General features: G+C 46.1%; 4 protein-coding genes, 1 long non-coding RNA gene, 2 other non-coding genes and 2 pseudogenes across 8 annotated transcripts; 3 read left to right on the forward strand and 6 right to left on the reverse strand.

The window, feature by feature from the left end:
- Positions 1-7,055: 7,055 nt before the first annotated feature.
- On the forward strand, positions 7,056-14,874 carry Dipk1b (divergent protein kinase domain 1B). 2 transcript variants are annotated; one of them, XM_021641118.2, is made up of 5 exons: positions 7,056-7,573; positions 10,783-10,920; positions 13,178-13,285; positions 13,378-13,554; positions 13,932-14,874. In XM_021641118.2, the coding sequence occupies exons 1-5, from the start codon at positions 7,511-7,513 to the stop codon at positions 14,742-14,744; spliced, it is 1,299 nt and encodes a 432-aa protein (XP_021496793.1). In that variant the 5' UTR covers positions 7,056-7,510; the 3' UTR covers positions 14,745-14,874. The 2 variants fall into 2 exon arrangements, with proteins under 2 accessions (XP_021496793.1, XP_021496794.1); XM_021641119.2 differs by having other exon boundaries at positions 7,060-7,573; positions 10,786-10,920.
- A 612-nt stretch (positions 14,875-15,486) lies between these two features.
- LOC110550834 (uncharacterized) lies at positions 15,487-18,392 on the reverse strand. The gene is made up of 4 exons (XR_002476543.2): positions 18,195-18,392; positions 17,716-17,767; positions 16,264-16,319; positions 15,487-15,879 (listed from the first exon to the last, which is right to left on the reverse strand). It is a non-coding gene; the product is annotated as an uncharacterized LOC110550834 (long non-coding RNA).
- On the reverse strand, positions 16,065-16,204 carry LOC132656106 (small nucleolar RNA SNORA43). The gene has a single exon (XR_009594047.1). It is a non-coding gene; the product is annotated as a small nucleolar RNA SNORA43 (small nucleolar RNA).
- Positions 17,531-17,663, reverse strand: LOC132656125 (small nucleolar RNA SNORA17). Its single transcript, XR_009594063.1, has one exon. It is a non-coding gene; the product is annotated as a small nucleolar RNA SNORA17 (small nucleolar RNA).
- Positions 18,393-43,873: 25,481 nt separating the features above from the next.
- LOC110550828 (protein transport protein Sec61 subunit gamma-like) lies at positions 43,874-44,079 on the reverse strand (annotated as a pseudogene).
- A 1,794-nt stretch (positions 44,080-45,873) lies between these two features.
- LOC110550841 (von Ebner gland protein 1-like) lies at positions 45,874-50,073 on the reverse strand. Its single transcript, XM_060390578.1, has 6 exons — positions 49,987-50,073; positions 49,407-49,543; positions 47,745-47,815; positions 46,748-46,858; positions 46,110-46,211; positions 45,874-45,899 (listed from the first exon to the last, which is right to left on the reverse strand). The coding sequence occupies exons 1-6, from the start codon at positions 50,071-50,073 to the stop codon at positions 45,874-45,876; spliced, it is 534 nt and encodes a 177-aa protein (XP_060246561.1).
- A 5,257-nt stretch (positions 50,074-55,330) lies between these two features.
- LOC110550829 (chromobox protein homolog 3-like) lies at positions 55,331-55,834 on the reverse strand (annotated as a pseudogene).
- A 12,207-nt stretch (positions 55,835-68,041) lies between these two features.
- Positions 68,042-72,079, forward strand: LOC110550840 (von Ebner gland protein 1-like). Its single transcript, XM_060390579.1, has 6 exons — positions 68,042-68,128; positions 68,555-68,691; positions 70,129-70,199; positions 71,093-71,203; positions 71,741-71,842; positions 72,054-72,079. Exons 1-6 carry the CDS (start codon positions 68,042-68,044, stop codon positions 72,077-72,079), a joined length of 534 nt encoding a protein of 177 aa, XP_060246562.1.
- Positions 72,080-118,933: 46,854 nt separating this feature from the next.
- LOC132656019 (vomeronasal secretory protein 2-like) lies at positions 118,934-121,795 on the forward strand. The gene is made up of 5 exons (XM_060390580.1): positions 118,934-118,991; positions 120,003-120,113; positions 120,746-120,847; positions 121,149-121,175; positions 121,599-121,795. The coding sequence occupies exons 1-5, from the start codon at positions 118,955-118,957 to the stop codon at positions 121,649-121,651; spliced, it is 330 nt and encodes a 109-aa protein (XP_060246563.1). The 5' UTR covers positions 118,934-118,954; the 3' UTR covers positions 121,652-121,795.
- The last annotated feature ends 20,535 nt before the right edge of the window (positions 121,796-142,330 follow it).

Here is a 142,330-nt window from a genome sequence, read left to right on the forward strand (position 1 = left end):
GTCCCTTGTTCTGTTAAAAAAACCAAACCAAACCAAACCAAAACAAAAACAACTAGATCTAAAAAGAAAGGGGAAGCTAGCTGTAACTCCAGTATTCAGGAGTCTGAGGCAGGAGGATGGCAACTTTGAGGTCATCCTGGGCTACAGAATGAGAGCTCATCTGAAGCCCAGCTCTGATGAAAGGGAGAGTAGGGTCCACTTTGTGCAGTAGCTCCTTCATAATAAACTGTCTGGAATGCCTTGCGCCTGGTGCCATCACTTGTCAGATTGTGGAATTACAGTGACTTGATCTTTTTACTTGAAAAAAATTGAGGTGCAACTCACAAACACAAAAGTGACAATTTAACTTTTTATTTACTCTCTTGTGACTATGTATACGTGTGTGTGTGTGTGTGTGTGTGTGTGTGTGTGTGTGTGACACAGTCCTTCCGTGTGGAAGTCAGAGGACAACCTGCCACAGTCAGTTCTCACCTTCCGTGGGTTCTAGGAGTGCAGTCCACTGTGTCGTGTTTGGCAGCAATGCCTTTGCGGATCTTACCAGCCCAGTTTTCAGAAAAGTGACAGTTTTAAGTGTCACTTTGTACAGTAACGGCCAATGTCATTCTCATCCCAAAGGATGTAGCTATTTGCAAGAACCCCTGACTTCAGTCTTGTTGACTTCCTCTCATGGAAGGAGTAGAGAGGGCCATTAGAGAGTCCCTCCTGCACCTCCCTGACAGCTACATGTAATTCTGCCCCAGTTGCATGCGAGTGGTGCTAGTGCCTACGGACTGAAGAAAGGTGACCTGTCTATGCACCTGTGGGAACATCATCATTCTGCGGTGAGCCATTCTAGTCATGTGGAAAGAGCAGGGTGGGGGGTTCACCTGTGGGTAAGCCTAATACACTCACTGGTTCACCAAACTGGACTTGGTCTGTCATGATGCCATTTGCTCATGTCTCCCCAGGAAAAGTTCATGCAACACCACAGCCTGCACCCACTAGGTGGCTGGCCATGCCCCACTCCCTGGTGCCTGGCGACTGACCGCCGCTCTGTCTTGTCTCTGGATGTGCCCATCCTGGACATTTCACAGCAATGAAATCCTACAGCACCTGACCCTTTATGTCTCACTTCCTCCCTCAAAGCGGCCATTGTGAGGCCCACTGGTGTGTGACGGATGTGTGCCAGTGTCCCAATCCTCTTCTTGGCTAAACCACATTCCATTGCAGGTACAGACAGAGCTCACCTTGAATATAAGATAAGGCTTGGTGGACGCAAGTCTGATTTTACAGTGAAAGGAAGTGGCAAGAAGTTGAGGAAGGCTGCTAGTCCAGGTCACACCCTCCTAGGACCCTCAGCTCACCCTTCTGGGACCCTCACCCTCGGCTCTGGCTCCCCCACCTACCTTTAATCAGCCTCATCTTTCCAAAGGCACTAGACTTTGCAAGAAGAAAGTCAGAGATTAAAACTGCATATATGGGGGCTGGAGAGATGGCTCAATGGTTAAGAGCATTGACTGCTCTTTCAAGGGACTAGGGTTCAGTTCCCAGCACCCACATGGCAGCTCACAACTGTCTGTAACTCCTGTTCCAGGGGATCCGACATGTTCACATGGACATGCATTCAGTCAAACACCAATGTACAGAAAATAAAATGAAATGACCTTTAAAATAAAAACTGCGTGTGTGTGTGTGTGTGTGTGCGTGCAAGGGATCCCTGGAGCTGGAATTATGGATTGTTGTGAGCCTCTGATATGGTATCGGGAACCAAACCTAGGTCCTCTGCAAGTACAGCAACTGCTTTTAACCGCTGGATGCCATTTCCAGCCCACCCCTCATTATCTATCTGTCTGTCTGTCTATCTTCTATCTATCTATCTGAGACAAAGAGTCTCACTATGTAGCTCCAGCTGTCCTAGAACTCACTCTGTAGACCAGGCTGGCCTCGAACTCACAGAGATCACCTGCCTCTCAAGTGCTCCCTGCCCCCCAAGTGTTAAAGTGTCACCATGCCTTCCTTTTATAAGTAGTGTTGTAGATGGAACTGTGGGCTTGGAGCATGCCAGGCAAGTGCTCTACTGCTCAGCTCCACCCCCAGACCCTTGTGATAATGCAGGGATACCTGATTACCCGAGGCTTTCTCATTGCATAAAGGCAGAAAGAGCTTTTTATTAAATAATCTAGTGAAAGGGCTGTTTGGGAAGTTTCTGTTATATCTTAATCTTGATTTCCCAGGTGAGATAGATGCCTTAGGAGTTTCTGTGTTGGCTAGGCGCTTCGGTAGATTCCATTTTGGCTTTTAGCCTGGCCTGCAGGGCTCATGCAAGATCTTAGACTCAAACAATGACTTTATTTTAATTAACAGGAGGAATGGCTTTAAGCCAGGGCCTGAGTCACTCCAGGTGAGGCCACCCATCATATCCACAGTCTTTTCAGTGAACTAAGATGGTATTCTGTCCCTCTTTCTTTTGAGAAAGGCTTGTATGTAGTTTTGTCTGGCCTAGAACTCAAAGATCCACTTGCCTCCCTCCCAAGCACTAGAATTAAAGGTGTGTGCCACCAAGCCTGACAGACTTTTGATCTTCCTGCTGAGATCACAGGTGTGCACCTGTTGGTGTGTCTCATAATATGCTTTAAAAACTAAGGAAAAGACAAAAAATATCTTTGAATAATAGTAAGTATGCAAGACCATTTACCTTAATCTTTAAATGTGGAGATAGATGGGTCTATCCCACCAGACACAGAATTATCACTAGGCTTGCTTTTCAGTTAATTAGTCATGTGGTTGTCTTCTGAACAATTCCTGTGAGAGCCAGGCTAAAGCTCACACAAATGGGTCTCTGGAGCTAGTGGCAGGCAGCACCCACCTCCATGCTCTACCCCAGCACCGCTACCAGGGTAGTGGCCTATGGTTGTGTGGAGTGGTGGGGTCAAGCACAGCCAAGAGGCTTGGAGATGGGCCTGGTTTCCCTCCCTCCCTCTTCTGGGGATTGAACCCTGGGCTTTGGGCATGCTAAGCAGGTACTCTACCACACACACACAGGGACACATTGCCAGCTCCTGAGGCTGCTTTTTCAGTAATAAAAATAACCTTCACCACTCAGGAGCTCAGCAGTACAGGTAGAACTTGTTGGTCCCAGAGCTGAGGAGGCAGAGATAACAGATCTCTGTGAAACACTGTAGCAGAACCCCCTTTCTCTTCAAGCTCACCCCTAAATGACAGCTCTCAATGACAGCTGTTTCCCAGGCCAGATGCATGTCTGTGTCTATGACAAATATACAATTTCAACAACAAAAAATGGCACTGTACTAAACATTTGGCTTTTTAATTTGGTTTGGTCACTGCAGGGTGTTAAATGGTGAACATCAAGGGGTCTAGTGTAATGGAAGTTTTGGTTTCTTTGTAAACTCGTTATGTAAATATATTTTTGTTTTAATCCCAAGTGTGGGGTTTTAGTTGGGCTATGGTTTGTCTGCAGTTGTTAATTGTCTTGTGCGGGGAATGGGTTTGGCTGACTGGTACTGATCTTCCATGTGGGGCACGGTGAGGGTCGCAGTCTACCCCTCTGAGGATATAAATTTGAGAGCCAAGAAAGAGAAGATGTGGTGTGGTGTGCGGTGTCGGTGTGTGGCGCGTAGCCGTTTGGAGAGACCCGAAAGATGGACGGTGTGGTTTGAAGCAGACAGATGGAGAGAAATGCTTCAGAGCGCAGTGGAGGAGACTGCTGGCTGTGCCTGCTCTTGATGGAGACTGGTATAGAGCCCTAAAAGCCCCGTCAACCCTAAACAGCCAGATGAAGTAAAGGGGCCCCCTCTCCCCACTCACCTTCTCTCTCCTACTTAGGATTGGGGGAGTTAGAAGGGAGGTGGAGGCCTAAACACCCCAAATAAAGTAGAGATTAAAACCAACGCTACAGTCTAGTTAGAGTCTATGAATGAGATCTTGGGAACAGTGTTATTGTGGATATAACTGAGGTAAGGGTGCGCATGTGTGTGTGGGGGGAGGCAGGTACCTGCCTGTGTGTGGCAGCCAGAGGTCAGTGTTGGGAGCTGTTCCTCAGGAGCTCTCTGTCGTTTTCTGGGACAGTCTCTCACTGGAACCTGCAGCTCATGGTTGGGCTGACCTGGCTGAGCAGCAATTCTGGGGATCCTCTGCTGTGTTCACCGCCATGCCTAGCTTTTCTGCATAGATCTCGGGTCCTCGTGCTGGTGTAGCAGCTGCTTTACCAGCCAAGCAACCAAGTCACCACCTGGGTCAAGGTGAGGGTCTTGAGATGATATCAGCTCAGGTGAGTTCCACCCTAAATCCAATGTCCTTGAGGAGAAAAGACAGAGGCAGATGTTGGAGCGCTGTGGTCACAAGCCAGGGAACGTTAGGATTCCAGTCTCAGCACCACACACCACACACATGTGTAAACACACACAAACATGCATACAGGAGCATGCATACACACATGTACACAGACATACCCATATACACACCCACACCAATCACAAAGCTCATAACAGAAGTGCTGAGATGAACCAGATTCACGAAAGCTAAGTGCAGACAGGGACTAATGAAAGGACACACACAATACACACAGGTACTTGACATGAAGTGGCAACCTGTGCAAAGGCCCTGCAGGTGTGGGCATGCCACCTAGTAACACAGTCCGCATGTCAATCATGATGCTGAGGCGTCACCATTCTGCTGAAGGGACCTGCAGCCTGAAAGCACCGCCCTCAGTTTGAGGAATTTGTCTAGAGTTTCTCCCTGTCGTTAGCTATCTTGGCAGCCAATTCTTGGGGTAGGGTGGGATTCCACTTGGTTTCAACCAAACTTCTTTCCAATACACATGGATATATGAATGTATACAGCAGTTAGTTGAACCATGCAGTTTCCATAGCAACTACAACCAGCACAGGTGAGTTCCTGGAGGCGAGGCTCACTTTTGGGAGACCTGCCCATGGTGCTACAGTCTTCTTGGGCCCCCAGCCCCAGGCCCAAGACACAGGCTACAGTATAAATCCTGGGGTTAACATGCTCAGTAAAAGAAGCAGTGCTGTAGGCTCTTTGTTCTGTGAGATGTTGAGATGCATTAGCAGCAGAGGAGTGGGTTGTCAAGGGCTGGGGCTGGGGGCAAGGCAATAGTTTCACTGGGAGATGAGAATGTGGGCTATTCTCTTAACTTTTTGCCAGACAGGAACACTTGCAGACAGTGTAGCAGACAGGTCTAGAATCCCATCAACTGGGAGGTGGAGGTAGGATGATCAGGAGTTTAAGTTCATTCTTGGCTACATAGGGAGTTTAAGACCAGCCTGTGCTACATAAGATCTGTCTCACAAAAACAACACATGGAAAGGAGAGTGATCTTTCCTCAAGCGTGGGATGGGGCCAGAGTCTGGAGAGTCTGGCTCTGTGGTTAAGAGCACTTGTTCTTGCAGAGGGACTAGGTTCAATTCTCAGTACTCATGTGGCACTTTACAACCATCCATAACTCCACTTTCAGGAGATCCAATGCAATCTTTTGGCACCAGGCACACATGTGGTACACATAAATGCTATCAAAACTATCAGATGTGTGAAATAAAATAAAAATACTCTTAAAGAAAAGTAAAATGGAGAGGGCTGGAGAGGTGGCCAGTGGTTAAGAGCACTATCTGCTCTTCTAGAGGTCCTGAGTTTAATTCCCAGCTAGCACAATCATCTTTACTGGGATCTGATGCCCTCTTCTGGCCTGTAGGTACACATGCAGCACACTCAGTACATATATCTCACCTGATACAGACCTTTGGCTTCCACACACATGTATATGCATGCACACACAAACACGTATACACACAACATATGTGTTACAGTCATTACAGATGGCCATTGCACCCCAGAAGGCCAGACTGAGAAATAAAAAGTTATCCATGCCACAAGTCCATGTCACCAAGCTTAATGTTTTATTAAAAAAGATTTATTTAATTGTGTGTGTGTGTGTGTGTAGGGGGTAAGGGGTAATGCATCTTTATGTGCACATGGAGGTCAGAAGTGGGCGTTGGGTGCTTTCTGTCACTTTCCATCTTTCCTTTGAGACAGGGTCTCTCCCTGAACCTCAGGCTGTGTTTTCTCAGCTTAGGCTGGAAGCCAGCAAGTCTCAGCAACAATCCTAGGTTGTTACAGGTGTGTGCAGGATACCCAACCTGCTACATGGATTCTGGGATTTGAACTTCAATTTTTATGACTTCACAATAAGTGCTTTTAGCTGCTGAGCCATTTCTCCAGCCTGCCCTTCACCAAACTTAAACTACGCGGTTTGTCTGACCTGAGACATCAAGTTTAGAGACATAAAAATTAAACTTCCTAAATAGGTTGTGTATAATTGGTGTGATAATGACATAATTCTTCTGTTTCCCTTGTCCTTTCTCTTTCTCCTTCCTTCTTTCCTTCCTTGAGGAAGGTCCCCGTTTGTAGTTCTGGCTAGCCTGGAACTTGAAACATAGGCCAGGCTGGTCTTGAACTCGAACATTGATCTCTCTGCCTCTGCTTCTTGGGTTCTGGTGTTATTTTTCTATTGTTTTGTGACCTGCTCTTCGCTCGGGTTCTCTTCAGCCCTTCTAGCTTATAAATCCAATCTCTTCAGCAAGCCTCATGGGACAGTCGCTCCACTTTATTAAAAGAAAGTTGGCCTGGCCCAGTAATTGCGAGGTAATTAGCATCCTTAAACTAAGGCTGCCTTTTAACACCACTTTGCAAAGCATATATATGGGCAGCATTGGAGCACAGGGGAAGGCAGTCAGGCTCAGTATTCCCCAGGATCGGAAATGACAACGTCACAGAACCGCCACTAAAGGTGTAGGTGAGGATTCAGGGCATTTTGGTGGAAATGGTGCATTCTGGCCATTGTCTGTCAATTTCAACAAGCCGCTTACCAAGAGGTCAGCTGCTGCCTTCCTAACCACCCTAAATGAAGTCACATGAGAGGAGCGTGTTTGTCCGTGGGCAGAAATCAGAAGAAACTGTCTCTCAGGACGCGGGGGCTGTGGATCCTTTCTTTCCCACGTCCCTGTGCAGCCAAGTGGCGGCAGTGACCGCACGACTGATCACTCTGGCAAAGCCGGCAGGGCTTGGGGCAGATCCATCGTCTTTCACCCTTGAAAAGGTGAAAGAAATGCGCAAGCGCAGGCAGGGTCCCTACAGGTCCTCAGCGCCAGCCCTGCCATTGTGTTCCCGGCTCAATCCGGGTCGCCGTAGCGGGTCTCGGAGCCCGCAGGGGCGCACTCCCCAGCAGGAGGGCTAGATTGGGCGTTTGGCCGTGCGCCCGTCCCCTTACGCGCGTGCATGTCCCTCCCATTTGTCTCCGCGTGCGCGCGCACGGCCCCTCCGGCCATCTCCCCGCGCGTGCGTCGCGGTCGGCCGTCAGAAAGGCACGCGCCTTGCCTTTAACGCGGGCTGAGGTCGCGCGGCCCGCATGGAGAGCAAGCGGCGGCCGCTGCGGGCCTGGCCGGGCCGGGGCTGAGGCCGAGGCAGCCGCGGGGTTCCGCAGCCCCCGCCCGCGCCCATCATGCGGCGGCTGCGGCGCCTGGTGCACCTGGTGCTCCTCTGCCCCTTCTCCAAGGGCCTGCAGGTAAGTGGCGGCCGGCCAGGTGCAGCCCCACGGGAAGGGGCCGGGCGTGGGATGGCCGAGGGTCGATGGGTTCGTCGTCGCGGGCACACCGAAGACCTTTCGTCCCTTCGCAACATCAAAATAAGGGGTAGTGAATTTGGGCCATACTCTGCCCCTGACCACCCCATGAGCCAGTTGGAACCGGGGACTGTGGTGACCTTGGACCAGTGAGGGCCAGCTCCAATCTACAGAAGAGGCCCCTCCTCTTTGAGGTGATGGGGTCAGGCGTCTGGACTCCCGCCTCTGGTTGCCTACAGGAAGGAGTCAGCACTAGCCAGGCCTGCCTGGCCTCTCCGCAGGGCGGCCTGAGGATGGTGGAGGATGCTGCCAGGGCCTGACTTGCCTTAGATGATTTTGGATAAAGGATGAGGACTGAAGCCTATTGGATGTAGATATCTTCCAGCCCAGATGCCCTTGTCTGCCCTCCTTTTCTAGGGGCCTGAGCTTGTGTTATGTGTGATCCATGCTCAGCCCTGTTTTGGGTGTGAGCTGAGGCGTTTGGGGACCCTCCGTGTGCTAGAATATGGGGTGTATCCATACTCCTAGCTTTGAGGGATAGGCCCTGACTCAGCAGTGGGTGGGCCAAGGAGTGGCAGGAGTTGGGTTTTAGCCAGTTCCCAGGGGGGCTGGCTTAGTGAGAGCCACTTTCTGAGCCCTACCTGCCCTGAGCCTCAGTTTCTCTGCCTGGGAAACACTGGGGTGCCTGGCACATGGCCTGGGTTCCCTGGGCAGGGAGTTCACTGTGTGCTTCCCATCCCTGTAATGACCCTTCTCACCTTCCAAGTGGCTTTGCTGGAGCTGGACTGTTCAGCCCTAAAAAATATGGATACAGGGCTTGGCAGCCTGTTCTCCACTGAGTAGCAGAAATCTGCCTGAGCTTCAAGTAGCCACTGTGGTGAGACCTGCCTTGGGGTGGGGATCTGCAGTGGCTCAGGGGCCTCAGGGAAGAGCTGGGTCAGACAAAGGCCATGTAGACCATCAGAGCTTAACCAGGGTGGTTTGGGGGAGCCACCTGTTCTAAGGTGTCCTGGGAGGGGCCTGCCTGGAATGGGCCCTGACTGGCAGGTTTCTAGCAGGCTTCTAGTTCCACATCCCTTGGTCCAGCCTGGGTCAGCTGCTGTCTCTTGCCCTGGCCCTGGCCCTTTGCTTTCATTGTGGTGGAAGTCCTTTGATCTTGCTCACAGCGACAGTGTCCCCTGCTGTTTCTCAGCCTTCCTGTTTACATCTTGGACAAATCTGAAAGAAAGACACAGCTGAAAGCTAGGGCCCACTGGGCCTCATGAGGAGTCCAGAGCTGTGCCGCAGAAGAGAGGTCACCTAGAACCTTAGAGAAGGGCTGGCCATTGTTCTCCTGGAGGAGGTTCCTTTTTGTTCTAGCCCCAAGGGAACTAGGGCAAAGTGTAGATTTGAGCTCAGCATGACTCCCAGATCCAAAAGTGGGATGCTGGCTGATTCCATTCTCAGATTCTGTCTGGCAGCTGGTAGACAGGAGGCCACAGGAAGCGCTTGACATCAGTAGAGGCCTTCTTCTGCGGTTGCTGCCCCACCAGTCTGTCTTTCTCACCCTCCCTGATAAGCTGGTCTGTGTGGCTGATCCCTGGCCTTTACCTTTGGCGTGGGACATCTAGCCTTATGTGGCACAGGCTACCTGGAAGCCCAGTTCCTTCCCTCCAGGGACTGCCATTTTCCAGGGTGGGTAGTCGGGAGGGAGGTGGCATCCATCTCTGGCTGTCAACTCTGGATACTGCTTGGAGCACTTAGTGGGAGCCGGTGTCCTCAGCACCTACACCAGGCCTCTTCCCACCCACTGGTGCTCTCACCTGTCAGCTGGGAAGATCAGGGCAGAGGGTTGAGGATGACGGGGTGACCTGGAGCCTCCACAGACGTGAAGGTCTTAGGCCCATCCTGGTCAAGATTTTGAGTTATGAAGCTGGGACTTCCTGCTTTTCCCGCGCTCCCCTAATTTCTATCTTAAAATATTTTTTAGACTTCTGTGTATGACTGTTTGCCTGCATGTATATATGTGCATTATGTGTGTGCCTGGTGCAAGAGGAGGTCAGGAGATCTGGAACTGGAGTTACAGATGGTTGTGAGTGAGTGCTAGGACCTGGCCTGGTTCCTTCTGTAAGAGCCCAAGGAGGGATGGGGAGATTACAGAAATGTGTCCACACACACACAGCCTTTTTTTTTTTTTCCTGGTTTGTTTTTTCTTTGTGTAGTCCTGGTTGTCCTGGAACTCACTCTGAAGACCAGGCTGTCCTTGAACTCAGAGATCTTATTACCTCTGTCACCATCACCTGGCACACACACAAATTTAAAAAAAATGTGGCCAAATGCACAGTATGAAAAATATCCTATCCTGTCCATCTGTACCTGTGCACTTGGTGCGCCGTGCATTGACACGGCCATGGAGCCGCTGGCATGATCCATCCACTGAGAGCTCACCCTCTCACACCCACTGTGTTCCCATGGCCTACCCTGCCCCGGCACTCACCTTCGGTTTGCCGCAATGCATCTGGGGACTCTGGGGACTTTGTTTGACTGGAGTCCCACGGGAGGTACCCTCCTGTGCATCTGTCCTGGGGGTGGCAGGTGCCAGGCTTCCTGCCGAGGCTGAGTTCTCTTTCTACCTTGTCGATGGGAACTGGCTGTTCCCCCCTTGTTGTTGATCTGCTGCTCTGAACGTGGGTGTATAACTCCGTGTCTGCTCACCGCTTCCCAAGGTGTAAGAGTCGGGCTATTAGCCCCTGGCTGTTCATACCACGTTTCCTGATGGTCCTGGCTAAGGGGACCAGTGAGAAAAATGAGGGCCATATCCCTGGGGTGGCTGAACTAGCCCCAGGCCGATGGCTCAGCTGCTCCGCTGGCCTTATGTGAAGGACTATTAGGAATGAGGACATTTCAAGGAAGCAGGCTGTTAAAAGTATCTTCAATTAGCCTTGTCTTAATACCCATTTTGAAATGTCTACTTGTCCCTGATGGGGAACCCCTGGCTGCAGACCTGGCATGTGCCTGACATGTGGGACGTGCTGCCTAGCCAGGTGCTTCACAGCACTGAAGGTGGTGGGTGCCAGGTGGGTTGAAAGGCTGTGAAAGGTCCGAAGGCTGCGCTTGGTTATGGGCACAGCAGAGCCACAGATGGCCATCTCCTTACCTGGTCTCTCCTTCAGCAGGGCCGGCTTCCAGGCCTCAGGGTCAAGTATGTCTTGCTGGTCTGGCTGGGCATCTTCGTGGGCAGCTGGATGGTCTATGTGCACTACTCGTCCTATTCGGAGCTCTGCCGTGGGCACGTCTGCCAGGTGGTGATTGTAAGTGCCTGGATCCAGGGACCTGATCCTTGTGGGGTCCTTAGAGATTTGGCGGGAGGTGGGCTTGGAGGTGGGGAAGTAGAGGACGGGAAGGTCAAGGGAAGGAAGTGGGTAAACTAGCTGCTGCATGTACTTGGGGTGGACTTAAACATTGAAACATGGGCTGTGTAGCAGGGAGACTAGAATGGCCTGGAGAGGACTGCCCTGGCCAGTCTTGAAAGCAGGCAGTGGGGTGGAGTCTGTCACACCTGTCCTCTCTGGGGAGCCATTGCTGCTGTTGAGTGAGCACATCCCTGTGTGTGCACATGTGTGGGAGTGCATGCTTGCATGCCAGTGCCTGTGTGGGTGTGCCTATGAGACTCATGAAGCTGGTACCTGTGACTGGTGATAGGAACCTATCCTCCCCGGACAGGGGACACTGCCTCTTTTCCAGAGGAGATCCTTCACCACCTCCCGGCCGTACAGTCTCAGCATGGTAGACGCTGCTCAGTGGATCTCCACCCTGGCCCACTCTGCAGATGAGGAAACTGAGGCTTAGAGATCTGGGAACACAGGAGTCCTGAGGATGGCTGAACATACTGTCCATCTCAGTTTCCTTTTTTTAAAGAATTTTTTTCTTTTAAAAAATTCGTGAGTGTGCACATGTGTGTGTGAGCATATGCACATACATTGGCCATGGCCTGTGTGTAAACATCAGAGGACTACTTGTTGGAGTTGGTTTTCTCCTTCCACCTTGGATTCCAGGGCTTGAACTGAGACCACGAGACTTGGTTGCAAGATCCTTTGCCTGCTGAGCCACCTTTCTGGCTCCTATATGGGTTTCTGTAGAACCTTCCTCTTGACTCTGCTCTTCTTTCTGCCACCCTGGACCACTGAGCAGGGTTAGTAGGCTCTTGCCTCCAGCTGCTGAGTCAAGGGCAGCACAGCCCCTGGCTCCTGCAAAGCCTCCCAAAGTCCTGGTGTTGATGGGGTATTGGCCCGGAGTCCTGTGGTGAAGGGCTTACCCACAGGATGGTGGGATGACAGGAATGGCTTTTCTGTTTCTGTCTTTATCCAAAGAGTCTGTTTCATGTGGCCACAGGACACTGTCTTTGAGTGTCACATGGCTGAGTCAGTACTTCAGATTGGCTCAGCTTCTTGGATGGTGGGGTGTTGGGTACCTTCATTACACCCTCCCCTTTCCTCTAAACCTGGCTCTGACCAGCACCAGGCTCCATGGCAACCATGTTTATCCAGGAATTTACCCAAGTGAGAGCCAGTAGGCCCTTTACTCTGAGACTAGGGGCTGGGTAGTACTGATTTAATCTGTGCTGAGAGGCTCTCCCTGAGCTTTCTACTAATGAGGTAGCCTAGGGCAAGCCTGGCAGGAAGTTAAAGTCCCAGTAGTTGTGGGACCCCAGGATGCCATTTCTTTAGGGATGGGGACAAGCCCCAGAGTGGCCAGTAACTGAAGGATTGGAACATTTGAGATACTAGGTCTCCTTCATAGATGGGACCCTCCACAGTACCTCTGTGGGTTGGTGGCTGTGAGTCTACCTAGAGCCTGATATAGTCATCAAGGCCAAGTCCTGCCACTGGGATGCTACTGCTTTGGGCAGGCTAAAGCAGGACAGAGATTGAAGTGGATGGAGAAACACTGGATAGGGCATGTGGACACTTGCTCAGGAGTGTCCTGAGCTGCCTTGAGAGTTCCCAGCCATGCTGGGTTCCAGAGCTTAGACAGCCTCACCATAAGAGAGACAAGGGATGGATGGCTCAAGTGCCCAGAGGGTGCTGCTCACCAGAGATAACGCCTGAGGGTAACACCTGAGGCTTAGCCGCCCACCATGACCAGGGCCCCTCTCATGGCACTTGTGGCTTTCTTTCATCTGACCATAGCTCTGCTGCTGAGGGCTCAGGTGGGTCTGAGCAGGAAGCCTGTTAGGGGGACCTGCCTGTGGTCCTGGCCACCTGTGTGTACTCTAGTTAAAACTGTCTGGCAGTAGACTGGTGGTATCCTTCTCTCAGGAGTTAAGTCAGTGAGGCTAGGATAGAAGGGTTACTCCTGGAGACAGGCCTATCCCCAGTGCCTCCAGGACATGAGTGCCCATCCTCATGCCCTTGCTGCTGGTGGCTTTTCCTTCTCTTTGCTTTTCTTTCCTTCCTGGGGGTTCCTGAAGGAGTGTGGCTGGGCTGCCTGTGGATCCACAGGAGGTAGATGGGGCTGTGACCACCACGCCCCATTCCCTGGGCCATTCCCTGGTTCCTGTCTCCCCAGTGTGACCAGTACCACAAGGGCATCATCTCGGGCTCTGTCTGCCAGGACCTGTGTGAGCTGCAGAAGGTGGAGTGGAGGACCTGCCTGTCCTCAGCCCCAGGCCAGCAGGTATGCGGCCGGGCATGGTTGGCAGGCTGGTGTGGGCTACTGCTGGCAGTAAGCTGGGCATCTATAGGAAACATGCCTGTGGCCTTGTTTAGGTGTACAGTGGACTCTGGCAGGACAAAGAGGTGACCATCAAATGTGGCATTGAGGAGGCTCTGAACTCCAAGGCCTGGCCAGATGCAGCCCCGAGGCGGGAGCTGGTGCTGTTTGACAAGCCCACCCGGGGCACCTCCATCAAGGAGTTCCGGGAGATGACCCTGAGCTTCCTCAAGGTTAGTGTACTACACGGCGGGGCAGACCTACAAACACCTGGGTGGGTGGCAAGCAACATCTGACCAGGGCTTGTGAGAATGGATTAACTGGCAAGAGTATAAGCAATGGGGAGGCCTCAGGAGATTGAGGACTCAGCACCCGGTGTGGCAAAAATAGGTATTGGTGGGAGGTGTAAACAGCTCAAGGGCCAAGTGATTAGTTTTAAGCCTCTGGCAAGTGCTGTGGCCCGGGGCTCGTGTAGACAGCTGGGAGATGAGTGTGTGTGGTGCAGGCAGCAGGCTTTGCCGACATTCTAAGGTTTAGAGACCAGGCTAGACCCAGTGTTCTGCCGGATAAGGGTGTGCATCTCTGCTTTCCTTTTTGTCCCAAATGCCAGGCGAACCTAGGAGACCTGCCTTCCCTGCCAGCACTGGTTGACCAGATCCTTCTCATGGCGGACTTCAACAAGGACAGCAGGGTGTCCCTGGCAGAGGCCAAGTCTGTGTGGGCCCTGCTGCAGCGCAACGAGTTCCTGCTGCTGCTGTCTCTTCAGGAGAAGGAGCATGCATCCCGGCTGCTGGGCTACTGTGGGGACCTCTACCTCACTGAGGGCATCCCTCACAGCTCTTGGCATGGGGCAGTGCTGCTGCCTGCCTTGCGCCCGCTTGTGCCATCTGTGCTGCATAGGGCTCTCCAGCAGTGGTTTGGACCTGCATGGCCCTGGCGTGCCAAGATTGCCATCGGCCTGCTGGAATTTGTAGAAGAGCTCTTCCATGGTTCCTATGGTACCTTCTACATGTGTGAGACCACACTGGCCAATGTGGGGTACACAGCCACCTATGATTTCAAGATGGCTGACCTGCAGCAGGTGGCACCAGAAGCTACTGTGCGTCGCTTCCTTCAGGGACGCCACTGTGAGCAGAGCTCTGACTGCATTTATGGGCGAGATTGTAGGGCCCCGTGTGACAGGCTCATGAGGCAGTGCAAGGGTGACCTCATCCAGCCCAACCTGGCCAAGGTGTGTGAGCTGCTAAGGGATTATCTGCTGCCTGGCGCACCCGCAGACCTCCATGAGGAGCTGGGCAAACAGCTTCGTACATGCACTACACTGAGTGGACTGGCCAGCCAGGTGGAGGCCCACCATTCACTGGTGCTTAGCCACCTTAAGACCTTGCTCTGGAGGGAGATCTCCAACACTAAGTACTCGTAAGGCTGCAGGATCCAGCCACTTCCAGGCTGCTGTGGGTGGAACACTTCTGACCCTACTCCAACCGAGCAGAGGAGCCGGGATGGCCCACTGGGGTCATTCTGAAAATGTAAATAAATGGCTTTTATGTTGATACCTGGTTATGTGGGTCCTTTGCTAAAACATGAAAACAGTTGCCAGAAGGGCTTTACAGCTCTTACCTGGGCACTAGTGATGTCATGGGCCTGAATGCTACCTTTGTGTCTTAGGATCCAACCTATGGACTCTTGTGCGACCAGCAATGCATCCTACCACCGAGCAACATCCCCTGTGGCACACAACGGCAGATCCAGTTTGAGCTACACCTTTAGCCAATCATTTCTCAGCTCAGCTGTGAGTCAATGGGCAGAGGGGTATCTTTGTGCCTCCTTCCCCATGACAAGGGAAAATGTTTGCCTATAGCATAAGCAAGCTTAGCTCCTGTTAAGTCAGCCACAGTACCAGCCCGTAAGTTTTTCCCCATTTTTATGTGCTTTAATGTTTTGCCTGTATGTAGGTCTATGTCAGATCTTTAAGAGTTAAGAGCTGCCACGTGGGTGCTGGGAACTGAACTCGGGTCCTCTGGAAGAGCAGCCAACGCTCTTAACTGCTGAGCCATCTCTCCAGCCCCTAAACCTCATATCTGGGCTTTATTTCCAGGGAAGAAAACTCAAAAAGGCCATTCACCCTAAGATGGGAGTGCTGATAGCAAAGAAAGATTCCAGTCTTAAGAACCGACCAGTTTATTTGTGTCACAGCATCTACAGGCAGCCCCCTTCCCCCCAGTTTTCAAGACAGGACTTCTCTCCAACAGCCTTCAAACTTGCTTTGTAAATCAGGCTGGCTCACAATTAAGGGTCCAACACCCCTAGTGCCACTACCAGACCTCACATCACCAGTTTTGCCAAGTACAGTTAAAGGCAAGCCAAATGCAGTTTATAATTTATGATGTGGGCTACCAGGACGAGAAGCGTAGAGCTGCCCAAAGTCTGTATGGGTGGTTCTGCAGGTCACTGGTGAGGTCAGAGGCCACACGTGGCCCATGGCTTAAAATTACACCTGCATCTGTCCTGATGAGCCACAGCCAAGAGGTAGGCCTTATTCTTCCTCGCTTCTGGATCTGGAAGATGAAAAGGATGGATAGTTTCTTGTATTTTTCTGCCCCTCTGAAAACCCAGTCTCTACATCCTTCCAACTCCAATGTTCCACCTGGCTAACATGCTGACCACAAATTTTTGGTGAGTCCTTGGGGTCTGGCTAACAGCATCAAAGCGAAACCCCAGTGCCACCTCACCGTGGCTCTGCAAATGTCAGGCTATAAACCATTCTTAGTGCTCACTGGCTTCCGAACACTGAGCGTAGAAATAGCCACTTGCTCTTTGCCCCACTGTCACAGGCACAGCTGAGCAGCGCTGTGCCCGTGGTGCTGACGGATCGAAGACAGCATCTTCAGGGCAGCTCATCCCACCTGAGCACACTCCAGTGGAGCCAGCCCACCTCTTACCTCAGCTGGGCCACTGCTGGGTGTTCAGAGTAAGCGGAGCTTAGCCACCAACTTTCCTGTACAAAAGAAAACAATCAGTACAAGTCCTCCCAATCCACAAGCCCTGTGCCCCCAGAGCCTCTGGAGGCCCGGAGTGGCAGGCAGCAATCCCTTTAATATTTCTGAGTCCCACCCCAGTGCTTTAATGTATCCCCACACTGCCAGCTCCACTGCACAAACACAGGCTGCTAACTATAGCATTGATTTTCTGACTAATACGTTGACAAGTAGGGAGTGCACCATGGAGAGACTGGACAAGCGGGTCATTTATGCCCAGTGTGGGAAAACCCAAGACCTCATCTCAGTTTACCTCAACCACAGGTAAACTAGTAAAGTGTAACTTCACACCAGAGGGCAGCCACCATTGTCACTGTTAGTTGTCATTCCCCTTACCTGTGCTGCCAGGAATGGAGACCAAGGCCTGCAGGCCAAGCAAGTACCTTACCACCAGACTGTACTCAAGCCCTGGCAAGTGAGGGCCACAGGACACATAGCTGGCCTGCCTGGTACTAGGCAGCAACCAGTGCTAGGGATAGTCTGAAAAGCCCCACATCAAGATAGCTAGCCAGAGAGAAACCCCATCTCAAACTCCACTTCCCAAAAACCCTGTTGGTTATGGCTGGAGGAGTCTCATCTCCAGGAGACTTGGTTAGGAGCACTGGCTGTTCTTCCAGAGGCCCTGAGTTCATTTCCCAGCACCCACATGGTGGCTCACAACCATCTATAACATGATCTGATGGTCTCTTCTGGTGTGTAAGTGTATATGCAGAGCAGCCATACTTATGACAAAACAAAACAACGCTTCCCGGTCATGGACTATGGCAATAGAATCCCTAAGTCAGATGCCATCACTGCTCCCATCCCATCTTTGTATTTTTAAAAAGATTTTACTTATTATGTATACAATGTTCTGTCTGCATGTACAGCTGCACACCAGAACTCAGAGATGGCTGTGAGCCACCATGTGGTTGCTGGGAGTTGAATTCAGGCCCTTTGGAAGAGCAGCCAGTGCTCTTAGCCCCTGAGCCATCTCTCCAGGACCCATAGCCCAGGCTGGTGAGTAACCAGGATTAATAGAAGCATGTGCTACAATGTTCTGCTTCCCAGGAAGCAAATCAATTTATCTGAAACCTGCTTTTCACAGGCCACCCCCTCTACGGGGTTTGTGAGTGCCATCAAATGCCCTAAGCCAGTCAACAACTTGGAGGTTCCACCTCCAGCTTCAGACAGTGTTAGGCTACTAATCATTCAGATGTTCACAAATTAGAACACTGAGCGTAGACATAGCCTCTTCTCCTCTCTGCCACCTACTGACACACATGTGACACAGCAGCCACACCTGCAACGCCTCTAGGGGCAGGATGGTGATGAACCAAGTGCCCGATACTGTTAATGTGAATCTTAGTAACTTACCCAAGATCCCCAACACGTCCTCACGAGTGCTTAACTTCCAGCAGACAACTCCCTAGAGAAGGAAAACAACCATTTTGCACACACCTTGGCAAGATCACTGGGGATCACACCAGGCTTGTATTATATCCCAATGGGCCCACAATGATTTGTTCTCCTTGATAAGGCTTTCTGCAAATAAAACACACACCACTCTCCCTTGCACTGAACAGACAGGATACTATCTCGGGTCTGCGTCATCTCAAGCTGGCTATTCAGAGTGGTTCGGAATAGCTCTCTTCAATCAGGATCTCTCCATCTCCTACATCGGCCTGCAGCAAACGGCGACACTTCACCTGGTGTTCCTTAGCGAGGAAGGGGAGACGGGTCTGGGGCCCCACCCAGTAATGACCTGATTCCTAGGTTTCCTGCTTCACTAGCCCAGACCAGAGCCCTCTGGGGGCGGTCTACCCGGCCCTCGGGCACAGCACGTTTCCTCTTACCACGTTTAGTCTGCTGCACATATTAGGGCGACAGAGCCCTCAGGGAAAGCACGGGACATCTTGATAGCCAGCGCGAGACGGAGTCTTCCTGCCAGCAAGCAGAGTTACGTAGGGTCATCCGCGGTGTCCCAGGTCAACAAGGGAAGAGACAAAGAGAGCAGCCAGCACGCCGCCATGGCCGCCAAGAGGGCGAGCACAGCCACGCCACGTCCTTTATAGCAGCGCCTACGGCAGCCCGAGAGGGCCTTTCTCGGTCCTCCGGTTGCAGCGCCCTCTCGTGGTTCCTCCGCTCCTCGCCAGAGCTCCTTTTAGCCCAGCTCTTGGGACTCTACCGCCTGATCCTAGATCCCACTTTGCCAAGTGGATCTTAACGACATATTTAGTGTGTTGCCAAGCTCACAGGACCTTTCAAATTACCCATGGAGTCGGTTTTTTTTTTTTTTTTTTTTTTTGGCTGGAGCCTTGCTCTCCAGGTACTTGCTTATGCCAAAGCTTCTATGCAAAGAGGAAAGGCCACCTCTGACTGACCAGTATTCTGGGGCCAAGGAGGTGACCATTTGCTTCCTCTTTTACAACAAAGCTTTGGGGATGGGTCAGAAAGGAGCTTCTGGGAGATCATGGCTCCCAGATGCTTCTAACCAGCCTCACCTTGAGGACTGTGTGTGGATGTGAGGTGCACAGCAGCTTCTTGAAAGTCGACTGTCCTCTGCTTCAGGACAGTGCTAAAAGGCACATAATACTCAGATGACTAGCTGTGATCTGTTTGTTCTGCACAAGTACACATTACTCATCTAATGAGTCCTGAAACTGATGAGGCCTTTCTGGTGATGGGAGTGAATTGTGGGCCTGGGGACATATCAATGAGCACTCTCCTGCTACCATGGGCCAGGCCAGCCATACTTGCTGATGCTACCAAATTACTGAATCCTCCCTTTGCCTCCCTGCTGCCCTTTCCTTCCTGGTTTTTGATATAGTGTTTTACCTAGGCTACTTTCACACTTGCTCTGTAGTTGAAGATGACTTGAACTTCTGATCCTTCTGCCTCTAACTTCCAAGTGCTAGGTTAGAAGCATGGCCCAAAGCCTGGAATCTTTACAGTAGGTGTGAGTATGGGGCCCATCTTCACTCCCTGAAGGGGACTGAGACCTCAGAAGTAAGAAATGTTCCCTAGTCACACAATTACAACTCTGGGTCTAGTAGGGGGCCCTAGATGTGTGTCTGGGCAGCAGAGGCCAGAAAGAAGCTCACTTGACCTGTTGAGCATTGACCAGGGCCATCAGTGTGAACTATTTTGCCAACATATCTGTAAGGAACAACGACAGGTGAAGCTTCTTAATCCACTCCTGCCCTAAGGCAAAGAAGATTCTGGTGCACACCATATCATTGGCTCTAGTATTTGTGGCTGAGCTAGATCCATGCCAGAAGAGGTTCCTGAGCTACAAACAAGTCTGCAGCCACCTGCAGATGACAGAGGAGAAGGAACAACTGCAGGAGCACCATCAACAGCTGTGTAGCCAGTCCAGAACCAGCTCTGACAGTGACTGCAGGCAAAGCAGTAGTGCTGGCCAGGACAGCACGAGGCTGGCTGTTAACCCTGGATCTAGAGCCAGCCCCATAGCCAACTGCAGCAGTGGAGCTGTGCTGGCGCAGGCGTCTACCCCAACTGCGACAAGGTCTCTAAGGACAGAAGGAGAAGCGGCTGGACCTCTGCTCCAAACCCACCCTCACCACAGAGTCCTTTCAGAGCTGCAGCACCTACTGCAACTCTAGAACCCGCTCACAGTCCTAGAGACCCAGCAAGAGACTCCGAGCTACCAGAAGCTGTAGAAGCACATCTAGTTCCAGCTCTTGAGCTAGACACAGTCCTGGAGGCCTCTCAGGAGCCAGAGCTGTCTGAACAGAGCCAGCTCCAGTCAGGGAGCAGTGGCAGAAAGCCAGAGCAGCCTGCCCCGCAGAGTCCCACCCTACACCACAGTTTGAAGAGCTGGTCCCTTTTCTGTGTCTTCAAGTGTTTGGCAAATCATCGATGCACCTGCTTTAGGTGTGTGGGGAGAATTCACTCTGGCCAGCTGGCTTAGGCTCCTATTTTCTGAAGAGTTTTGAGTTACAAAACTCTTTCCTTGTCATAAGATGTGTTATTTTGGTTCTCCATGTCATAGAACCAACAAGATATAGACATAAAGATATTTGGTAGGTAAATATTATCTGTCTATTATATAGGTAGATTTATACAGATGAGGGATTGAGAAGAACTATTTCAAATAATTGGCTCGGCTCTTAAGGTATGTAATGGCAGATCTTTTCAAATATTTATTTATTTTTATTTTATGTGTATGGGCATTTTGCGTGCATGTATGTATGTCCACCATGTATGTGCAGAACCCACGGAGGTCGGAAGAGGGTATCAGATGCCCTGGAACTGGAGTCTCAGGTGGTTGTGAAGTGCTCTGTGGGTGCTGGGAACCAAACCCAGGTCCTTTGAAAGAACAACCAATGCTCTTAACTCTGGAGCCATTTCTCCAGTCCCCAGTGACAGTTGATCAGTTAGGTTGCGGGGAGACATATCAGTGCAGTACTTTTCTGAGTATGTTTGCAGGGTGTTTCCTTATGAGGGTCCTGACCTGATCAATGTTTTCATCCATTAGTGGGTTCAAAATTGGAAGAGACTACTGGGAAAGATCCACCTGTGGGGTATGGGGCTTCGTTGGAGGAACTGGCTCCCTAAGAAGGCATGCCTGTGAAAGATGTATCTTGGCTCTAGACACCCCCTCCCCATTCTCTCCTGGCCACTGGGAAAGGAGTAAAGTGCCAAATAAGCAGGGGTCCCAAAGCCGTTTCCCAGGATTCACACAATCCATCTGGCCAGTTATTTGTTATTTAATAGATGATTATGTTAAAGCTTAGAGCTGAGCAGGTCCAGGCCCAGGGCTTGGTCTCAGGACTCCTCTGCCCCCACTGGGTTCTCTTTGTGGCCAGGGTCCTGGATACTGCATCCTTAGACCAGAATCTCTCTCTGCATAGCAAAGATAGGAGTGAGACGGCTAGCTTTCCCCATCTCAGTTAGCAGAAATAATCTAGCTTGCTTCCTCAGTGATTCTATATCTCCTTAAGCTGACAACCAAGATTAATCATCAAGGTTCTGGGGAGATGGCTTAGCAGTTAAGAGAACTTGCATCTCTTCAGAGAACTTGGGTTCAGCTCCCAGCACCCACATGCTGGTAGGATGTCCTATCTGGCCTTCATGGATACCCACACCTATGTGGCATGCACACGCGCACGCGCGCGCGCGCACACACGCACGCGCGCGCGCGCACACACACACACACACACACACACACATACAATCCTAAAAAAAGGATGAAGCAAAAAATGTTCAGTCATGCTTGTTTTTATCCAAATAATCCCTATAACCCCCATGATGGCTTCTCAAGAGCAAGCAATGCTGTGTTAAAAACATCTCCCATCCTATTCAGCACTGGCACAGAACCCAGCAGGGGGGAACCTCTGACCTCATGATTTCAGTTCAGTGTCCTGAAAGACAGCCCCAAGCTTGCAGAGGTCACCTGGTGTGTTGCCATGACAACACAAAAGGATGTCATTTCCCTCAGTGACTACCTGAGGTCAGGCAGTATGTGCAGAGCAAGGCTTGGAATTGTTTAGCAGCAGCAGAGAGGGTTGTGTCCACAGAGACTATGTTAGGTTCATCCTGAACTTTAACTCCTCAATACCGTTCCTTTCAAAGGTGAGGGGAGGCAGCGGGTCTTTCTATTTCCATTCAGGGATAGGCATGTCTCCTGCCCAGAGGTTTATGTGCCACTTTCCTAAAAGCTGGAGTAGGAGGACACAAGTGCACATGCTTGCAAAAGAGAAAGGGAGCCAGGAAAAGCGTGAGAGGCAGGAGGAGAAAACAGTAGGATCTCAGTGCAAGATGGAGGAGACCAAGATGCTGGAAAAGCAGGAGTCCTGGTCATGGCTATCCCCAACCACCAGCAGCAGATAGAACCAGGCAAGCAGGGCAGAGGCCTCCTGGGAGAAACACTTTCTGGAATGAGCCCTGACCACAGTCCCTGCACAGCCAGCCACCCAGAGAGAACTGAGAAATGTGATCTGGAGGATGAGGTTGCTGACAGGACAGGGCAGAATGGCCACAGCTGAGGAGGTGACAGAGACTAACACGACTGCACTAACTGAGCATGATCTGCTTCACTGTCGAGAGTCACAGTGCTTCCATGGGACAAGCCCCAACACTCCTGACCCTGACTGCCTCCCCAACTTGTGCCGCCCCCTCTAAGGAATGGACTCATCAGTGAGCCTCACTCCAGGCTGGAAGCAGGCAGCCCTCCCAAGGGCCACGGGCATTGGGATAACTGGAGGGTTGTCCCAGAAGCACCTAAGTGCAGTATCTCCCTGCCCACACCAGAGGACAGCCAGGAGGAAGCTCTCAGGCAGGAATCAGCCTGCCTTTAACGTGGAACACCAGGCATTAGACTGAACAAGAACCACGTCAAAGACTGACTGGGCCAGGGGTGCATGAAACAATGAGGTGCTGGATAGATGAAAATGGACCCAAGATTCAAGCTCCTCTCTTCTCCATGTGGAGGTCCCAGCCTCCTGCTGCTCACCCTCACTCTATCTGTCTTGTGGGCTGCACCCTGAAAACAGATCTAGATGCTCTGAAGATCTTCACGGCATTTGTGAGGGGTAAAACGGGGGAAACAGGTCCCCATGCTTGTAAGCAAGGATTTTCCTGACTGGAACATTTCCGCAGCCTCTCAGGCTTCAGTTTTTAAAGTGTAGACAAACACTCAAGTGTGAATAAGATCATTAGGAAGAAAGGGCTTTCTTTCACATTCTTAGGTCTGCATACAAGGTCACAGCATACAAGGCCACATGGCTCAGCAGTGGGCAGCCTGGAAGATGGAGAGAGGAATGGGGTTGGAACCTGCATGGTGGCTAGCAAGAGAAGCAAAAGGTGATCAGGGTCCCAGGGAGGTGGGTGGAGGTGGCTAGCATGGGTCACTGTAGAACCTGGGCTCTTGGGATGTCCGTGGTGGACTGGCACATGGTGATGGATAGTGGCCAAGATATGAGGTCACTGAGGAGTGTGGGTGTGGGTTCTGGGTACATGGAAGACAGGGCTTTCAGATGAGGAATTAGTGAACATTGGAGAATGTAGCCATCTGGGAACAAGTTACAAAAGACCAGAACTACCAAAATATAAAGCAACAAGTAAACACAAACACATAGAAACATATACAGAACCCTAAACGTAGAGTATATAAGAAAACATAAGCCAAAAACAAACAAACAAACAACAAAACAAAACAAAAAACATAAGACAGGTTGTGTCTGAGCCAGATTCAAGGGGAAAGAAATGGAGTCCATTTTCCCATGGGGAAGTTCCCATAAGTGCTGTCTCGTTGTTCCATATACTGAAGCCTTTTCTCTGAGCACAGCTATTTGCTTCAGAGTATACTCAGCTCCTTCTGACCACCTCAGAGATTAATTTGTTTTCTCCTCTTATCTCCTTTCTTAATTTTGTCCCTCTGTGGTAGTTCCTAATACCTAACAGCTATGCCATAAAAGGAAGATCAGGCCACAGGAGAGACTGCTTACAGACTAAGAGTCCTGCCTGGGGCCTTCCCTGGCTGAGGGTTGTTGCTGACAGGGTGGCCTGCGGAACTGATAAAGTAAGGGGAGGGAGGAGTGAGTCAGAGATGGTCAGTGGTCTAGCAGCTCTGACTGACTAGCAACCACATGCTTCTTTATTTGTACAGGTTTCACAGAACAAAGACCTAATGATTATCCAAAAGTCCAGATTATGATTTGATTTTTCATTGCATGTCCAAGGTTACAAGTTCAGTCACAATTAGAAAATACAAACAGAACAGTTATTATTATTATTATTATCTCTTTAACTCCAATTTAAGGAGTCTAAAGAATGTCTCCCCCAAAGCAAACACATGTATTATATGACAATCTTCTTTTAGGCTGGCAGTACTTGGAGTTTAAATCACTTCAGACAAACAGAAAATAACTGAACTGGTCTTTTTTTATGAATAATAAATACTAATACCTAACTCTTTTTACTATATGTTTCATCATCTACACTATAAAGTAGAAGAAGTTTATTTTAGCCAACCTGTGTGATTTACTGAGCTCTATTCCTCCAGGGGTGTACCTTTATGACCTCTATCTTTAAACTACATTTTCAGAGAGCTCTGAGCATATAATAGAAAGACCTTGAATCTGTAACCTTTTCTTCTGGTCAGTGAGAGTTTGTCAATTATCTCTGTTTTCCCTGCATCAATTATACTGTTTGAGTTTGGTCAGGGGCAGATACCCCAAGAAGATTCCTGGAGTAATGGCCTCATCTAGCTATGTACTTATCTAGGCTTAATGATACTCAGGGCATAAGGAAGGCTTTCAAATAGTGATTAGATAAAGCCAATTGTATGATTTTTTTCTAAAAAGACTCAGACATAGTTTTGTCTGGAAAAGACATAAGATAAATCACAATGCAAGTCCCTAAGAATGCAAACCCCAAAAGTTAGAAATAGAAGGGCAGCAATTGTAGCAATCCACTCAGCTTTGCTGGAACTGTGCTGAGGAGCTTCATGACTCTCACCATTTCAAGTGGATATGGTTGTGCCAGAGTCCCTTGTAACTAGACCAGCTAAAACTAGTGGAGCTTGGAATGGCCACACACATGATCTCTATGTATTCCAGGATGACACTGAACTCTTGATCCTCTTGCCTCTACATTCTGAGATTGTAGGCATGTGCCACCACACCTGGCCTGTAACTTCTATTGGGCCTCAAATCCCTCAAGATCAAAGAGTAAACAAAGACAAAGGTGGGAGTCATTATGCAAAAAACCCTCACCCCATAATATGTCCTCATCAATATCCCAGAACTAACACACATGTGACACGGTCAGTAGGACCATAGTGGATGCTTTTAGCAGACTTCAACATCACTAATCCTGGAGGCCACAGAGCAGGGCTGTGTCTCTTAGCCTCTCACTAGCCTTGCTGTAAGATAACACTTCTGACTTGTGGGTTCTTAGGACAGTTTCTAGATTTAGTGTACAGATACTCAAAGGCTGCTTTTGCTCAAAACACAGAGTCTTAGCTAGGGCCTGCAGATGCCCGATGGGAACTAACATAAGAAAAATTTTTGTACTAGGTTTTTCATATCTGCTGTCTTAACATGTGGGTTAATCCCTTAGAAAAGACATTACAGACTGTCATGAGCTGCCATGTGGGTGCTGGGAATTGAACCCCCGTTCTTTGAAAGAGAAGACAGTGCTTTTAACCACTGAGCCATCTCTCCAGCCCCCTAGGTGGTATTTTCATGGACATGTTGGTCATTGAAAGCTATGTTTTGGCATTGAGGGATGGGTTCATGGACATGCAAGCATGAGAGCCTGAATTTGGATTCCCGAAACCCACTTACAAACCTGAGCATGGTGGTGTGTGTCTGGTGTGGCCTACATGACCATGCCCGCTGCTGCTTGACGCTGCATCACAGCTCTCCAGCATCCTTCTGTTTTCATTCACGATGACTCTCACTGTGTGTATTGGGCGTTTCCTTATGCCTCTTTCCTTTGGGAGATTTTGTATGGGCTTTGGTAGAGGATGTGAATGTATACAATGGGAGTCTCTCTAAACAAAATAATTCTTTGGGAAAACCTCCACCACTGTGAAACCACACAGCATGATAAATCTGTGTACTTCCACACAAGAATTCCCTTTGTACCCTCCTGTTTGCACCAAGAATAGAAAGTTAAAGATTTATTAACTGAAAGATAATGCCAGAAACTCTTGGGTATATCTGGTCCCAAGGATGAAAGCACACAATTAAAAGAAACAGTTGGCTCAGATCCAGAGTCTGAGGCTTTGGCAGTTGAGGGCAAGAGTTCAGTTAGCTAATAAATATAGAACAGTGCCCATGATTGATTCTCTGGGTATGTGACTTACAGGATGAGTAGGAAGTCTGGCGTGCCCCACAAGGAGCAGATTCAATTAAGAAGTTAGACTGCTTGATCCCACTCTGCAGTATACAGTCACATACGTTGAGGGTGATATGGCATAATGGAAAAACAGTAAGATACCAGGACCTTCCCTTTGGGTAACGTATGAGGAGAACAGGCCCATATTGTAAGACTAAGGCACACAGGAGCACAATTAGGAAACAGCTCAATTCTTAGTACGTTACATGGTGCAAACACTGCATCGTGCCCCTGAGGAATGAAAATTGCTTCCCAGGACTCAATGTCCGGCACCTCCCGACCACAAAGGCTGGCCACAAGGTTAAGAGTGTGCAGGAGGAAATGTAAAGGGCACCTGGGAGGCTTGCTGACCCTAGAAAATAATATGCACTTAGATGCTCGCTGAACTTTTGCTTCAAAGAAAAATATTGTAATAAAGTTGATGGCCTCTTTCATTCTGGATTTTAAAAAACAGGGTTAAATTAGGTTAAAAACCAGTCGGTGTAAAGATCATATATTTCTTGGAATCATTAAGTCTGCTTTCAATATTACCTTGGCTAAGCTATTATGCGATTGTGGAGTAGAAAAGGTGTAGCCTTTTTTCAGTCAACACCAGCTATCCTGATTCACCTTCCCTGGCTGACTCCACTCCCCCGTCTTCGGGACCTGCTGGAGCTGGAGCATGAGCATGGATAGCATCTATTCCCCCAGACACGGGGTGGAGGAGGTTGATAAGAGCTCAGCGGCCAGCTAGTCTAATAAGTGGGGGAGCTCCAGGTTCAGTGAGAGATCTCACTTAAAAATCAAGGTAGTGAATGATTGAGGAAGATATCTGATGTGGATGTCTGGCTTTCGAATGCACACAAACACACCACCACTGCCTCCCCATCTCTCCCCTCCAGCTCTTCCTCCAAATGTTAACCGGAGCTTAGTGTCCCAAGCCTATAATCACAGTGCTGGAGAGGTGGAGATGCCTGGGGCTTGCTGGACAGCCAGCCTCGCCCAGTTGGTGAGCTCTAGGTTCATTGAGAAATCCTGTCTTAAAAAAATAAGGCGGGATAGTAACTGAGGAAAACACCTGATGTTGCTGTCTGCTCTCCGAATGCATTCAGCCTTGTGTGTGTGTGCACCCACTCATGCACATATACATGGGCACCACACACACACACACAGACACACACACACAGACACACACACACACACACACACACACACACACACACACACACACACACACAGTGATGTTTTACTTAAGACAAGCATTCTGTGAACCTAGCTGTGCTTCTTAGACATGGTACCTGTTTGTTCTACCCCATCTTTGTTTTTGTTTCAGCAGCTCAAGCACTCACAGCTTGACCTCAGATTCCAAATCTAAGTCCAGGATGCAAAGCAATAATCACCACATGCAGAGGGGATCAGCAGCTCCAGGGAGAGCTGATCAGCATCAGCCTGTAGCAAGACCTCCAGCAAGGACGCCTGCGCACAAAAAGAAGGGCACCTTTTGAAATCATGCTCTGACCAATGGGAAATAACCAATGAAGCTTGCCCTTCCTCTGTTGAGTGGGGTAGTCTGATCACCTCTTTGGGTCATGTTAGCTCCTTTCTGCCTCTGAGCTAAAGTCTTAGTAAAGCCTTGCTCATCTTGTTCACATTTGGATTGGTCTCATTTCTATTGTTTTTAGGCTGAAAGATCATATCTGTCTTATCTGGAATCAATTTCTACCATTATCTTGGATTTTGTGTTCAAACCTGATACCTTGGTGATGTTTCCATTAAAATACAAATACCATTGGGCATGGTGGCACATACCTTTAATCCCAGCACTTGGAAGCAGAGGCAGGTGGATCTCTGTGAGTTTGAGGCCAGCCTGGTGTACAAAGGAGTTACAGGACAGCCAGGGATACACAGAGAAACCCTGTCTTAAAAAAGCAAAAGCATCCAACCGACCAACCAAACAACCAAACAACCAAAAACTCCACACAAAATACCACTTTGTCCTCAAAGCTGCTGTCTGTCTTATTATATTTGCCATTTCCTCATGGCACTTATCTCCTTTTGGAATAATGTATAATTATATGAATCAGTGTTTAGTCAGCAGGCCCGAGGGTACAATAGGCTTGACAGGGATAGTTAATATAATGAACAACGAACAACGTAAGAGTAAGAACAACTCTAAGGAACAGCTTGGGGCTGCAGGGGATGGTTTGGGGGTGGGACACCCTCCACAAGGCTGAGCTCAGATCTGCTGGAGAAGGTATGACTGTGGCCCAGGGTTAAAGTTGGGTTGTCTGGGTCAAGAGCTGATCAAGGTTAGGACAGAGGGTAGCAAGTAGGGAAAGGCAGGATGGCCAAGCAAGCAGAAGCCTTCAAGGCAGGGGTGAGCTGGGGCCAGGAAATCACTGGGAATACACTCACAGGTTCCACTGACCCTAACTGTCAGTAAAAACATGACTCATAGCTACCCACTGAGTACATTGCAAACAAATGCCCTCTTCATTACAGTTTAATCATCAGCTAGACTGTAAGTGGAGGAGGAATAAAAGGAAGCCCTCTAGGGCTGGGGAGGAAGGCTCTGTGGTGGCTAATCTTGGCTGTCAGCTTGACCGACCTGGGAAGACAGAACCTCTTCCATTAGAATGGCATGTGGGCACATCTTAAGACATTTTCTCGACTGCCAATTGATGTAAGTGGTCCAGCCCATTGTGGGTGATACTACCCACAGGCAGGTGGATCTGAGCTGAGAGATTAGATGCTTGTTCCTCTAGAAGACTTTGTTTCCAGCACCATGCAGCTCCAGCTCCAGGGGATCTGACACTTTCTTTTGGCTTCCCTGGGCACTCTGCTCATGCATACACCCCCACCCCACCCCCATACTCAGCCCCCCACTCTCACTCTCACTCACATATAAACAAAGTACATCTTTAAAATTCATGGGGATGGAGAGATGGCTCTGTGGTTAGGAACACTGACTGCTCCTGCAGAGGACCCGGGTTTGATCATCAGCACCCGCTTGGTGGCTCACATCTGTCTACAACTTCAGGTTCAGGGGATTGAATCCTTTCTTGACCTCCGAAGGTACCAGTCATGCATGTGGCATACAGACATACACTCAGGCCAAATAATCATACACATAATAAAGTAATAATACAAATGTGAAAATTTATGCTCATTCTTATTTTACTTTTTTCACCAATGGCCTGAAAATTTTTATTTAGCTTCACCAAATATTGGAAATAGAAAAAGATGGATTCTGAAGAATTTTACAAATAAATCTCCCAGTGTCTACTAACAAATGTTATGAGCCAATAGCTAAGCAGTTATAAACTACGAACATTCACCACAGTGACTATGATGAATCAGAAACAAGCAAAGAAAGACATGAAATAACTCAGAACAGCATTATCACAACATGTTTTCTTTAAAATTTTAACATTGATTTATCACTTCAAAAGATATACAGCATTTCTGTTACATTTACAAACTTAACCTTAAACATCTTTTAAAATCTTGAAAAAAATTTAAGCAGCCTGAAAACACTTAGCAAAGTTGTAAGTCTACATAACGGAATGCTATTCACTCCAGTATAAATTTTACATTACCTTAGAGAAGGTGGCCGTGAACACTCATGATCTTAGCTCATCATAGACTCTACTGACCCTCCCTCTGAACTGTAATTGTAACGTTCCTGCAATTGTGCTTTGCTACAGTGAGGAGAAGCTGCGGAGACCCAGGAAGTGGTGGGAAGAGCATGGCACACCATCACAAGACTCAGGTGACCTAACTGCCGTTAGTCAATCTGAGGCAACGCTGACTTTATACTGAAGCCTTCCATCCTGGGTTACTAGGTGTACAAACAAGACAGACATGAGAGGAAGACCGCTTTGTTCTGACTTTCCTTTGTTTACATGGAAATGAGGATCCAGTTAATGTAATGGGCTGTTGGGTGTGCAATCATACCAGTAACACATCTGATATTTAGAAAAACAAAATCAGGGTATAGTTGAAATTTAAAGTGATAATGAACTCCCTTAGAGTGGTGTGTGGTGCCAAGGAAACTGTATATAAACAGAGAACGACTGTTTAATTAGTCCACCGCAGTCAGCTTTTTCACTATTTTTTGATTAAGGTTTATGACCATCATTGAGTGGGTCTTATAAAAACTATCAAAAACCATCTTTAGGGAGATGTCATGACAAAGAGGCAGCGGTGTGCTACAGGAACCTCTGCTCTTGCCGACACAGCACCTAACTGTGACACTGAGCGGATCTGAGGCACAGGGACCCCAGTAAAGAGCTACTAATGTTGATCACTGCTGCTGACCAGCCAACACAACGTTCAAGAAGCAGGGTGTATCAGTGGATAAGAGAAAGGACTAAACACTTTACATGTCTACGTGAAATTACATAAAACAAACTTTCACTGTCTACACAATACAGTTTATATCTTTAGGGATCTCTAAACTAAAAGCTAGACTATTATATATGTCCATGATACTATATTTTGCACAATAATTTATAGTTAGAAGATTTTCCCACAAAATACATAATGATGTAATTCACGTTGATAGTTTTTAAGAACACAAAGTTTAGGTGACATTCCATCAAAAGCGTCATCTTCCAAACTTAACCTGCTGATGACCCTAATTTTTGACATGTTGAACAGACACAGATCAAGCCCAGAGCCACCATCGCAGAAAGCCAAGTGGTTTCTTGGATGTACATCACTGCAGACTGTGCCATAAAAAGGTTCAATACATGAAGACTGTTACAACAGCAGCCAGGCAAAGACTACTTTCCCCCCTTCATCAAATGAAAACAGAATGTCTCTTTTCCTTGAAGAAAAAAGGCAAAATCAGTGACTCTGGTCATCATCACACTGACATCTGACTTCGTGGCTGGAGGCCAGCTATGAAAGGGGCAGGACAGAATGAACCTGTGCTTGGCACAGCCCCTCTGCTTGTCACACCATCCAACATGATCAACAAGCCTAATCACCGTGGAGAGGAAACAAATCTTATGGAAAGTAGCCTGGGTACAAAGACAGATACAGAGCCACCGGCAGATCGAGAAAGCCATTGTAGCAGCCAACTGCACTGCTTCTGCTCACTGGAGGGAGGATGCAAAAAGCGAGGTGAGCTGGGCTTTATCACAGACCTTAGTGCCCCCGTGAGCCATACACAGAGGGTAGGTTGACCCTGTCCCATGCTCCCCTTTCAGCTACACAGCAGGGTGATGATAAAAACACAAAGAAAAGCTGGTTTGTTACTAATGTTATTCTGTTACCTGTACCTGGGTAGGGACTGCGGATTGTGCCCTGGCATTTCTCCACAACCTTTTCTTGATCACTGGGCAGCTGGTGTGGGTCAGGATGAAGAAAGTACCTTGGAAATGACCTTTCTCCAGCCTTCTAAAAACAATGTACACCCTACTGCCAATCTATATGTCTATAGCTTCTTTCTAAAAAGAAGGTCAGCTAACTTAAAAGTAAAAAAGAAGTGCTTAGGAGTCAAAACATCAAACTTTTAATTGCGTATTTTAAATTAAGAACTCTGTTCATACCTTAAATCATCTACTTTCTTTTCTTTTTAGCAATGAATGCAGATAAAAAGTATTCAAATGTTCCAGACAACAACAAAAGATGTATCTCCACATGGTTAGTGCAGTCTCATCTGGCCATAGATGCTAGAATGCAGTCAGGTATGAGAGCAAAAGTAATTCTGGAACTCTCAGAATTTATTAGAAATCTTTGCTTGTTCCCAGCCCAAACAAATGGAATTACACTTCATTCTGTAGATTGATTCTTTTCATCTTGGTCTCACTGAACAACACATCCATCACTTTTCTGTTCTATCTGCTGCTAAAAGAAGAGGGTTGATGTTTGTGTGATCACATTGATACACAAATGATGCAAAAGGACACATGGAATGACATACAATAGCCAGCCACACAAAGAGGGTGAGAGCTAAGGTGTGTGGCATTTAGAGAACCATTTTTGGCTTCTCTAATATCTCTTGCTGAGCTGATCTGACATTTACAGTCTGTACTTAGTTGACTCTACAGATATTCTCCCTATCACTACACTCCAATGATAATATCTTTGACAAGCAATAAGCTTTTAAGAAGACATTTGAGCAGAAAATGGATTGATAAAATGGCTGCCAGAAGGAGAAGGCACCAATTCCAAGTGTACAGGCACCAAGTACAGTGTGTATGGACCATGCCTCTTGGAGTTGGGGGATGAACATAGTAGCTAGGGAATCAGGAAGAGATGGAGTGCACCCACATCCAGGCATTACAATGCTGAATGAAGGTTGGAGGCAGAAAGAATTGAGGTCCATGTTCCCATTAAGCTACAATGTCCATCGACAGTTGCTGCAAATGAGCTTTTACTACTTGGGAAGGGAGGAAAGGGAAAGAGTTAGGGGAGAAAGAGGAAGGGAGCTGCCTGATTACTTGATTATAAACCATAGCTTTTCCCTCAGTTTAGGGCAACAGGCGCTGTATCCGGAAGCTTGGGATGATAAAGATTACGACGTGGTTGTCCAATGGATTGTGATTTCCAAAGAAGCATGATATTACTTAGGTGGCAGCTTCAGAAAAGAAGAGGAGAAAATTTCTAGAAGGCCTACAGGGCCTTCTGAGAATTACACTATGCACAAAGTAGAAACTGCGGGACACACAGGGACAGAGTGGACCTTTCCCGACCACGTTCTGAAGCTGTTAACTGGGAGATTTGGCATTGATGGTGCTTGGGGTCAGTCTCTCCAGACTCAAGGGAGGTGTGCAGGCTGTGAGTCCCCAGCCCTTAGGCAGAATGAGAGGCAACAGAGCTCTCTGGGAAGCCACACCAACATGGAGGAATGAGCAAAGAATCAAGGCAGATGTCCTTTTTTATTTTTATTTTCTGTAATGGCTGCTTGTCTCCAGAGGTGTGATGCAGATGGCTAGGTGGTGCTGGGTAACACCTGCTACCTGGATGTCACGTTGTCCACACCAAGTGTTGAAAGCTACCAGCAGTTTCCTCAAAGCAGAGGCATATCTTACACCGAGGGCAAAGGCAGCCTCTTCCTTTTCTTGGGGGATCTTGATAGAGCCATCTTAACCGGTTTTTGGGTATTGAGCCCACTGGGCTTTACCATATTCTGCTTCCCATTCTTGTAAAATTCCATCTATGTTGTAGTGGCACCGATAATTTAGAAAAAAGCTTTTCACCTGAACAACTGACTTGTTCCCAGTTACATCTGAGATTGCCTGAAAATCTTGCCCGTATTTCCTCATGACTTGTATATGAGAAGCTGTGCTTCCAGAGTCCAGCATGTGCTGCATTTTAAAATGACCTCTGGAAGTCAGTAAGGCTCTATTCTACCATCAAACTTTTCTATTAATTAATCAACTAATTATTAATCAATTAACTAATAATTAATTAATGAACTTTACATTCTAATTCCAGCTCCCTCCCTCCTCTCCTCCCAGCCCCATTCTCACTCTTCCTCCCTTCCTCCCTCCATTTTCCCCTCCCCTTCTCATTAGAGAAGGGGAAGGCCCCCACCCATGTGTATCAATTGGCACATTAAGTTGAAGCAGGACCAGGGGGGCCCTCTCCCACTGCGGCCAGACAAGAAAACAGTTAGAGGAAAGGGATCCAAAGGCAGGCAACAGAGTCAGACACAGCCAATAGTTAGGAGACCCTCATGAAGGCCAAGCTGCACACGTGCTGCATATGTGTCGGGGGCATAGGTCCAACCCATGCGTGCTGTTTGGTTGGTGGCTCAATCTGATGAGCTGCCATGGAGCCAGGTTATATTGTATTCGTTGTATTCGTCCAGTTTTGCTTCCAAAAGATTCTGATGAGGTGACTAGACCAGCATGCCAAGGTTGTCTCACTGTGCCCTGCCAGTTTGGTACAGTCTAAGTCTGGCACTGCAGCCTGGTACTGGAGTCCCACCTGTATGACTTCACCATCACTGGACCAGCCTGAGCTAACTTCCCCCCAGGAGTTGCTGCCACTGTTCTGTTTGGGAGCCACTGCAGCCCAACTTATTCTGGCAGTTATTGAGGGTGGTGATGGTGGCTGTTTTCCTCCCTTGCAGCGGCCCTGAGACTTCAGGGCCTTTCTCCACCACAGATGGCATCAGTGGGGCCAGCGTTTGGGCAGAGACAGGCTGTATGTTCACACACACAGACTCACATATGTCTTACATGCTCACAGGTTCAAAGGTGCAAGAAGATGCAGTTGCTCCATGGGAGAAAGTCTGTGAGCAGATAGAAGGATGAAGAAAGGACCAGAGAACCATCAGGGGCTCAGTGAATGGCCTTTCTTCTGGACCTGTGCAAAATACTTGGAGGAAGAAAGAAGAGGCAGTTTTGGTAGATGGAGGCTTCTAGGACGTTATTGTGATATTAAATCAGGGAAAATATATCTTGCAGGTTAAGGGTTCTGTTTGCAGTTAAGACAGTTAAAAATGTGTTCCTGTTTGTCTGACCCATCTGCACCTAATGTTCTTGATCACTGTGGGCGGGAGGTGTGTGGGTGAATAATACATCAGGATGTGTGCTTGCCTCTGATTGGGGGTAGGCGGGAAATATGTAGGTGGGAAGTCTGTCAGGACATATGCTCACCCCTAGTTGGACCTGATAGGAAATATGGTGGCCTGTGGGGGTTACCTTTTCAAGCCGCTGCAAGGTGTGACTTGTGGCCATTTTCTGAGAACACAGAGATGGACCTGCTAGAGTCCATCCTTTCTGGTCAGTATTTAATTAAAGTTTGCTTCAAATCTGGCTTAAAATTTTGGACAGATGGGATTAACAGTTGTAAGTGCTGGGCTGAAGGCTGGGGGAAACAGCCAGCAAGGTCTGCAGAATCCCTGTGAGTGGACAGAGGATGTAGGAGCTAGGGCATTGGAGGGGAAAGGGAAGAACTCAGCCCACAGTGGGGCACAGCAGCTGGGTCATGCCAGACACCCAGGGAAGGGGTTTGGAGAGGAGCGGGACAAATGCATATAATGCTGGAAGGTCTTGGTGGGGGAGGTGTGGCAACTTTGATTTAGGCGGGAACAGGGGCTTTAGGGAGCACCTCAGGACCAGGGCTGAGCTGATGGCTTTTGAGAGGCAGTCCTCGCCATCTGGCCCACTCCAGATCCCTAGCTGGGGCACTTCCCACTTTGATAGCATTTTCCCTTGAAGAAGGGTTCCTCAGCACAAAAGCACCACAGAAGACAATTCTTATATTTAATACCTTGCATTTCCTTCTATCCAAACCCAGTGATCACAACATCCAGAGGGCAGAGAGTGAAACACAGAGCTGACCCGGGAACCACAAAGCTACTCTTGCTGACCTCTAGGCTAACCGCTGCTGCTTTCTGCCCTAGGACCCAAGGAACTTCTGCCAATTCCTGCTACTGCTGGGGAGGTGACATCTCTCTGGAGTGGTGAGGGTGGGACCCAGGTGTCCAAGGTCAGATTCCTGGACTTGGTAAGAGTCAAAGTCCTGATGATCAGATTTGCAGGCACATGTCAGTGGAGTGCCTTCTTTTACATCCTTGGTGATGTTTGTCTGGAAAATGAGTAGGTGCTAATGGGTCCCCAAGTGCAGTTCAGTGTCTTAGGCTTTCTGGGGAGGTGCCCATAAGAGAAGAAATGGTTTTGGAAGGCCTCAGCCCTTTGTCTCCGCCTGTCTTTCTACACCTGTGACCTGGAACCCGCTTCCTTCCTCTTTTTGGCATCTGCATTTCAGACAAGCTTCTCTCTGTATGCACGAGTACCACATGTGTGCCTGGTGCCCACAGGGGTCAGAAGAGAGCAGCGGGTCCCTTGGAACTGGACTTACAGATAATTGTAAGTCACCAAATGGGTGTTGTGGGTTGAATTCAGGTCCTCTTTAAGAGTAACAGATGCTGTTAACATCTCTGCAGCCCATAGTCAGAATTTTTATTTCCCATAAAAGGATCGATCATGCTTGACTAGCTACATAAAACTGGATTTCCTAGAATTTTGACTTTACAATATTGCAGTGTGTTTTATGATAAGACATAAGGCCCTGGATGGAGGCAACCAACCATCCATTTACTTGCCAATGATGGATAGCAGAGGTTGGATGTAGTTTCCCTGATCATTGAGGTTAAGATGACCTGGTCCAACAGGTCCAGAATCAAGGCCAGTGTCCAGGTCCCCTGACTCCCTCTAGTGACAGTTCTGGCTTGTGGGACCATCCGTCTTAAAGTTGTGGGCCTCCACTGGGGAGCCAAGTCCTCCTGCCTCTGTCAAGGAAGTGCACAGTTGCTTGTGATGTTCTTGACTCCCTAGTCCTGCAGCCCCCACCTTCTCTCTCTATCCTTTCCACCCTCAAAACCTGATTTGGATCGCCCCTGTGTCCTTAAAAAGAGACAGGTGTCAGTGGTCTTAGGCCTCATCCATGGCCCTGAAGCCCTGGGCATGCAGGGCATGAGGAACAGGGTAGAAGCTGAAACTGAGTCTGGGTTGGGGGGTTATGAAGTTGAGACCACCATGACTGTCCTGTCCTGTGGGGACAGTGGCAACACTGTCACTTGGTTCCAAAAAAAGTTGGTGTGTTATTTAGAGAAACCGGAGCCATTAGGGGAAGGTGGCAGGCACTGGACCCTTGGTCTGGTCATACCTCACCAGGGTGACCAAGGTTATTTAAGAAGTGCACAAGCTATCTGCCCATGACTGATCATTTCTAGAGACATTGTCTCCTTTCCCCCAGTTTCTGTTCTTCTGTCTCAACCTTTTAAACCAGGATGCTGACTTTTCAAAGCATCTCGATTAGAGCCCCTCTCAGGAGATGCCTGCCCCAGTTTGCATGGCTCTCTCTCCTGATATTGAGGAGCTGGCCACGAGCAGGACTCCTGATCCTCCATTGTCTCAGATCCCTCCAGCCTTCACTGAGACCCTTCTGTCTCTATCCCTACTTCAGCCCCAGCCTGGTACATCTTTGCGTGGCTCCTTCTATCTCTGATGGTGTGCTCAGGGAAGTTTCCCCCTCTAGCTTCTAGAAAGTAGTATACAACTTGCTGGGCAGGAAACACATCTGTTCCTGAAAGCAGTCCAGCTGCCACCCTTCACATTTGGCAGAAACAAACTCAGGGGTCTGGAATTCAGGATGAACCTCACTTGAGTGCTATGTCTCTGCTCTTCATTCTGTGTTTCTCAGGCTCCCTCACCTCCTAAAGATCCACAAACTTAGGTTGTCATTCCATATCTTGGTAGCATGCCAGGCTACTTCCAGGATCATGGAATGATGCCCACAGAGACAGTGAGCTCTGTATAGGAGGCCCGCCTGCCATGCTCTGGGTTGGTGGTCAGTGGCGTGGCAGGGACTTCCCAGTGTAGTGCTCATTTCTGGGCAGGGGTAGAGCCTTCATTGTCTACCTTCTGTAGGAGTACAGCAGGGGTGGGGGTGAAGAGCAGAACCCACTTTTTTGTTTTTGAGACAGGGCTTCTCTATATAGCCCTGGCTGTCCTGGAACTCACCTCGAACTCAGATATAGCCTACTTCTGCCTCCCAAATGCTGGGATTAAAGGTATGCACCATTATGCCCAGCCTGTGTGGTATTTTTGCTCGAAACAGGAAGACAGGAGCAGAAACACCCACCATTATCAGCTTATGAGCCTGAACCTCAGAGTCACTCAGTGCTCTGTAGATTCTCTCTTCATTTCCTCTTTTCCTTCCAACCTCCCAGATTCCCTGCAGGACAACACTCCATACCAAGTGGCATCAGTTCAGGGTGTGACTATGTTGTGCAGAGGCCTTGGACTTTTCTTGGGGTTGGTGTATACATTGTCAGCCAGAAGGTGCCCAGTGTGTAGCCTCTGATACTACAGGTCAGTCTCCATGGGGAGGGGCTGGGGCCAACAAGAATGCAGGGAGCCCCTGAGGTCACATGTTCTCTAGGAGGAGCTTAGAAGAAGGGTGGGATTCTGCAAGGAGAACCTGGTGGGTGATTCGTGTGTGGGTCTCTCTCTCACCACCTTCTGATCTCCCATCTCCCAGGCAAACCCTGACTTGTCCCATCAGCAGGAGCCTGAATAGGGTGGGATCTTTGATATCCTTCCTCTGCTCACTAAGGTTGGGGCAGGTGAGAATTCTTTCATATAGATAACAGGGAGAAGGGGCCTCCAGGGTCTGGTCTGTCAGCTTTGCAGAAGGTTTATCTACTGAAATGCTTATGTCCAAACATGCATAAACACCTCTGCTTGAGCCTGAAGGCTACTCTCCTCAGAAGGTTTAGCTTGAGAAGGCCCCATCTCTGGGCTCCCCTGAGATAGCAGCTTGTGTCTTGTCAGTGCTCAGAGGCTCCTGGAGCAGATGTGAATGACAGCCTGGGTAGAGTCCCTGTCCTGTTGCCTCACCCCCTTATGTGCTGTATGGCCCTGTGTGTCTATAGGTCACAGCCTGGCTACAGAGCCGGGGTTCATGAGGATCTTTGAGGAGTTTGTGGAAAGCAAAGAGATGAACGAGAGATCATTCTGAGATGAACAAGAGATGAACTGAGATCGTCAGCTCTCTCAGCCAGTAGCAGGAGAATTTTTCATTTTTTCTTGATATTTTTCACTGGGCTTGTACATTTGGGACTCCTTTCTTTCTGTAAAATGATGACTACACAAATATTGCCCCCATGTTTCTTTCTTTCTTTTCTTTTTTTTTTTTTAAAGATTTATTTATTTATTACTTATGCAATGTGTGTTAGCATGTACACCTGCACGCCAGAAGAGGGAACCAGATTTCATGTTTAGATGGTTGTGAGCCACCATGTGGTTGCTGGGAATTAAACTCAGGACCTTTGGGAAGAGCAATCAGTGCTCTTATCCTCTGAGCCATCTCTCCAGCCTCCCCCATGTTTCTTTCTGAGTCCTCAGAAGCCTGTGACTTACCTAGAGGTATATAGTGCAAGGAGAGAGAGCGCTGTGGAAATGGCCCAGGAACCAGCAGCTTGGGACCCTGGTTGTCTGCTACATTTTTCAGGCAGAACTCCTTTGGGCAAGATACAGGTGCGATGATCAGCACCCAACTACATCATCTACACATCTACACTACACCATCCCTGAGTCTCCACGTGACAGCTAATCTTAATTGTCAACTTGATAAGACCGGAGACACCTGTGTGACTAATAAAGCACAACTGTGTATGTCTGGGAGGGCATTTCCAGGTGTTATCAGTCCCAAGGACCCTGTCTTAGTTAGTGTTTTTATGTCAGGAGGAATTTGAAACTTGAATGTGTAGTTGGTTGATAGTGAACCTGTGGAAAAGAAGGCATAGGTAGAGGACGTGAGTCACAGAGGCAGGACTTCATGAAGCCTGTCTTCTCCTGGCCCCTTCCTATCTCCCTTAGCTTCGAGTGAACTTCAGGTGAGTGAGCATTTGATTAACACAGACTAAATAGGAAGAGAACAGAGCACATCTATCCACAGAGTTCTAGGCACTAACCAGTGAGCAGGTCTTACTCATAAAGCAAATTCCACAAAGCCTGGGCCTCTCAGACTTTGTGATACATGTGGCCAGGCACATTCATCAGCTCTACTGAAAGCAGAGTAGAGGCCCAGAGAGGTAGTTTTGGAGAACAGAAGGGGACAAGTTTGTCAAAGTGGTGACAGGAGGCTGGTATAGGCTGGAAAGAACATAAGGAGAGCTAGTCCAGTCATAGGTGGTGGGAACAGATTTCATCAACTGAGAATTACCATAGAGTTTTGATAGGTCTGCATCTGAGGCCAGCTCATAAGCAAATTCTGGAACTACCTGTCTGTGATATCCTAGAACTCTGAAGTTCCATGGTTATGCATGATACCTGAGATGGCTAGCTTTATGTCAACTTTTCACAAGCTAGAGTTATCTGAAAAGAGGGAAACTAATCAAGAAAATGCCTCCAGAAGATCCAGTTGTAAGGCATTTACATGGGGGAGGGCCCAGCCCATTGTAGGTGGGGCCATCCCTGGGATGGTGGTCCTGGGTTCTACAAGAAAGCAGGCAGAGCAAGCCAGTAAGTAGCATCTCTCCATGGCCTTTGCGTCAGCTCTTGCCTCTTGGTTCCTCCTGTCCTGGCTTCCTTCAATGATGAACAGTGATATGGAAGTTTAAGTCAAATAACCCCTTTTCCTCCCAAAGTTGCTTTGGTTGTGGTGTTTTTATCACAGAAACAGTAACTTTAGCTAAGACAGTATCCAAAATGGCTTCCTTCTGGGGGTGATTTATACCCATGAGGTCTTTAAAGTAAAGGCAGGATTTCAGTGTTGTGGCTGCTCCTCCACTCCAACTGACTAAGAGTGATGGTTTGAATGAGAAATACTCCCCATACTCATGTATTTGAACACTTGTTCCCCAGTTGCTGGTACCATTTGGGAAGCTTATGGAGCCTTTAGGAGATGCACCTTGCTGGAGGAAATAGCTCCTGGGGGCAGACTTTGAGGGGTTACAACCTCATCTGACTTCCCGTTCTCTTTATCTGCTTCTTCTCTGTGGATGAAAGGTGATCTCTGCTTCCTGTTCCTGCCACCATGCTGCACTTTCCCTGCCATGATGGAATCTTATCCCCCGGAACCATAACCTAGAATAAACCCTTTCTTCCTTAAGTTGCTTTTGGTCACAGTATTTTGTCGGAGCGACTAATACACTTTGGAAATGCTCTTCACTCAGCTCAGAAGGTACAATCTGGGGAGTGTCAAGAAGGTGAGAGGATCTGTCTAGACCACAGAATACAAAGCTAAGTGTGGCCAGCAGAGGCCCCTGATAGGCCGAGAATGAAACTGACTGCTGTGAAGACAGCCACGGCAGACACCAGAAATCTGCCTAGTGCACTTAGCAATAGCATCAGATGCAGGAGAGACAAGTCCAGCTAGCCCCCATCCCTGCATGTATGAAGCTAGCACTCTCTAGGTTCTGAGGATCGAGAAGGAAGATGCTCCCGTAATTCATATTTGGCTTGTATTTCTTTTTCTTTTGTCTTCTGCCATGCGATTCCCTTTTCTCCCTACATGTTAAACAAGACTTTTTTTGTAGTGTATTTTAAACATTTATGTTTTAATTTGTTTCTTATGTTCAAATATTCATCTAATTTGTTCAGATATTTTTTCCATTTAGGGATAATATTTTTCCTTTCTTTCTTGTTTTCTTCTTTTTTTTTTGACCCCATGACTTCTCCCTCCTACATTTGTGCTATTTTTGCTTTGTTTGAAAGGTAGTACTCTTCAATAGTATTACCCAGCTGTGAGCTGCAATAACCGGGGTAGGAAGATATGCCCGTGGCTACAACAGTAGCAGAAACACGCTGGAAGTAACCAGCTGTTGGGACATAACTAATGCAGTTCTAACATGATAGTTTATAGCAATTAATGCTTACATTAGAGACTAGGAAAAATTCAAATACACTGCAGAACAATTCACTTTGAGGTCTTAGGAAAACAATCTAAACCCGGAGTGGTAGAAAGCAAGAATCAGTTACATTCAGGGCTGAAATCAATGAAATAGACTTTGAAAAAAAAAAGATAAGAAAAATGTTTATTCTTAAAAAATTGACATACATACATTAATACATAAAAGTGGTGGTAGCAGGGAGAATGTGCTGAGGTTAACAAACTTAGAGATGAAAAAGGAGGAGATGGCCATAGGAGTCCAATGAATCCAATGAGTTCTCCACAAGTATTTTGAAAACGTATTTCCCTAAAATGAAACAAGGGATAAATTCTCTAATGCATATGACCTACCAAAATTAAATAAAAATATAAACAAGATTCTTAATAGCTTTTGAGATAGAAATAGCAACAAAAAGACTTCCAACAGAGGAAAATTCAGAATCAGGTGGATTCACTGCTGAATTCTACCAAGTCAGCAAAGATCACACCATTGCTGCTCAAACTGCTCCATAAAGCAGACAGGGAGGGAACTCTGCCACTCTCGTTTCACAAAGCCAGTGTCTTAGTCAGGGTTTCTATTGCTGTGATGAAACACCATGACCAAAGTAGGCTGGGGAGGAAAGAATTTATTGGGCTTACACTCCATAGCATTCATGTTCATCATCATCGGAAATCATTACAGGAGCTCAAAACAGGGCAGGAACCTGGAGCCAGGAGGAGTGAGTACTGTTCCTGGCTTGCTGTTCCTGGCTTGCTCAGCCTGATTTGTTATAGAAGCTGCACCTACCAGCCCAGGGGTGGCACCTCCCACAATAGGCTGGGCCTTTCCCCATTAACCACTAGTTAAGAAAATGCCCTACAGGCTTATCTGCTTACAGCCCAATCTTATGAAGGCATTTTCTCAATTGAGGCTTCCTCCTCTCAGATGATGCTAGCTTGTGTCAAGTTGACATAAAACTAGCCAGTACAGCCAGTATCACTCTGATAATGAAAACTGAAGAAGGACACAACACAGAAAAATCTATAGTATAATTTACCTAATGAATATAGATGAAAATATTCTAAATGGAAATCTTACAAACTGAGTTAAAGAACACATTTAGAAGATCATATACCAGGAATGCAAGGATGGTTTAATAGACACAAATTATTGAGTGTAATTCAGCACATTAAGACTTAAGGACAAACAAACAAAACAAAACAAAACAAAAAAAGATTTAAGGACAGAAAGAACATATCTCAATTGAAGCCAAAAAGCATTTGACAAAGTTCAACATCCTTTCATGATAAAAGCTCTGAAGACACCAAAAATAGAGAGAACATACATCAACACAGCCGTGATTATATATGAGAAACATATAGCAGACATCATAGAAATGTGGAAGAAAGAAAGGATTTCCTCTGAAATCTGAAACAAGTCAATGGTGCCCACTCTTTGCCCTCTTCTTCAATATAGTGCTCAAAGACTTGGCTAGAACAATAAGACAAAAGAAAGAAATAAAAGGTATATAAATAAAAAGTAAGAAAATTACCCTCATTTGTAGATGTTGTGACCTTATATTACAAAGATCCTATACATTCCACCAGAAAATCTATAGATAGGATAAACACTTCCACAAAGATCCAAAATATAAGGTGCTTCTTTACAGCATTGAAGGAGCCTATTGTTTTTATCAGTTGTTCTATAAAACAAAACAAAACAAAAACGTTGCCTGCAGTGTTATGGGTGAGGGATCCTGCCTCTTTTAATGCTCTGTAACCAGTCACTTTGCTCATGCTACCTACAGCAGTAATGGCATGAATGTCATTGGAGTAACCAACTCACTTTCTGACTAGATTTATGTCCTGTTCCAAGAGGAGAAACTCCTATCTGGCACTGATATCAGGGTCTGTGGCTAAACAGTCCTAGATCCTAAGGGAGAACTTAGTGTTAATATTCTGCAGAAGGATATACTGTTAGTCTAGTCTATACCCATAGTGTATCTCTCAACCCTCCTCAGAGAAATGTCTTTATGCAGTAGTTGGAAATTAACACAGAGATCAAAAACTAGTCAAGGTGCAGGAACAAAATTGTAAAAAGACTATGGTACTTGTATGGCCCCAGCTGTGGATGACAACAGATGAAATTGAAGATGTGCTCAGATAATTGTCCTTGGACAAGGCAAGATTTTCTTTTTAAATTTTGAAATTATTTTAATTTAGAAATAGAAAACCTCATAGGGAAGAGGAAAGGAAAGAAAAACACAAGGCACACAGGCAGCTTTTTACTTCATGAGCTCGTCACACTCTCATTTATTCACTAGTTCCCACGATGAGAGAGCACTCAGCCACCCACAGTAATGCTATTAATGGAAATATGGCTCAGTTTCAAAAGAAGCCAATGAATCTCATGATGGCAAATCCTATTTCTGTGGCCAAGGCAATCTTTTGGAATTCTTTTCTGGCAGGTTTGGTGCATCTTTTAACCAGCCGAATTGAGCCCTTTATGAACTGCTGACTTGGCTCAACAAATTGCATTATCTGGTCCATGACGTGTTTGAGGGATGGTGGGTTGAGAGAGAAGAGTGTTGTAGCTTAGGAGAAGACTGATGCCCGGAAGGGAAGATTACAGTGATAACAGATGTACTGAGCCATTTTCTGTGTTAGCCATTGATTTGGCAGGAAATGCAAGGAAAGGGATAAAGGAGATGGCCATTACTGACAGGATGTAAATTCCCTGGGTATTATGGTATCCAAGAAAATATGGGGGAGTTTTCTCTTCCTCCAGGAGAAAGGAGGCTGTAAGTATAGTTGATTTATTATAGAACTTAGAGATTTCCCTAGAGTAACATTGGGGAAATATACTCATGATGTTAGATTGTACTGACGATATTCCCTAGAGGTAGGCTACTTCCACGTGGGCAGGACTTGTGTTAGAAATGCAGAGGGAAGTCATGACACTGCCCTGACCTCCAGTAGAGGGGCCCCTATTTTAATATCTCTGTGACATGCCTGTGCCTTGAAAGGTGGCCTCACCTCCCACACTTCTGTCATTGTCTCCAAGTAATGACCACCAGTCCATAAATTCTGCTGAGGACATCACTTCTGCCTGGAGCCCCGTACACTCATCCTTACACTCTTCCCATCACATCCACCACCTGGCTATGACAGGACACAAAGCAGCAGTTACAAAGGCAACAGAGGAACAAGAACTTTTCACCCCTGCATTTAGCCTGTCATGCCCTTTGCCCAAAAAAACCCCAACATGGGTAACAAAAACTTTTCACTCCTGCACTCAGTCCTTCATGTCCTTTGTCCCCCCCCCCAAAAAAAACACCATGAAGGAGCACCCATCCAGCCAAGCCACTTCCCCACTCCACCTCCTCTAAAACAACCCCAAGGTATAGGACATGGGAAACCATCATGCTTAACTCCCCTCACCCACACACAGACACACAGAGACACCAAGGAATGATGAAATTCTTTATGGAGAAGCAGGGGAGAGGAAGGCAGAGGGAAAGGGTGGGTGAATCCAGAAGGGGCAGCGAAGGAGTGCCTTCTGTGTCCTGTGCTCAGATGGTCTAGGCAAAGCAGAGCAAAGCTTTGAGGCAGACCTGGAGCCATGCATCCCTGCTGTGGAAAGAAGGAGAGTCAGTGGAACCAAAACAAGTCATGCAGGGGGGAAATGTTGGGATGGCAGGGGCTCCATTCACCAGATCCAGAGGCAAAGGTCATTCTCCCCTACCCCACCATACCCCCAAACTGAATTCCCACAATTCCCCATGCCCATGTGTGAAGAAGGCACAGGTGACTTCAGAGCAAGAGCAGGGCAAAGGGAGGACAAGGATGCTGTTGGACTTTGGCTCCTCCCATGCCTGGGCAGGTTGGCTTGGGCAATTCTCTGAACATATCTCCCAAAAATTGCACAGGAAATAGGAACCCAGGAGTGCTGCTAAACCCCAGACATGGCTGCCACATTCTTAAAGCAATCCATGCCTTAAATGGAGTCAGCATGGTGACTGACCGAAAGGGAGGGGCACAGGAGGGCTTTCTCTTCTGCAGAGTAAAGCAGGAGATGCACAGAGAGAGGGGTTCTCTCCAGTTGCAAGCCAACTGTAGAGTATCAGTGAGAGCAGGTTTCTCATGTTCAGGAGACAACACCCATGAAAGAAACATGAGCAAAATGCTGAGAGGTAGAGTACATTCCAGTAGCACAGGCCATACCTGTCTGCACAGGTAGGGAAGGGTCTCTTTCCTCAGGGTTAGAAGGTGTTGTCTCCTGAAACCCTGTTGACCCCAGGACCAGGATAGCCTCAAGTGTGCCCAGAAACTGGGTCACTTACCTTAATTGTTTCCTAGAGGGCAGCTTTCTGTCCAAGAAAAAAAGAAAAAAAAAAAAAAGAAAATAAAAAACATGATTCCAAAGACCCAGGGAATTCAGTCAGAAACCCACAGCCCCTCCATCAGCCAACATCTGCCCACCCCTAAAGGACAACGCTGGATGAGAGGCAGCCTGTTGTCCTGAGTGACTCGGGCCCTCCCTGCATAAGGGTGGGAGAAAATGCCAGCTTGCTTCCTACCGCTCTGCTTGGGGATGAAGATGCTCTCTGCGTTGAGACCTTCAGCTCTTACAACGTTCTGAAAATCTTCCAGGGCCTCCTGGTTGAAGTCAGGGTCTCTGCCTATAGGTGAGGCCAGAAGGAAAATGGTGTTAGGGACAGAGCTGGAGAGCTGATAAAGTTTCCTTCCCAGCACAGAGGATAAAGCAACTTTGGGGTGAAGAGGGAGACATTGTGCACCCATGTGGGGCCTTGATTTCAGAAGCCTATGGAGGGTCTGGTGAGAGAGGAGGACCAGAACACTGAGTACACCCCCCATCCCATCTGACCTTGCCTTCAGCTCACTTAGTTTCTCTCAGGGCAGCTGAGAGCAGTGTGACCAGTCTCACGCTGGAGAGATATATCACCCTTGGGTGTGAGGGCTCCATGCTGTCTCTCTGCTCTTTATGAACAAGTACTTAGGCTCAGGGAGAGCTGGAGAGGCTCTGGGATTTCCATCTCTAGGCAAGAAGGACGCTGATACCAGCTGTGGTCGGGGCTGGACTTTAGTTGCGGGCTCCTGTGTCTACACTCATCCTTCTTCCAGCTGGAACCCCAACGGTGGCAAGGCACCTTTCACCCCATGTGTCTTTGGCCCATCTCACAACAATGTGACTCACCCACAAGTTTGGCCATTCGGAAACGATGCCCATATATGCTGCTCTCGTGGTAGAAGATGCAGTGCTCCTCCACTGCAGATGGTATGATGTAGAGCACTTGTTTGCCCCCCTCTGCAGAGGAACAGTGACACGGTCCTCAATAAGGCCCTGACCCTCCAACAAGGGTGGCCTGGCACTCTCAACTCTGACTTCATCCCAGTTGCTCAGGGCTTTCTGACCCAGGTTCTTCACCATCCCAGAGCTTTGGTTACAGGAACCCTCCATTTCCATGGGAGCCATGCACATGAGAGATGGCCATGTCCCCAGACTTTTTGTCATACAGAAGGATCTGCCTCTGGGGTCAAATACAGTCCCCTTCCAACTTATACCATGAGTACAGCCAGAGCCCATGGGGCATTTATGGTTAGTTGTCTTGTTTGGCTAGTTTTATGTCAACTTTACAAGAAACTAGAGTCATCAGAGAGGAGGAGAGCCCAACTGAGAAAATGCTTCCATAAAATCAGGCTGTAGCCAAGCTTGTGGGAAATTTTCTCAGTGATTGATGGAGGGTTACCCGGTACATCGTGAGTGAGATCAACCTCTACAAGAACCCAGGCTGAGCTAGCCACTGAGGAACAAGCCAGTAAGCAGCACTCCTCCATGGCCTCTGCATCACCTCTCTTCCCCTCACCTGTCTGAGTTCCTGCCTTGACTTCCTTTGATGTTGAAGAGTGATGTGGAAGTATAAACAAATAAGCCCTTTCCTCACCACAACAGTAATCCCAACTAAGAAAACAGTCAGTTCTCTGCTAGAGACAAATCTACCACACTCAATGTAGTGTTTAGTGTCAGCCGTTAGCATCGGTAAGGAAAAGTGCCTCCTGGGAGTGACCATGGGTATTAACAGGAATTGAAGGAAGAATGAGTGCTCAGGCCCCGGAGCACTCTGGGAGGGTCACACTGGCCTCAAACATATCAAGGGAGTTTTGGTGCAGCCCTCACAGGCTCAGAGACTCACGGATGGTGTATTTGTCAGGCTGATCTGTCTTCTCTAGGACAGTGCTCACCTCCCGGCATTGTCCTGCAATCCTGGAAGAGAGAAGGTCTGTGAGACACACTGCCCAGGTACACACCTCCCTTGCTGGCAGCATGGACAATGTGGCCAACAGTTGCCTGTGTTTCAAGATGGGCAAGGAAGTGCAGGCTTCACTGAGTCCTGTTTGTGTTACCAGCAGGCCTCCTGAGTCACATGTTCCATCCCCTGGCTGCCACAGTGGCTCCACTGTGTGTCCTGCCACCTGCTGGGTGGACCCCCGACAGCTTCTTGCTCTCTCTCTTGGGGAGCCTGGGCTACTTGGTCTGTGGACATTGTCTGAAGCAAAACCCTCCCTCCTAACCCCTGTGTGGATAGGTGGCTCCCATGGCTGACTCTCTGTCTCTGGAGATATTTAGGAACTAGAACCACATCACTGTCATCTGGACAAATGAGGGAAATCTTCAGTGAGTGGGATGGGCGTGTGTGGAGGAGATGGGGAAGAACAAAGGGCAAGCTCCAGGGCACCCACCATGTCAGGAACTGCACAAATGCCAGATTGCAGGAAGACAGCACAGACAGTGTCGTGTTGTTCAGGGGCCACTAAGATGGCAGGAGCCAAGATGTGAGAAAAGACACAAAGCTAGAGGCCACACAGATGGGTGGTCACACAGGTGTGAGACCACACAGGTGAGAGTCTACACAGATGTGAGGTCAGACCAGTGAGTGGTCACCGAGGTGACAGAGCACACAGGTGAGGTCACAGAGGTGATGGAGTACACAAATGGAAATCACACAGCTGATAGAGCACACAGGTGATGGAGTAGACAGATGAAAATCACACAGGTGATAGAGCACACAGGTGAGAGCCTACACAAATGTGAGGTCACACAGGTGATAGAGCACACAGGTGAGAGTCTACACAAATGTGAGGTCACTCAGGTGATAGAGCACACAGATGGGCATCACACAGGTGATAGAATACACAGATGGGGTCACATAAGTGAGAGGTCACACAGGTGATAGAGCATACATGTGAGAGGTCACACCGGTGAGAGTCTACACAAATGAGAGGTTACTCAGGTGATAGAGTACACAGATGGGGTCACACAGGTGAGAGGTCACACAGGTGAGATAATACACAGATGGGCATCACACGGGTGACAGAGCACACAGGTTGGACTAGGCTGAGATTTTACAGCGTCTATGCAGAGCATGATAAGCTTTCTCTTTGGGTCCTGTGCACACTCTTGGTCCTTCTGAAATCCTGGTCTCTGCCTCTCTGCCTCTCTGCCTCTCTCCCAAGCAGAAATTTACTCCAGGGGTCAGGGGGTGAGCAAGCCCAGACTCTGCTCACATTGGGTCTGGGAGTAAAGCCCTTCCCCATGGGCCTCGGTCACTGGCAAAGGATGTCCTGTCAGAATAGAAATTGGGTGTCCCCTTGCAGCAGAGCTATTTTCTCTGGACCACATACCATGCCCTGGTCCTCTGTGAGCTGAGGCACCCTCAGTGCTACTGGTGCCCTCAAAGCCCCTGGTACTGGGAGTTCCTGGGTCTGACTGGGGCCCCCAGCTCAGCGCCCAGATCTCCTGCTGAGGGAAGCAAAGGTCAAGAAGAATGGTACCATCTCAGCTGGCACAGACTCACAGGACACTGAAATTGACTTGCAGGTTGCCCCCTTCCAAGGTCTTGATGGACATGGAAGCCACAGACACAGAGCCGAGCTTCTTGTCAGGAATCTTCTTGTCAGATGCTGTAGCTTTCAAATACCACACTCCTGTCACCTGGAGAAGGACCTGACCATGAGGGCTCAGGAAGAACCTAGGACTGCTCCAACTCCCTAGCCCCTGCTTCCACCTTGGCTCCCACCTTCTAGACACATGAAGCGTTTGCTAGGCACCCCTTCTACCAACCCAGTAAATAAACTGGCACTACCAGGGCCACAGCGGTGTGGTCTGCAAACTCTGCCACTGTGACACTATCACAGAGCCCTGCACTCCCAGAGAATAGTGAAGAGGGCAGGACCCTGACTCCTCCAGCTCCCTGCACCCAGAACCATCTGACTAGATTCCTTGTGCTGTATCTGATAGTCCTTCAGAGTAGGGGTTCAAGCCTGACTCTAAAACAGTGTCTCTTTAGATGGAGGAGGAATGGGGCCTCCAACCAACAACCTCAGGCCCCTGCCTACCATAAACCCACTTGTAGCCCCTTCCCATCTTGGCCTCACATCCTGATTCTCATCCACGGTGGGGAAGGTCTGGGCCTGCAGGGCAGCCAGGAGGCCGAGGCCAAAGCTCAGGAACAGAGCCTTCATCTCCAGAGTGTGTGCACACAGGTGCCCAGCGGGTCGCTTGGCAGGCTGAGGAGGCTGTGCTGGGGCCTCAATCAGCTGCCCTTTATACTGCTCAGCCCAGGGTCCCCAGGGAACTTGGCAAGGAGTCATGACCAGTCCCTTCCTGATCATTCACCATGGCCAGATCTTCAGTGGAGCAGATAAAATGTCATCATTGTTGGAAGTCGCTACAGAACACTCATAGCCCAGAAGATGATGGGACAGGGCTGCTGCCCCGAGGAACCGACTTGCAGATTTCCTCTGGCAAGAAAGTGAGTCTGTGTTAGAGGTGCAGCCTCCCATGTCACGAGCCCCTGAGGGTGAGTACAGTAGGAGTGAAGTCCTCCTGCACACACTGTGTGGTCATCCAGCTGGCTGACATGCTCATTGACACAGAGGAGGCTACGGAAGCCAGAAAGTGTTCTGCTCCATTCTCAGGGACCTTCCTCAATCCCAGATCGGGCCACTGAAATAAAGGTTCTCTTGACAAATAGGAATCTCTGCATATGGGAGCCTGATGTGTGACTGTCAGAATGTGTGCTCAAAGGTGTGTCTCCTACCCCACAAACAGACAACTAGCCCACACCCACGGGGGCTTACAGAGACTGACGCACCAACTAAGGAACATGCATGGTCTGGACCTAAGCCCCTCCACATAGGTAACCGATGGTCAGCTTGGTCTTCATATGAACCCACAGCAAGTGGAACAGTGTCTGTCTCTGATGTGGACTCTGCTGCTTGCTTTTGGATCACTTCCTGCTAGCTGGGTGCCTTGCCTGACCTCAGTGGACGAGGTTGTGCTCAGACGTAATGTGACTTGATGTTCTGGAGAGGGTTGATACAGGGTGGTAGGGAGGCCTCTCCTTTCCTGAGAAGAATAAGAGGGGGGAAAGGGAGAAAAGGGGAAGAGGGTGGGAGGGTAGGATAAGGAGAGAGGAGGGAGGGGCCTGCTCTTGGGATGTACATTGAAGAAATAAGGTTTAATAACAAAAATTTAAAAATTAAGAAAGATGTGTCCCCTCCTCAGCAAGGTGAGCACTAGCCCCTGCCCACATGTAGTGTAAGGAATTGTCAGGCATAGAAAAAAAGCAAGAAAGTCTGAGTGCACTCATTTGTACAGGCATGAATGTGCACACAATCAGCAATGGGTCTGAACCACAGGCTGAGGCTGTACAGATGGCTCAGAAGCCACTGCTCTTGCAGAGGACCTGCAGCTATGTTCATAGCAACTTTATTGCTACTAGCCAGAAACTGGAAGCAGCCTAGATGTCCCTCAGATGAAGAGCAGATAAAAAAAAATGTGGTATATTTACACAATGAATTACTATTCAGCTATTAAAAAGGACATCATGAAATTTGTAGACAAATGGGTGGAACTAGAAAATATCATCCTGAGCGAGGTAACTCAGACCCAGAAAGACATGCAGGGTATGTACCGACTTATAAGTGGATATCAGCCATAAAGTGCAGGATAACCACGCTACCATCCATAGAAGCCACGTAACAAGGAGGTCTAAAAGGAAGATGCTTGAATCTCACTCAGAACAGGAAATAAAATAGACATCTAATGTAGATGGAGGGAGGGAACTGGGTGAGAGAGGAAGTGGGAAGGAAAAGGTGGTTGGGATCAGATGCAGGAAAAGTGGGGGAGTGGGAGGATAGGACAGAGAGAGAATGGAAATTGGCGGTGGGCATCTCTGGGACAGGGAGTCTATGGGGGTGAACCTAGTTGAGACTTCTAGCAGCACCGGCGGGGGAATATGTACCCTGAAGTTGACACCTCCTGTAGCCAGGTGTGACTTTCAGAGGAGGGAGGGGGACACCAAAACACCCATAAAACCTTCTACGCCAAATTTGTCTTGCCTACAAGAAGTATAGGGATAAAGATGGAGCAAAGATTGAGGGAACGGCCAACTAATGACTGCCCAACTTGAGACCCACCCAATGGGAGAGAGCCAGCCCTGACACTATTGAAATGATACTCTGCTGATTGTAGACAGGAGCCTTTAAAGCATAACTGTCTTCTGAGAAGCTTCCTTCATACAGCAGCTGATGGAAATAGATGCAGAGACCCACAGCCAAACTCTAGAAGAGTGAATAGGTGTTGGGGGGTGTGGATTGAGGGAGCTGGAGGGGTCAGGGAAACCACAAGAAGACCTACAGGGTAAACTAGCCTGGGCCCATGAGGGCTCACAGAGACTGAACCACCAACCAAAGAGCATGCATGGGCTGGACCAGACCCCCTACACATATGTAGCAGATGTGCAGCTTGGTCTCCTTGTGGGTCCCTTACAATGGGAGTAGCAGCTGCTGCCTGCCTTTAGATCCTTTTCCCCTAGCAGGGCTGCTTTGTCTCAGGTTGAGTTTTGTCAGAATATTTTATTACAGCAACAGAAATGAAATCAGACCAGTGAGAAATTGTTTGATCTCCTTGTTTCTGAGTGTTTAGATTGAGCATCATGGCAGTTGGAGCTTGTGGTAGGAGGGGCTTTCTACATCCTGAAGGCAGGAATCACACATTGTGAAGAGGAACAAAATCCTCAGAGACACATTCTAGTAACCTACTTCTTTTAACTTCTACTAAAACTTCCAGAACCTTCTCACATAGTGTCAGTACCAAGGGATCAAGAGCATACCACATGATGCTGTGGGAGATACTGCATATTCAAACCCCTGAATCCCGAAGATCCAGGAGTATCTCATAATAAAGAATGCATCCAGGAGTCTTTATAGTTGTGACTGTTGGAGGATTCTCAAAATCTGTAGTGCAAAAGTCATTGTGAGACTCAAGGAAAATCCTTAGCATTGTGTATCTATAAAAGCAAAATAGAAAATGACATGCTGCCAAGATAAAGCAGTATATACATTTTGGAGACATCCTCATTCCCAAAGGGTCATAAGAAAGAAGCATGGTATCAAAGCAAATTGAAACCCAGATGGAAAATTATTAAATCTTACATCTACATCCAGCTCTTGGGTCACACAGCCCCAGGGTAAGCAATGTATCATCAGCTTTGTCCTCATAGCTATGCTCTCAGAAGCTGCATGCAGGAATCCTGAGCCTGTTGTTCATTTTCTGGCTTCCTTGGACTTTCTTTGAAATCTGGGCACAAACCTCCATTTCTAGGTAACTTGGATTCTGCTTGCCTTGGAAAACCCTCATTGCACGGTAGTTCCTGATCCATCCACAAAGGACTATGTATGGGCCTCCTTGGTAGTAGTGGCCTCTGAGTACCTGGGTTACTGAGGGAAATGGGCCTGGGGAAACCATTTCTGAGGCAGGTCTATCCAAGTGAAGGAAATTCTTTCAAGTGAATTTACTCTTTTATGCCCTTGAGCTTGAAGTAAATGAGGCCTCAACAGTTCTTGCAACACCAAAGGGTATTTCCTATTGTCTCAGTTAAAACCAGTTGGCTTCTTTTCAATAGCTATGATTTTTCGGAAACTAAGACTTTCTTTATTTGAAAGAAATATAAAAGTATTTGTTGACCACTATTAGCCATTATTTTCAATAAAGTAAATATACAGTTGGATAAAATTCTAATACTACAAAGTTACTTTTCTGGCTCATTAAGCCAAACACTGAAATGAGTCCGGGTGAAGAAAAAGCATAGATGTCATTAACTGATATTGGCAAATTTTGTTCACTATGTCAGCAGGTCTTAAATTGCCAACATCTCTAACCGTGATTCCATTTCCACAGCAAAGAGATTCCAAGAATCATAACCTTTCAGTACAGATTTTAACTTTCTACAAAGGAGTGGCTCACCAGAGAAACCTTTACATGCCCTGACTGATCTAGAACTCACTCTGTAGACCAAGCTGGCCTCAAAATCAGAGGTCTGTCTGCCTCCAGGGGGCGAAGATTAACAGCGTGTGCCACCACACACAGCTTAAGTCTTGTCATTAAATCATGCTACTAATTTGTCTAATTCCATGTTCTGAAGGGGGAGTTGGTATGTACAAAATTTTGCAAATTAACTACTGTATTTATGTTATAGTACATAAATTCTGATGTGATTGCTTTAAAACTATCCAATAAAAACTGTCCAGTCGATTACAGAATCTGCTTAATTTGAAAGGTTATGGTTTCAGGAAAATGTTCATAATGATGGAATATTATCAATTTGTGTTTTCATCTTTAGTTCTTTTGAGTATTAAAAAACAAGACAAAAAAAAAAAACCAGTTACATAAGTGTTTCATGAGTGCACACTCATACAAACAAAAAACCCCAGAAAAGTCCTTCTGTGTTCTAGTTTAAAAGTTCTGACCAGGTAATGACTGTAAAATCTCCCCAGCATTTAAGAAAATGCTGTTCTTCAACACTGAAGAAATACAACATGGTACCAGATAGTCTATTGTTAAAGGAAGCAACTACAGAAAGCTCTTATTTGCTCAATGAAATCAGTGCCTTTTTTTTTTTAAGATTGATTGATTGATTGATTATGTATGCAATGGTCTGTCTGCATATACACGTTCTCACCAGAAGAGGGCACCAGATCTCTTTACAGGTGGTTGTGAGCCACCATGTGGTTGCTGGGAATTGAACTCAGGACCTCTGGAAGAGCAGCCAGTGCTCTTAAGCCTCTGAGCCATCTCTCCAGCCCCGGAATCAGTGCTTTTTGATGCAGAACAAAACCCAAAAATATCCTAACTACTGTCAATAGTTTCAAAACCAGCATATCAAATTCAATTTTTTAATTTTTTATTGTTTATTATTATTAGTTACATTTTATTAACTCTGTATCCCCGCTGTATCCCACTCCCTTATTCCCTCCCAATCATACCCTCCCTCCCTCAGCTTCTCCCTGCCCCTTTCCAAGTCCACGGATTGGGGAGGACCTCCTCCCCTTTCGTCTGGCCCTGTTTTATCAGGTATCTTCAGGGCTGGCTGCAAAGTCCTCCTCTGTGGCCTAGCAGGACTGCTCCTCCCTTGGGGGGTGGGGAGGTCAAAGAGCCTACCATTGAGTTCCTGTCAGAGATAGTCCCTGTTCCTCTTACTGTGGGAAACCAATTGGCTATTGAGCTACCATGAACTTCGTCTGAGTAAAGGTTCTAGGTTATATCCATACATGGTCCTTGGTTGGAGAAACAGTTTCAGAAAAAACTCAATTTTTATTAGAATGCTGTTTTTTTTTACACTAGTAATTCAAAACCCAAGATCCAGATTATATATGCAAATATAGAAAATGCAATATGATATTACATATCATATATAATACATATAAATGCAAACAATTATTGAGCTCCATCTTCGGGACAAGAATGCCAAGTTAGCCTCTCCTCATAAAAGACGATGACACTCTGGGGACTCTACATATTCACCTCCTTTGCCAGCACCAAGTCAGCATCTTTCGAGTCCTTCCATGTTATGAGAAACATTACTTCTCCACTGCTGTCTGTGGCACTGATTATTCGTTCAGGATCAAGACCTCTGTCAAAGGTCCTTGGAGAGTAGCATCTTTTCTTATTTGATTTGCTATCATCAGATTCACTGTCAGAGAAAGATTTCCTTTTTGTACCATCTTTTTCTTTACCAGCTTTTTGATGATTAAGAAATGCTTCAATTAATTCTGGACAATCTAAATTTTCTTCTGGTTCCCACGTATTAGCAACATTTCTTCAGGAAATTCTCCACCTTCCCATTCACTGCACGACTGTCCTGCACTTTTTCTTCAGAGGCTCTGCCTCTTCAACCTTTTTACTCTTTCCATTATTTATCTTTCCCATTTTTTTAATTGAAGATTTGAAGAGTTTACCATGCAGATGCCCAGGGCTGTGGATCCTGCGGAGTCTCCCAGCTGCGTGCTTCAGCTCAGCCACGTCCGAGGAGACAGTGAAACTATGACTTTCTAAGCTGCAACTTTCATGAACTTCTATAACTAAACTGCATTTTCCCAAGTCTTTCTTCTCTGCTTTTTGCTCTTGAGTCTCTCTGTGAACTTAACTAAAAGCAGCCAGCAATAACCATGCCATAGCCTCAATGCTGGGCTGCCTTGAAATTTTCTTTACTAGATTTAGTCTGTCACAGTTACTTCAGCCTTTCCCAAAGGCCAGGGCCACGAGTAAAGCACAAACAAGTTCTCTCTCACAGTGTAACACACACTACCTCAAACCTACTAAAACCATGAATACAGCCTTTGCTGTTGGTCTTACTATATACATTCTCACAAGAACACTCATTATGCTTTGTTCATAGAATTTGTTCTAAGGCTACTCTAGCCATCATCTTCAAACTTGTTCATACTTCTTCCACAAACTAGGTCCAAAGATTTCGGAACCATATCGTCAGGTAGTCATAGCAATAATCCTACTTCTCTGCTATTACTTAAAAAGATCTTAGTTTAAATTTTCTATATATGTGTGAACACATTTACCCCATGGAAAACTACCCAACTCAGTTTGTCAGCCTTGGCAGCAGAGACCCTCATCTGCTGATCCATCCCACTAGCCCCTGGTCTACACAACCAAAAGAGAGTTAAGGTACATCCAGCTCTGAGTTTCAGAATTTTCAGTCCATCATGGCAGCAGGCAGGGCAAAGCAATCTAGTTGCCCTGTGAAGGAAGTATGCTGAGTTTCTTAAAAACTGTTTTATCTCCCCTTGGAATCTCAGGTTGAGAGATAAAATCATCTTTCACGGTGTTCTCCTAACCTTAGTTAATCCTCTTTGGAACCCCTTATGGATATACCCATATTCATGTTTTAATGTCTTAGGCACTTTTCCATTTAATCCAGTCTGCAGTCAGGGTTCACAATCATTCTCAGCCTACCTGATAGGTTGTGAGAATATCTTCAGAAGTGACTTGTAGGGGCCTTGCCCAATGCCAAGTGACTATATGGAGTTATATTCCAGCCCATCACAGGGGATCTCTATGGCTCATGGAACAGAAGCCCCCCGCCCCCCCAAATATCTGTTGAACACTAAGAACAATGATAAAAAGTTTTGGCTTCTTGTGGCTCACAGAAAAGCTGTGCTTATGGTCCAAACTTGTAGACTTCCTGAGTAATCTTGGTACTCTGTAGGCCAAGCCAGGATTAAAATCCAGAGCCAGCTCTCAAGCCTCAATTCCTCCCAGAATGGTTAAGTCAAAGCCAGCCCAGCATGACATGGATATGAGGCTGTCTCTCAAGTGATGCAGAAAATGAATAATTGTCTGATCCCACTTCCCCATAGAGGAGCCAAGTCATCTGAAGCCAGCATGACATGGATATGAGGCTGGCTCTCAAGTGATGCAGAAAATGAATAATTGTCTGATCCCACTTTTTCATGGAAGAGCCAAGAAGTCTGAAGCCAGCATGGCACAGATATGAGGTTGGCTCTTCATAACTGCGTAATGGAGACTCACTTCCCTGTAGAAGGGCCAAGTCAGCTGAAGCCAGCACGTCACAGATCTGAGTCTGGCTCTCATGGAAAATGTCACACAATTGTTTTGGGCAAGAACTTTTATGGTGTAAAGAGAATGTCTTTTGCTAATGGTTCAAAGGTCTGTTGCTACACCTTTAAAGACACATCCTGTTGCCTGTTGAAGATCCTTCTTCCTCAGAGCTGGAGTTGAAAGGGTTAGGCTAACTTTGTAACCTATATGTCTTCTAAAGCCTATAGTTTTGAGTTTTAGGTCCAGGTTAAGCTAAAGCCTCTTAGTACCTTTCCAGAGAGTGAAGAAATGTGACCCTATCCGTGAGGACAGATATAAAAAAAGGGGCAAGCAAGCAATGACCATCACTCAGCAAAAGAAGGACCAGACCCTTGTCCTTGAGATAGCGTTTCTTAGCAATGAACCTAGACTTCTTCTGATTAGCTTTTGACCTCCAGCCAAGAGCCCGCAGCCCTAATTTTCAAGGATGAGCTAACCACCCCCACCTTCAATTGCAGCTGCATCCACACTTGGCAGGACTGGCCAAGCTTGAACACCTAAGACTAACCAATTATCTTACTTTATAGCTTCCTCATCCAATCCTAAATTGCCAAAACTAGAACTTCAAATCTCCCGCAATTTCTCTTTTAAAAACCTAAAGGCCTTTGTCTCCCGGTGCCACTCTTTGCTGACCAGCGGGGGTGACCCCATTGTACAATGGTAAATAAACCTCTTGCTTTTGCAACGAGTCTTGGTCTGGGGGAGTTTCTGGGAAGGGCACGATTGAACTCCTGAGCTGTGAGACCCCAGGTCTTACAGAGTCAACTGTGGTCCTGCCTGTGGTGGCACAGGTGGCCGTTCTGAACTCATGCATCTCCATCTCCCTGACATCCACATCAACCTAATTGTTCCTGTCATGGTACATCTTTCCTCTGACACACAGCCTCCATATAGGGCACTGCTTGCCTCACAAGCTTAGCCCATAGCCTGAACCTCAGCTCTCTGGGCTGGAATTTAGGTATTGGGTCAGCTTTCGTGATCTCACGCAAGACCTGCCTGTTTCTTATCTCTAGTTAAGGGTTCCCTGGGTGGGCTTCTCTTGTGGAGTTCTTAGACATCCTCTAAAGTTATCTATACTGCAAATATATGGTATTGTACATAATATAAACAGCACTTCTGTGTTTTATTGTACAAATCACTAGGAAGTCTAAAATTTCCACAGCAAGAGCTGAAGGTCTTCTATGTATCCCTCACTATGTGACAGGCAGCCTTCCCATAAGCATTTTGGCTTAAGGTGAATCACTTGGTGGATGGTCACAACTCAGGGTTCACAAAATCAGAAGAAAGGAGAGAGATGGTTTTAAAAGGTGGGACTAAAGAAGGGAGGTAGAAAGACCTGGAGAGGACAGGAGCACCACAAGGAGAGCAACAGAACCAAAAAATCTGGGCACAAGGCTCTTTTCTGAGACTGATACTCCAACAAAAGACCATTTATGGAGAAAACCTAGAACCCCTGCTCAGATGTAGCCCATGGCAGTTCAGTGTTCATGTGGGTTCTCTAGTAAGGGGAACAGAGACTGTCTCTGACATGAACTGATTGGCCTGCTCTTTGATCACCTCCCTTTGAGAGGGGAGCAGTCTTACCAGGCCACAGAGGAAAACAATGCAGCCACTTCTGATGAGACCTGATAGACTAGGATCAGAAGGAAGGAGAGGAAGACCTCCCCTACCAGTGGACTTGGGGAGGGTCATGATTGGAGAAAAGGAGGGAGAGTGGGGTTGGGAGGGGAGGAGGGAGGGAGCTACAGGGGGGATACAAAGTGAATAAATTGCAATTATTAAAATAAAAATACAAAAAAGGTGGGGCAATTTAGACCCCTGAGAATGGGGTGGGGTGGGCTGAGTCTGTGGGAGAGTGGGGACCTCAGCCATGCTCAATATTTGGATTCCTCTTCAGAATCAGGACGTGGACCCTGATGTGGAAAGCTTAGGGAAGGAGATCTACATGGTCTTGGAAGGGTCAGGGGGAGTAGGCTTTTCTGTGTTCTGATCAATGGTGAATCTCAAATCTTGTTAGCTCCTTGGGTGGTTCATCACCTCACTGTTTTTAACCTTGCCTTTCTTTTTTGTTTTTAAAAAAGATATCAAGGATGAGAGAGCCCTGATTAGACAATGAGTCACTTAAATACTATCCCTTGGTCCCTCCTCTTTACAGGCCTCTCTAGACCAACCACAGCACTGACACGTTCATGAGGCCTGCCCCACAGAGGGCTTCCTGGCACTTGCCTGGGGACTGGCTCGGGTGGGAAGATGCACAAGGTGGGTGGGCTTCCTCCATATTGCTCACGGTCTAAAGGGCCCTCCTGAGCCATTTCCAGCCCCCACAGAACAGTTGCCTGTGTGTAAAGGTGGAGGTGAGATGGAAAGAGATCATCTGGATCAGGCTTGACTGAGCCTCAGTTTCCCAAAAGATATCCTTGAGAGACTCAGTGCTGCTTTCTTAGTGGCCCCTCACCTCCCTCACTTTGCTTCTTTCTCTTCTTAGCTCCTGAGGATTTTAGTGTCTCCCTGGTTATAATACTTTGGGGTAGGGTGGATATTATGATTGAACTCCAGGAAACCAAGGAATGAAAGAACTGTGTGTGTTCCAAGTGAGATCCCTCCCTTTCCACTGGTTTGTGGAACTTGAATGGTCAACAGGTCCCATGGATCCCGCTGGGGATTCTGGCTAAGGTGTCCAGCCTCTGGAACAGGGTGTTGAGTGGCTGTGATGTCCCAGCATGAGGTACCTAGGGTGACGCTGACACAACTTTCCCCAGACCATATCAATGGACATTGGCTCCTTCTGGGTATGTTCCCACTTGTGTGACATTTATTGTCACATGGCACAAGCCATTTTATAAAGTGTCCTGTGTTCAGAATAGCCATAGTCTGGGAGGAACTGGAGGAGAAAGATCCAGAAAGCAAACACGGCTTTTCCTGGACATGGTTACCCTTGTTCTGGCTTTTGGACTCCACCCTCAGCTTTGGAGCCAAGCAAAGATCCCATCCCCTCAGCTATCTGCAACTCAATCCAGTGAAGTCCAGAGAGCATTTGCCGAGCCTCAGCCTGGAAAGATGAGGGGTCTAAGTGCTGGTCCTGACCTGCCCACATGGCAGTGCCTCTTAGACAGGGAGAAAGACCTGTGATGGGGATAAGGGTGGTATGAGGGATTGGGTAGGACTGGTCCTGGCTCTAAGTTCCCTGAAGAGTGGGCAGTCAGGCCCTTCCTGACTCAGGGAAATGATTGTGCTAGACAATGTGTTGGGGAGGCAGAGGGCTACAGAAAGTAATGCACACAGAGTTGACATGCCTGTCAGACACATCCTCAGGACCCTGCGCTCCTCTGGGTAGGGAACAGCAGACCTAGCAGAGACACTGGCACAGTGGAATGACAGCTGCTTGTGTTCAGCTTGTCTTTAGCCCTGCGTGATCACATGTTAACTGCAGAATTAAGGGCTGCCTTCAGCTAGGTCCCTGAAGTCCATCTGAGACTTCTTGAGGGGAATTGTGTCTGATAAGGAAGACAAGGTCTTTATGCTGGGATTGGCATGACTTGTGTTCAGCAATTTAAGATTTCGTTTAAAACCTGTCCTGTCAGCTACTGTATATGTCTGTGCGATGGCGGAGAGGATGACTCTGTCTAGAGCCCCCTCCCAATGAGTCTCTGATCCTCTGCTGCCCTCTGTTACTTTGAGACATTAGTTTTTCGAAAGCCATTAAATGTAACATGTGCAGGGACTGAAGAGAGGGTCTGAAGAGATGGCTCAGCAGTTAAGAGCACTTGCTGATTTTTTCAGAGGACCCAGGTTTGAGTTCCAGCATCCACATGGCAGCTCACAAACTACCTGTAACACCAGTTCCAGGGTATCCAGTGCTTTTTTAGCCCTCTTCAGGCACCAGGCATGCACGTGGCTGCACACATACACATGCAGGCAGACACTCATACACATAAAATAAAAATTAATGAATCTGTAAAAGAAAACTTAGAACTCCAACAAACATGATAACTTTGGGGAAATATGGATAAACTTTGTTTCTACTTATTTACCTAAACTTACTTACTTGCCTGAAGCCTCTTTATTGAAATCCCTTCTGCCCTGTGACCACCATTCTTTGATTCCTGCTTCCTACAGAGCTGACATCACTCTGTTTCCTGTCAGTAGAACAGAATTGCTTCAGCCTTTGTCTTGCTGTGGGGTTCAAATTCCTTTCACAATACTGATCAAGGATGGTGGCAGCATGCAGCTTCCAGCACACATGTCCTTGTAAGTTCTGCCACTAAATAAGAATGTAAACATTCTATTTCATGACAACAACCTGACGCTGTGCAGTGACGTCCTGCTGTGATCAAAGTCCGGCATACCTGAGACAGGGTTCTAGGTGTTCTGGCACAGTGCATGTGGGGAATGCTCCTGAAAGCTGAGGTCACATAGTAAAGACGGGTGTGATCTGGTGCGACTGTTGGTTTCACCTCCGCTGTTACCTACAAACCAATACTGCAGAGACAGATGGCTGGGGCAAATTCTATAAAATCATGTGAGAAATGAACTCCTGGCCTGTGCATAAAAGGGCCCTGTGGGAACAGTCAGGAGTCTGTAGGAGACAGCAGAGCCTGAGGTCCTAGGTCTGTATCCTCACCACAGCAAGCTCAGAGATGAGGGCTTTTGTTAACATTCATCACACTGTGTCTGCCTCAGGGCTCTGAGGTCATGCCAGTCTTTTGTGTCAATCTGTGCTGACCTCGGACATCTCTTCACAAGGCACTGCACTCCGGTGTCCTTTTCACAGACTTTGTCTTCTCACACCCCCTTTCTCTGGCTTTTTCCCAATCATGTGTAGAAAACTCTTGATGCACTCTGCCACCTATCACAAACACTTGCTCTAGTCCCTGCGTGGGAGGCTACAGCTGTGTCTTCCCTTATCTCGGGCCAGAACCAGCTCTTCCCCTCTCCATTGTGTGGTGACCAGTCAGTTCATCTGAGGGATGTATCAGGAAGGGCTGTCCATGCCCCTTCTGCAGTCATGGAGACATTTTTACAGGCCCCTGCTGTGCTGGCTAGTTTTATGTCAGCTTGACACAAGCTGGAGTCACTGGGGAGAAGGCAGCCTTGTTGAGAAAATGCCTCCGTAAGGTCAGCTGTAGGCAAGGTTGTAGGGCATTTTCCATGGGGGAGTGCATAGCCCATTGTGGATGGGGCAATTCCTGGGCTGGTGGGCTTGGATTCTATAAGATAACAGGCTGAAGCCCAGTTTGGAGGTACATGCCTTTAGTCCCAGCACTTGGGAGGCAGATGCAGTCTGATCTCTGAGTTCAGGACCACTCTGATCTCCAGAACAAGTTCCAGGACACTCAGGACTACACAGAGAAACCCTGTCTCAAAAACAAACAAACACACACACACACAAAAACCCAAAAGACCTCAAACAAGGCTGAATTCTTACCTGAGAGGGGAGGTAATATGATCAAGAAGGTGGTTTTCCCCAGACTTAGCTGTTGCATTCCAGATGTGCTGACCCTGTTATTTCCCCAAATGTGGGAAACTCAACTGCCTAATTTGTGGGAGTGGGTGAGAGCATAGTAAAAATGCCTTTTAAACATGTAAAAATAGTTTAGTCAGGAACCACAAGGCAGCACCTGATAACCAGAGCTCAGTGACATCGCTCACTCAAGATAACCAGACACAGTCCTACAACCCTATGATGCCCGCTGGAGAGTATGTAAGCTGAGACCACGAGCAATGGTCTGCTCTGCATAGCTGTAGAGACACCACCTTGATCTATCCTGTGGCTGGAGAGTCTCCCCCAGGATCCTGACCCTTGAATCGGAGACTTCCGTTAGAAACTGAGCCTGACCTTCAGCAAAGATACATGTTGCACAGGTGAGCAGCCTTGGGGGGAGATGGGCTTAGGAGCATCGTTAGGAATTTAGGACCCTTGGGACCCTCAGTATAATAAAATAGAAATTTTGTTATACTAAGCTTATCTACCTTCTTGCTCTTGACAGTATGGGACTGCATTTGTGTTCTCCCCTAGGGAAAAAAGGAAAAAAAAATAGGCTGAGTAAACTATGTGGAATAAGCCAGCAAGCATCACTCTTCCATGGCCTCTGCATCAGCTCCTGCCTCCACGTTCCTGCCCTGTTTGAATTCCTGTTTGGCTTCCTTTGGTGATGAACAGTGCTGTGGAAGTGTGAGCCAAACAAACCCTTTCCTCCCCAAGTTGCTTTTGGTCATGGTGTTTCATCACAGCAATAATAACCCTAAGACAGAAATTGGTACCAACATTGTGCAGTATTGCTGTCACAGACCTGAGGATTTAGAAAGACTCTGGACCTGTGGGCTAGAACAGCCACTGAGTGCCCAATGCTCAGTGAGCTTTTCCGTAAAAGCTTGGAAGAGAAGAATGTTGAGAGCAATGCAGATGATGGAGGTCTGGCTTGTGAAGTTTCAGAGAGAAGCAAAGACTCACCAGGCCATTTGTGTGAAGAATCTGTGGTGTCTATTCGGGTGTAGCTGAGCAATTAGCAGTGACTAATAAGAGAGCCGCATCCCTGAGGTCAAGTGTGGGAAGCACTTCCTCAGGGTCAGCACCACAGAAGGTGTGCTCCAGAGGCAGCCCAGGCTGTATCTCACGCTGGCAGCCAAACTTGGTAACAGAAGAGCCACACAAACTGGTTGCAAGGCGTGAAGGGGTCATAGAAGGAAGCTGAGGCTTGGCACTATGTGGTAGGGCTGGAGTCCCTGAAGAAAGCCCAGGAGAGGTTATTGGCAAAAGTGCAGTCCAGTTGCAGCAGAAGACCCCAGCATTTTGGAGATACCAGCACCATGGGATGACCACTAAGAACAGCATAAGAGTGGAGCCAGAGGGAGCCTAGAAGACACACTGTGCTGTGTGTGCAGATGGCAAAGTTGGAGAAGTGACCCAAGCACTTTGGAGAAGCCAAGAAGATCATAAGTGGACTCCAGACACTGAGCAACGAGTCTGTTACAGAAGTGGAGTTTGGTTTTTTATTTTGTTCAGATTGTAGCTGTGCTCTAGTTCTTCCCTCTTAAAGGAGGGAGCACACAGTTGTTGACTCTGGATTTTAACATGTTTGCATTTGAAAAGACTGGCACTGTCTAAGTTTGTAAAATGTTTTATATTCCAACGTTTATATTAATGTGTGATCATCAGGTGAACAAGAAAGGAAAGGCTGTGGCTTAACAGTGATATGTTTGAGGGACAAGTTGACAAGGGCTAAGTTGTGCTGGCTAGTTTTATGTCAACTTGTCACAAGCTAGAGTCACTGGAGAGAAGGAAGTCTCAACTGAGAAAATGCCTCCAAAATATCAGGCAGTAGACAAGCCTGTAGGGCATGGTCTTGATTCAGGATTGATGGGGAAGCACCCAGCTCATTGTGAGTGAGGCCAGACCTGAGTCTGATGTCAGACTAGATGTCCTGCATTCTGTAAAAATGCAGCCTGAGTGAGCTATGTCAGCAGCACTTCTCCACGTCCTCTGCATCAGTTCCTACCTCCAGGTTCCTGCCTTGGTTGAACTCCTGCTCTGACTTCCGTCAATGATGGGAACAACGATACAGAAGTGTGAGCCAAATAAACCCTTTCCTCTGCAAGATGCTTTTGGCTATGGAATTTCATAGAAATAGTAATGAACAATACTATTGTTCATTATGAACAGTAGTGACCCTAACTAGGATACCTGTCCTTCTGGCCTAGAGGCTTATGTGCAATGGCCTCAGGCCCTTGGTCAGCCTGTGCCCTTTTGTAACACTAAATTTTTTATTTATGTGTTTGCATGATGCTGCACCATAAATGTCAGAGCCTGAGAAGGCCAGACAACAGTGTCAGAAATCCTGGAACTGGAGTTACACGTGTTGTGAGTCACCACATGGGTACTAGGAACTAAACCCAGAGACTCTGCAAGAGCAGCAAAGACCCTTAATTGCTGAGCTATCTCTCCAGCCCGACAGTGATTCTGTCCTTGACGTGCATACCTCCGCACACAGGCCTGCTTTCTTTCTGTCTATGCCTGACAAATCCTTGCTCGGCAAGGAGGCAAGGGCTAGTGCTCACTTTGCTGAAGAAGGGAGCATCTTCAAGCATGTTTGAGGGTCAGCTGTTGGATGAGGCTTCTCAGAGGACAGCTATGCTAGTCTCCTGTCTGCAGTCACAGCAGAGTATAATAGTGTCAGGGGTTGGCTTTCTCCCATGGGGTTCGTCTCAAGTTGAGCCAGTCACTGATTGGCATTTCACTCAATCTCTGCTCCATCTTTATCCCTACACTTTTGTCTTTAGGCGAGAGAAAATTGAGTGAAAGGTTTTATGGGTGGGTTGGTGTCCTCCTCCCTCCACTGGAAGTCCCACCTGGCTATTAAGAGGTGGCAATATCAGGCTCTATATCCATCACTGCTAGAAGTCTCAGCTAAGGTCAACCCCATAAACTTCAGGGGGCTTCCCCTGTTCCAGAGATGCCCCCACACACTGATTTCCATTCTCTTTCCCAATCCTACTCTATCCCTCCTCCCAGAATTTGATCCCCACCACCTTTCCTTGCCCCACCCCCTCTGCTGCCCAGTTCCTTTCCTCCATCTACTTAAGATGTCTATTTTATTTCCTGTTCTGAGTGAGATTCAAACACCCTCCCTTGGGCCCTCTTTGTTATTAGCTTTTTAGGTCTGTAAATTGTAGATGGTTATTCTGTACTCTATGGCTAATTTAAAAGTGAGTACATACCAAGTGTCTTTCTGGGTCTGGGTTACCTCACTAAAGATGATCTTTTCTGCTTCCATGCATTCGCCTGCAAATTGTGTGAAGTTCCAGTTTTTAATAGCTGAGTAGTACATCACTGTATAAATGTACCACATTTTCTTGACCCATTCTTCATTTGAGGGACATCTAGATTATTTCCAGTTTCTGACTATTATGAATACAGCTCTGTGAACATAGTTGAACAAGTGTCTTCATGGCATGGTGGAGATTCTTTCGGGTATATGCCCAGGAGTAGTATAGCTGGGTAATGAGGTAAGACTATTCCCATTTTTCTGAGAAAGCACCCCGTTGATTTCCAAAGTGGTTCACAACTTTGCACTTCCACCAGCAATGTGGGAGTGTTCTCCTTTTTCTACGTCCTCACCAGCATGAGTCTCAGCCTCCTTCTTATATCAAGAAATGTACTCACACATTGATGAAACAGATCCCGGGCCTGCTGACTTCAGATGTCTTTGTCAGAAACCATGAAAGACAGTAGAAAGTATCGGTTCCCCTGGAACTGGTGTTGGTTACAGGTGGTCATGAGCCACCATATGGGTGCTAAGACAAGAACCCATGTCCTTTGCAAGAACAGTGGCTTCTGAGCCATCTGTACAGCCTCAGCCTGTGGTTCAGACCCATTGCTGATTGTGTGCACATTCATGCCTGTACAAATGAGTGCACTCGGACTTTCTTGCTTTTTTTCTATGTCTGACAATTCCTTACACTACATGTGGGCAGGGGCTAGTGCTCACCTTGCTGAGGAGGGGACACATCTTTCTTAATTTTTAAATTTTTGTTCTTAAACCTTATTTCTTCAATGTACAACCCAAGTGCAGGTCCCTCCCTCCTCTCTCCTTATCCTACCCTCCCACCCTCTTCCCCTTTTCTCCCTTTCCCCCCTCTTATTCTTCTCAGGAAAGGAGAGGCCTCCCTACCACCCTGTATCAACCCTCTCCAGAACATCAAGTCACATTACGTCTGAGCACAACCTTGTCCACTGAGGTCAGGCAAGGCACCCAGCTAGCAGGAAGTGATCCAAAAGCAAGCAGCAGAGTCCACATCAGAGACAGACACTGCTCCACTTGCTGTGGGTTCATATGAAGACCAAGCTGACCATCGGTTACCTATGTGGAGGGGCCTAGGTCCAGACCATGCATGTTCCTTAGTTGGTGCGTCAGTCTCTGTAAGCCCCCGTGCGTGTGGGCTAGTTGTCTGTTTGTGGGGTAGGAGACACACCTTTGAGCACACATTCTGACATCACACATCAGGCTCCCATATGCAGAGATTCCTGTTTGTCAAGAGAACCTTTATTTCAGTGGCCCGATCTGGGATTGAGGAAGGTCCCTGAGAATGGAGCAGAATACTTTCTGGCTTCCGTAGCCTCCTCTGTGTCAATGAGCATGTCAGCCAGCTGGATGACCACACAGTGTGTGCAGGAGGACTTCACTCCTGCTGTACTCACCCTCAGGGGCTCGTGACATGGGAGGCTGCACCTCTAACACAGACTCACTTTCTTGCCAGAGGAAATCTGCAAGTCGGTTCCTCGGGGCAGCAGCCCTGTCCCATCATCTTCTGGGCTGTGAGTGTTCTGTAGCAACTTCCAACAATGATGACATTTTATCTGCTCCACTGAAGATCTGGCCATGGTGAATGATCAGGAAGGGACTGGTCATGACTCCTTGCCAAGTTCCCTGGGGACCCTGGGCTGAGCAGTATAAAGGGCAGCTGATTGAGGCCCCAGCACAGCCTCCACAGCCTGCCAAGCGACCCGCTGGGCACCTGTGTGCACACACTCTGGAGATGAAGGCCCTGTTCCTGAGCTTTGGCCTCGGCCTCCTGGCTGCCCTGCAGGCCCAGACCTTCCCCACCGTGGACGAGAATCAGGATGTGAGGCCAAGATGGGAAGGGGCTGCAAGAGGGTTTATGGCAGGCAGGGGCCTGAGGTTGTTGGTTCCTCCATCTAAAGAGACCATTTTAGAGTCAGGCTTGAATCCCTACTCTGAAGGACTGTCAGATACAGCACAAGGAATCTGGTCAGATGGTTCTGGGTGCAGGGAGCTGGAGGAGTCAGGGTCCTGCCCTCTTCACTATTCTCTGGGAGTGCAGGGCTCTGTGATAGTGTCACAGTGGCAGAGGTTGCAGACCACACCGCTGTGGCCCTGGTAGTGCCAGTTTATTTACTGGGTTGGTAGAAGGGGTGCCTGGCAAACGCTTGATGTGTCTAGAAGGTGGGAGCCAAGGTGGAAGCAGGGGCTAGGGAGTCGGAGCAGTCCTAGGTTCTTCCTGAGCCCTCATGGTCAGGTCCTTCTCCAGGTGACAGGAGTGTGGTATTTGAAAGCTACAGCATCTGACAAGAAGATTCCTGACAAGAAGCTCGGCTCTGTGTCTGTGGCTTCCATGTCCATCAAGACCTTGGAAGGGGGCAACCTGCAAGTCAATTTCAGTGTCCTGTGAGTCTGTGCCAGCTGAGATGGTACCATTCTTCTTGGCCTTTGCTTCCCTCAGCAGGAGATCTGGGCGCTGAGCTGGGGGCCCCAGTCAGACCCAGGAACTCCCAGTATCAGGGGCTTTGAAGGCACCAGTAGCACTGAGGGTGCCTCAGCTCACAGAGGACCAGGGCATGGTATGTGGTCCAGAGAAAATAGCTCTGCTGCAAGGGGGCACCCAATTTCTATTCTGACAGGACATCCTTTGCCAGTGACCGAGGCCCATGGGGAAGGGCTTTACTCCCAGACCCAATGTGAGCAGAGTCTGGGCTTGCTCACCCCCTGACCCCTGGAGTAAATTTCTGCTTGGGAGAGAGGCAGAGAGGCAGAGAGGCAGAGACCAGGATTTCAGAAGGATCAAGCAAGAGTGTGCACAGGACCCAAAGAGAAAGCTTATCATGCTCTGCATAGATGCTGTGAAATCTCAGCCTAGTCCAACCTGTGTGCTCTGTCACCCATGTGATGCCCATCTGTGTGTTCTGTCACCTGTGTGACCTCTCACATGTATAACCTCTCACCTGTGTGCTCTATCACCTGTGTGACTCCCATCTGTGTGCTCTATCACCTGAGTGACCTCTTATTTGTGTAGACTGTCACCTGTGTGCTCTATCACCTGTGTGATTTTCATCTGTGTACTCCATCACCTGTGTGCTCTATCAGCTGCGTGATTTCCATTTGTGTACTCCATCACCTGTGTGACCTCTCACCTGTGTGCTCTGTCACCTCGGTGACCACTCACTGGTCTGACCTCACATCTGTGTAGACTCTCACCTGTGTGGTCTCACACCTGTGTGACCACCCATCTGTGTGGCCTCTAGCTTTGTATCTTTTCTCACATCTTGGCTCCTGCCATCTTAGTGGCCCCTGAACAACACGACACTGTCTGTGCTGTCTTCCTGCAATCTGGCATTTGTGCAGTTCCTGACATGGTGGGTGCCCTGGAGCTTGCCCTTTGTTCTTCCCCATCTCCTCCACACACGCCCATCCCACTCACTGAAGATTTCCCTCATTTGTCCAGATGACAGTGATGTGGTTCTAGTTCCTAAATATCTCCAGAGACAGAGAGTCAGCCATGGGAGCCACCTATCCACACAGGGGTTAGGGGGGTTTTGCTTCAGACAATGTCCACAGACCAAGTAGCCCAGGCTCCCCAAGAGAGAGAGCAAGAAGCTGTCGGGGGTCCACCCAGCAGGTGGCAGGACACACAGTGGAGCCACTGTGGCAGCCAGGGGATGGAACATGTGACTCAGGAGGCCTGCTGGTAACACAAACAGGACTCAGTGAAGCCTGCACTTCCTTGCCCATCTTGGAACACAGGCAGCTGTTGGCCACATTGTCCATGCTGCCAGCAAGGGAGGTGTGTACCTGGGCAGTGTGTCTCACAGACCTTCTCTCTTCCAGGATTGCAGGACAATGCCGGGAGGTGAGCACTGTCCTAGAGAAGACAGATCAGCCTGACAAATACACCATCCGTGAGTCTCTGAGCCTGTGAGGGCTGCACCAAAACTCCCTTGATATGTTTGAGGCCAGTGTGACCCCCCCAGAGTGCTCCGGGGCCTGAGCACTCATTCTTCCTTCAATTCCTGTTAATACCCATGGTCACTCCCAGGAGGCACTTTTCCTTACCGATGCTAACGGCTGACACTAAACACTACATTGAGTGTGGTAGATTTGTCTCTAGCGGAGAACTGACTGTTTTCTTAGTTGGGATTACTGTTGTGGTGAGGAAAGGGCTTATTTGTTTATACTTCCACATCACTCTTCAACATCAAAGGAAGTCAAGGCAGGAACTCAGACAGGTGAGGGGAAGAGAGGTGATGCAGAGGCCATGGAGGAGTGCTGCTTACTGGCTTGTTCCTTAGTGGCTAGCTCAGCCTGGGTTCTTGTAGAGGTTGATCTCACTCACGATGTACCGGGTAACCCTCCATCAATCACTGAGAAAATTTCCTACAAGCTTGGCTACAGCCTGATTTTATGGAAGCATTTTCTCAGTTGGGCTCTCCTCCTCTCTGATGACTCTAGTTTCTTGTAAAGTTGACATAAAACTAGCCAAACAAGACAACTAACCAGAATGCCCCATGGGCTCTGGTTGTACTCATGGTACAAGTTGGAAGGGGACTGTATTTGACCCCAGAGGCAGATCCTTCTGTATGACAAAAAGTCTGGGGACATGGCCATCTCTCATGTGCATGGCTCCCATGGAAATGGAGGGTTCCTGTAACCAAAGCTCTGGGATGGTGAAGAACCTGGGTCAGAAAGCCCTGAGCAACTGGGATGAAGTCAGAGTTGAGAGTACCAGGCCACCCTTGAATTCTTGTTGGAGGGTCAGGGCCTTATTGAGGACCGTGTCACTGTTCCTCTGCAGATGGGGGCAAACAAGTGCTCTACATCATACCATCTGCAGTGGAGGATCACTGCATCTTCTACCACGAGGGCAGAATACATGGGCATCGTTTCCGAATGGCCAAACTTGTGGGTGAGTCACACTGTTGTGAGATGTGCCAAAGACACATGGGGCGAAAGGTGCCTTGCCACCGTTGGGGTTCCAGCTGGAAGAAGGATGAGTGTAGACACAGGAGCCCACATATAAAGTCCAGCCCTGACCACAGCTGGTATCAGCCTCCTTCTTGCCTAGAGATGGAAATCCCAGAGCCTCTCCAGCTCTCCCTGAGCCTAAGTACTTGTCCACAAAGAGTAGGGAGACAAGCATGGAGCCCTCACACCCAAGGGTGATATATCTCTCCAGCGTGAGACTGGTCACACTGCTCTCAGCTGCCCTGAGAGAAACTAAGTGAGCTGAAGGCAAGGTCAGATGGGATGGGGGGTGTACTCAGTGTTCTGGTCCTCCTCTCTCACGGGACCCTCCATAGGCTTCTGAAATCAAGGCCCCACATGGGTGCACAATATCTCCCTCTTCACCCCAAAGTTGCTTTATCCTCTGTGCTGGGAAGGAAACTTTATCAGCTCTCCAGCTCTGTCCCTAACACCATTTTCCTTCTGGCCTCACCTATAGGCAGAGACCCTGACTTCAACCAGGAGGCCCTGGAAGATTTTCAGAACGTTGTAAGAGCCGAAGGTCTCAATGCAGAGAGCATCTTCATCCCCAAGCAGAGCGGTAGGAAGCAAGCTGGCATTTTCTCCCACCCTTATGCAGGGAGGGCCCGAGTCACTCAGGACAACAGGCTGCCTCTCATCCAGCGTTGTCCTTTAGGGGCGGGCAGATGTTGGCTGATGGAGGGGCTGTGGGTTTCTGGCTGAATTCCCTGGGTCTTCAGAATCATGTTTTTTATTTTCTTTTTTCTTTTTTTCTTTTTTTTCTTGGACAGAAAGCTGCCCTCTAGGAAGCAATTAAGGTAAGTGACCCTGTTTCTGGGCACACTTGAGGCTATCCTGGTCCTGGGGTCAACAGGGTTTCAGGAGACAACACCTTCTAACCCTGAGGAAAGAGACCCTTCCCTACCTGTGCAGACAGGTATCGCCTGTGCTACTGGAATGTACTCTACCTCTCAGCATTTTTCTCATGTTTCCTTCATGGGTGTTGTTTCCTGAACATGAGAAACCTGCTCTCACTGATACTCTACAGTTGGCTTGCAACTGGAGAGAACCCCTCTCTCTGTGCATCTCCTGCTTTACTCTGCAGAAGAGAAAGCCCTCCTGTGCCCCTCCCTTTTGGTCAGTCACCATGCTGACTCCATTTAAGGCATGGATTGCTTTAAGAATGTGGCAGCCATGTCTGGGGTCTAGCAGCACTCCTGGGTTCCTATTTCTTGTGCAATTTTTGGGAGATGTGTTCAGAGAATTGCCCAAGCCAACCTGCCCAGGCATGGGAGGAGCCAGAGTCCAACAGTATCCTTGTCCTCCCTTTGCCCTGCTCTTGCTCTGAAGTCACCTGTGCCTTCTTCACACATGGGCATGGGGAATTGTGGGAACTCAGTTTGGGGGTGTGGTGGGGTAGGGGAGAATGACCTTTGTCCTCTGGATCTGGTGAATGGAGCCCCTGCCATGCTTACATTTCCCCCCTGCATGACTTGTTTTGGTTCCACTGACTCTCCTTCTTTCCACAGCAGGGATGCATGGCTCCAGGCCTGCCTCAAAGCATTGCTCTGCTTTGCCTAGACCATCTGAGCACAGGACACAGAAGGCACTCCTTCGCTGCCCCTTCTGGATTCACCCACCCTTTCCCTCTGCCTTCCTCTCCCCTGCTTCTCCATAAAGAATTTCATCATTCCCTGGTGTCTCTGCGTGTCTGTGTGTGGGTGAGGGGAGTTAAGCATGATGGTTTCCCATGTCCTATACCTTGGGATTGTTTTAGAGGAGGAGGAGTGGGTAAGTGGCTTGGCTGGATGGGTGCTCCTCTATGATGGTTTTTGTTTTTGGAGCAAAGGATATGAAGGACTGGGTGCAGGGGTGAAAAATTTTTGATCCCCTGTTGCTTTTGTAACTGCTGCTTTGCATGTTCTCATAGGTGGTAGGCATAATAGGAGGAGTATGAGGATGAGTGTATGGGGCTCCAGGCAGAGGTGACATTCCTGGTAGAGATTTTTGACCAGTTATGATCACCTGGTAGAAGTGAGAAGAGTGTGGGATGAACTCGTTCTTCAGGCTTATGACTGAGTCAGTGAACTCTTCCTGAAGAATGTGCTATGACTTGTCTCTTCAATATGGCTGGACAAAGTTCTGGCTCTATGAGGTTAGCCTATCCCCAGGGAATTGCCTTGGCATCACATGCTATCAATGTTTGTGTACTTCCCCAAATCACTGAGTATCACTGAGTAGGGTGGAGAGCTGACTGTCATGAATGGTTCTTTTCTCCTGAGGGAGAGGTGAATCAACCCAAACATCCTTGGCGACCAGTATCTTAAATGTGATATTTTGTCACATTTGGTTGACTTGTATAGCCCAAATGTTTGAACCCCTCCTCTTCCTGGGACCATGGATATTAGTAGAACTGGTTCAGGACCTCAGGCCTCCTTGAGACACTGCAGGCACCACATGCCGTGCAATCTGGACATGCATTGTTGGGCCATGCAGTCTGTTTCTACTCTGAAGATCATCCTTGTGTCCTCCACGTGTGTTAGGGCCCTACTGCTACATGTACCTGCCATTCTAGGGGAAGCATCATGTGCCTGGCCATTGCTGGCTATGTCTTTTTATAATGATTATTCTTCAGCTTCCAAAGTGGTTCTGAGAAGCGCCCATGGAGGCCACATCCATGTTCGGTACCTCTTTAGGCCTCTTTATACCCTGTCCCCCAGAAGATTCAGTGGTTATCAACACATAGACCTTCCTTCAAATGCATTTGGTTGACCTGTGTAGCCCAACTGTTTCAATCCCTTCACTTTCCACCCTGGACTCTGCTTGTTGAGGTTCTGAAGTTCCCCTTCGTTCTTCAATCTGTGGGCTATGGGGGGCAGTCCAGCCTTGTCTATGTTCTCTTTCAGCCTGTGTGTTCAGAAAGAGGCATGGAACCTCCTCTGCACCCAGGACTTCCACTAATCTTTCCTAAATAGGGCTTCGGATATGGCCTGATGGGAGTTCATGAGCACTGGTATCCATCTCACAGGCTAGAAATGAGCAGAGCTGAGACAGACTCATGGAGGGTCATCAACTTCTTCCCACCATCTTTTCTGGAGTCAGCTGTGAAGGTGTTCACTCATAGGGAGGATGAGATTCATTTCAGCCAATGGAGAATATTGACCAAGGCATCCTCAGGACCCTCAGTCCACCTCCCCTTTTCTATTTGAGAGACAAAGCACACCTCATGTGGCCCCCCTCCCACCTTCTCTTTCTCTACATCCCTCTCTCCCTCCCTTTTGGCTCCATAGCCCCTAACCCTTGGGCCAGAACTTCATTCTTGTTTATGGCTGAGCATTATTCTACTGTGTGGATCAGCCACCAATTTTTATAGTGGGTGACACAGGGACTGCTTCTGAATGGAGAGAACTCTCATTAAACCCCACACTTTCACTGTTTTGATTTTAAAATTACTTATTTTGGAGGTCATACACCTAAGAAACACATCCTTGTCTCCAAGTAGCTCTGCTGTGTATAGTGATAGTTGGTGCCAGGGTCTGATAGAACAGTATGGGAGACCACACCAGACATCACAAGGAAGACAGACAAGCCTCCCTTATTGGCAGTTGGGTGTGAGGTGTCCAGCTTCACACTGAGCTGAAGGTATAACTTTGTGACTGGGAGGGATCTGGCGGCTGGTTGCTTAGTTTCTGGGTTTGAGGCTAGGCACTTCCTTCTACGAGAGTGCTCTCACTTAGGACAAAGATCCTCACATTCAAATGACACTCAGGATAGGTAATTACAATAATAAGATAGTCCACTCAGCTCCAAGCAAACAAAATGATGCAAATCAACCAACAGTTCACACACATGTGGTCTTGGTGTAGTGAGAGCAGGCAGGTCATGCCTCCTGGGTTACTCTGCATAGGATAAACCAGCTGCAGGGAAGCTAGAATACAGCACATACATGGAGACCATGCAGCTGCTCCTATTGATCAAAGGACTAAGAGAACACTGCAGTGGCCTCTGATGACTCCTGCCAGCTCTGAGGAGGTGACAGCCTCAGGGAGGACTGAAGACTTGGGGTTTCAGAGGTCAATCTCCTTTCAGAGGACAGGGTGAACATCTCACAGAGCTGATGGGAGTCACAGCAAGATGTCAGTGGGCTTCCCTGTCTTACCTTCTTGCAGATGTCTGCACAGAAGGACAGGGTACCAAGCAGCCCATAACGGGCAGTGTGGTGTCTGCCTGCCCTTTGGGAAGCACTCAGAGGCCCAGGAATGGCATAGAGAGGCCATTCTGACAACATAGGCTGCCTTCCTGGTTTCCTAGCTTCTCAGCTTTTGTCTTCCTTCAAAAGTGCTATGAGTCTCAGCATCTGCTTTGATACCCTATTGGGTAGAATCTTTCAGAGGCCCTCTGTGGTAGGCTCCTGTCCTATTTCCTGTTTTTCCCTCTTCTGATGTCCATCCCGTTTGCCTGTCTGAGTGAGGATTGATCATCTTACCCAGAGTCCTCCTTGCTTAGCTTCCTTAGGTGTACAGATTTTAGTGTGTTTATCCTATATTATATGTCTCATATCCACTTATAAGTGTGAGTATATACCATGTGTGTCTTTCTGCTTCTGGGATACCTCACTCAGGATGAACTTTTGTAGATGCCACCATTTGCCTGCAAATTTCATGATTTCCTTGTTTTCAATTGCTGAGTAGTATTCTATTATGTAAATGTACCACAATTTCTGGATCCATTCCTCAGTTGAGGGACATTTGGGTTGTTTCCAGGTTCTGGCTATTATGAATAAAGCTGCTACAAACATGGTTGAGCAAATGTCCTTGTTGTGTACTTGAGTATATTTTGGATATATGCCCAGGAGTGGTATAGCTGGATCTTGAGGAATCACTATTCCTAATTGTCTGAGAAAGTGTCAGATTGATTTCCAAAGTGGTTATACAAGTTTACATTCCCACTAGCAATGAAGGAGGGTTCCCCTTTCTCCACATCCTCTCCAGCATGTGTTGTCACTTGAGTTTTGGCCATTCTGATGGGTGTAAGGTGAAATCTCAAGGTCGTTTTGATATGCATCTCCCTGGTGACTAAGGATATTGAACATTTCTTTAAGTGTTTTTCTGCCATTTGATATTCCTCTACAGAGAATTCTGTTTAGCTCTATACTCCATTTTTAATTGGATTATTAGGTTTTTTTTATTTTGCTTTTTAACTTCTTGAATTCTTTATATATTCTGGATATTAGCCCTCTGTCAGATATAGGGTTGGTGAAGATTCCTTTCCCAGTCTGTAGGCTGTCGTTTTGTTCTGATGACAGTATCCTACATAGCCAAACTTTGGGTAGAGTGCAGGGAATCTTATGAAAGAAGGGGGAGATAGAAAGACCTGGAGGGGACAGAAGCTCCACAAGGAAAGCAACAAAACCAAGAAATCTGGGCCCAGGGGTCTTTTCTGACACTGATACTCCAACCAAGGAACATGCGTGGAGATAACCTAGCACCCCTGCACAGAGGTAGCCCATGGCAGTTCAGTATCCAAGTGGGTTCACTAGTAATGGGAACAGGGACTGTCTCTGACATGAACTCAGTGGCTGGCTCTTTGATCACCTCCCTATGAAGTGGAAGCAGCCTTACCAGGCCACAGAGGAGGACAATGCAGCTGGTCCTGATGAGACCTGATAGGCTAGGGTCAGATGGAAGGGGAAGAGGACCTCCCCTATCAGTGGACTTGGGGAGGGGCATGGAGATGAGTGAGATGAGGGATTGGGAGGGAATGAGGAAGGAGACTACAGATGGGATATTAAGTGAACAAACTGTAATTAATATAAAAAATAAAAATTAAAGTGTTATGTTTAGAACTTTCATTTTGCGATGCAAGGCTCAAGCAAGACAAACTCCAGGAACCCATAAATCGTTCAAGAAAATTTTCATATTATGCATTGTGGAGTTTGTTGGAATGAGGCTAAGGTCCAGGCTTCGTACCAAGTATCTGAAGGACGTGAACCCTGGCTGGCACTCTGTAGGGTGAACTTTGATCTGGGAACTGTTCTGACCATATCAGATGGCCACCATTTTCACAGGACCAGCTATGTCTGCTAGCTAAGGATGCTCATGTGACCCCAGAGAATTCTCAGACACAGCTTTGAATCCATCTTTATCTTCCTCTCTTCTCCTGGACATGGAACACACAGGGAGAGGTCAAAATTTCATAACAGTGTCTTGAGTGGCTGTGCCACTGTTTTATGCATCAGGTAATAAGGGCTAACCCTTATTACCTAAGCTCACACTATGGTAGACCTGTTATACCCAGTTCGCGAGCCCCCAAAAGATCTACAGGAATCGACTCCATTGCAAAACACATGAGGGTCTTTTTATTGTAAATTACAAACTGCAGCTTGGGCCCACAACACCCACCGCCAAAGTGGTGGGAGCTGAGCACGCTGCCACCAGGTTAGTTGCGTGATATGTAGATTCTGGTTCCTCCCAGCATGCCCAAGGCAGGGGCAATTCCTGCCTGGCAAGCATCTATTGGTCAAAATGCTACTACATTTTGAATTGATTGGCTATAGGAAGGTCCCCAGACCATAATGACCTGGTGTCCCTCCCTAGAGGGATGGGCCAGTTTCCTAGCAACTGTTATCTCTAGTAGGTGGGGAAAGAATGCAATAAGGCAGTCCTTCCCCTCAGGGCATTACTAGACTTCTCCACCCACATAGTTCAGGCCTTAATAGCTGTTAATTTATCTTTTGGTCTGTATATAGGGAAGGATGGAGCAGTATTAGGAGACCATCATCCTCTTGCCCACCCTCTTGTCCTGTGTTCTAGGGAATCTATTGGATGTGTTGAATTCAAGCTGTTCCTAGATGAATTCAAAGAACATCCTGGTGTCTTTCAGACTTGCAGGTGCTCAGGTGAAGAGTCTTCCTTTTAACGGAGACTTCAGAGAGACAGAGGACAGCCATATAGTTCAGTTTCTGTCATGGTTCCACTTAAGTGCTTCATCATCATCATCAGGTTCCTGTTGCAGGAGGAAGTCTTTATTAACTACTCCATAATTAGGACAGACAGGATCACTCTAACAGCTGCTGCTGCTCATGGGTTTGTCTTGCTCTGCCTCATAGAGCTGGGTATGAGGTTCTAGGATAGGGGGTACAGAGTGAGTTACTATTTCCTGCTCTGCTTTTGCTAGTTCCCACCTGGGAGCCATGCCTGAGATTCCTGGGCGCTTGTGAGAGGGATTTATAGGTTCTCTGGAATCCTCAGCCCGAATCCTGAGGCTCACACTCACTCCTGACTCACCCAGTCTTTGTCATGGTCCTGTTAGAAGTAGGGATCTGGTTGGGTGCATCCAGAACCTGTGCTGCTGCTCTGGTAGTAGGGGTGGAATCCTGGTTTCCAGCGTGTGGAGGCCAGAGTACCATTCATCACGCTGTCAAGTGTAAGATGCCTCCCTCTGACCAGACAGGACAGAGGTCTTAGTGTCCACAATTTACCATCCTATCAAAAGATAACAGCAATGTTGTGGAGATGGCTAAGTCAGATGAGCTGTCCCCTCAAGCCTGAGGACCTGCATTCAGCAGAAAGCAGGCTGCACTAGTGCATCTGTAATCTGATCACTGTGAATTCAGAAGCAGAGTGATCCTGGGTGGGGGCACTGCACTGGCCAGCTAGCCTAGCTGAATCAAGCTCCAGCCTTACTGAGAGAAACAATAAGGTGGAGAACAATTGAGATACTCATGTGATCTCAACCTCTCGGCTCCACATGCACAAACACACCCTTACATGAGCACATTCAAATGCATATGTCCGCACAGACATGCACATCCAGCATACATGCACATAAAGAAGTAAAGAAAGGTATTTAAAAACGAGCTTGTGAGATGGCTCAGTGGGTAAAGACACTGGCTGCCAAATCTGACCATTGACTTCCCTGGGGCCTACATGGTTGAAGGAGAGAGCTGACTCCTGCATATTGTCTTCTGATGTTCACATGTATGCCACAGCGTGTGTACACACATACACCTGCAGAAACATGCATGTAGCATAAGTTTGTGTAGACTTAGCCATGATAGAGTGTCAGTCATGTTCTGGGAACTATGGGTGTTTTAGTCCAGTGCCCCAGGCTGTCTCCATCTGGTAGAGCAGGTCTGGACACTGTTGAACCCAAGGAGAACTCATAGCTGCAAAGGTCTCCAGATGCTATGAGCACCAGCTCTTGAGAGCCCTCTAGAGCTCTCTCTGCACTATACACCTCTGTCAGCATTCTTCTTTTTAATTTATTTTTAAATAATTTCTTTATTCACTTTACGTCCTGGTCATAGCCCCCTCTTCTCCTCATGGTCCCACCCTCTCTTTCTTTTTCCCCTATCCCTCCTCTCCTACCCCTCAGAAAAGGGGAGCCCCCCCCTTCAATCCAGCCCTTCAAGTTGCATCAGGACTGAGAGCATCCGCTTCCCCTGTGGCCTGGTGAGGCACTCCCCAGGCGAACATCATGGAAAAGCAGGCTGCCAGCATTCTTAAGCAGCTCTGCTCTCATGGCTGCAACAAGGCACTACAGACCCATTTTCTCAGTTCATCTACGGTTTGGGACAGGAATCCCATGTACATCTATGAGTTGCTGGTGTAAGACCACTGTACCTTCGACAGTGAATGCGCTTCATCTGAGAGGAGAATCTCTGTGGTAGATTTCATAGGCGAGAGGCACAGGAGCCCACTACTTTCATGGGCCCTACTACCAGACACCAGCGGACTGTGCAGCAGCTGCAGCCGGGGACTGGGGACTGGGAAGTTTCCTCTGCTGATCTCCAGGCACTGGGTGCTGCATGTGAAGCATGGGAGATCTGATGCAGGATGTGACTCTCGGGGCTTTGACCACTGAGGCCAGAGGTTCCACCACTCTACCCCCTCCTCCCCATCATGAAATGTCACTTCCTGGGCTCCCATGTTGCATGACAGCAGTTTGAAGGCTTACATGCCTCCAGAGGCCTTTGTAGGGTAAGATCCCTCCAGGGTCAGGAGATAGACTAGTATCCCTGTGCACAGGACTCTCCAGGTCATGTTGTCACCCTGCGAGGCTGCTCGGGAGGTGTCGTGTTCTTGTGGTCAGACAGTGGATCCTTGTGACCAGCCAGCTGTGTCATGTCCATTCCTCCAGTCACATCCCAGTTCCATGGTTGCTCTAAAGTCTCGCCTCATGCTCGTACTTGCTGCAGGGCGAGGCCCCTAGTGCTGGACATTGTTCCTATCCTTGGGACACTGGCTTCCTGCTGAGTCATATAGTCATGCCCCCTCAGCTCATCTGACCTCTGCCCACAGGGAAGGGTCTGAAAAAAAACCTGGAGGCTCTTGGAAGAATGTTAAAAATTCACACAGTATAGAGGATTCCTTCAAGAATGCATTGTTGTCCCTGAGCATAAGGCTGAGAGGATGCTCTGCTGTGCCCCTCCCACATGTCTCCTCTGTGTCACCCAGGAAAACCCTGTGACCCTTGCATTTCTCCCTTTCCAGGGTGTCTCACTGTGTCGCAGGGACAGCAGGGCCCTGACTCATGTCTTTGTCACAGGAGGATTTAATCTGCATGTATTCACCTAGTGCACCTCCTAAGTCCTGAGTTTTTCTTGTTCTTACAGTAATATATGTCTTGGAAGATCACAAAGGCAAGCGATATCCTGGAAGACCCTTGATTGCTCAGCAGTGACTTCACAGAGTCTGTGGAAAAGGAGGTCTGTGATTGGCCTTTGTCTCCAGTGTGGCTATTCTCTGACAGGGTTGAGGAGCTGTGGGACTCAGCATGTGCCAGGCCAAAGCACATGGAATCCCTCAGTCATGTAACATACAGGAGGCCCTACACATTTATTTGATGTGGCACAACCCCACATGGCTTCAGGACATGTCTGACAAGAGGCAGGAGAATTTGGGAAGCTACTAGGTTGGGCAGGACTGGGGAGATGGCCTCACAGATTCAAATGTGTACAAGTTCTCACAGGGATCTTATTAGAATGATGTTCATGGAATCCTGAGAGGGACCCAGATAATTGGTCCATTGTCTCCTTTCAAGAAAGGCAGAACTAGCTGCAGTTTCTCATGGTATTTTTATTCAACTTTCCACCTCCTCAGACCTGTGTTTTTCTTTGTTTCTACAGAAATTTGTGTCCCTGAAGATGACAATGTTAAGTGTCCCTTGCAAGAACCTTAGGACAGTTCACACTGCTCTGTTCCTGAGGTCTAAGGTCCGTCTGCGTGGACCCTTATGCCCATTCATCTTCTGACAGACACCTGGGCTGGTTCTGGAACTCTGCTGAACAGGGCTGTAGTACACATGGCTGTGAGAGGGTCTGTGTGGTGATCAGCCTAGACTGCTTCAGGTAAACATGTGTCTGTGTCACATGGTAGTTACACTTCCATTTATGGGAGAACTTTCATATTTAATTATTTATGTTTCTACTAATAATTTTTAGGTGTATCTCTCGCTCACATCCTCATGAGACTTTGTTGGCATTGATTTCTTAATGATAGCCATTGTGACCAGACTAAGTCAGAATCTCAATATAATTTTAGTTGACATTTCTCTTATGGGTGAAGATGTTAGCTGTAAGAAAGTTTTTTTGACCATTTATTTGCACAGATTTTGAGAACTTTCTCATCATTTGATTAGACCAATTATTGATCGGATAGGCTGGATTTTGGAGTTCTTTGTTCTCAGTATTAATCTGTGTCAGATGCTTAGCGAGTTGTGGTTTTAAGAAGAAAGGCTCCCCATGGGCTCATGTGTTTGAAACCTTGGTTCCCAGTTGGTGGCACTTTTGCGAAGGTTATTGAATTTTCAGAAGGTGAAACCTTGCTCCAGTAAGTACATCATTTGGGGTGTGATCTGAGGTTGATAGCCTTGCCCACTCCATGCTTCCTCTGCTGATAAAGTATGGTCAGCAAGCTCCACGTGCCTTTTCCTGCTGTGGGGAGACCAGCCTTCTGCAGTCACGACCCAAAGTGAACACTTTCCTTCTTCCATTGCCCTTGGTCGTGTTTCTTTATCTCAGCCACAGAAAAGTAACCAAGGCAGGAACTGACACCATAGGCATGGGTTCGTTGCTGTGAAGAATCTGATAGAGATAAGTTCATTCTTGGAGACATTTGGAAGCATTTGGAACACTGGACTAGAAAAGTCATTGATGCATTCAGCAGAGCTTAATGGGTCATCCTTGTAGGGGGCTGGAAGGCAAGAGTTCTGAGATCAATGTGAACAGTGGAAGTCTGCTTTATGATGTCTACAGTAGCGTTTAGAAAGGAACAGGAATTTAGTTGAAATCTGGGTGATATTTGTGCAAAGAATCTGTCTTTATTCTGCTAATCTCCTGAAAAATCTGTGTGAAGCTAAATTAAAAAATATTTTCTTTGGAGGAGCAAATTCCAAGAGAGTGTAATATTCAGTTTGTGGTATGATTATTACTGATGGATTTAAAAATTTTTATTCATTTATTTATTCAATTTACATCCCGGTTGGAGGCCCTTCCTCCTCTTCTCTAAGTTCCCCTCCCTCCTGCATCACTCCTCCTCTATTCCTCAGAATAGGGGAGCCCCCTACCCACCCACCCCAGCTCATCCAGTTACATGAGGACTGAGTTCTCCTTCCTGTGTGGCTTGGTAAGGCAGTCCCATTAGGGGAAGTGATCCAAAAGCAGGCAACAGAGTCCATGACAGAGATATTTCTCACTCCCTTACTAGTTCTACCCATCAACAGTTTGAAACAGATACTGAGGTTCATGCCAAACATTGTATGAAGCATAGAAAATCTAGTGGAAAAGCTGGAGGAAACATTAAAAGGACCTAGAGGTGACAAGAGCTCCACAAGAAGACCAACAGAGCCAAGTAACCACGGCCCAGAGGGGCTATGACATCTGATACACCAACCAAGAACCATGCATGGCTGGACTTAGGTCCTCTACATATATGTAGCCAATGGGCAGCTCAGGCTTTATGTAGGGCCACTACTGACTGATCTTATACATTTGACACCCTGGTCATCTTGTTGACCTAACGTCAATACTTTCTTCTTCCGCATCCATGTGGAGAACTCTAGGTAGCCTGGGGCATTAACTGTCTCTTGTGTGATCTAGTGGACACGCTAGTGTCCCATGTACAATTGCAGCTCTCGCTCTGCTTCCTTCATGTTAACAAACTCTCCTTTCTATGTCAAGGTGAATCCCAGCTCTAGAGTAGCACTAGAGCCTTTGTCTTGTAGCACATGAAACAACCCTTCTCCTGGGTAATCCAACTTACCCACTGCCTTTTCCATCCTCACCATCCTCTGACATCTTCATAAGGAGGTTCAACAGGCCCTTGTGACTCTCCTAGTCTGTGGGGGCAATTAAGGTGGGTTGTCTTTAGCTTCCTTGGTGTCTAGTGAAACAGAGGTGGGGAGCTAGAACAAGAACAGGATGATCCTGAATGTTCCAGGTCCTTCCAGTGCTGCTCCTGGCCAAGGTTACAGAGATCTGGGTGCAGGAGTATGTGCTGTCCTGAGTGAGGATACAGAAGAACAAAAATTTGTTTGAAGGGTGGATTGCATCATCTTGCTATGGAGCAGGGTAAGAGAACTAACCCATTCCTAGGACTCAGATAGGGGCAGGAGTCCTTGACTTGGCCATTTTACTTGATGAAGCTGCACAGCTCAGTCTTGGGTTACTCCTTCTTTAAAGGCTTAGGAGAGAAGGTTTCATCTAGGCTGATGACAAACTCATGTGTCTGGAGTCTGGTGTTCCTGAGATGATCTGACATGTGTCTAGTGTCATACAGACTCTCACATCAGTTTGTGCCTCCAGAATTGCTGCCAGCAGGAGGCTGTTAACTTGTGTAAACAAATATGTAGTCACTCTTTCCTGAAAAGTTTCTCATATGTGGAAAGTCAGGTCAAGGCAGTTCCTGTAACATGGATTAACTGGAGGCTAGATCTAGCCTGAACTTGATATTGCCTGCAACATGGAGGAGACTGGAGCATCCCTGCCTGGTGTCCCCACCAGGCTGCTGAGCTGTCTTGAAATCTCCACCGAATGAGTGAGTCCATAATTGTTCAGTTCAGCCTGACTCAAACATCAGCAGAAGCAGCTCGAGTCTACCAAGGTGCAACATGTGGGACCATTAATCCTGATAGCATCCTCCTTACCTTCTGAAATTCTGTGACCTTGGTCTTTCCAGTCAGCATTTCCTGAGGAATGCCCTCTAGCTCCACATACAGCTCTTGAAGGGCTTCTTCAGCTTGCATTTGCATCCCTTCCTAATTTCCCACGTAACCACCCCAAGGCCTGAGGCCCACATGCTCAGGCTTCTAACAGCAGTGACATCACTCATCGGCACCAATTTCTTTTGTTAATATCTTGGTTGGAATTGTGACACAGTAGACAACGGACACAACGCTATGGAGGAAGGATTGATTCTGGCTCGTGCTTCAGGAGATATGGTCTGTCATGTGAGAAGGTAAGGTAGGTGATTAATCTCTGTGTGCAGGGGAGCTCGACACAGCTGGAGCAGGAAGTAGCATGATCAGGGCAGACCCTACACAGGTAGGTTCCACCGGCATCCAACATCTTCTAGTGAGACCATAGTGCCAAAGGTTCTAGATTCCCAACAAGCGCCTCCAGCTGGTTGTCAAGTGTGTAACCACGTAGCCTGTGTGTGTCATTTCAGATTCTCATCATAACCCCCAGGAAACTCACATGTATACACACATCCTTACAGAGAGGTTTATACAGACACAGATTTGCATTCTCACAGAACTGCCACATAAATGCACAGAGATACAGATGCGCACAAAGAAAGCTAGGTGCACGGTCACATATACAACCCTCCCCACAATGGCATAGACACACACAGGTATACCACACACATGTATGTATATGTGTATAAACAAAGAGAGACACAAAGCATGCACTCTCACACAGGGAAACACATCAAAATTCAAAGACTGGCAGTCATGAACTCCCAGAACACATATATGTGTGCACTCTAGCATACCGACAGGGGCACACATGCACACTTACAGTTGTACACAGCACACACACAGCTCACATGTGCACAAAATCAAGGCAGTGACTTTCACTGTGCTGTCACACAGAACAGAGGACCAAAGGGAAGTGGGGACCCCTGGGAGGCTTCAGTCTGACCTGAGTTCCAATTCTTTTTACTGTAACTGAGAGCAATGAGCATCTCTGAGAAAAGGTGAAGCAGAGTTTGGAGTCTTTCTAGAAGCCCATTTGCCGAGTGGGATGGGAGCTGCAGGGAGGACGTGCGGAGTCAGGGAGGTGTGCAGGGTCCTCATAAGCATGGCCTGAAGATAGGACACAGGAGACAGAGTGTGGTGGGCAGAGACCAGAGCTGAATTCTCTGGGAACTGTATTTGTAGGGCAGAGTTTCGCATCCATTAATGCTGCATGGGGAGGAAGCTGGCGGCTGTGTTTGGAGCTGGAAGTTCTGGGAGGGAAGAGGAAGTGTTGTGACTGGTTTGTTGAGAATAGGTCCTGGACATGGAAAGGGTTCTTGTTATTCTGCTGCTCTAGATTCTGAGGTAGTGCTTCCCACTCTGATAACATTCTCTGTCCTGACAAGGCTTCCTCAGAATGAATGAAAGCGCAGCCGGGTGACTAATTACAGAAATCTGCGCCATGTGTCCACAAGGTCCAAACAAAACAGTACACTCAGCCCTCACATGGACGGGCCTCCGCATAGGTGAGGCTGGGTGCCAGTCGGAGCAGGATATGCATGCTTTAGGAAGTCCAGGAGTGCACAGCACTATGGTGACCATGTAGCTGCTGCTGCTGACTGTGGGCCTGACTATCCTCTGGAGCACCTGCAGAGGAAAAGGGGCTTAGTGCCTCGTGCCGCTGTCTATAGTGCTGCCCTTTCTCCTGCCAGTCCTGACAGGGTGAGAGCCCGCAGAGCACTGAGGGTGGGATGTGGGGTCCTTGGGCCATGACTTTGGAGTAGGTGAGTGTCTGAGGTAACTGGTGGGGCGCATATGTATACTTCTGTAACATTTCCTCTTCAGGTGCTAGGCTGTGAACTCCAGCATTTATCAGCTCCCCATGGGGTGTGGCATCCTCAGGCAGAAGAAGTTATCTGATAGTCATCTGGCTCACCACTCTGCCACAGTGACCACTGCCTCGTCTGTTGTCCCATGGCTCCCAAGAACCTTCCTTTCAATTCATAGAATTGGGTCTTTCCAGAATTTATGCTCTAAATTAAAGTCTCATGCAGGGACATTTGCACAGACACAGCACTGCCTTTTGCAGAGGGCTGAGCATTGCTGAGAGGGAAGGTCAGGGGGAAAGGCCGTTCTAAGAGGTGTGTTTAGCAACTTACATCGTGTGTCTTCCTGAGAAGATGTGAGATGTTCAGCCATGCTCCCATGCCTTGTCACTGATAAATAGAGGTACTTGTTTGAGCCTTTCCTGTTTGTTGATGTCTTTGCTCTGGAATTCAATGTGCATCTGTGTCGTATGGGTTTCATGTCTGAGGCTGGTTTCCTGGCACCTCTAGATACAACTCCATTGAGTTGTTCGTCACAGTCATATACCCTACTCACTGATACACAGAGTTCTTTCTCCAATCAGCTAGCTGGCTAGCTTCTGCTCACACTCTTGGTCACCTTGGCCTGGGTGACCATTCTCTGTGCTTTTTCCATGAAACTCCTTGTCTTATCCTGCCTGTCCTCCATAAAACCAGAAAAGTCAGACATCCCAACTTTCAGCTTGGTCCTGGGTCACTATGTGGAGGAGACAATGAGGTCAAGAGTGTGTCGATCCTAGGAGTCTGGACCAAGGGGAAGTGGGTGCTCAGGTGGTGTGAAGGTCATGTGATAATATCCCTGATATCATTGTGTCAAGGTAGGGGCAGAGACCATACCGAATACTGATTGTCTTTGTGAGAACACTGATGAGTCTGGTCCTTGGAGGATTCTCCCTGACTGTAGGTGGATATTGGACCTGAACCCTAGTGTCAGTTGACAGGTAAGTAAGGTGCTTGTGACCATGAATGATCTCATAGTCTGTGGGTACTTGGTGGCTTCTTCTACTCATGACTGGTATATGCTGATCTCTGTTCTCCTTACCATACCTCCTCCTCTGGGTGGCTTTCTCAGATCCTTGTGTAGGACCTCCATAAAGACAGAGATCAGAGTACCTTCTTGTTTATCAGGAGACACCTACTTCAGCTTGCCTGCTCTGCTTGAAAGTGGTGGAGAGGATCCAATCATGACCAGGTCTCACGATGTCCTTCCAGAGCCTCAGGCCCCTCTTGTCTGCACTGAGATGCTACTGTAGCCCCTCCCAGCCTTTGTTCCCACTTCATCAGCAGCTTGAGAACACTTATGTCTCTTTTTGTCCCTGATTCAGTACTCAGAGATGCCTTCTTCTAGCTTTTAGGAAAGTGGTATATACTTTGTTGGGCAGGAAACATATATATTACATATTCCTGAAGAGAAGAAATCCAGTCCCTTGCCTTCCTTCAGGTTCATTATTAACTCTATTGGGAAGTTGGAGTTCAGGATGAAGATCATGTGAGTGCATATGTCTACATGCATCTATTCTTGGCTGCATTATCAAAGTCACCATTCACTGCACACATGATTCAGCTAGGTTTTCCATGTCAACATGGAAGCCTATAGTGTAGTCTGGGAAGTTCACCAGGTGATTCTGTAGCCTCAGAAAAGATGGTTATGGGTGTGGGATGGGATGGGACACTGAGCATGAATGTGTGAGGCTATGGTCATTTCTACTTAGGAATCATATAGGACCCTTCAAAATTTTACTGGTTTCTGTGGTAGTGAGAAGCCACGTATAGGTCTATGATCCTGTCATTTGGGCGGACCATTTGGAGCATTTGGGTGGGTTCTTGGCTCTTGGGAAATGGCCTGGTGTGTTCTAGGTGTCAGAATGTCCTTAACAGGGGTATGGACTGTTTATTGGTTCTATACCAGTCAGCTGCCCTTCTCCCTGTGTGACTTGGAGTGCACACAGGAAGGGGTTCAAAGTCATGGGCAACATGGGATACAAAGGGAATAAATTGTAATTAATAAAAATAAAAACAAAATATTATAACAATTAAAAAATTCCAACACACCTTTTTACAGATGTAGAAAGAGCAACCATTGACTTCATATGGAAAAAATAAAAGACCCAGGATAGCCAAAACAATTCAATACAATAAAGGAACTTCTGGTGGTGTCAACATCCCTGATCTCAAGCTATACTACAGAGCAATATTAATAAAAACTGAATGATACTGGCATAGATACAAACAGGTTGATCAATGGAAAAGAATTGAAGACCCAGAAAGAAGCTGACACTCCTATGGGCACCTGATTTTTTACAAAGAAGCCAAAACCATACAATGGAAAAAAGCGCATCTTCAACAAATGGTGCTGGTTGAACTGGATGTCTGCATGAAGAAAAATGCACATAGACCCATATTTATCTTCCTGCACAAAACTCAAGTCCAAGTGGATCAAAGCCATAAAACCAGAGATTCTAAACCTGTTAGAAGACAAAGTGGGGAAATGTGTGGAACTCATTGGCATAGGAGACAACTTCATTAATAGAACACCAACAGCACAGACTCTGGGATACATAATTAATAAAAGGGATCTCATGAATCTGAGAAGCTTCTGTAAGTCAAAGGACACTGTCAATAGAACAAAATGGCAGCCTACAGATTGGGAAAAGATCTTCACCAGCTCTACATCAGATAGATGGCCGATATCTAAAAATATACAAAGAACTTAAGAAATTAAACAGCAACAAATCAAATAATCCAATTTAAAAAATGGGGTATAGAGCTAAACTGATAATTCATAACAGAAGAATATCGAATGGCTGAGAAGCACTTAAAGAAATGTTCAGTGTCCTTAACCATCATAGAAATGCAAATCAAAAAAGACTCAGGGGCTGGGGAGATGCTTTAGAGGATAAGAGCATTGGGTGCGCTTCCAAAGGTCCTGAGTTCAATTCCCAGTAACAACATGGTGGCACATAACCACCTATAATGAGATTTGGCGCCCTCTTCTGGCCTACAGTCCTACATGCAAACAGAACACTGTATACATTAAAAAAAAAAAAAAAGACTCTTAAGATTCCATCTTACACCAGTCAGAATGGCTAAATTCAAAAACTCAAGTGACAACACATGCTGGTGAGGATGTGGAGAATGAGGAACATTCCTCCATTGTTGGTGAGGTTGCAAACTTGTAGAATCTCTCTGAAAATCATTCTGTTGCTTTTTCAGAAAATTGAGAACAATTTTACCTTAAGACCCAGCTATAGCACTCCTGGGCATATACCCAAAAGATGTTCCACCACACAACAATGACATTTGCTTAACTATGTTCATAGCAGTTTTATTCATAATAGCCAGAAACTGGAAACAACCCAGATGTCCCTCAACCGAAGAATGGATACAGAAATTGTGCTACATCTACACAGTGGAATTCATCTATTAAAAACAAAATCATGACATTTGCAGGCAAATGGATGGAACCAGAAAAGATCATCCTATGTGAGGTAACCCAGACCCAGAAAGATGCACATGGTGTGTACTCACTTATAAGTGGATATTAGACCTATAGCACAGGGTAACCATACTACAATCCACAGACCCAAAGAAGCTAAGTAACAAGGAGGGCCCAAGTAACAAGAAGGGGGCTAGAATGTCACTCAGAAGGGAAATAGAACAGACAGCATAAGGGGATGAAAAGAGGAAACTGGGCAGGAGATGGAATGTGGAAGGAAACAAAGGTGGAGAACAGATGTGGGGAGAACAGGGGTGGGAGGTGAGAGGGCTGGGAACAAGAAGGGAAACTGAGGTGGGGCATCTCTCTGTCAAGCTGGAGGCCTTGGGAGGATATGGGTGTGACTCTAGCTGAGACTCCTAACAGGGTGGCAGGGGACATGAACACCGAAGGGACCACCTCCTAGCCAGGCAGGACTAGTGGAAGGATGGGAACAACAACACACTGATAAAACCCGTGGTCCAGAAATTCCCCTGCCTACAAGAAGTGCAGGGATAAAGAGGGAACAAAGATTGAGGGAAAGTCCAACCAATAATTGGCCCAACCTGAGACACACCCCAAGGTAGAGAGCCAGCTCCTAACACTAATAATGGTACTCTACTATGCTTGCAGACAGGAGCCTAACCTGACTGTCATCTGGGAGGCTCCAGCCAGCAGCTGATTGAGACAATGCTGGGCCTTGCAGCTAAGCACAGGGCAGAGCTCAGCAGTCTTGTGGAAGCTTTGGAGAAAAGATGGAAGGACCTGGGAACAGGAACCTCACAAGAAGACCAACAGAGACAACTAACCCAGTCCCATGGGGGCCTTCAGAGACTGAGACATCACGTATGGAGCATGCATGGTCTGGACCTAGACCCTCTGCAGACACACAGCCGACAGGTGACCCTGCTAATGGAGGAGGGTGCACTGTTTCTAACAAGAACTCTATTGCCTGCTTTTGGATCACTTCCCCCTGGCAGGACTGCCTTGCCTGACCTCAGGGAGTGAAGTCATGCTCAGTCTAGATGTGATTTGATGTGCTGGGAAAGGTTGATAAGGGGGCGTGGGGTTGGAGGGAGGTTCCTCTTTTGAGGGGAGGGAAGAGAGAAGAAAGTGCATAAGGAGGGGAAGAGGTGACTTGGAGGAGAGGAGTGAAGGGTCACCCTTGGGTTGTAATGAAAAAAAGTGGGGAACAGAGCAAAACCAAGAATTGTCAACAGAGGATTCTCTAATGACTTAAAATTATTCAAAGAAATGCTCAATGTTCCTAGTCATCAGGGAAATGCAAATCAAAATGGGTCTGAGATTCCATCATACATCTGTCAGAATGGCTAAGACCAATAACTGAAGTGAAGCTCATGCTGGCGAGGATGAAGAACAAGGGGTACACTCTTCCATTGCTGGTGGGTGTATAAATTTGTACAACTACTGTGGAAATAGATCTGGAGCTTTCTCTGAAAATTGGAAATAATTCTACCTCAAGACCCAACTATACCACTTCTGTACATATGCACAAAATATTCTCCACCATACCACAGAAATACTTGGAGAACTATGTTCATAGCAGCTTTATTCATAATAGCCAGAATCTGTAAACAACCTTAATGTCCCTCACCAAAGAATAGATAAAGAAACTGTGGTACATTTACACAACGAAATACTACCCAGCTAATAAAAACAATGAAATCATGCAAATTTGCAGGCAAATGGATGGAACTAGGAGATTTCATCTTGAGGTAACCCAGACCCAGAAAAACACACAAGGGATGTACTCACTTATAAGAGGATATTATTCATATACTATAGGCTAACTGTTGTAATAAGTTATTAATATTTACTATGGGTTTATCTTCTAGTAACGCTGCTGTTAATCCTCAGCGGCTGTAAAACCAAATCACCACACAGAGACTGGGTTTTTAGTTAACCTAGAACACAATGCTGGGCAATATTTACTCCCTCCTAAACCTCCAAGCCCTCAGTTTCCTAACATTTAGATTTCCCACATTTTACTTGCTTTTTGTGAAATCTTAGGTCTGGTTCATGCTTTAAGACCTCCAAGCTCTCTCCTCCCGCTCTGCTCTCCTCATGCTCTCCTCTCCTCAAGCTCCTTCTCACCCCTTCCTGTTCTCTAGCTCCTCCCCTCTTTCCTGTCCTCTGGCTCCTCCCATTGTACAACATTGTATCTAGTTGCTTTATTTGTGTCCTGTTTACACAAGAGTTGAGACAGGATGCTTATAGTGAGTATCACAATGCAATATCCAGATTGAAACCAGAGAGTTGGGGGTGGGGAAATCAGCATTTGAATTAACAAGGGTAAGGCATATACATTTTAAAAGAACATTATACCAACATTTCCCCCTTTAAGTCCAATAAAAGGCTCCTTTTCTTTCAATACAATAATAATTATGAAATTATGAAAACTGTTAGGTAAGATCTACACGTGCAATGTCTAGTCCATGTGTATTTAGCACATGGAGAGGGTATCTTAGGAGAAAGTGTCTGATTATCCTATCTATCTTGACAAGTTTAAAGTTCTATACCTAAATTAACTTTTATCCTTATTGGTATTACCTATATAAAAAGATTTCTTAATTTCTAAACAACTTAATCTTAAATGTGGTACTGTAATTATTTGGTCTTCAACCCCATCAGAGACTTGAGAAGGAATAAAACTAGTTATGAGAGTAAATAGGAAGTGCGTGTTAGCAGTTTCCAAAAAAAAAAAAAATTGACAGACAGTTTGCTGCTGAACAGTCACCCATAACTCTCTATAACGTTGGAGCATCATCTCCAGCCTTCTGGCTCAGAATATTTTGACAGACATATACGTGAAGCAGGAACTTTTTAGGACTTGCTTACCCTGTCTTGGCAGAGTTCTGCAGTCGACTTGTCCTGCATTTAAGCTTGCCCATTCTAGGCAGAATTTGTCTGTTGTGAAGCGAGGGTATTTTCTTTACCCGAGTGGCTTGTTTGCCACATTTGAAGCCATCTCCATAAGGAGGTTCTTCGATGCTCATTATCTTCTTTCAGGTAGGCGGGGTGCTGCCAGGATATGTCTTGTCTCATTGTCAAAGAATCTTTAAAATAATAAGAACATTTTAAATGCATATTCTGTAGGTCTCTGAAGTTTTTGAAGACTACCTATCTTTATGAAATCGCTTTGTATACAAAATCATATCTATCTGTCAAACCTACGAGATATACTCCTGTGATAAATTAGACTAGTGTCTGAAATGACAAGAGTTGAGTAACTAATAATTTACTTGCATACCTAATATCCTAACCACCTTTTAATAATAGTTTAAAAGTATTGGAAGTAACCTTGACTTTCTATCAATATAGTAAAGCTTATACCAATGTATTAAAAATACTTATTTTTGCATCAATATGCAAAATCCTATACCAGAGTTAAAATTAACCTTATTTGTGAATAACAAATAAAACCTTAAGTTGAGTAGACTCAATAATCTACCCTTTTTCTATTTCTATAAAATATCCCTGTATATTCCTTGTTTCACTTTGAATAAGACCATTAATAATAAACATCTCCCAACGACAATAAAATTTTGTAGCCATATCAAACAACCAAAAACATACCCAACCCCCTTTATGGAAATTGGACGCCGTTCTCATGAGTTTCTTCTAGCTGACATTGTGGACATGTAGAAATCCTGTAGGGGACCCAAATAAAAATGGTTAATTAAGCAAGCAATAACATTTGTGGTCCAATAACATTTGAATGTTGAGAAATTTCAGGCTTAATAAAAGTCCTTTTTGGAACAGTCTAAAATGCTGGACCAGTTAAAATTAGTAGCTTTCTTCAAAGTTCTTTTGGGATCAGGCTTTGATGAGAAAACAGCAATTGAAGCAGTTGAGGCAGGAACAAGCAGAATGCTGGAACATGCAAGATGCTGGAACAGATGTGTCAATGTCTCAGCATGCTGAAGAATGAATCCTTCAGGTTTGATCCAGCATCTCTGGTGTCCAGTTCTTTTGTTCTGCAAACATATAATTTCTCACAAGCATTATAGAGTTCTAAAATTATAAATGTATGAGATGTGCAGGATGAAACTCAACTGTAAGCCATTTTAAATCTATATCAATTAAAAGGTTAGCATAATGCATTTTGAGGATATTATAGCCAAGGATTTATTGGCCAAGTATTGTTGAAGTTCTGGCTAGAGACATTTTTTTTTAATCTCTCAGTCAGTTTCAGAGTTGTTCCCATGTAAAGGGATCAGCAATATAAGGTACCATCTTATTGAACATACAATCATTACCATGTTGAAATCAAAACAAGGTTAGATAGATTAACATATCTTTTCCAGCTCTTGCGTTCCTGTTGTATTAGGCCAAATTGCTACCTATTTCCCCAGAGAAGCCTCCCAATAGAGAAACAGGCTGGTTGCCTTGAGCAATACAAAACACATGTTTTAAGGAAACTTTATATAAACTCCTTTTTAATTTAGAATATAAGCATACCGTAGGTATCTTGTACCTGTTTTGAGGTTTAGCCCTAGATTTTTATATATGTTGTAGCTATTTGTCCTATCCCCTTGTTTATGTAGAATGGGCAGTTATGCCTTTCTAGCCAAACTTTATTTAAACTCCCTCTTACCTTTAGCATTTAAGCATACCCTAGGCAACTTGTACCTGGGCTTTACATTGTTTGTGGCTATTTTTTTGGCTTGTCCCTTATTTATACAGGATGGGCAGTTATGCCTTTATAGCCAAACTTTTTATTTAAACTCCTTCTTACCTCTAGCATTTAAGCATACCCTAGGCATCTTGTACCTGGGCTTTACATTGATAGTGGCTACTTTTTGGCTTGCCCTCTTTTTAATATGGGATGGACAGTTTTGTTTTTTTAAACATATGAATATAATTTTTAAGTTTTTAGGACTAAACTAGGTTGGCATGTACTTTGCCATCTTTAAGCCTCTTGTGTCTTTTTTACATTAAGCATGACCAACATTTTTCCCCTGTGAAAATGTTTCACGTTTAAAAGGATAAGATAGTTTCCAGAGCAGTGTGACATTATCTTTCTTTATATAAACCTAAAAATTATGTGAATCCAACCTGTAGACCAGTAAGGACATAGCATCTATTACTAAGAAAAAAGAATTTACATGGTAACCATAAGGAAAATTTTGTCATTTTGAATCTTAGACTATCTCTTTAAGTGGCTAAACAGCAGGAGTTGCCATCCTGGCTTTTATTATGTAAATAAGCTTGATCCAGAACTCAGAGATCTGCCTGTTTCTTTTTACTTTGTGTTGGAAAGAAAGGCATGTGCCTTCACCAACTTGTTCAGATATATATAGTTTCAAATCAGTATATTTGTAACTCAAAGCCTTGAAATGAAAATCAAACAAAGAGACAAGAAATTTTTAAGTTTGGGGTCAGTTGTGCCAATTTACACTGTAACAATCAAAGCCTGGTTGGTTATTTTTGTTGATGTTTCAATAAATTGGTGGACCCTTACCAGAAAGAGCTGACAAATACCTTGCAGCCAGAGAGCTTTGAATTTTAGCCGTTATTAACCTAATTATTTGGATGAGTACTATTTTCTGTAACTTAGTACCCCAATCCTTGGCTTTTTCCCCATTTTCTCCTTGAACTTTCTTGGAGAAGGCATGGAGAAGAACCAACACCATTAAACATATTGCAACCAGATCCATAAATGTGACAGCCAAAATGAAGCCAAAAGATATTAAAACACCCTCTGCCATGGCAATTTTTTATTTTACATGCAGTTTAGGCCAAACTCTGTCTAGAGGTTTGTCTGCCTTCAGTTCCTTTCTTTCCTGCCATGGCTGTGGAGCTGAGCCAGTTAAGCCAGCCACAGTATAAAAGAGCCATGCTTAAACTGCAGCAGCAGCCAGTTTTGTTATGGAAGTTTCAGGTCTGCCCACAGGAGGCTGTCTTTTGTTCCTGGGCTGGTTTAAGGGCCTCTCTTAATGAGACAGTAACTGACCTGGGAGTTTTTAGATTTTAAATTTGGTTTGCATCACTGGGAGCTTATTCCCCCCTCCAAATTATGATAAAGTATGATTTAAAGGGTGTGGATTCTTAGATTAGTTGGGCGCCATTTGTTGTAATAAGTTATTAATATTTACTATGGGTTTATCTTCTAGTAACGCTGCTGTTAATCCTCAGTGGCTGTAAAACCAAATCACCACACAGAGACTGGGTTTTTAGTTGAGACAGGATGCTTATAGTGAGTATCACAATGCAATATCCAGATTGAAACCAGAGAGTTGGGGGTGGGGAAATCAGCATTTGAACAACAGCTAACCATTCTACAATCTACCCACCCAAAGATACTAAGTAACAAGGAGGGCCCAGGGAAGGATGCTTGGATCTCCCTCCAATGGTAAAATAAAATAGCCATCAGAAGTAGATGAAAAGAGAACTGGGTGGGAGAGGGGGTGCCAGGGGTACAAGGGTGGGGTCAGGTGGGAGGAGACCAGGTGTGGGAGGTGAAAGAGCTGGGAGAGAGAAGGGAAACCGAGGGTGGGGGGGCATCTCTGGGACAAGCTGGAGACAAGCAGGGGTAGGCTCCTGGGAGGACATGGGGTGACTTACCTGAGGCTTCTAGCAGCAGGGAATATGGAGACTGAAGGAGCCACCAGGTAGGACTTCAGATGGAGGGAGGATGACACCAATCCACTCACAAACCTTCAACCCAAAATTTACCCTGCCTGCAAGGTGTGCAGGGATAAAAATAGAGCAGTGATTGAGGGAACGGGCAACCAACGGCTGGCCCAACGTGACGTGAGACCCATCCCACAGGAGAGAGCCAACCCCTAACACTATGAACTTAGTCTGCCATGCTTGCAGACAGACTAGCATAACTGTCCTCTGAGGGACTCCATCTAGCAGGGGGCTGAAACAGATGCAGAGACCCACAGTCAATTATTATGCAGAGTTCAAAAAGTCTTGTGGAAAAATTGTGGGAAAGACAGAGGGACCTGGAGGGAACAAGAACTCCAAAAGCAGACCAAGAGAATCAACTAACTGAGGACCATGGAGGCTCACAGAGACTTAACCACCAACCAAAATCATGCATTGGCTGGACCAATGCATGTAAGGGGTCCCTTACACATATGTAGCTGATGGGCAGCTGGTCTTCATGAGGGTGCCCTAGCAAACAGAGCCTGGGCTGTCTCCAACATGGATTGTGTTGTCACTTTCTCCTAGCTGGGCTTTTTTGTCTTGCATCAGGGAAAGAAGATGTACTTAGTCATGATGCAACTTGAGGTGCCTCTGAAGGTTTTTAAGGGGCAGTTCCCCCTTTCTGAGAAGGGGTGGAAGGAAGGGGGGAGGGGGAGGAGGGGAGGGAGAGAGCTGTAATACGGGTATAAAGTGAACAAATAAATAAATTTTAAAAAGATCATGACCAAACACAAATTGAGAAAATAAGTGTAAAATAAAACTGTTATATCACATCCTCACTGTGTCAACACACTCCTCATGTACCCATTTTACTTACAGTAAACATAAAGTCCTTTGAGTGGCCTACAGCTCATCACTGTTTCTTCTACCCTCTCTCTACCTGACCTATGGCATCTTCCTCTCCTTCACCTCTCCTCCTGTCTTTTCCAGGCTCAGCCAAGTTCCCTCTGCCTCTTCCAAACCTTACAGGATGTTTCTCACACCTGGAGTCCTCTTCTACATTCTCATTCATGTCTCATTTTCTTCAGTTCCTTCAATTACATCTTTAAATGTCCTCTTTCTTTTCAGGTGACTCAGGCCATTTTATTGAATCTACCAAGTCTTTGTTCCTTCATTTCCTCTCCACCTTGTTCCATTTGGGGCTTCCTCATGGCATGGGCGACTATTGTAATAATATAATTAAATAATTATGAATGGAACACACAGTAGACTGAGGTGTAATAGTCCATACAATGAACCCTTAACATATGTGTAAGCAGAGCTAGAGACACTAACAGAGGGTTTCAGGATAACAGTGGTAGGAACCATTTTGTGGTAGAACCTCTTTCACTTGGTTGGTTCCAACATGGTGGAAAAAGTGTTTTATCCTAGGGTCTTGGCTAAGACATGGTCCTAGTTTTGTTTTTCGTTTCATTGGATCCTCCATAAGACAATCACCCCATCTGTACATGGGATGTTTTTTTCTTCCTACAAATGCATGTCTTTGATTTCCTTTTCTCCCCTCTCTGGTCCAGTTGCTGTTCCTTGCTCATCATGAGAATGGTGGTTTTGTTTAATTTTTGTTGCTTTGACAAAATGGACCCAATGAAAGTTGGGGGAGAAAAGGGTTTGTTTGTTTTTTTCTTAAAATTTACAGGTCACAATCTATGACAGGAGAAAGCCAAGGTAGGAACTCAAGTCATGCCCCTGACGGTGAGAATGGAAGCAGAATGCCGGGAGGGAGGCGTGCCACTCCCTGGCTTGCTCTCATGACTTGCCCAGCCGCTTTAGTACTCTACCTAGGACCACCTGTGCAGGGAAGGTCCTGGCAACAATGAGCTGTGTTGCCCCAAATTATTCTTTAATCAATAACACGCCTCACAGACTCGCTTACAGGCCAGTCAGGTGGAGGAAATCCCTCAGCTGAGGTTCCTTCTTCGCAATAAGGTTTAAGTTTGTGTCAAGCTGACAGAAAAACTAACCAGCTTGATGGAATGCTCAGCTTAATGCGCAAATGCATAATCACAGCTGTTTGTTTCTCATTTGTTCCCAAGCTGTCAGGTTGACATTATTACTAAAATATAAAACTGAAACAACTTTAGGTTCCCTAGTTTTTAAGAATTCCAACACTGTAAAAATATTAAATATTCTTCAAAAGGACAATGCCTCTTTCAAAGTCCAAAGTCTCTCAACTTTCAACTCTCGTAAAAAAACAAAAAACAAACAAACAAACAAAAAACAATTCTTCCCACCCAAAATATTTAAATACTTCTTACTCAAGAAGTGAAGAACCAGGGCATAGTCACAATCAAATCAAAATACATCTGAACTTCAGCAGTGTAAAAAAGTGGCTGATGTCTCAGACCCACTTATAAGTCTCTGATCTCCAAAAGACTTGGGCAGCTAGCTCCACTTTTCTGCCTCTGCCCTTTAGAAAACAAATATATCCTTTCATAGTCTCAGGATAGCCTCCACCTCACTTCTGCTGCTCTTTTTGGTAGTGATTACATATGATAACTGGTATATTCAAAGTCCTGGTGTTCCCATTGCACCTGAAACTACACCCCATCAATGTCCTCTGGTCTCTCTTAAGGGGCTCCAGCTCTGCCACATAATGCCAAGCCTCTCTTTGTCCTTTTCATACCTTCAAAACCAGGACCACCTTGGGGACTGGAGAGATGTCTTAGTGACTAGGAGCACTTGATGCTCTTGCAGAGGACTGGTGATTGATTCCCAGTTCCCACATGGAAGTTTAAAACCATGTCTAATTTCATTTCCAGGGGATCCTAAGCCCTGTTCTGATCTCTGTTGTTACCAAGCACTTACATGGTGCATAGACACATGAGCAGGCAAACCCTCCCAGGCAAAATGAAATGAATACATCTAATAAAACTTACATAAAGCCAGGACAGTGTGGGATTCTGTAACACGTTACTAAGTTCAGATGAAAGCCTGAGGTACAACCTTATGTCCCTCTGAACCGCAGCTTCTGTGTGCTGATCCTGAGAGAATAGTGAGCCCCAGTGATTCTGGTCTCTTCTCAATCACTGCTAGTTTCTCACCTCCCATTAAGCAGCATGTATTTTCTGAACAAACTAGTGGCTTTCATATGTGTGGTGCTGGTTTCTGTCTAGACACAGCAATTCTTCATCTCCAGCTAAACAGACACCATCGATTATTAATTCAAAATATCACAAAATGGCCCAGGTATTTGCTTTCCTTTGAATCTTCACAAGGCAGTGTTCCATCAGCTGCCTTGGGCTCACCATTCTTTCCTTCTCATCTCTCAGAGAAGAGCCACTGAGCTCTGATCAGCCAATGGTTTTTCCAGAACAAGGTTCCCGTGCCACCACAATCCACCCAAAAACCAGGTCTGTCACAGCAATTTCCCACTCCTGGCACCAGGTTCTGTCTCAGTTTCTTTTCTTCTCCTGTGGTAAAACACCAAGACCAAGGTAACCCAGGAAAGGAAGAATCTATTTGAGACGTATAGTTCCAGAGGGATAAGAGTTCTCATTAACCGTAGGATAGTGAACTCCTACGGTTATGGCAGGGAGGTGCGGCAGCAGGCATCGTGGTGGCAGGAACAGTTGAGAGCTCACATCTCAAACCACATCAGAAAGCGAGCAAATTCAAGATGCCAAGTGCCTTTTGAAATCATAAAGCTTGTCCCTCAGTGACATACTTCCTTCAGTAAAGCCACACCTTTCATCACTTCACAAAAAGGGGCACAAACTGGGGTCCAAGTGTTCAAAATATCTGAGCCTTTTCGTGTCATTGTCACTCAAGCCTCCACATACATAAAAAGTGCAGTAAATAAAGAAATTAAATGCAAGTATCATGAAAAGTATGCCACCCAGAAGAGGAGCACTGTGGGAGACTGCATCTACCTCAGAGAGAAAGTACGGAGAGAGGAGAGAGGGAAACGAAAGGGGGACAGATATGTACACAATCATACATACGTGTACACCTCACACACAAACATACGCATACACACAGAGGTGTGAAGAAGGATCACAAAAATACAGAACTTTGTTTTCTTTATTATTTAAAACATTTTGGAGATACTGTCTAATGTAGCTGAGGCTAGCCTAAAACTCAGTTTGCATCCGAGGCTCTCATTGCACTCTTGGATTCTCTTGTCTCTACAGCTCAAGTGATGGGATTAAGGTCTGCAGCAGCACAGCAGACTCCTCTTGCCCTCTTAGTAACTGCCTCTATTACCTGAGTGTAAGGACACATCTGGGACTCACATCTGGGAAACACAGAGGAGAGGCAAGCAGCACTGGAGGGCAGAAGCTGTGAATCCATGTGCCTGGGCCTGTCTTCAAAGAGAAGGAGAATGAAAAGCATTGCTCGTGAGCATCTTCAAGGATTCTCCACTTTATTGACCACTCTTGTTTGAGATTGTCTTTATTCTGGAACTGAGCACCCATAGTGTCCACACATAGCCTCAAGAACCATGAAGTCTATAGGGAAACAATCTCATGTCCCCACTATGCAGTCCATCTTCCAGGAGCTACTAATATGCATCCCAAGATTGCTCTCCATTTATTTTCAATGCACCCTCGTTCCAGCCAACACCCTTTTTGGCCTGGTGCTGTTGGTTGAGCTATCAAGACCTCCCTATTTATAAATACCATGTAACACTGTACCCTGAAGCAAGGCACCTGGGCCTTACCAGCCTCTCAAAGGTGACCATGTTGAGGTTCACATCCAAGGGCAGTGAAGGCTGTGATCATAAGTGGTGAGACTGGAAACTCTGGAGTTGGGGGACTCTGTAAGAACCATCACCAGAAAGAAATGGGTCTATTGAACATTATGGACAGGGCATTCTGTCTTACCTTACCATCTCTCAACCTTGTCTACCTTGGGTTGATACCAGTCATGTTTTCTTTTGACCTCAGAGACCATCTATCATGTGAGGTCTCCACATCATGCCCTGCCTCAGTCACCATGGGACTGACTGCAAGCTCTGCCTCAGCAACTCCGGACGAATTCTCTCATCAGCTTACCTTTTGTGTCTCTCAACATAGTTGACAGAACTCAGCTCACTGGGACATAGAGAAAGAAGGGTAGGTGATAAGAGTGCAGAGGCTTCCCATCATAACTAGACATTAGATTCCTGACGTCAATCACCTGTGGCTATTCTTTCCAATTGCTTTTTTTTTAAAGGATGGAATTACATACACCATTGTTATAAATGCTTTCATCATTGACCCACCCAATGAATAACAAATAAAAAAATCCTTGGCACACTAGACGTGGAGTCGGAGTCTTCACATTCTCATTATGCTATCCTTCTGAAGAGCACAGGCTCCACCCTTTCTGCTTTTGATATGACAGACTTCCTGCTCAGAAGCAGTTTGCGAGCTTGGGTCAAAGCCTAGGTCATATAAGTGTCAGTGAGAGTCAAAGCTTTTCAGAGAGTGCTCATTAATTTTGTTTATAGATATGTGGAGCTGTTCAACCTGGGTCCACAGAGGTACAAAGATGCCATTGTAAGACCAGCACCTGTCTCCAGAGTGTTGGCCAGCTGTCCCTCTGAAAAGAAGGCCAAGAAGTGTAGGATGGAGAGGAAGGAGGCAGAGTTCCTGTGGAGGAGGGATCTGGCCTGAGTCAATAGAGAGGACAGCAGGGCATGGCTTCTGGATGGTAGATGGCCATGGCCTCCTTGTGACCCTGTTGTCCTTTTAATCTAAAGGGAACTAGATTTGGGGTGGCCTATCAGGGTTCATACAAATGAGAGGGTAAACTTAGGGTATAAGTGTCAAAGAGGCCTCCATTTTGCAGGGTGCACTGGGAATCCACAAGTATTCTCAGCAGGCCCTCAGATGCCGAACACAGTAGAAGTTCCGATCTCTTCTGTCAAAGTTTTTGTCCCTGAGCTCACACAGGTGAAACATTGAGATGTCCCCTAGTGAACACATAATAATGACCTCTTGACTTGCAGCTAGAACTTTTCCAGCTTCAGGATAAAGTTGTGACACACGGTCATCAAAGTCCTGCCTCTAAAGGAACATTGAAGGAACTCACATTCTTCAGTTCCAGGGTTAATGTTTCTATCTGTGCTTTGCCCTATTTCCATCCTATCTCAAGTGGGACCTTGGCTACCCATGAAGCAGTGCCCAGTCCAGGAGGTGTTTCAAGCATAATTCCTAGCATGCTTGGAAATTTTGTCATTTTTTCTTCGAGAGTCCTTCCTATACCTTGGTCTCTCCTTGATCAAATTTCATGCTCTAGGAAACTACCAAACATGATTATAGGTCTACAGGGTCAAGGGAGTCAGGATAGTTCTGTGGCTCATGTAAACTTAGGATGGACCTCCCAGAGGTTTGAGGACCTCTAATTGGCACCTACCTCCTAGGTAGCTACTCTCTGACTACTATTCCCATGGTAAGGGGAGGGATCTCTCAGCTGTGTCCCTGTCTCCTTCACAGCCCAGAAGGACCACAACTGCTGAGTCATCTTTGCCGCTAGTAGATAGCAGTGACTTCTGTTCTACTCTTCCTCCTGGACCACACTCCACTGAGCTGCATTTCTGTCATCTGAGACCCACTTCTTCCTTGATTGGTACTACCCCTTCAACTTACTGCCCTATTACATTAGCTCTTAATCCCTTTCCCCTGCCTTGTCTGTCCAATAAAGAATTTAGCAGTGCTTCTGGTTCATCTTGTATGTTGCAGGCCTTAGTTCGGAAGCTTGAGGAAATACAGAATTAGTGGATATCAGCCATCCAGTAGCTTGGCACCCAGCAGGCTTGTAGAGCTATGTGGTATCTTGGAAGTTAAAGTGATGTGCAGCCCATGCCAAGTGTCTTCTGAGATGTCTGACACTGGGCCTGGAGAATTTGGGTAGCCCCTAAGGTGGGCAGAACTGGCTGATGTCATCAGGGTTGCAAACATCTGCAGGTCCCTACAGACTTATTGCTGCATTGAGGAACTTCACAGAACCCTGGGAGAGACATAGCTTTCAACAACCTAGGGCCAGTGGCAGGGGTGGCAGGAAAATTACCAGGGGTGGAGGGAGGAAGATTGCCAGATCCACCTTATCACACTCAAGCAAAGCAGACCTGGATGCAGCTCTCTGGACAGTTTTACTCACCTTGGCTTTTCAGTGATTGGTTAGTATTCGAGGTCTGTATTGACATTTCCCTAGGCACATGGGGGTACAAAAGTGATGAATAGCTGGGACAGTGCTTTGAATGACCAAAATAGCCTCATAAATTGCCAATCTCAGTGGAACATGGATTCCTGGAAGATGAGTGTACAACATAATTTTCCCCCGAGAAGCTGCAGTGGCTCTCAGAATAGCAGTAAACGTCACCCCAGCTCCCGTGCTCACCTGTTGTCCCATCTTTGCTTCTCTCTCTATGTGGTAATCTCTGAATATGAGTCAACCCTTCAGGTACCTACTTGAGTCTGAGGAAGCAGGGACAATTTTCAGAAAAAAGGATAGCCAGAAAAGTATAAAGCATATGAGCACTGTGTGTGTCCCTGTCGTATAAGACCCAAGTATATTATGGAAGGGTTAAAGACCTCCATGTAAGAATATAAAAAATGTGGAAATATTTTATTGAACTTGGGATAAAATGAGTTTCACAGTATCAAAGCATATGGTGAAAAATCTTAAATGCAAAATAGCTTTGACCACACTGAAGTGGATATCACACTTTAAAACCTTAGTGTTTGAGCCTGGTAGAGTGAAGCAGACCTTTGATCTCAGCACATGGGAAAAGAGGCAGGAAGATCTCTCTGAGTTAGAGTCTGGCCTACATGTGGAGTTCCAGGACAGCCAGCACTACATAGAAAGACTGTCTCAAAACAAACAACCAAAAACTTAGTATTTGTCTAATAGAGTTGATTTTTCATTGGATTTTTGTTTCAATGAATCTTTCCATTCCATGTTTTATACATTTTTCCATTCCATGTTTTGTACATTTTAAGATGTGTTTCCAGGATAGTTTTGAAATCCACTTTTTTTCTGTTTTGTCACTTGTAGACAAATTGTCCCCACAATTTGACCTATGTAGATGCTTCCAGATTATACCCTGGAACCTGTACAATGTTGTATGACTTTTGCTGGGGTAATGTGAGTGTCTATTTACTCCACACTGTGCAATAAAAATAAATAGAAAATGCATCTTACCCACGTCTAGCCAGCTGTCCCATTGAATTTATTAGGATAGTGTGAGAGGCTGGTTTGAAGAGTGTGCCTGACTGAGGAGGCTGAATTGAAAGGGGTAAGCTAACCTTACAGATTCCATTTTGAATTTTAGGCCTCATGTTAAACTAAGTTCTCTCAGTACTTTTCCAGAAAACAGAAGGACACGGGCAGAGAGAGGAAATGGGTAAATTGAGACAGACACATGGACCCACTCTGTTACAAAAGGGTGACCAGGCCTGCACTGGCGAGATACCATTGCCTGGCAACTAACCCAGATGGCCCCAGTCCCCCACCCAGATAGCCCCTGGCTTGTGACAAAAGTCACACAGCCCTGCTTCTTAGAAAAACCACAAGATGTGGTAATCACTCCCCCACCCTTAGCAACAGCCAAATCAGCACATAACAGGACATTCTGGGAGGTGATCATGATCAGATATCCTCCAGATGGCCCGGCCAGGACTGACTGGTTTTGGTGCCTAAAATAGACCAATCATTTTAAAAGTCAACTTCCCTATAAACCCTTTTACCTAATCCTGTAACGCCAAGGCATGTAACTGCCTGCTTGTGGTTTTTTTCCCTATAAAAACCCAAAGCTTTTGTTCCTTGGGGCTGACTCTTGCTTGAATGTGGAGCAGCCCCAAAGCGCATTCCGAGTCTCCTTCACACGTCTCCCCAGTAGTTGGGTCCCGAATTGGGCCTAACAGAATCACCAGAGCTCCATGGCCATTGGTGATGCCTCATGAAAGCTGAGTAACTTGATGCCCCTGTTTGAGTTCTAGGCAGCTCCATCAAAGAGTCCCCTCCTTGTTGCATTGTTAACTGCTTATATAATCTTGGTGAAAGGAAAGGGTCATGAATCATGTAATTTTTTAATAAGATTTGTAGGCCTCCTGCAGTTCTCTCCATAATGAAACCTTTCAGTCTGAAAGAAATAGGTACACAGCACTCAACCTCTTCCTATACCTCTTACATTCTTTCTGCTCAGTCTTCTCTGAAGCTCACTGAGCCTTGGAAGGAGGTTGAATAGAAGACACACTTTCTTTAACATATAGTAACGATGTATATTTCCAATAATTTATTTATTTATTAGTCTCTGCAGTGATCAATACCAACTGCAAAAAAAAAAAAGGTTTCTCTTTGTGACTGAGGCTGAGCATAATCTATGGACACGAGCACAAATATTTAGTAGTCATTTCTACTGGAAATAACTGTTGTTTGGTAAAACAAGAGCAATAATCACACCAATGAGCTTTTGTCCGTGGTAGTCACAGGTTTTTGCCTTTGCTCACTGAACTGAAGAAGAGTTTCCTCCTGTGGAGCCACTTTCATTCATTTGGAAAGTGGATTCTTGTACCCATCATAGCATTCCCACTACAGCACCACCAGAGAAATATCGCCTGACTTGTTGGCTGGGAAGCACAAGTTGTCCATAACTAAGCAGGGCAGCAGGTGATAATTCTTCTGCATCAGCACACCCAGCACCCTGTGGTGCTAAAAGAGTCTATCAGTGTGTATGTGTGTGTGTGTGTGTGTGTGTGTGTGTACTTTTTGACTTTGTTCCTCCAGCCTGATTTCTGCATGTTTGCAGCCACAGTGTTCAGGGTCTTCAGCAATAGGGTCTTATCTACTGCTAATATGTGACCAGCACCAGTGGCAAGCGCCTTTATGGTCTATGTGCTGTGACCTTCTACCCACAGACTTGTAGTGAGCAACACTGGGATTCTTAGCCAACAGGTTTTTTTTTCTTTGTTATTGTTGTTTTGTTTTGGCTCTTAAGACTGTGTTTCCTGTACCAGTTCAAGTTATTATTCAAATATTTGTGTGTGAGAAGAAGGTGAGAGAAGTATATGCGTGTAGGGGACGTGTGTGTGTGTGTGTGTGTGTGTGTGTGTGTACTTGATTGTTCATACATATTTGTAGGCCAGAGCTTGATATAAGTGTCTTCATCTCAATCTCCCTCATTTATTGGAGTCAATTCTCTCATTGAACCTGGGATATGGAGTCTTGGCTAGACTAGCTCTCTGCAAACCAAGAGATCTCTATGTCTCTGTCTGCCATCTCCAATGTACTAGGGTTACAGATGCATGTTTCTCTGTCTGCCTATTAAGTGAATTCAGGTCTTCATTTTTGACCAGGAAGGACTTTACCCAGTGAATCCATCCCATGCATTTCAGCTCTTGCAGATGTTTTAATCAGTCTTTTAGATACTTTTCCAAATCTGCAAGTACCATTAGATAACTGAGCCTTTCTCTAGACAATACTCAAGATCTGAAAATCTACTGCCAGCCATTCCAGACACGTTACAGTTGATCTTGGAAGGCAAAGATGTTATTAAAAAAGAAATACCAGGTCCAATGGAGCACAGAAGATCTCAATATTCACAGTAAGGACTTCATCAACAGATCCATGTTGGGTATTGCCACATGAATGGGAAATGCTACAGCATTTAGGTTTCTATTGTTAGGTCCAAAAGAAACTCCAGAGAAAAGGCTAACTGTGGGTCTTATTAGCATATCAAAGCACAGGCAGCCCTCCAGGCTGTCTAAGCAATCTAAGTACCTGTTACGAGGCTAAGTTGGCTATTTGTCTTCGCTTGTCTGCTTATATTCTGTCCCCTTCCCTGAACTCCAGCTCCAGGTCTTCACTTTCCTCAGCTTCTTATTCCTATATAATCCTGCCATTATGGTCATACACTGTCTTTGCGCCTTGGCTGGCTCTTTTGTCTCTTCCTCTCTCTTGGTCCTCTTCTCTGTTCTGCTTCTCTCCTTGTCCTCTCATGGCCCATTTCAGTCTACTAGTCATAGTTACTCTACTACTTTCTCTCCATGCTCTGCAAATGCTTCTGGCTGTACTCTCCCTCATTCACAATAAAAACCTTCTTCTCTACAATAGTGATCATGTCTTTATTCCATTCACTGTAATCTTTAGTCATCCTTCATGAGCCAGCCAGGCTCTTTATCTTGAGGTATGGCCACTGCTCTAGGGCTATTACATATGCTTGTTCCTTGTAGACTTGTTGTGTCTATGCAGTATCATTGAGTTCAGCTACTGGACAAGAAGTGTCAGGGCTGCCCTCTCACCTGCCTGCACTAGCTCCTCAGTTCTTATAGTCTCCAACAAAGAACATTGGCTATGTTCTCTCTGTTGGCCACATCTGGCCGCTGAAAGGACCCTGGGCTGAGCAGTCATTCTGTACCTCCATATCCTTTCTTTGGTGGTAAAAATGTAGACAGCATACTCTGGATAATGGTCACCTCTAGGATATGTTTAGTTCCTGTTTCTTACCTGTGTAGTACCCCAATGTCCACTCCTTCTTTCACTCTTTGGGTGGACCAGTGTTCAGATTTAAACCCATCCAGAAGTCATCAGAGCTCAGGTTGGCTTACTGACTTTTTTTTTACTGAAACACTCCATCTATTCCTGATTGCATTTAAGGCTTTTTAAGTTGGTGTGAATTCACTGCATGTGCTGAGGGGCTTCAGAGAAGCATTTCATCAAAGTATATCAAGGCTTTTCTGTATTCACCTCTCACCCTCATGCTACTCCACTGTTGTGCCAGGCTCACCTCTACCTTCATGACATATCTTATATATGCTTCTTGTATACATATAAGATGTAAGATCCACAAATGAGAATAAAATGTTGAATCTGACACTTTAATTAATTAAACTGTTGCCATTTGCTCTATTCAATTCCCTACCAGCAACATCATTTTCTTCATTTTTGATAACTAAATCTTAAATTTATTTTACTTTATCCAGGTGTCTTTTCTGCCAGCTGGACACTTGGCCTCCACCTGCCACAGTCATCAACCATTGAGACCTTGTCTCCCTTCTGATCCCTGCAGCTTTCATCACACTTCAAAACACTGCTAGGAATCTCTTGGAACTCTGCTCCCAGGATCCTTCCTTTCAAGGTCTTAACACCAGGCTGTCTCCCTGCTCTACTCCAGCATTCCTGTACATCTTCCCTTCTATCCCTTGGGAGGTGTTTCAGCCTAGACATGGAGAACTAAACATAAACACTGACTGATGCCCACTGGCCCCAACATCACATTGTAACCTAAGACTTAGGGGCCATGGCATTGTCCAGACCTTGTTGTTGTCTATAGCTTCTCATTTACCTTGCCAATATATATGAAATATCGGTCTGGGCAAAGGAGAGGCAAGGGCAGTGGATCAACTGAACACCTTAACTGTATTATGGAGTCCTGCCCACAGGACCAGAGAACATAACAAAGGCAGAGAGGAAGTCTGGTGGATACCTCCCCTTCCCACCTCATGCTACCCAAGCTGTCAAACTCAACACTTGCTTCTGGGAATACTGGAGAAGAGTGGTCAGGGTGTTCTTGAGTTCAGGATGTGTCTGTGGGGTCTGCATCTGTCTTCTGTCCTCCAAGGATAAGAACCTTCCTAAGCACCCACTGGGTGCTCCAGCCTCAAAGGAGAACTATGTGCTCAGGGAGTACTTATCCCAAATAAACTGTACACTTGATTCCCTTATGATTGCTCCCATGTCCCTGGCATCCTTTTCAGGGAGTTTGGTGGGAAAACACCTTGTCTCTTGCTTGAATTTGCCTATATCACAGAAGAGCCCCAACAGGACTTGTGTGTGACATGTCTATAGTGACAGTCTTTCCCACCCACTTATGACATCCTCACTTGGTCTGCAGGTCACCATAATCAGACTGCAGACTGAACATTGCTGATGGATTTTGGAACACTTGTGAGTAAAGTATCACTGAGCAAGGCAAGCATCATCAACCCTTCTTATGATAGCAGTAAGAAAGCTTTTGCTGATTCTCTTTCCCTTCTATTTATGGCATGTTAACACTCTCCAATCCACATCCTTTTCTTGGTCTACAAATAGATTCCTGTGAACTGGGAAAACAGTCCTAGCACACAGATGAATCCCTGCAAAGACTTGCAGGAACCTGGCAGTGGGACCTTCCTCCTTCTGCAGCATCAGGCAGAACTCATGGTGCCAAGAGAGGGCAGGCCCTCCCACTCTGACACAGCCCTCTGCTTTCAATAAAGGAGGCAGAAATCTCCTGGCTGTCTGTGTCAAGAATGGTTTATTGGGCTCCAACTCTCTGATAATCAGGTGTAGGCATATGCTCAGACCTGACCTTGATTGTCAGGAAGAAAAGACTTCACCTTCACAAGTCTCCACGCAGGTGGCATGCCCTGGCACACAGAGACACTGAGCTCAGCAGAGGGCAGAGGGACAAGAGCAGGAGCTGCATGGTAACATGTGAGGGGAGAAAAGGTTGAGCAATGTCACAGGGATGCAAATGTATGTTGGCTACTGTGTGTCTCTGCAAGAACCCTAGTTCTCAGTACTGCCCTCTGGTTCTGTCTCTGCTGAGGTCTGGTGGCCCTGGTGTGAGGCCGTAGAGGAGGGTAGATGTGGCCCCTGTGCAGGTGGAAGATGGGCCTTGCTACTGAGGCCCTTAATATCTGGAAATTAGCTTACTTGTTGTCACATCCTGCAGGGACAAAGAGGCAAAGAGGCTCAGAACACTAAAATGCAAACCTATGTCCAAAATCAGAGAGAGGAGAAAATTTACCCCACATCTCCATTAAAGATCCAAAACCAGTGTTCAGTTCTTTTAAATAATCTTTTCTGATGTGATTCATGTACAAAATGCAACCAGATACTCCTTGGACCATCTTTCCAAACTCAATAAAATCAGGAGACTTTGACAAAAGGACTTAAGTGTACTTGGAGTCTGTCTGTGGATTAGATTTCTTTAGGTTAGGTTATTATAGTATGATCCACATGCTGAGAAAAGTCAGTGCATCTGCCCCTGTCCATTGTGCAGTGTCAGGCAATGATCGTCAGCAACAGAGGACGTGTTTTCTGGAGGAGGGAAGAGAAGAGAGGGACACAGAGGGCACAGCCGCATTCCACAATGAACATGCCCATGGGCCAGCCTTCATGATGGGACCTGCTCATGGAGAGCATGACAAATCTCTCTTACAATTGTGTTGTCTTCTCAAGATGTTCCTCATAGAGTGCCTGGGGTCAAAGGAGGCCAGTTGTCCTTGAGCCTCGGTTGTGTCTTGTGTGAGTATTTCTTATGGAGACATAAACAGACTTCTTCTCACTCAGGATAGGTCACAGTGATAGACCACTGTAGAATTCCATCACAAGTCCAATTCGGTGAAGCAAGTACTGTGCTTGCTTGCAATGGGAGGATAAAGTTTTACTTATAGTGGTATGGGTGACCCCAAACCAACCACATCACAGAATGGTCTCACCAAAGCTTGATGGCAGCTTCCCACAGGGGCATGGATAGGGTGTCTCCTTGAGTTAACCTTTAACACTCTGTACATTCTAAGGCACCTCCTGAGAGAAGACCACATGTAGCCTGGGGAAGAACTGCATACAGCAGGTGGCAGTAGATGGAAACTCAGGTGAGGGTCTGATGATTGCACTTCCTTCTACTGGGAGGATTCCTGGACAGACCTGATCTTGATAGTCTTTGAGTAGCTGCAGCAGCTGCTGCTGATGGTGGTGGGTGTTATACTCCACAACAGGCATCTCCAGGGGCTCTACACCCTCCTCTGCTGCACAGTGAGGTGTTTAGCCAATTCCTCTGGATTACATTCTCCTGAGAATGACTCAGGGGCTGTGTGCCTTCCAGATACTCATACACTGAAGAGCTATGTCCCATAGACTCCAATGCCCTTACACCTTTATCTGGGGTAAAACTATCGGTGTTGGTGTTCTTTTAGGTATTGGAACCCTGGGTAGGGAACTTGATTGGTACACTGAATATCCTTACATACTTTTTGGACCACACTGAAGCCATGCTGGTCTTGCTCCACTGAGAAAACACAGACAATGGGATGGAGACACTGACATTGTTGGCCAAGCTCATAACCCCTGCCATAGGGGAACAGCCTTATCCTCAGAGGAGTTTTTACCGCAGCCTGGATGCAGGACCTGCATTCATGCATATTGAAGGAATATCCCTTGGGAGGCAGCAGGCAGGTTGAGAAGCTGAGCTGTCTGCTGTGGAAACTCACTGGAGGTCTTTTCTGTATTAGGGTGTTTTAGAAGGCAGAATGCTCTTTAAGGGCCAGCCCCACAGTGACCTCAGAGATATGTATGTCTCCTTGTGGACTGCAGCCCCAGTGCAGCTTGGTAGGCCACAAGTGTGTCTTGTCTGTGGGGCAAGGTGGAGGTGAGGGGGATCTTCCTGCCTGTGGGTATGTAGTCGGTTTATCAGGCTCCAGATGTGTTGACAGAGTTGTGGTGCTCCAGAGCTCAGTGTCTCTTATTCTGAGCTGTGTGTCTGGCCCCAGTGTGTGAGAGAAAAACCATAGTTATGGTGGGATTGTACTCAGTAGCTGCTCCAGAACACAGGGGTATGACAGGTACCCTCCAACTGTCTCCTCAAAGCTGGGTCACCATGTCATATTTACACAATTATATTACATAGGCTCCACCATTCACACCTGAATCACATAACTTCTCTGGAATCAGACACAGGGCTAAAATGCAGTGTGATTTCACATGCATGTAACAGGAACCATAAAGACTTTCTTTGGAAGTGCATAAAATATTAGGAAAAAGAATGAGTCTTGTTATGGGGTACACTTCTAGTGGTAGAGTCTAAGAACAGCTAGAGTACTGGTCTGTCCACGGGCACCAAGACCCCTGCAGGGGTGGAAGAGTGGCCGTGCAAGCTGACCAACCCTCCTCAGGTCCCCATCGCTCTTCGCCCTCTCCAGGCACCAGCATTCACAGCTGAGAAACCTGGCAGGCAGCCTGGCTGGGAGGTGCCAAGACCTCTTCGAAGTTCAAAAAGAAGCCTGCAGAACTTCCCGGTCTTGGGGCAACAGTAAAGCTGATACCTGGTGCAGCAGCTTGTGTGGTTTTAAGATGACAGGGCAATAGGCTATCTGAAACGGAGAAGGCAGCACTGGCAGGCTCACCCCAGAGAGAGCACTCATCTCACAGAGGTCTTGAGGAAGCAGGAAAGAACCTGAAAACCGCAGTGGAATCTGAATAAATCCACTCAGAAGGTTCCAGCCCTGTGAATCTTCTCTGGCTCTTGTTATCTTTCCATCTACTGCATTTTTGTTTCACTTGTTGGTTTTGTCTGAGACACTGAGGTGTGTCTTGACCACGACAACACCCTCCCCTTGTCTCCATTTTACTCACAGTAAAAGGGCAAATGCCACAGTGGCTCACAAATTACAGTTTGCTCCGCCCTTTCTCTAACCTTGTCTCTGGCGAACTTCCTCTCCCTGCCCTGACATCTGTTCACTCTTCTCTGCCCTACAGTCTGTTCCTGGCACAGCCAGGCTCCCTCTGCCCCTTTCAGGCCCCACTGAACGTTCTTCCCACCTGGAATACTTTTCCACGTCACTGATTCATGGTTCATTTCCTTCACCACCTTCAATTATGTGTTTAAATATCCCCTTTGTGCAGCTGACAATCCGTTTACTCTACAAACTCCTTACCCCTATAGTTGCTGTCCACCTTGTTCCATTTGGAGCTTCTGCATGGCATGTGACACACTTGTAATAATATGTAATTAACTAGTCAGGAGACAGGAGCACAGCAAGTTTAGTTAATACAATGGACACTTAACAAGTGTAAAGAGAGCTAGAGACACTAACTGTGGGTTTCCAGAGTTCAGTGGAGGAACCCATTTTGCTGTAGGATCCCTTCCACACGGCTTGTTGCACCATCATGCCACGAAGGTATTATAGCCAGGGACCTTGGTCAAGTTGCTCATCCATTCTGGTTTTGTTTTTGGACTCATTGGATCCCTCTACAGAGACAAACCATACCATCCCTACATAGGAAATAATTTCTTCCTATAAATCTTATATCTTTTATTCTTCCTTTTACCCTAAGTCTATGTAGTTGGAACTTTTTGCATTGCATTACATGCACACAAGAAGAGTGGACCTTGTTGCTTGTCCTAGAGGCTGTAGAGAGTGGAGTATTATACAGTAGAAATAACATGTGCTGCAGATCTTATGTAGAGGCTCTTTGTCAACATAAGGGGCACACTCCTCTGACAGTTCTTACCCAGAATCTTGTCAAGCGACTTTCCGACACTGATTGATTGACATGATACAGAGTTTTTCTACTTCAACTGTTAAAGTGGTAGGTCATTTCTTAAGCCAGAATCTAATGTAGCTGAGGCTAGCCTAAAACTTGGTATGAATCTGATGCTGGCATTGAACTCCTGGTCCTCCTGCCTCTGTCTTTCAAGTGTTAGGATTGTGTACCACACACTAGGCTGCTTTTATCCAATTAGGAACCGCCATAATTAGTTGCAGTAATTCACAGCAGGTCTGGGCTCCACCAGTGTGTTTTGCTGGAAAAACAGCAAAGCAAGGTGCAGGCACCAGAAGTGGGAGCTATGACCATTGTGACAGGCCCTGTCTTTAAAACTGTAAGAGGACCAAGAGGGTTGGCCTTTGGCCACTATAACCATGGTCCATGTCCTTTACTGGCCCACTTATACTTCAAATTGTGTTTATTCTCTAACCGAGCATTGAGAGTTATGAAAAAACAGGCCCTACAGTAACTACTGAGGGACTGGAGAGATAGAACATTAATTAAGAGCACATATAGCTCTTGTAGAAGACCTGGGCTTAACTTACAGTATGCATATCTCAGTTCATGCCTTCTTCTGTAGCTGGCATCTAGGTAGGACACATCCTTACATGTAGAAAAAAGACTTACATACATAAAACAGATGAATCTAAAAAGACTAAAATAATCCTGTTTAGGGAAACAATCTCTAGTACACACAATGTAGGTGATCCTTCAGGTGTTATTGATATTCATATCAGACTACTCCCCAGGAGTTTTAGATGTATCTTGTTCTAGCTAATTTAATGCATACTTGACACAAGCTGGAGTTATTTGGGAAAAGGGAAATTCAACTGAGAAAATGAAATACAAGCGTGGCCTGTAGACAAGCCTTGTTGTATTTTTTAAACTGGTGGTTGACATGGGACTGCCTAGCTTACAGTGGGCAAAGCTACCTCTGGGGCTGGTCGTCCTGGGTGTTATAAGAAAACAAAATGAACATTCCATAAAGAGCAAGCCAGTAAGAAGTACTCCTACATGGCCTCAGCATTGGCTCCTATCTGGAGGTTCCTGACTTGAGTTCCTTCTCTGGATGATGGATTATGAACTGTAAACAAACACTTTCCTCCCCAAGTTGCTTTTGTACATGGTGTTTTACCATTTCCGTACAACCCTAACTAAGAACACCTCAGTTGAGGGTACTTCACCTGCCTGGTGTTGTTTTTGGTGCTATCAAAAAGTTCAATCTGCTGAAGATGTATAGACAGAGATATGCTATGGGACACTCTGCAACATACAACAGCTTCCATGATGAGATGTTTTCTATGCTTTTTTTTTTTTTACTTTGTTTGTTTGTGTGTGTATTTTTCATTTTTGGAAGGAGGTTGAAAGGGCAAAGGGTGGGTATAAGGAAATGGAGATAAGCAGGACTGGGGTTCATGGTATGAAACTCACAAAGAATCAATAAAAAGAATAAAGAATAAAAAAATAAAATAAAGAATAAAAAAGTAAAGAATCACAAAGAATCAATAAAAAGTTTTTTTAAAAGTCTACCTGCTAATGCTGGGAAGAGTTCAGATTCTGTCCTTTGTGGTGAGGTACCTAGGAATTAGCAGGGCAAAGAAGGTGTGACTGAGCTGAGGTTAAAATTCAATGGTAGTGAGGGACATGACCAGAAGCAATGAAGACTAGAGTTGTAGAGGTGGGGAGTCCAGCAGGAACTGCTATAAAAAAGAAAGGAGAGACATGAAGAGAGATGCTTTAGAACATGGAAACGACATGAGCCAGAAAACCTCTCCCTTCTGTCCTACCATCTTTCTAAGGTCTACCCAGGGCTGACCACATCAAACTGTTCTATGGACTCCTGAGGTCATCTAACATCAGTAGACCTCGGCTTCCTGTTCTATAAATTGTCCTCCCAGAGTTGCCTGCAAGCCCCTTCCCTTCCATCTTCTGATAGTATCTTTCATCACTGTAACTTAACAGGTGTCTATGAGCATAGTTGCAGAATTTGGTAGAATTCAGTCAACTGCAACACAGGGACAGTTGGGTAGATGATGGAACTATCTGTAGAGTGCAGGAGCTGCCATTCATATTGCACACAAGACACATGGTTGCAGACCTCATCTGTCAATCATCTCCTTGTGGCTCTTATGGTTTTGGTACAGGAAGAACTACACACATCACTGCCATAAGTGCTGACATCAGAGAGCCACACAAAGATGAAGGTATCTGTAGTGTGGTCTGCAGGACAAGTATACAAAGTCCTTGTCACCCTGGGTGTGAAGGCTCTAGGCTGCCTACCAATCTCTGGTCTTAAAGAGCACTGGCCCCACCCCAGCCCCGGATGTCAGAGTTCTGCTTAGCAGCAGCTTACAGGGCTGGGTTATGCCAGCCCCTCAGCACAGCCCAGGGCTTGTCATAGACCATTCATTAATATTGTTCGTGGATTTTTGAATCTGTCCAAGCTTGGTCTCCAGAGGCACAAAGGGGTCTTTGTAGGACTAGAAGCTTTCTCTAGAGGTCAGGTCAAATATATCTCAGGACATCAGGAAGGGAAGGGACAACACAGAGTTCCTGCTGGAGAGGACTGAAGCCAGAAGATGAGGGAGCCAAGGCAGCTCAGCTGAGGGCTCTGGGCCCAGGAGGCTTCCAGGCCTCCACGTGTTACTCTTGCTTCTCCATTCAAAGCAAACATAGACTGGGGGCTGTAGTTTCAGACAGCTGTGGAAAAGGATGTGGGGGGCTGGAGTAAGTGGGGTCAAAGTGTGTGCAAACCCTGAAAATCTCATCCTGAGGTCAGCAGAAGTAGGGGCACCCTGCCCCTGCCCTGAGAACAGGCACAAGAAGTCCTGTGCCCCGACTTTTGTTCCCCAGAGAGGAGATCACGTAGCCCTGTATCCAGGTTAAACATTCTCTCCCCCTATAAAGTCTTGTCCTCATGCAAATGAGGCATCCCCAGTACCCTGGCTCTGGCCAATAGCATACACTCACCTTGAAAGCCCCTACTTACTCCCCAAGGTTTTAATAGCTTTTGTTCCCCCCATTACAGAAGCTGTTTTGCTGAAGCCTGCCTCTGGAGGGCCTGTTCTCTTTAGGCTCACAAGTCCTCTGAGGTCTCTTTCACCACCCACTTTCCTTCTCAGGATCATGCCACAGTGGGAGGTGAAAGGGAACCTGAATAAAAGAGGTCACCTTGAGGGCTTGCCAGTTGTCAAACTGAAAAGATAGAAAAAGCCTTTGGTAGAGCAGAGGCTGTAGTGTTTTAAGATAGTTGCACAACTGATGGACTCCATGGGTATATCAATCTAGAAGGTATGAAATGAGCCTGAGTTGTGTCAACGGAGCACAGGGGTTCCATATGTGCTATCATAAGGTTCTAAGATGAGCAAACCATCAGAAGATCCATGTCTTGTTGCTGAAGGTGAAATCCTGATCTACAGTGAAGAAAATTCCCTATAGTGGACACAGATTGGTGACTGCTTTATGAGGGTAGAGCCTTTCTAGCTACTGGAATAAAGGATGAAGCATAGGAGTAGATAGGTGGGTGATGGTTACAGCTGAGAAAGAGGGAGAGGGTTGAGACAGGGCAGATTAAGAAGTGCTCTAAGGAAGCACAGTTCTCTGGTGTACAGAGTGAAGCTGTTCAGGTGACTGAGGTCTCTAATGTCGCCATGTGGCCCCTCCCTCTCATAGCAGCTGGGTCCAGGAGCTTCTGGGATGTCAAGTAGACCCTGACACATCAACTGTTTCCCTGCTCACACCTGGTTCAAGACTACCCAGGAGCAGAAGGCAATGTGGTGGGCTCCTAGTACACAACTTGTGCCCAGGGCACTGGCAAGATTGTGTGTGGTTAGAAGGCTCAGTCCTTTTCTCAGCTTCAGTGGGAGAGAGGCCAGCTTCTAGATAAGATGGCCAGTGAAGCCAAGGGTGGCTGGAGGGGCAAGGGTAGGTGTGGAAGGAGCAGAAGGAAGCCAGGGCCCTCCCTTCCTGGCTGCCTGTTCTCTACTTCTGTATAAGAGTTCTTTTTTTTTCCCCCAGTGTAGTGTATCCTGTATATGTGGCACCCTTGGATATTACAAACATTACAGGGCATTGTGGGCTTTTTTTTTTAAAATCTGAAATTGGCACAGAACGATTGCCATATCTCAACACAATAACCTCCACCCCCATGATGAACACGGATTTGTCCAGGAGGGGTGTGGTCTGTGCTATTTGTGGCCATAAAGGGCATTCTCTGAGGAGCTAGAAGAGCCTCATTGAGTCAACCTTGTTTCGAGGACAGAACCTGAAGATGAAGAGCCTGCTCCTGACTGTCACACTGTCTGGTCTACTGACTGTTCTTCAGGCCCAGGATGACCTACCCTTCCTCTCAGAAGACAAGAACGTGAGGCAGGGAGAGATGGCATATAGGAGTGGTTGGAAAGTTTGAGTCCTGTGCTATGCCTGAGGACTGAAGCTCACACTCAGGGGCTTTTAACCCCTCTAAGTCTGTCCTCTAACACTGCACCTCTGTCTGGAGTCTTATCTGCTCTGTACTGCTTGCCTGTCTCTACTGCTGTTCTACCAGCGGGCATGGTCTTCTTAGATTACAGAGTGAACACAAGTTTTCTACTTGCAATGACTCCAAGAACAAGAATGTTTCTCAGGGGTGGACCTTCATGCCCTTCCCTAGAAGCAAAGACTTTGGGGGCTCTGGGAACAGACACTTCTTGCCTAACTGCAATGTGGGTTTTCAGACACAGCTTAAGAAACCCAGAACTTGGGAGAGGGGACAGCCTGGGACTGCAGCCCGGGTTCTGGAATGTTGCCCCTGCCAATGTGCTGGAGTCCTGAGGAGATCTGGCCTTGGGCTGGGGTGTCTTCAGGGCTCTGTCTATTATAGGTCACAGGGACCTGGTACAAGAAGGCAATAGTGTATGACCGGAGTTCCACTTCGCTGAAGAGAACAAAGAAAGAATTCCCTTTAGCAGTGAGAGCACTGGCCAAGGGAAACATGGAGGTTACACACGTGTCCACGTGAGTGTCGCCACCATTAATTTCCCCAGGTTTCCCTTCCATTATTATCTACACTTTGAGTGTTGATGACAAGCAGATTCTTCCTTTAAGGGGACACACACCATCCCAGGGAACATCTGAGATTATCTGCAGCTTATATGGCATTTGGAAGTCGCTGGCTCACCATGCAAGCTGAGCAGAGAACAGGTCTGGGCTTTGAAAGAGGCTTCATGTGTGTTTCTTGTTTTCTAGGCATCATGGTAATTGCATACAGGTTAAATTCCTGATGGAGAAAACAAAGAAGCCTGGCCAATACAGAGCCTGTGAGTCTGTCTGAATTTCTTCTCCTGCTGCTGTGATAAAACAGTATGTTCCAAGCAACTAGGGAAGAAGGGGTTATTTTAGCTCTCTGTCAAATTACTGTCCATCAGAGCTGGGAATACAAGGCAGCTGCTGCATGAAGCCTCTGCTTACATTACAACTACTGACAGAAGAAGAGTATGTGGGATGCATGTTAGTGCTCAGCTGTCTTTCTCCATTTTACAGTCCAGAGTCTGCCGCCCAATAGATAGTTCCACTACAGTTAAGATGGTTCTTACCACTTCCACTATCATAATCAAGATAGTGTGACACTCGCACAGACAAAAGCACAGCTTCCAGGAGATTCTTGCTTGCCAATTGGATGTTTAACCTTAACTGTCACAGTCTCCTTGGCTGCATGTGATACTCCCTTACAGGGACAAGCTCCTGTGGCTGGATCATCCCTGCCCTGCCAAGTTTCCAGGAGAGACTCTCCAGTTAATTCCTAGAGACTTCAGAGGTCACAGGCTAGTCCACAGAAGGGACCAGGCTTCCCTCTCTATAGTTCTGTCCCTTGACTCATAGGGAAACTGAGGCTTAGGCTTAGCAGGGAAGGGCCATGACCATCTTCCTGCCACCCTTGCTTCAGACTCCATGCCTGGGATGACACCTCTCCAGCAGTGAACATACAAAGCAAGCCAAAGCTTTGTATGATTGGAAATTCATGGGTCATTACTAACATCATCTAAAACAGTAGTTCAAAGCCTGTAGGTCACAACCCCTTTGGGGGTCATATATCAGACATCCTGTGTATCAGATATTTACATAATGTTTTTTAACCATAGAAAAACTATAGTTATGAAGTAACAATAGAATAATCTTATGGCTGGGGGTCACCACAACATGAAAAACTGTATAAAAGGGTCATGGCATTAGGAGGTTGAGAATCACTGCTCTGGGCATTCTCTTACTGTTGTCAGAATGGTGTGTTTGGAACAAGACAGTACACACCCATTTTCTCTGTTCATCTCCAGTTCAGGCCAATGTACTTGTGTACATCTATGAGCTGCCAGTGATGGACCACTACATCTTCTACAGCGAAAGCAAGTTCTTTGGGCAGAAAGTCTATGTTGGACAGCTCATAGGTAGGATCTTGGGCACCTTATTTCCTGTATGGTCTCTACAGAAGCCAGAGGATGTGTAGCAGCTACACCTTGGCACTGGGGACTATAATGCTTAACATGGGAGACTTGATGGGTGTGTAGGTTCTGGACACAGGGTACTGCCTTGCAGTGTGCAATATCTGAGTGATAAGAGTCAGCTGGACAAGGCCTGCTATGGAAAAAAAACATATATGGCCCTCAGGACCATGACCACTCAGTACGGAAGTGCCAAGAAGTAAACCACCAAGTACCATTTCCCAGGGTCTCAGATGTTGTGAAGGTCAGGTTGAAGGGTTGGGTCCTAACAGGCCTTTGGTTGGCAATGTCTCTAAAGTTGAGATGCAGACTAGTGTTCCTGTGACCCAGGTTCCTTCTAGGTCAGGGTTATCCTGGACAGACGTGCAGAATATATGCCATCTCCTTTTAGCTTCCTGCAGGCTGGTGTCCATCTCCTCCATCCATATCCTACCAACCTTCTACTCTAAGTGTTCCCTCCTCTTCTGCCTGCACCTGGTGAAGCCCCTAGTGCTGGGCTGAGATCCTGTCCTCGTGCCACTGCTCTCTGCAGACCTCTGTAGTTATGACCCTTCTACTCATCCAGCCTCTGCCCACAGGGAGGGACCCCAAGGAAAACCCCCAGGCCCTAGAAGAGTTCAAGAAATTCGCACAGTGGAAAGGCTTCATACCAGAAAACATAATTGTGCCCGAGCAGAGAGGTAAGCAGGTAACTTTAGAGATCACAAGCCAGGCCACTAAAGAGACCATATTCATATTCTGCTTTCCTGTAGTTATGTAGAGCTGTGCATGCCCCTTCCCCGTGTCCTCCTGTGTCAACCATTACTCCAAGTGACATGTGTGTTTCTTTTTGTATGAGCATTTGTCCTCCTTTCCCATGAGAAGGACAGCAGGGCAATGTTTCAGGTTAGAGTCATGATGGCATTTAAGCTAAGGTGTGAAGGTGCCTGAATCTTCACCTATTGCAACTCTTTAGCCCTGGGTTTTTCTTTGTTTCTACAGAAAGATGTGTCCCTGAAGTTCACAGTGGTAAGTTTTCCCTGAAAGAATCTTAGGACAGCACAGACTCCTCAGTACTTGAGTTCTGTCATTCATATGCTTGAACCCTTATACCTAGACAGGAGAGAACTTGCAAGTCCAGGCATGAGTGACCTCTGAAGGATGTGTCCTCAGGCAAGATCTCAGGACACTTGGGACTTTGTCCGTTTCCCCCTAGAATCCTTCTCATGCCACAATATCCATGTGGACTCATTTCCCAGTCAACACATCCATCATAGATTCTTGGTAATCTATGTGGTCAAGTGGGCAGATTATGCTTTCCCAGCAGTATCTCCACAGTACCTGTGGAGAGGAAGTTCTTTGATTGTCATTTATCTTCTGTGAGTCACACTCTGATTGTTATTCCCATAGTAGAAAGAGGGGCCCTCACCTCTGTTCCTTTTCCTGTCACAGATGCCCCTAAGAACTGCAAATCTGAGGCCAACTCTGCCTCTGATGAAGAGTAGAACCTTTGCTGGAGTCTCTTCTCCCTGGACCACACAACACTGAGACATACCCTTCAAAACCATCTCATCCTGGACACTCACTACCCACTGGACCACACTTCTGCTAGGACCCCTGTCTACCCCAAACCCAAGTAAAGCCTTAAGCAGCCATTCTGATTCAGTGCATACTTGTGAAGTCTCCTATAAGCTCTCAGAAGCTCAATAACAAGGTTCAGGAGCTATGGGATGCAGTAGGTGCCAGGCCCTAAGGAATCCTGTAGGATACAGGAAATTCTACAAGTTCATTTGATGGGACACCATTCAGCATGGCTTCAGAAGCTGTTTGACTTTGTGACGGGAGAATTGGCTAAGTTACTGGGTTGGGCAGGACTGGAAAGATGGTATCACAGATTCAAATGTGCTCATGTTTCTACTAGGATCTTGTTCCAGTGGGGACTTTAAAGAATCCTGTGAGGACTCAGCAGTGAGTGACCTGGCAGAAGGGACAGGGGTGAAGAGGCCTACTAAATCTTCCGCCATCACCCCTAAAGCAAGAAAGCACCAGATACAGTCCCACTATTCTTTACTCTATTTATATCCATGTTGTTTTTACAGTGTTCATGGTCCGTGCAGACACTGCCTCATAGGGACATGGGGTCACAGTGAGGAAGGAGTTGCCTTGTACCCAGAAACTGCCATCTCAATGAGATCTAGATTCTTGGAGAATGAGCATATGGTGCCATCTTTTCCTGATAGGGTGATGTTTCCAGCTCAGCACCTCTTCACCTCTCACCCTCACATCTTGTCCGTCCCTTGTCCCTCTCTGCCGCGACGTGATTATTGTTGAGGACCATAGGTTGCTGTCGCGAGCACACTCCAGCCAGTCCTGGCGCAGGATGCTGGCGAGGATGGATTACACCGGAGGCTTTGTTTCCAGTTTAACAAAAGCACTTTAATAATATCAATCCAGCTAACACACATCCAATCACTATGACCCAATACATAATATGTTCGTAGCGGAGTACCTTTCCTGGACTCAAAGGAGTCTGGGTCGTGGTTTGATGCTGGCCGGCAGGTAAAGGCTTCACACCTCCGGTCCTCTAGGACGGTTCGGGCAGCTCCGGTGTTTCCGGGCGTAAGGTGAAAATTCTGCCTGGCAGATAGCAAGCTTGTTGGGCGATTCCAAACTGCAGGGTGATGGGAAGTTCCCCTCAGAGCACCAGCATATTCTGCTGCTCTCTGTGAGAGTGCTCAAGAGAGAGGGCTTCATCGTCCGGTCCGAGCTTTGGGTTTTTATACCTTTCCATTTTTAAGCATGTCATCATTCTATTGTATCACCCCTTATCTATCTATACAGAATGGTTTCTGGCCTCCTTCTGCTTATCTCCTCTAACACATGCCTATTGGCACACATTGTTTACACTCTCATTACAGTTATCCTGAAAGGAAGCAAGTTCTTTCAAGTGCCTGGTAGAGCCTGAGGTAGACTGTACACATTAGAGATGAGGATTAGCAAGAACCCCACAAACTAATGAACATAGCACCTTATTCTGCAGGACCACAGAAAATATGGAAGGGTCAACACTGTAACTTTACACAACACTGTAAGAAAACATCTGATGGGCGTAGTGGCCCATGCCTTCAATCCCAGCACTTGGGAGGCAGAGGCAGGAGGATCTCTGTGAGTTTGAGGTGAGCCTGGTCTACAAAGCAAGTCAAGGACACCCAGGGCTACACAGAGAAACCCTGTCTCAAATAACAAAACAAACAAAGAAAGAAAAAAGAAAACAACACCTGAACAATGCCAAAGCCAGTTAGACATGCTAATGCGGAAGAGGCAATCTCACGGTGTCCCACTCCTAGAGAGACAACTACAGCTGAGAGAGGGAGAATTAGTCTCTCCCTGGGGTGAGTTTTCAATTGTCTTGTCCGTTACAAAGCAATCAGCTCCAAAATCATACACAGCAAAGGAGCAGCAAACAGTAGCTCATGTACACACTTACACATGTATATAATGATAATAATCAAATTTAAAAAGCCATCAGTCTGAGTGGGCATGGGGGGAGCATGGTATGCCTGAGAGGGAGTAGAGGGGGAACTGATGTAATATTTCTATCATTTTTAAAATGAAAGAAGTGCAAATCTTCCAGCAATGCCAGGGAAGTGAAAGCGTTACAAAGCTCTGAAGCAATGGGGCAAAAATCTGAGCGTCAATGTTCAGATTTGTTTGTGAGAAGTATCACACATTTGTAAAAATCCTTTTTAATTTTAGCTTTAGTTTTTGAATGTTACCCTTGAGTTTTTCTTTGGACAGTTTTTTTTTAAACTTTTTAAAAAAATTTTATTAATTACACTTTATTAATTTTGTATCCCCCCATAAGCCCCTCCCTCCTCCACACCTGATCCCACCGTCTCTCCCCTTTCTGCATGCAGCCCCTCCCCAAGTCCACTGATAGGGGAGGTCCTCCTCTCCTTTCTGATCTTAGTCTATCAGTTCTCATCAAAAGTGGCTGCATTGTCCTCTTCTGTGGCCTCAGGGGGAGGTGATCAAAGAGCAGGCCAATCAGATTATGTCAGAGGCAGTCCCTCTTTCCATTACTAGGTAACCCACTTGGACACTGAACTGCCATGGGCTACATCTGTGCAGGGGTTCTAGGTTATCTCCATGAATAGTATGAGTCTCTGGGAAGTTCCCTGTGTTCAAATTTTCTTGTTCTGTTGCTCTCCTTGTGGAGTTCCTGTCCTCTCCAGCTCTTACTATTTCCCACTTCTTACATAAGATTCCATGCACTCTTCCCAACAGTCGCCCATCAGGCTCAGCATCTGCTTTGATAGTCTGCAGGGCAGAGGCTTTCAGAGGCCCTCTGTAGCAGGTTCCTAGGTTGTTTCCTGTTTTCTTCTTCTTCTGATGTCCATCCTCTTTGCCTTTCAGGATGGGGATTGAACATTTTAGTTAGGGTCCTCTCTCTTGCTTAGTTTCTTTAGATGCACAGATTTTAGTGGGTTTGTCCTATGTTGTATGTCTATATGAGTGAGTATATACCGTGTGTGTCTTTTTGCTTCTGGGTTTGGACAGTTTTTAATGTGCGTGTTACTGACTGTTGACCCAGGTTTCCAGAATACTGTATACAGAATACTACAGTGTGTCAGCCAAATCTTCGCTGTGCTGTTCTTTATGGACGTGCCCTCCATGGACCTTAAAGTACTGAGCTGTTCTGCTCTGGCTTTGCCTTTTGAGCCTGTTTCATTGTTGCATGACTTCCTTGGGGACAATTTCTATTCCGCCTACATAGGGCAGTCACATCGGACCAGAAAAGTAACTCCACCCTTGTCCCACTGGCAGCAGAATCAGTGAGATTCTTGGGGAGCTTGTGAGGGTACTTTCACGAACACAGGTGCCTCAGGGTCTCATCTTCAGCCGCCACCCTAGCACGTGAGCCCCGTAACGGCTGCCTCACTGGCTAACTGCTGCAAAGTCTCCTCTCTCAGCAATTGTTGCAGCCGTATGATCTTGCAGAGGAGTCATGCATTTTTAAATTCCTGTGAATTCTTGTCGTTTTCTTATGAGTTTTGTGAGTCTCCCCCTCTCTTCTTTTCGTAAGAGAAAATCTCCCTCTGAAGGAAATAGCTTCATGGAACTCCATCCCTTCCTCAGGCTCTTCCATTCTCTCTGACTACTATTTTATTTTATTTTGTTTTTTAATTTTTCAATTACATACATATGTATATATTGTTTTTTAAATTTTTATTAAATTTATTTATATTTTCATTTTACCTCCTGACCCCAGACCCTTCCCTTCTCTCCTCTCCCCCTCTCCCCCCTTTCTTCCTCTCCTTCTCCTCCAAAAAGGGGAGCACCCCCCATACAAGCTCACCCTGAAACATCAAGTCACATTAGGACTAAGTACATCCTCTTCCACTGAGGCCAGACAAGGCAGCCCAGTTAGGGGAAACAGATCCAAAAGCAGGAAACAGAATCCACATTAGAGACAGCCCTGGTTTCTCATGCTAGAGGACCCACATGAAGACCAAGCTGCCCATCTGTTACATATGTGTCGGGGGCCTAGGACCAGTCCATGCATGCTCTTAGGTTGGTGGTTCAGTCTCTGTGAGCCTCCATGGCCCTCAGCTAATTGACTCTATTGGTCTTCTTGAGGAGTTTTTGCCTCCTCTGGGACCTTCTAGCTTTCCTCCGTAAACTTCCACAAGACTCTGTCTAATGTTTGGCTGTGGTTCTCAGCATCTGTTTCGATCTGCTGCTGGGTAGAGTCTTTCAGAGGACAGTTATGCTAGGCTCCTGTCATGTGTGTTTTTCTGGGCCTGGGTTACCTCACTCAGAATTATCTTTTCTAGTTCCATCCATTTGCCTACAAATTTCATAATTTCCTTGTTTTTAATAGCTGAGTAGTATTCCATTATGTAAATGGTCCACAATTTCTCTATCCATTCTTTGGTTAAGGGACATCTGGGTTGTTCCCAGTTTCTGGCTATTACAAATAAAGCTTCTGTGAACATAGCTGAATACGTGTCCTTATTGTGTGGTGGAGCATCTTTTGAGTATAAGCTCAGGAGTGGTATAGCTGGGTCTTGAGGTAGAACTATTCCCAATTTTCTGAGAAAGCGCCAGATTGATTTCCAAAGTGGTTGTACAAGCTTGCATTGCCACTAGCAATGGAGAAGGGTTCCCCTTTCTCCACATCCTCACCAGCAAGTGCTGTCACTTGAGGTTTTTTTTCTTTTTAATCTTAGCCATTCTGATGGGTATAAGATAATATCTCAGAATTGTTTTGATTTGTATTTCCCTGATGACAAAGGATGTTGAATATTTCTTTTTTTTATTTATTTAATTTTATTTTTTTCTTATCAGTTACATTTTATTAACTCTGTATCCCAGCCATGTCTCGATCCCTCATTCCCTCCCAGTCCCTCCCTCCCTCCCTCATCTCCACCGTGCCCTTTTCCAAGTCCACTGATAGGGGGGACCTCCTCCCCATTCATCTGATCCTGTTTTATCAGGTATCTTCAGGACTGGCTGCAAAGCCCTCCTCTGTGGCCTAACAGGACTGCTCCTCCCTTGGGGGTGGGGAGGCCCAAGAGCCAGTCATTGAGTTCCTGTTAGAAATAGTCCTTGTTCCCCTCACTTTGGGAAACCAATTGGTTACTGAGCTACCACAGGCTACATCTGAGCAGAGGTTCTAGGTTATATCCATACATGGTCCTTGGTTGAACGTCAGTCTCAGAAAAGACCCTGTGCCCAGATATTTGGTCCTTGTGGAGCTCCTATCCTTTCCGTATCAGACTAACTCCCCTTCTTTCTTATGATTCCCTGTACTCTGCCAAAGGTTTGGTCATGAGTCTTTGCTTTGAAAACACTGCTAGTTAGAGTCTTTCAGATGCGCTCAGTAGACTCCTGTCATACGTTCAATGCACATCCCATCTATCTTCCTAAATGAGGATTGATCCTCTTACCCCATGTCCACTCTCTTGATTATCTTTTTTAGGTGTATAGATTTCATTATGTTTATCATATCATATAGGTCTATATAAGTGAGTATATCCCATGTTTGTCTTTCTCCTTCTGGGATATTTCACTCAGAATGATCTTTTCTAGATCCCACCATTTGCCTGCAAATTTCATGATTTCCTCCTTTTTGATTGCTGAGTAGTATTCCATTGTGTAAAAATACCACAATTTCTGTACCCATTCCTCCGTTGATGGACATCTGGGTTGTTTCCAGGTTCTGGCTATTACAAATAAAGATGCTATAAACATGGTTGAGCAAGTATCCCTTTTGTGTACTTGAGCAAACTTTGGGTATATACCTAGCAGTGGTATAGCTGGGTCTTGAGGAAGCACTATTCCTAATTGTCTTAGAGAGCGCCAGATAGATTTCCAGAGTGGTTGTACCAGTTTACATTCCCACCAGCAGTGGAGGAGGGTTCCCCTTTCTCCACAACCTCTCCAGCATGTGTTGTCACTTGAGTTTTTCATCTTGGCCATTCTGATGGGTGTAAGGTGATATCTCAGGGTCGTTTTGATTTGCATTTCCCTGATGGCTAATGAGGATGAGCATTTCTTTAAGTGTTTCTCTGCCATTCGATATTCCTCTGTCGAGAATTCTCTGTTTAGCTCTGTTCCCCATTTTTTAATTGGGTTACTTGGTTTGCTGTTTTTCAGCTTCTTTAGTTCTTTGTATATACTGGATATTAGTCCTCTGTCAGATAAAGGGTTAGTGAAGATTCTTTCCCAATCTCTAGGCAGTCGTTTTGTTTTGATGATGGTGTCCTTTGCTTTACAGAAGCTTTTCAGTTTCATGAGGTCCCATTTATTGATTGTTGCTCTTAGAGCCTGTGCTGTTGGTGTTCTGTTCAGGAAGTTGTCTCCTGTGCCAATGAGTTCTAGGCTGTTCTCCACTTTTTCTTCTAAGAGATTTAGAGTATCTGGTTTTATGCTGAGGTCTTTGATCCACTGGGACTTTAGTTTTGTGCAGGGTGATAAATATAGATCTATTTTCATTTTTCTGCATGTGGACATCCAGTTGGACCAGCACCATTTGTTGAATATGCTGTCTTTTTTCCATTGAATGGTTTTGGCTTCTTTGTCAAAAATTGAGTATTCATAGGTGTGTGGGTTTATTTCTGGGTCTTCTATGCGGTTCCATTGATCCTCCTTTCTGTTTTTATGCCAATACCATGCAGTTTTTATTACTATTGCTCTATAGTACAACTTGAGCTTGGGGATGGAGATACCTCCAGATGATCTGTTGTTGTACAGGATTGTTTTGGAAATTCTGGGTTTTTTTGTTTCTCCATATGAAGCTGAGAATCTTTTTTTCGAGGTCTGTAAAGAATTGAGTTGGTATTTTGATGGGAATTGCATTGAATCTGTACATTGCTTTTGGCAGGATGGCCATTTTCACAATGTTAATCCTACCAATCCATGAGCACCGGAGATCTTTCCATCTTCTGATATCTTCTTCAATTTCTTTCTTCAGAGACTTGAAGTTTTTCTCAAACAGGTCTTTCACTTACTTGGTTAGTGTCACCCCAAGGTACTTTATGTTATTAGTGGCTATTATGAAGGATGTTGTTTCCCTAATTTCTTTCTCGGCCCTTTTGTCTTTGATATACAGGAGGGCTTCTGATTTTTTTGAGTTGATTTTGTATTCTGCCACTTTGCTGAAGGTGTTTATCAGCCGGAAGAGTTCTCTGGTTGAATATTTGGGGTCCCTCATATATACTATCATATCATCTGCAAATAGTGACACTTTGACCTCTTCCTTTCCGATTTGTATCCCCTTGATCTCTTTTAGTTGTCTTATTGCTCCGGCTAGGACTTCAAGTACTATGTTGAAGAGGTATGGAGAGAGTGGGCAGCCTTGTCTTGTCCCTGATTTCAGTGGGATTGATTTAAGTTTCTCTCCATTGAGTTTGATGTTGGCTATAGGCTTGCTGTATGTTGCCTTTATTATGTTTAGATATGTGCCTTGTATTCCTGATCTCTCCAAGACTTTAAACATGAATGGGTGTTGGACTTTGTCAAATGCTTTTTCAGCATCTAAGGAGATGATCATGTGGTTTTTCTCCTTCAGTTTGTTTATGTGGTGGATTACATTGATGGATTTCCATATGTTGAACCACACTTGCATGCCTGGGATGAAGCCTACTTGGTCGTGGTGGATGATATCTTTGATGTGTTCTTGGATTCAGTTTACAAGTATTTTATTGAGTATTTTTGCATCAATGTTCATAAGAGAGATAGGTCTGAATTTCTCTTTTTTTGTTGGGTCTTTCTGTGGTTTAGGTATCAGGGTGACTGTTGCTTCATAGAATGAGTTTGGTAATGTACCTTCTGTTTTTATTTTGTGGAATAGTTTGAGGAGAATTGGTGTTAGCACTTCTTTGAAGGTCTGGTAGAATTCCGCGCTGAAACCATCTGGCCCAGGGCTTTTTTTTGGAGGGGAGACTGTGAATGACTGCTTTAATTTCCTTAGGAGATATAGGGCTATTCAGTCTTTCTACCTGATCTTGACTTAATGTTGGAAGATGGAATCTATCAAGAAAAATTGTCCATTTCATTTAGGTTTTCAAATTTTGTGGCATATAGGCTTTTATAGTATGACCTAATGATTGTTTGAATTTCCTCAGTGTCTGTAGTTATGTCACCCTTTTCATCTCTGATTTTGTTGATTTGGATAGATTCTCCCTGCTTTTTAGTTAGTTTGGCTAAGGGTTTGTCTATCTTGTTGATTTTCTCAAAGAACCAGCTTTTTGTTCCGTTGATTCTTTGAATAGTTTTATTTGTTTCTAATTGATTGATTTCAGCCCTGAGTTTGATTATTTCCAGCCGTCTGCTCCTTTTGGGTGTATCTGCTTCTTTTTTTTTTTTTTTCCTAGGGTTTTCAGTTGGGCCATTAAGTTGTTTGTATGTGACCTTACGAATTTCTTCTTGCAGGCACTTAGTGCTATAAATTTTCCCCTGAACACTGCTTTCAAGGTGTCCCATAAATTTGGGTATGTTGTGCCTTCATTTTCATTGAATTCTAGGAAGTCTTTAATTTCTTTCTTTATTTCTTCCTTAACCCAGCTGTCATTGAGTAACAAGTTGTTCAGTTTCCATGTGCGTGTAGGCTGTTTGTTATTTCTGTTGTTGTTGAGATCCAGCTTTAGTCCATGGTGGTCAGATAGAATACAAGGGATTATTTCAATCTTTTTGTATCTGTTTAGGCTTGCTTTATGACCAACTATATGGTCTATTTTGGAGAAGGTTCCATGCGGTGCTGAAAAGAAGGTATACTCTTTTGAGTTTGGATGAAAAGATCTGTAGACATCTATTAGGTCCATTTGATTTAGGGTCTCTGTAAGTGTTTTTATTTCCCTATTTGTTTTCTGTCTAGTTGATCTGTCCCTTGGTGATAGTGAAGTGTTGAAGTCTTCCACTATTAGGGTATTAGGATCAATGTGTGATTTAAGCTTTAATATTGTTTCATTTACGAATGTAGGTGCTCTTGTATTTGGGGCATAGATATTCAAAATTGTGATGTCCTCTTGGTGGATTTTTCCTTTGATGAGAATATAGTGGCCCTCCTTATCTTTTTTGATTAACTTGGGTTGAAAGTCTATTTTATTAGATATTAGGATGGCTACTCCCGCTTGTTTTCTGGAACCATTTGCTTGAAAAACATTTTTCCAGCCCTTTACTCTGAGGTAGTGTTTATCTTTGTTGCATAGGTGTGTTTCTTGGATGCAACAGAATGTTGGATCCTGTTTCCGCAACCATTCGGTTAGTCTGTGTCTTTTTATTGGGGAGTTGAGTCCGTTGATGTTGATAGATACTAGTGACCAACAATTGTTACTTACTTTAGATGTGGGGTTGGTGGTGTCACTGTGTTTCATTGCTTGTATTCTTTTTTGTTGTTGTTGTTGTTGTGTAGTTATCTATTTCCTCTGTTTCCTTAGATGTAGTTGTTTTCTTTGGTTTGGAGTTTCCCTTCTAGTAACTTCTGTAGAGCTGGGTTACTATGTAGATATTGTTTAAATTTGGTTTTGTCTTGGAATATTTTGAATTCTCCATCTATGTTGATTGAAAGTTTTGCTGGGTATAGTAGTCTGGGTTGGAATCTGTGGTCCCTTAAGGACTGTATGATTTCTGTCCAGGCCCTTCTGGCTTTCATGGTTTCTGTTGAGAAATCTGGTGTGATTCTGATAGGTCTACCTTCATATGTTACTTGGCCTTTTTCCCTTGCTGCTTTTAGAATTTTTTCTTTGTTCTGTAGGTTCAGTGTTTTGACTATGATGTGACGTGAAGAATTTCTTTTCTGGTCTAGTCTACTTGGTGTTCTGTAGGCCTCTTGTATGTTTATGGCCATCTCCTTCTTTAAGTTGGGAAAGTTTTCTTCTATAATTTTCTTGAAAATATTTTCCAGACCTTTGAGCCTGATGTCTTCTATTTCTTCTACTCCTATTATTCTTAGGTTTTGTCTTTTCATGGTGTCCTTAATTTATTTCTTGGATGTTTTGTGTTTGGAACTTTTCTGATTTTATTTTTTCTTTGAGAGATGTGTCAATTTTCCCAAGTGTATCTTCGGCTCCTGAGATTCTTTCTTCCATCTCTTGTATTCTGTTGGTGATGCTTACCTTTGTAGTTCCTGATCTTTTCTCTATGTTCTCCAGCTCCTGGTTTTTCTCTATTTGTGTTTTCTTTATTGATTCTAATATTTCTTTAAATGGTTCTCAGCCATTAGAAATTTTTCCGTTGAGAATTCTCTGTTTACCTCTGTACCCTATTTTTTAATGGGGTTATTTGGTTTGTTTGTGCTTGATTTCTTGAGTTCTTTATATATTTTGTATATTAACCCTCTGATGAATGTAGGGTTGGTGAAGATCTTTTCCCAGTCTATAAGCTCCTATTTTGTGCTATTGATGGTGTCCCTTGCCTTACAGAAGCTTTTCAGTTTTATGATGTCCTATTTATTAATTGTTGATTTTAGTGCATGAGCTGTTGGTGTTTTGTTCAGGAAGTATTCTCCTGTGCTAATGAATTCAAGGTTCTCCCCCACTTTTTCTTCTATTAGATTTAGAGCACAGCCATCCTACAATAGCAAGCCCTGCTTATCCTAACACAACCAAAGCACAAGAAAATGTCCTTAAATCCAATTTTATAAAGATAATAGAGGCTTTTAAAGAGGAAATATAACTCTCTTAAAGAAATACTGAAAAATCCAATCACTTGGGCATTTAAAATTTTAGCTTCCAATTTGAGAACTCTCTTCATTTTATCAGCCCATTTGATGATTGGATTGTTTGGGTTTATTTTATTTAGGATCTTTAATTCTTCTCACAGTTTAAATATGAACTCCTTGACTGATGTTCAGTTAGTGAAGATTTTATTGCACTCTGGGGTCCTTCTTTCTCTCCTTCAGCCATTTGTATTGCTTTTAGATATAATCCCATTTCCAATGTCTGGCTTTATTTCCAAAGCTACTAAGCTTCTTTGTAGAATTCCACCTTAAAACCATCTGGCCCTAGGTTTTTTGTTTGTTTGTTTGTTTGGGGCACTACTTATAATGACCACTTTTATTTCCTTAAAGGATATATGACTATTTAACTTTTTTTTTCCTGATTTGATTTAACTTTGGTAAATAAACTCTGTCAAGAAAATTGTCCATTTCATTTAGATTTTTTTAATTTTGTGGAGTACAGAAATCTGAATTTAGAATTAATGATTTTTTAGATTTCCTCAGTGTCTGTTGTTATGTTTCCCTTTTCATTTCTGACTTTGTTAATTTGGATATTCTCTCTCTACCTTTTAGTTAGTTTGGCTAAGGGTTTGTTTACCTTGTTGATTTTCTCAAAGAACCAACTCTTAGTTTTGTTGATTTTTTTGTATTGTTCTCTTTGACTCTAATTTATTGATTTTATCCCCGACTTCGATTATTTCTTGCCATCTACTCCTCTTGGGTGTGTTTGCTTCTTTCTGTTCTAGAGCTTTCATGTATGCTGTTAAGTTGCTAGTACAAGATCTCTCCAATTTCTTTATGAAGGCAATTCGTGCTATGAACTTTCCTCTTAGCACTGCTTTCATTGTGTCCCATAAGTTTGGGTATTTTATGCCTTCATGAACAGAGATAGTGGAGACATGCTAGATCTGTCAGTTGGAAGGAGAAGCAAGCATATTCATCAGACCCATGGTTGAAGTTGGTATCTGGATACCCTGCGTCCCTCTAATGACAATTACATGTCACTCTGGACCAACAACCTTTCCACTGTGATCCTTTCTCCTACTCAGACTTAGAATAAAGGTCATTCCCAATTCATGCTTTCAGCCTGGTTCTCTTGGGGGCTTTTCTCAGCTGTTTATGTAGGGTCTGTGTAGGAATCCCAGAATAAACCTCTTCCAGGAATGATATCTTCCACTCAAGGTCCCTGTCCTTGTCTGCTTTGATCTGCCTATTCATGACAGAGAAGAGCTGTTCATGACCAGACTCTTTTCCTTCAACATAACATGCCCTGTACAGGGACAGTCCATAAGTCTCCTCCTGCATCTCTTCCCTTCTCAGGTCTTGCCTGGAACCACTTCCCTTCCCCTTCCCATGCTTTCCCTATCAATGGTGGTTTCATTCTCTAGATTCTAGGAAAGTGGTTCAGAACTTATGGGGCAGGAAACCTGCCTATTTCTGGGGGGAAAAAGGTAAAGTTAGTACGTCACTGCCCTTCACATTTGTCAAGGACAGTCTAGGCAATTTGGAGCTTAGGATAAACATCTCCTGAGTACCCACCCTTGAGCAATCCTCTCTGGTCTTGGCTCCATGGATTTTCCACACTCACCACAACCAAGTGCCTCACCTTAGCTAGGCATTCCAAGCCAACATGGAATCCTCTTGTATTGTCTGACTAATGTGCCAGGTGACCTCTGTGAACACAGGAGAGATATTCACAGGACAGAGGCTCCAACAGAAGGCCCATGTATCACATGTTGTTTTCCTGACACTCCCTAGAGGACTGAAGCCTTCTTCCCAGGCTGCTTGTTCCCCAGAGTCAGTGTAGATGCTGTGTCTGTTTCTGTGCATGCACAGAACCTCACAGCACTGAAGAATTCAATGAGTTCCATGTACAGTGAGCAGCCAGGGGTAAAGGAGGAAAGTCCAGGCCTCTGTCTTCTGGGGGATACCTTTGGAGACACGTTGGCAGAATCAGGGAAGTACCTGCCATCTAAAGGGAGATGGCCCGGGATGGCAGGAAGCCAGTCCAGAACTGGGAGGATAGGCAGATCTTCAAATCTGCAGCATCTCTTTCTGGTGCGCCCTTCTGCTGTGATGTGAAGCACACAAGGAGGTGATGTAAGCTTTGTGGCAAGCCGTGACACTTGTGTAGCTGCTCTAAGGAAGGTCTGGGCTCAACTCACATTTTGGCTCATAGAAAGCATAAGGAAGAGAGTCATGCTTTTGTCCTGTGTTACAGAAAACCCACTGAGTATGTTGAGTTCTGGATGTATCTTCATAAAGATCAAGATATACCTGGTAACACTGCATGTACATCTGTCACTGCGCAGGTTCATGACTATCCTTTTCTGGAGCAAGTGGTGTGGAGACCGTATGGTTTATGTTCCCCACAGGGACAAAGCGTGAGATCAGCGTTGTTTTCATAGTGGAGAGACTTCACCATTGTTTCCCATGTAATAGGTCCAAGGACCTAATCAACAACATGACAGTTCTCATGTGTTTGTATCGACCTATCAAAGGTTATGGTAGATGGACATCAGATCTGATGGGGACATTGCAGGTGTCCATGCAGGCAAGAGATCCTTGAGGGAGGTAGGAATGAAGTCTCAGTTTAGACTGACTTTGTCAACCTGGATCAGTCTCAGGAAGTCTGATGCCTCATGCTGCTGTCGGAGCTGGAGCCTCTCAAAACAGCTTCCACCTGCCTAGTGGCACTCTTTCATGTGTGTGAGAAGCTTCCTCAGGCTTCCCAGGAAGGGAGGGGCCTTGGCCTGATACTGTAGGGTGCAGGGTCAGTGCAAGCACACTGTGTTCCTGAACTGAGCGGCCTACCTCAATGAGGTAATCCTTGGGATCACAGGTGACAAAGGGCCTCTTGAAGAGCAGGGCGAGGCCATCTGAGGTCCTCTGTGCCTGAAGCAGCTGGTAGTCCTGCTGTGCATCCAGATGGATCTGTCCCTTCTGGTCACTCCAGGCATCCTGCAGAGAGAGGCTCGGGGTCTGAGCAGGAAGGAGGCCACACTCAAGGTAGGGTACAGTTGCACTTTTCTAGGAGAGATCCGCTACCGCTAGTGGGTCACCAACTCCGTGGTGGGGCCAGGGAGCTGCTGAGCCTCACTCTTGACAGATCTTATCTGTTCTCACTCTTATTCAATGTTGGGGATCAAACCCAGGGCTCGGTGTATGCAGAATGATCAGCCCACCCTTGAACGGAGTTTTCTAGCCCCCATATCACATTCTGTCACCCATCCTGCTTGTAGTTGTACCCCATCCAGCTTCCTTCCAACCTTTCACACATAAGAAGTGCTGAGAGTCCCAGAAATAGGTAGCCATAAAGATTCTTAGGCCTTAGAGTGAGACCTGGAGAACTGCACTGCATCACTAAGATGCTCTGAACTTCCTAATTTTTTCTGCAACCACCACGCAGTCCCCCCATGTGGCTGCTGGTCCACCATATGGCTCATCTCCATAACGTAACTCAAATAGCATGGTTTTTCTTCCTCTATCTCCTTCTCTGGGCAGCTTGCTTGCCCTGAGCTGTTTCTTTCATTACACTCTAATAAATTGTGTCCTTTGAATATACTTTGGATTTGCTTGACTTTCAAATTTTCCTTCCCTTTTAATTAAAAAAAAAAAAAAACCTTATTTAAAATGTTATTTTTGTGTATGGTGTGTGTGTGTGTGTGTGTGTGTGTGTGTGTTTATGTGAGCTTTCAGGTGCATATGCACACATAAATATGAAGAGGCCAGAAGAGAAGTGGATGACCTGGAGCTGGAGTTAAGGCAGTTATAAGCTAACACAGGTTCTGGGTATCAAACTCAGGTCTGCTGGAAGAGCAGGAAGTGCTTTTAGCAGCTGAGCAATCTCTGCAGCTCTCAGCCTCTTAATTATTTAATTGGCAAAGAAATCAACCTTTTCATAGATATCTTGCTGATATTGGTAGGGTTTAGGGTTATTTATGGGGTAAAAAGCCTGGAAATTTGAGGCATAGAGAAAGGTGAGTGGAGGTAAGGCAAGGAAAACTAACATGTGATCTGTGCATAATCAAATTTTACCAATCTCAACAGGACACATGTTCAGACAACTAAAAAATGGGCACTAGTGCTCTAGGGGTAAAATTTATAACCCCGTGTTTTCGAAATTCCACGTAAAGGTGAGAAGACAACCTGCTGGAGTCCGTTCTATCCGTCTCACGACTGGGCTGATTTAGGGTCAGGGCCCCTTAAAATAAATGGTTTTATTCTTATTCTTGGCCAGAAACAGAAATGTCAAAAATAAATTAATTTATTTTTTATTGATTACAGTTTATTCCCTTTGTATCCCAGCTATAACCCCCTCTCTCCTCCCCTCCCAAACTCACCCTCTTTCCCTCATCTCCTCCCTTGCCCCTCCCCAAGTCCACTGATGGGGGGGTCCTCCTCCCCTTCCCTCTAACCCTAGCATATCAGGTCTCCTCAGGACGGGCTGTATTGTCTTTCTCTGTGGTAAGGCTGCTCTGTTCTTTCTGCAGTCCAGAGTCAAGGAAGCTGGCTCTGTTCTTTAGCACGTAAGCAGACACCCTTGCTTTGAAGCTGTATGTGAGGGTGTATCTTTGAAGCTGTATGTGAGGGTGTATCTTTGAAGCTGTATGTGAGGGTGTATCTTTGAAGCTGTATGTGAGGGTGTATCTTTGAAGCTGTATGTGAGGGTGTATCTTTGAAGCTGTATGTGAGGGTGTATCTTTGAAGCTGTATGTGAGGGTGTATCTTTGAAGCTGTATGTGAGGGTGTATCTTTGAAGCTGTATGTGAGGGTGTATCTTTGAAGCTGTATGTGAGGGTGTATCTTTGAAGCTGTATGTGAGGGTGTATCTTTGAAGCTGTATGTGAGGGTGTATGACAGAAACTCCAGCCGCCAACACCTTCTAGTGAACGTTTGTATCGGAAGGCTCACATTTTCATGAAAATGGATTATATCTACACCCCAGTTTCAGCTCATGTCCTAAGTAGTTCTAGGGTCTCATCTCTTGAGTGAGGAATATTATTAATAGCCTTGGGGACCACTAAAGAGGGATGCCAGGATTCTTCTGAGGCTCATTAAAGAAAAGTTACTTCCTCTTGGTAAAAAAAAATTATCTATCTCAGTTCTGATCTGCCCCTGAGGTTAAAATATCAAATACCATTAGTTTATTTCCTTCAGTAATTAATTTATCTGGGCATGTCATTCACCTGGTCAAGAGACCATCCCTCAGGAAGACTGATTCACCAAAGGCCATGCAAGGGAGAGAGGAGAAATAATTATCCTTTTAATGAGAGAATGTTTTTGTTTTTCCCAGAAAACATATCTTCCTCATTATCATCAGTGTTTCTAACATGTGACACTGTGGAGCCTTCTTTTTGTTCTCTTTTTAAAATTTTATTTATTTATTTATTTATTTATTATGATTGGTCTTTCAAGACAGGGTTTCTCTGTGTAGTCCTGACTGTCCTGGAACTCGACCAGACTGAACTCAAACTCACAGAGCTAGGCGGGTCTTAGCTTCCTGAGTGCTGGGATTAAAGGCTTGCACTGCTACCACTCAGCTTGTCCCTTAAACAGAGATTTATTTTACTTTTCTGTATTTTACTTTTCTGTATTCTGTATATGCACACACGTTTGGGTGCCCACAGAGGCCAGAAGAAGGCATTGGATCTCTGGGAGTTACAGGTCACTGTGAGGTGCCCAGCATGGGAGCTGTGAGCTGAGGTTCTCTGCAAGATCAGCAGGTCCTCTTAACTGCTGAGCAGTCTCTCCAGCCTCCTGCTTTTCCTCACTCAGAAAAGCAGGATGTTTTCGTTTTCATGCTTTTCCTGAGCTTTGGGCCTGCTCACTCTTGTTTGGTCTTGCTCACCCCTAACTCCTTTGTTCATGTCAGGGTGCTTACAAATGACATGGCTTTCTCTCTATTTGGCTGCTCATCAGTGATCTATCTCTCTTTTTATTTCTCTTATGACCTCAAAACATTGGTCTTTACTGCTGATGACTGGGGGTGGGGGGTTTCCGGGAGCTGACTTCAACACCTGTGCAGAGTTTTCCCTTTGGGGAAGCCTGCAGCAGGGTACTCCCTGTCAGTTATCCCTTTCATCTTTTTTATTTTATTTTAATATTTTTATTATTTTATTAATTACAGTTTATTCACTTTGTATCTCAGCTGTAGCCCCTCCCTCATTTCCTCCCCATCCCACCCTACCTCCCTCATCTCCTTCCATGCCTCTCTCCAAGTCCACTGATGGGGGAGGTATTCTTCCTCTTCCATCTGATACTAGTCTATCAGGTCTCATCAGGAGTGGCTGCATTGTCCTCCTCTGTGGCCTGGTAAGGCTGCTGCCCACCTCATGGGGAGGTGATCAAAGAGCCAGCCACTGAGTTTGTGTCAGAGACAGCCCCTGTTCCCCTTACTAGGAAACCCACTTGGAGACTGAGCTGCCATGGGCTATCCCTCTCATCTTTAAGGCTCTTTATTACATTATTGTTTAAAGCAGCTTCTAATCTTTGAGCTTGAGTTGAGAAGGAACAGTTTCGCAGTTGATAGTAGATATTAGCAGCCTTAGAGGACAGAGTGGGTGGACCCCACCCTCATAATCGAAAGTCTGTATGACCACATGGAAGTGAAGGACTGTAATTACTGCTCAGAGGAATGAAACTTGAGTCATATCCTGGTCTTGGGTGGAGACATGACATTCAGAAGTTCCTGAAAAGTCATACATAACCATTAAAGCTTGGCTTCTGGAAACCTAAACCTTGTAAGACTCCTGTATAGCAGGAAGTGTTGTGGTGAAGACCAGATGCAAGTGTTGCCTCTGCTGCAAGAGTGAAATCCAACAGGCCAGACAACTGCCTAGCTAGCAGGGAGTCTCAGGGGCAAGCTGCTTGTTCTAAAGACCTTAGATAGTGTAAAGTTTGCCAAAAATGTCGAATGGTACAATGGTCCTTTGTCCTTTGTCCATCTCACCCCAAGGGTATGTACTATGCTTTACTCTTCAGTGGACCCTGTCTGGTACACTGTTCTGTGTGCCTAGAGTCACTTCAGTGGAGATTGCAATATGGTGAACCTGAGGGAGGCTAGAGTGAGATCCTAATGCCATCTTTTGTGTTTCTGCCTGGCTACTGGATTTTCTTTCTTGTGGTAAGGCATAAACTCCCTTTCCTTGCTTGAGAAACATTTTTCCCAAAGGTAGTTAACTCAACCACAGCCCAGTTGCATGCATTAAGTGCCCTGTGCCCCTTCTCACTGATTAGCCAGTTTTGTCAGATTATAAAGTCATTCTCCACCAATAGAAAGAGAGACATTCAGAATAAAAGGTGGGGGCTGTCTTGCTTACTTTTCTCTTGCCATGACAAAAACAGCTTGGCCAAGACATTTACAGAGGAAAGCATTTAAAGGAGGCTTACAGATTCAGAAGGTCCATGCCCATCATGGATAGCGGCAGGCAGGCATGGTGCTGGGGCAATAGTGAGAACCCAGATCTTCTCCACCAGCAGGGAGCAAAGAAAGAGGAAGACTCAGAAGGTAGTGGGCTTTTAAAACTTCAAGCCACACCTCTAGTGACGCACCTCCTCTAACAAGAACACACCTCCTAATCCTCCCCAGCAGTTCCCCCATCTGGGAGCCAAGTATTGAAACATATGAGACCATGGGGGCCATTCTCATTAGAACCATCTTGGCCTCTTGGCTTGCTGGCTGGGTTTGGGCCAGTGAGTTACTTTCACCTTTTCTGTGTGCTCCTTTACGGCACTATGGACTCCTTTCCCAAACTTGAGCTGAGGGCGCGGACCTCCCTGCTCCTTCACAGTAACAAGCCCCTCTAGTGTGCACATCTAGACCGTGTTGTATGGTCCCCCTCACTCTTCTGCTTTGGTGACTGTGTGCCTCAGACCATTGCTCTAGCTTCACTTGACTTTGGGCTTCACCAAATCTGTACTAACGTTACCTTTTTCCTCCCTCCCTCCCTCCCTCTCTCTCTCTCTCTCTCTCTCTCTCTCTTTCTTTTTCTTTGAGACAGGGTTTCTCTGTGTAGCCCTGGCTATCCTGGAACTCTCTCTATAAACCTCAAAATCACAGAGATTAACCTGCTTCTGCCTCTTGAGTGCTGGGATTAAAGGTGTGTACCTCCATCACTTGTCTCTCATACCTTTTTCAAAAGGAAGGTGGCTATACTAGTGTTCTTTCCTGAAACTATTGCCATGTGATAGACTTGGTGTATTTTGTGTACTGGGATTGAGAGATGACTTAATTTTTTTTTTTTTTTTTTTGCTGTTGCTGTAATAACCATACCCGTACAGTTTATACTGGAGAAATCCTGGATGCAAGGATCTGAAGCAGCTGTTCACATCAGCAGTCAGGAAGAAGAGAACAATGGATGTTCCTGAACAGCTAGCTCTCTCCTTTTTATGTAGTCCAGGACCCAATTCTAGTTCTGTTTTAGAGTGGGTCTTCCACAAACATGGGATATACTCACTGACATAGACCTATAAGATATGATAAACATAATGAAATCTATACACCTAAAAAAGATAATCAATTGAGTGGACATGGGGTAAGATGATCAATCCTCATTTAGAAAGACAGATGGGATGTGCATTGAACGTATGACAGGAGTCTACTGAGCGCATCTGAAAGACTCTAACTAGCAGTGTTTTCAAAGCAAAGACTCATGACCAAACCTTTGGCAGAGCACAGGGAATCATAAGAAAGAAGGGGAGTTAGTCTGATGGGGAAAGGATAGGAGCTCCACAAGGACCAAATATATCTGGGCACAGGGTCTTTTCTGAGACTGACATTCAACCAAGGACCATGTATGGATATAACCTAGAACCTCTGCTCAGATGTAGCCTGTGGTAGCTCAGTAACCAATTGGTTTCCCAAAGTGAGGGGAACAGGGACTATTTCTAACAGGAACTCAATGACTAGCTCTTTGGTCTCCCCACCCCCGAAGGGAGGAGCAGTCCTGTTAGGCCACAGAGGAGGGCTTTGCAGCCAGTCCTGAAGATACATGATAAAACAGGATCAGATGAATGGGGAGGAGGTCCCCCCTATCAGTGGACTTGGAAAGGGGCACGGTGGAGATGAGGGAGGGAGGGAGGGACTGGGAGGGAATGAGGGATCGGGACACGGCTGGGATACAGAGTTAATAAAATGTAATTGATAAAAAAAAATAAAAACAAAAACAAAAACAAAAAAAAATAGAGTGGGTCTTCCCATGCATGGCATGGTGGTACATGCCTTTAGTCCCAGAAGTTGGGAGGCAGAGACAGGTGGACCTCTGTGAGTTGGAGGCCACCTTCATTTACATAATGAGTTCAGGACAGCTAGGACCACATAAAGAGACCCTGTCTCAACAAACAAACAAACAAACAAACAAAAAATAGAGTCAGTTTTTCTGCCTCAGTTAAAATGATCAGAATAAACCCTTACAAACATGGCCAAGCTTAAGTCATCAAGATAATGCCTATAGCTGTGCCTGAGCCTTGTCTCCTAGATGATTCCAGAGCCTGTTAAGTTGACAACACTAAAATCACAAGGTAATAATACCAGATCTCACAAGGCAGGGGTTCTATTGTTTGAGGTGATTATTTTGTACAAAGTACAAACTGGGTCCCCAAAGACAAAACAGTAACCAATCCACCAGGCAAAAAGAACTCTAGAATTGGTTGGGACAGATCAAATCTTATTCTTGGGTTGGGCTTGAATTTGGATGCCCCAAGTGAGGGTAACCACAGGATTTGGAGAGAATGCTTACATGAGTGGCAGGAATCTCATACTGGGAGAAGGAGAAAGCTGGAAGCCTGTTACTGTATCCAGAGGAGGAAATGTTGTGGAGAACCACTTGTTTGTTAGGTTGCTTTGTTATTGAGTATTCATTGAAAAACATTATTTCCACCCTGGCCTTTACCTTGAGAATAACAGGATGTTTTGCCAAGCTCTTTTAACTTGTCTGTATGGAGATCACACAGAGAAGTG

The sequence above is a fragment of the Meriones unguiculatus genome, chromosome 8 (assembly GCF_030254825.1).
Source record: "Meriones unguiculatus strain TT.TT164.6M chromosome 8, Bangor_MerUng_6.1, whole genome shotgun sequence".
In the NCBI taxonomy this organism is placed as follows: domain Eukaryota; kingdom Metazoa; phylum Chordata; class Mammalia; order Rodentia; family Muridae; genus Meriones; species Meriones unguiculatus.

Bases quoted from the DNA above. Each gene is read 5' to 3' on its own strand.
- Dipk1b (XM_021641118.2), top strand. From the start codon at position 7,511: ATGCGGCGGCTGCGGCGCCTGGTGCACCTGGTGCTCCTCTGCCCCTTC. The intron at 7,574-10,782 runs GTAAGTGGCGGC...TCTCTCCTTCAG, and splicing joins CCTTCTCCAAGGGCCTGCAG to CAGGGCCGGCTTCCAGGCCT. The intron at 13,555-13,931 runs GTTAGTGTACTA...CCCAAATGCCAG, and splicing joins TGACCCTGAGCTTCCTCAAG to GCGAACCTAGGAGACCTGCC.
- LOC110550841 (XM_060390578.1), bottom strand. From the start codon at position 50,073: ATGAAGGCTCTGTTCCTGAGCTTTGGCCTCGGCCTCCTGGCTGCCCTG. The intron at 47,816-49,406 runs GTGAGTCTGTGC...TCTCTCTTCCAG, and splicing joins CAAGTCAATTTCAGTGTCCT to GATTGCAGGACAATGCCGGG. The intron at 46,859-47,744 runs GTGAGTCTCTGA...GTTCCTCTGCAG, and splicing joins GCCTGACAAATACACCATCC to AGGGGGGCAAACAAGTGCTC.
- LOC110550840 (XM_060390579.1), top strand. From the start codon at position 68,042: ATGAAGGCCCTGTTCCTGAGCTTTGGCCTCGGCCTCCTGGCTGCCCTG. The intron at 68,692-70,128 runs GTGAGTCTGTGC...TCTCTCTTCCAG, and splicing joins CAAGTCAATTTCAGTGTCCT to GATTGCAGGACAATGCCGGG. The intron at 71,843-72,053 runs GTAGGAAGCAAG...TTTCTTGGACAG, and splicing joins CTTCATCCCCAAGCAGAGCG to AAAGCTGCCCTCTAGGAAGC.
- LOC132656019 (XM_060390580.1), top strand. From the start codon at position 118,955: ATGGAGAAAACAAAGAAGCCTGGCCAATACAGAGCCT. The intron at 118,992-120,002 runs GTGAGTCTGTCT...GTTCATCTCCAG, and splicing joins GCCTGGCCAATACAGAGCCT to TTCAGGCCAATGTACTTGTG. The intron at 120,848-121,148 runs GTAAGCAGGTAA...TTGTTTCTACAG, and splicing joins AATTGTGCCCGAGCAGAGAG to AAAGATGTGTCCCTGAAGTT.